This window comes from Budorcas taxicolor, chromosome 5, assembly GCF_023091745.1.
Source record: "Budorcas taxicolor isolate Tak-1 chromosome 5, Takin1.1, whole genome shotgun sequence".
Classification (NCBI taxonomy): domain Eukaryota; kingdom Metazoa; phylum Chordata; class Mammalia; order Artiodactyla; family Bovidae; genus Budorcas; species Budorcas taxicolor.
The window spans coordinates 43577332-43712059 of NC_068914.1; the positions used below are offsets into that span (position 1 = coordinate 43577332).

At 44.1% G+C, this 134728-nt stretch overlaps 2 protein-coding genes across 8 annotated transcripts; one reads left to right on the forward strand and one right to left on the reverse strand.

The window, feature by feature from the left end:
* Positions 1–56911: 56911 nt before the first annotated feature.
* URB2 (URB2 ribosome biogenesis homolog) lies at positions 56912–83080 on the reverse strand. 3 transcript variants are annotated; one of them, XM_052640251.1, is made up of 10 exons: positions 82942–83080; positions 81062–81200; positions 78667–78843; positions 73532–76853; positions 70724–70884; positions 68015–68125; positions 67313–67555; positions 63648–63735; positions 60998–61137; positions 56912–57353 (listed from the first exon to the last, which is right to left on the reverse strand). In XM_052640251.1, exons 2-10 carry the CDS (start codon positions 81185–81187, stop codon positions 57156–57158), a joined length of 4566 nt encoding a protein of 1521 aa, XP_052496211.1. In that variant the 5' UTR covers positions 81188–81200; positions 82942–83080; the 3' UTR covers positions 56912–57155. The 3 variants fall into 3 exon arrangements, with proteins under 3 accessions (XP_052496211.1, XP_052496210.1, XP_052496212.1); XM_052640250.1 differs by having other exon boundaries at positions 82875–83066; XM_052640252.1 differs by lacking the exon at positions 60998–61137 and having other exon boundaries at positions 57157–57353; positions 82875–83066.
* Positions 83081–83381: 301 nt separating this feature from the next.
* TAF5L (TATA-box binding protein associated factor 5 like) lies at positions 83382–113109 on the forward strand. Of its 5 annotated transcripts, none has more exons than XM_052639903.1 (6): positions 83385–83475; positions 84889–85042; positions 95285–95429; positions 98566–98670; positions 104886–105610; positions 111213–113109. In XM_052639903.1, exons 2-6 carry the CDS (start codon positions 85025–85027, stop codon positions 112008–112010), a joined length of 1791 nt encoding a protein of 596 aa, XP_052495863.1. In that variant the 5' UTR covers positions 83385–83475; positions 84889–85024; the 3' UTR covers positions 112011–113109. The 5 variants fall into 5 exon arrangements, with proteins under 5 accessions (XP_052495865.1, XP_052495863.1, XP_052495864.1 ...); XM_052639904.1 differs by lacking the exon at positions 83385–83475 and adding an exon at positions 83917–83996; XM_052639905.1 differs by lacking the exon at positions 84889–85042 and having other exon boundaries at positions 83382–83475.
* Positions 113110–134728: the final 21619 nt, after the last annotated feature.

Here is a 134728-nt window from a genome sequence, read left to right on the forward strand (position 1 = left end):
ATCTGCTGGTGTTTCATCCATATCAGCACTTCTCACCAGGGAGAGGAGTAGGGTAGGATGGAAGCAGGGTCCTTCAGTTCAGTTCAGTTGCTCAGTCATGTCCGACTCTTTGTGACCCCATGAATCGCAGCACGCCAGGCCTCCCTGTCCATTACCAACTCCCAGAGTTGACTCAAACTCATGTCCATTTGAGTCAGTGATGCCATCCAGCCATCTCATCCTTTGTCGTCCCCTTCTCTTCCTGCCCCCAATCCCTCCCAGCATCAGGGTCTTTTCCAATGAGTCAACTCTTCGCATGAGATGGCCAAAGTATTGGAGTTTCAGCTTCAGCATCAGTCCCTCCAATGAATACCCAAGACTGACCTCCTTTACGATGGACTGGTTGGATCTCCTTGCAATCCAAGGGACTCTCAAGAGTCTTCTCCAACACCACAGTTCAAAAGCATCAATTCTTTGGCGCTCAGCTTTCTTCACAGTCCAACTCTCACATCCATACATGACCACTAGCCTTGACTAGATGGACCTTTGTTGGCAAAGTAATGTCTCTGCTTTTGAATATGCTATCTAGGTTGGTCATAACTTTTCTTCCAAGCAGTAAGCATCTTTTAATTTCATGGTTGCAATCACCATCTGCAGTGATTTTGGAGCCCAAAAAAATAAAGTCTGACACTGTTTCCACTGTTTCCCCATCTATTTCCCATAAAGTGATGGGACCAGATACCATGATCTTACTTTTCTGAATGTTGAGCTTTAAGCCAACATTTTCACTCTCCTCTTCCACTTTCATCAAGAGGTTTTTAAATTCCTCTTCACTTTCTGCCATAAGGGTGGTGTCATCTGCATATCTGAGGTTATTGATATTTCTCCCGGCAATCTTGATTCCAGCTTGTGCTTCTTCCAGCCCAACGTTTCTCATGATGTACTCTGCATATAAGTTAAATAAGCAGGGTGACAATAAACAGTCTTGAAGTACTCCTTTTCCTTTATCTTCCCTTAAAAGTCAGAATGCGTATTGTTAAAGAATAATAAATAATTTATTTTTATTAGCTAATAAAAGGTAAACAATTTCTGCCTCATTTGAAGATGCCTATATTTTTTCCATTCATATGTATATGGGGAAAGTTTAGCACTTCCCTCAAGGATTCAAACATTTTGCAATGTCATCAAGCAAGCAATGATGAACTGATTTAAGTTCAACAATCCACTGTAGAATGCATACATTAAAGTGGATTTTTGTTACTTTATAATTTATTGACTAATTCCTTCAATCAAGTCCATTTAAAGGCTTTAATAGATTTCTAGTTTAGTTTAATGACTTTTTGTCAATGCCCTCCTACAATAGTACTTTTTTTAATCTTTAAGAACTTCATAATCTTTAATCAGTTCATACTACTCCACTGAGGTTAGATGATAATTATTCAGTTTTTATGAAAGACTTAGTGGATTCTCACAAAAGAGTATACACCAAAATCACCAAGGTTACTTGTTAAAAGTGAAGATTCTTTGGCCCCATCCCATAGAAAACTTTGATTCAATAGGTTTCATTGAGACCTAATACCCTGTAGTTTAAGTAAACAGTCCTTATGTAGATGGCAGAGAATATTTCAAAATGTTGTTAAAACATTTGAAAAACACTAGCTTAATCCACAAATATCTAGATAGGAAAATATTTTGTTTTCCAAACTACAGCAGTTTATCTACTTTGATTTCAACCCTATAGGATTACTTTCATATTATATTGTAAAATAGCTTTGGTGCTTGAAAATATGTGATACAGCTTTTAAAAACTGTAAGTCTGAGGAGAAGTTAAGGAATTTCTAAAGGGAAACAACTCAAGGAATTGAGAACTGAAGCACTGAAGCCAACATCTACCTTGAAAGCTAGAGCAGTGAATTTCATTTTCAGATTTTACACCTTCAGGGAACATACGACACAAGAGTGAAAAATCAGGGCCTGCCCAAGGTGAGAAATGTTTAGAAGACGCCTCCATTATGCTAGGATGCCAAGGGGTTATACTCTCAGTACAAGGGTGAATCAGAAGTAAACTTGTCCTCACTCACAGCAAACTATGATAAAAATTGCTGACTTACATTGGCCCTGGATGGAGTGGAGGAAGAAACTACCCTGAAATTCATAACTACACAGTAGTTCTCAAATGGATTTTCACCCTGAATTCACACCATCTGTATAATTTGAAAATCTCAAATTCAGTCTTCAAAAACAGGTCCTGGGGTCAGTCCATTAAGAAGATACAGTATTTATAAGTGTTTATGCACTCAACAAAAGAGCACCTAAACATATGAAGCAAGTATTAACAAATTTAAGAGAGAAACAGAGAGTAATATAATAACAGTGGATATTTAATACCCCACTTCCATCAATGCACAGGGCATTCAGACAGAAAAATCAGTAAGGAAACATTAGTTTTAAATGTCACATTGGATTACATGGACTCAACATACATATATAGAATATTCCATCTAAAAGAAACAGAATACAAATTCTTCTTAGGTACACATGATACATTCTCCAAGACAGATCATACATCAGGCCACAAAACAAGTCTTTATAAATGTTAGAACACTGAAATCAAATCAAGCATCTTTTCCAACCACAATGATATTAAACTGGAAATCAGTTATAAGAAGAAAACTGGAAAATTGACAATTAGTGGTGATTAAACAATATCTTACTAACTAAACAGTGGGTCAAAGAAGAAACAGCATAGAAATAAAGCAATATCCTAGACAAATGGAAATGAAAATATAGTATACCAAAACATGGAATGCAGCAAAAGCAGTTCTAAGAGGGAAGATTATAGTGATGAATGCCTACATCAAGAACAAGGAATATCTAAAATAAACAACTGAACTTTACACCTCAAGGAACTAGAAAATGAAGAACAAACTAAACCCAAATGTAGTAGAATAAAGAAACTAACAAATATCAGAGCAGAAATAAATTGACTAAAGACAGCAGAAATTACCAATGAAAGTAAGAGGATTTGGTTTCTTTAAAGATAAATAAAATAGATAAATCTTCAGCTAGAATCACCAAGAAAAGGAGAAGACTCAAATAAATAAAATCAGAAAGAAAAGAGGAGATGTTACAAGTGATACTACAGAAACACAAAATATTATAAGACCACTACTAAGAATTGTTTTTGTTCTTGCTAGGTCATGTCTGAGTCTTTTGCAACCCCAGGGACTGGGAGCCTGGGGCTCCCCAGGCTCCTCTGTCCATGGGATTGCTCAGGCAAGAATACTGGAGTGGGTTGTTATTTCCTTCTCCAGGGGAATCTTCCTGACCCAAGGATCAAACCCACATCTGCATTGCAGATGGATTCTTTACCACTCAGCCACCTGGGAGCCCACTATGAACTATTACATACCAACAAATTGAACAACCTAAAATAATGAGTAAATTTCTAGAAACACACATCCTAACATGACTTAATCATGAAGAAACAGAAAATCTGAACAGACTGTTTATTGGTAATGAAATTGAATCAGCAATCAAAAACTTCCCCAAAACAAAAGTCCAGGACCAGATGGCTTCCCTGGTGAATTCTACCACACGTTTAAGGAAGAATTAATACCAATCCTTCTCAAACTCTTCCAAAAAGCAGAAGAGGTGGAAAGACTTCCAAATTCAATTCACAAGGCCAGCATTACCCTGATAGCAAAGCCAGACAAGGACACTACAAGAAAAGAAAACAAGAAAAGAAAACCATAGACAAATATCCCCAATGAACATAAATGTAAAACTTCCCAACAAAATATTAGCAAATATATTCAACAATATATTAAAAGGATCACACATTGTGATCAAGTGGGATTTATTCTAGAGAAGCAAACATGGTTCATGTCTGCAAACAAATACGTGTGATACACTACATTAACAAAATGAAGAATAAAAATCATATAAAATAAAAATAAAAACTATCCCAGTAGATACACACAAAGCATTTGACAAAATTCAATATCCACTTATGATAAAAACTCTCAACAAAGTGGATATAGAAGGAACATATATCACCATAATAAAGGCCATTTCTGAAAAGACCAGAAACAACATCATACTCAATGGTGAAAAGCTGAAAGTGTTTTCTTTAAGATCAGGAACAATAAAAGGATGCCCAGTCTAGACACTTTTATTTAACATAATATTGGAAGTCCTAGACAGAAAACTTAGGCGAGGAAAAGAAATAAAAGGCATCCAACTTAGAAAGAAAGCAGTAAATCTCTATTTATAGATAACATTATATTAAATTAAAAAAAGAAAAACACCAAAGACCCCGTCAAAAAACTGTTAGAACAAAAAAAATCAGTAAAGTTATAGGATATAAAATCACTATGTAAAAATCAGTTGGGTTTCTATGTGTGAATAATGAATTATCCAAAAGAGAAGTTAAGAAAACAATCTCACAATTGCATAAAAAATAATTAAATACCTAGAAATAAATTTAATCAATAAGGTGAAAGACCTGTACAATAAAAACTATAAGACACTGGTGAAAGAAATTAAAGACACAAATAAATGGAAAGATATTATTTGTTCATGGATTAGAATAATTAACATTGTTAAAATATCTATACCACCAAGCAATCTACAGATTCAATACAATTCCTTTCAAAATTTCAATGACATTTTTCACAGAAATAGAAAAAAAAATCCTAAAATGTGTATGGAATCACAAAAGACCCCAAATAGCCAAATCTTGATCATCTTGAGAAAGAAGAACAAAGCTAGAAATATGACACTTTCTGATTTCACACTATTACAAAGCTATAGTAATCAAAGCAGTATAGTATTGGCATCAGTTCAGTTCAGTTCAGTCGCTCAGTCATGGCCGACTCTTTGCGACCCCATGAATTGCAGCATGCCAGGCCTCCCTGTCCATCACCAACTCCCAGAGTTCACTCAAACTCATGTGCATTGAGTTGGTGATGCCATCAAGCCATCTCATTCTCTGTCGTCCCCTTCTCCTCCTGCCCCCAATCCCTCCCAGCATCAGAGTCTTTCCAATGAGTCAACTCTTCACAGATACATAAATCAATGGAACAGAATTGCGTGCCCAGAAATAAATCCTTGTATATATTGTCAATTAATTTACAACAAAGGCACCAAGAATATGCAATGAGAAAGGACAGTCTCTTCAATGAATTGTGTTGGAAAAACTGTACTTCCACATGCAAATGAATGAAACTGTTTCACTATCTAACACCATACACAAAAATTAATTCAGAATAGATTAAAGGCTTGAATGTAAGACCTGAAGACTTAAAACTCCTAGAAGAAAATATAGTAGGTAAGCTCCTTTACAGTGATATTTTGGATTTCATGCCAAGAGAAAAGGCAACAAAAGCAAAAATAAACAAGTGGAACTACATCAAACTAAAAAGCTTCTGCACATCAGAGGAAACCATTAACAAAATGAGGAAACCTACTAAATGGAAGAAAATACTTGCAAATTGTATATTCAATAAGTAGTTAACACACAAAATACAAGAAAAAAAAACTCATACAACTTAACCTAATTAAAAAATGGGCACAGGAGCTGGACAGACATTTTTCCAAGAAGAACTACAAAGGGAGGGTGTTCAGGACTGGTGTATTGGGATGACCCAGAGGGATGGGATGGGGAGCTAGATGGGAGGAGGGGTTCAGGATGGGGAATACATGTACACCCGGGGCGGAGCCATGTCAGTGTATGACAAAACCACTACAATATTGTAAAGTCATTAGCCTCCAATTAAAATACATAAATTTATATTAAAAAATAAAAATTGAAAAAAAAAGAACTACAACGAGCCATCAAGAGTATGAAACACCGCTAATCATCAGAGAAATACAAGTTCAAACTACAATGAGATATCACCTCACACCTGTTAGAACGACTACTATCAAAAAGACAAGTGTTGGCCAAAATGTGGAGAAAAAGGAACACTTGTCTACTGCTGATGGGAATGCGAATTGCTGTAGCCACTGAAAAACAATATGGATGTTCCTCAAAAATTAAAATAGGACTACCCTATGATCCATCAATTCGCCTACTGAGTATCTATCCAAAGAAAACAAAGTCACTCTATGACTTCTTCTTTTATCACGTTCATTGCAGCATTACTTATAATTCCCAGGACATGGAAGCAACATGAGTATGTAAGTGTCCATCAATAGATGGAAGAATAGATACAGAAAATGTGAGATATATGTGTATGTGTGTATCCATATATATGAACACAACATACTCAGTCACAAAAAAGAAGGAAATCTTGCCATTTGGAACAATGTGGATGGACCTTGAGGGCATTATGTTAAGTGAAATAAGTCAGACAGAGAAAGACAGACGATGAATGGTCTCACTTTTATGTGGAATCTTTAAGAATAAGACAAACTCATAGATAGAAAGAACAGATTGGTGGTTGCCAGAGGCAGGGAGTTGGAGGTGGAAAAATGGGTGAAGGTGGTCAAAAGGTGCAAATTTCCAGTTATAAGATAAATAAATCCTTGGCATGTGATGTACAGTATAGTGACTATAGTTAATAATACTGTATTGTATATTTGAAAGTTAAGAGAGTAGTCTTAAAAAGTTTGCATAACAAGAGAAAAGAAATTTGGGACTTTTCATGGCTAAGACTCCACACTTCCAATTCAGGAAGCCTGGGTTCAATCTCTGGCTGGGAAACTAGATTCCACATGCCGCAACTAAAGATCCCACATGCTTTAATGAAGATCAGAGATCCTGCATGCTGCAACTAAGACCCAGAATGAAGACCAAAGACCCTATGTGCTGCAACTAAGACCCAGCACAGCTGAATATATAAGTGTTAGTCCATCAGTCATGTCCAATTCTTTGCGAACCCACAAACTGTAGTCCTCCAGGCTTCTCTGTCTATGGGATTCTCCAAGAATACTGGAGTGGATTGCCATTCCCTTCTCCAGAGGATCTTCCCGACCCAGAGGTTGAACCTGGATCTCCTACATTGCAAGCAGATTCTTTAACATTTGAGCTACAGAGAAGCCCACAGCTGAATATATATATGCATGCCCAGTCGCTCAGTCGTGTCCAACTCTGTACAACCCCATGGACTTTAGCCCACTAGGCTCCTCTCTCCATGGTATTATTCAGGCAAGAATACTGGAGTGGGCTGCCATTTCCTCCTCCAGGGAATCTTTTCAACCCAGGGATCAAACTTTCATCTCTTGAGTTTCCTGCATTGGCAGTATATATACATACTGCAAAAAAAAAAAAAAATTGTAATTATTGTATTGAAGGATGTTAACTAGGCTTATTGTGGTGATCATTTCATGATATACAAATATTAAATCATTATGTTGTATACCTAAAACTAATATAATGTTATATGTTAATTAGTTTTTGGTTAAAAAAAAAAAAAAAAACTCCTGAGTATCCCCAAGCAACTGACGTGATACAAACCATCCCTAGAGAAAACCACTTTCACAGGAAAACTCAGTTTCCACAGCTAAAATTTCAATAATTATCAGGTCATAATAAAAATATCATTTAATATCAAGGAAATAAGTCTCCATGCTGCTGCTAAGTCACTTCAGTCATGCCCGACCCTGTGCAATCCCATAGACGGCAGCCCACCAGGCTCCTCTGTCCATGAGATTCTTCAGGCAAGAATACTGGAGTGGGTTGCCATTTCCTTCTCCAATACATGCATGCACGCTAAGTCTCTTCAGTTGTGTTTGACTCTGTGCAACCCTATGGACAGTAGCCCACCATGCTCCTCTGTCCACAGAATTCTATAGGCAAGAATACTGGAGTGGGTTGCCATTTCCTTCTTTCTCCAAAGTCTCCATGAGACAGACCCAGAAAAAAAAAACAGCAGAATCAGATCCACAAAAAATTGAAAAATTACAACTCTTTTCAGATAGAATATAAAAGCATTTGTATAATATATTTAAAGAATAAAAGTTTTAAATGAGGTTTTTGTTGTTACTGTGTAGTTGCTAGGTCATGTCTCTTTTTGCAGTCCCATGGACTATAGCCCACCAGACTCCTCTGTCCATGAGATTTCCCAGACAAGAATATTAAAATGAGTAACCATTTCCTTCTGCAGGGAATCTTCCCACCCAGGGATTGAACCCGTGTCTTGTACATTTTAAGAGCTTACTCTTGTAAGTTCTGTGCCCTCTTCCCAAAGCATGTTCATTGCAGCATTACTAATAATTCCCAGGACGTGGAAGCACATAAGTACATAAGTGTCCATCAACGGATGGATGAATGGATACAAAAAATTTGATTTATATGTTCATATGTGTATACATATATATGAACACAACATAGTCGTAAAAAGAAGGAAATATTGCTATCTGAAACAATGTGGATGGAACTTGAGGGCATTATGCTAAGTGAAAGAGAAAGACAAATGATGACTGGTCTCATATCTCTTGCATTGGCAGGCAGATTCTTTACCTCTGAGCCTCCAGGGAAGCCCTATATGAGGTTGAGAAAATTTAAAAACACAATAATTGAAATTTAAAACTCCATGTTGAGTTTAACAGCAGATGAGATACAGATGAAGAGAAAATTAGAGAATGGAAAATAAATCTGAAGATAGTATGTAGAATGAGGTATAAAGAACAGAGAGAGAAAATTTTAAAGAAAGATTAAGAGAAATGGTAAAAGAGTGAGAAGAACTAATAAATGAATACTGGAATTCCAAAAGAAGAAACAGATAAATAATTTCAGAGACAGTATTTAAAGTAACAATAGCTGAGAATTTTCTAAAACTTATAAAAGATAAAAATCATTAGATTCAAGTATCCCAAAGAATCCTAAGCAGGATTAAAAAGACAATTCAAATTGCAAAATACCATAGACTGAGGGTCAGCAAACTTTTTCTGAAAAAGGTCAGTTTGGTAAAAGCTTAGGTTTTGCAGGCCAAACTCTTGGCATTACTTCTACTCAATTCTGCTGTTGAAGAACAAAAGCAGCTACTGTATGCAAAAGAGTGAGCCAGGCTGTAGTCCAACAAAGTCTTATTTACAAAAACCACTGGTGCCTCAGATTTGGTATGCAGGCTGTTTGTTGATTCCTGGCATGGAAGAAACACCTTAAAAGCAATTAGAGAGAAAAGACAAACTGTCTACAAAGGGATGACAAACAGATTTGCATCTAACTTCTTAATAGCAAAATGAAGACAGTGGAATAATGTCCTCAATGTGCTAAGAAAAGAACCACCAACCCAAGATTATATCAGTCAAAATAACTTTTACAGATGGAAGAGGTAAAAAAGTTATTTCTTATAAATAAAAATTGTAAATTAAGCACAAACAGATCCTTGGTTTTTAGAAATAAATTCTGATGAATATATTTCAAGCACCAGGAAGTATATCCATGGTGGGAGGTCTAATTTTAAAAAAGAAGAAAGGAAGGAAGAAAGAAAATAGGGACTTGCCTGGCAGTCTAGTGGTTAAAAGACTCCATGCTTGCACTTCAGGGAACATCGATTCAATCCCTAGTGAGGGAACTAAGATCCTGCATATCATGTGGTACAGTCAAGACAAACAAACAAGCAAAATTTCAAAAACCGAAGGGAAAAAAAAAAAAGAAATGATGAAAAACAAAGTTGAAAAAAATTAAATTATGAGCAATGTGATGAGATTTGTTTTATGGTTCAGCATATTATCAATTTTAATGAAATTACTTTGGGTAATTGAAAAGAATGCATACTTTGCTCTTTTTAGGTGGAGTCAGAAAACTAAGATCATGGCATCTGATCCCATCACTTCATGGGAAATAGATGGGGAAACAGTGGAAAGAGTGGCAGACTTTATTTTGGGGGGCTCCAAAATCACTGCAGATGGTGATTGCAGCCATGAAATTAAAAGACGCTTACTCCTTGGAAGGAAAGTAATGACCAACCTAGATAGCATATTCAAAAGCACAGACATTACTTTGCCAACAAAGGTCCATCTAGTCAAGGCTATGGTTTTTCTAGTAGTCATGTATGAATGTGAGAGTTGGACTATGAAGAAAGCTGAGCGCCAAAGAATTGATGCTTTTGAACTGTGGTGTTTGAGAAGACTCTTGAGAGTCCCTTGGACTGCAAGGAGATCCAACCAGTCCATTCCAAAGGAGATCAGCCCTGGGTGTTCGTTGGAAGGACTGATGCTAAAGCCGAAAGTCTAATATTTTGGCCACCTGATGCAAAGACTTGACTCATTGGAAAAGACTCTGATGCTGGGAGGGATTGGGAGCAGGAAGAGAAGTGGACTACAGAGGATGAGATGGCTAGATGGCATCACCAACTTGACAGACGTGAGTCTGAATGAACTCCAGGAGTTGGTGATGGACAGAGAGGCCTGGCGTGCTGCAATTCATGGGATCGCAAAGAGTCAAACACGACTGAGCGGCTGAACTGAACTGAACTGGACTGAGGCTATAATCACAATTATATCAAATCTTGGCAGTTGTATTATATAATTATGTATGACAAATTACTCCGAAATAATAAAGTTTCTGAGAGTCAGCAATCTGGGAGTGGCTTAGGTAAGTACTTCTGACTCAGAGTCTCTTGTAGGGTTGTGGCCAATCTGTTGGCCAGAGTTGCTGAAAACTTGGTTGGAGCTGGAGCATTTAGTGCCAAGCTCTGTTAGGCTATTGGCAGATGGCCTCAAGGCTTCAGTTCCTGGCCACGCTGTCCTCTCTTTAGGGCTGATCACACACTGGCTTCCCCCATGGGGTGAGTAGACCGAGCGGGTGAGTAGACCGAGATAGGGTGTGAGCCCCAGGACGGGAGTCACTGTCTTTTCAAAACTCACCTTGCATGTGGCAGACCATCACTTCTGCCACTATGACATGGGCCACAGATCAGCACTATGATATGCAGAGAGGAGGACCCAGAGGTGCAAATACCATATCCCACAACTGTGTTATTCAAATTTCTGTATCCTACTGCTATGTGGTTGACTGGTTCTATCAGGTACTGAAAGAGGAATGCTGATATGTCCAACTGAAATTGTGAATATGACTCTCCTTTCAGTTCTGTCATTTTTTGTTTATGCATTTTGGAGCTGTGTTTTTAGATGCATACACATTTAGAGCTATTATATCTTCTTAGGGCATGGATTCCTTTGTCATAAAAAGACTTACCTTAACTCTGGTGAGATTCTAGGCTTAAGAATTGGTTTTGTCTGATAGTAATAACCATTCCAGCTTTCTTTTGTTTACTGTTCTCATCAACTGACTTTTATCTTGCTATTTAATAAAAGTGGGTTACCCATGTTCCTTGGCTTTTGACCCCCCTCCTCCGTTTTCAAACCCAGGAACAGAGGGCAGAGTTTTTCTCATGCTGCCATTTCTCTGTGGCCAGGAAAACCTCTCCACTTCCAAGGACTTGTGTGATTACATTGGACTCACCTGCATAATCCAGGATCAATCTCCCCATCACAAGGCCCTTAACCTTGAGTACTTTCATCTCCTCAAAGTGCTTTTGTGTGACTGACACTCTTGCATTTGATCTGTCTGAGGTACTAGCAAATCATTGCACAGCTGCTCCCTTTGTTTACCTTCCTTAAGAGCTCAACAGACTCAGCTCTACGTAGGCCTTTAAAAAGTTAAAATTTTGCAGATTGTTTAGATCTTTCTCATCAGGTAGGAGCAATGTGATCTTGCAGCTTTCTGCATCATAAGTAGCAGTGAAAATTCTACTTAATAGCTAACAAAATATTTAACTAGATATTTAATAAAAAACACTTTTAGAGAAACAAGGGAAAGGGGAGAAATGAAATTGATTGTGAGATGAGCCAGGGTAAATGCTAATCACATAACTGAGAAGCTGGTTACAAGACATCTAAATGGGGAAGGAAAAAAAGATTAGACCTGCAGCAGATTTTTATACTTTTGGTTTTTAAAATTTAAGGCTAATATACAAAGATATAATTCCTGGTTAAATAATCCCAATGCTCTCTCAAAGACTGGCATATTTGATACCATCTGGTAAGCAAGATAAATGGTCTCTGGAGTACCCTTAGCTTAGCGGATCTTCATTATCAGAATTAGCATCATATGATCATAGATTAACATACATATCCTTCCGCCCGCATTCAAAGCTGGGGGACAACATGACTCCAGCATTTACAATAAAGGACAATATGTGCTGGCAGCTGGCAAAATCTATCCTAAGTCTGGGAACCAAAGAATGTATGTTCCCTGAATCCTGATTCTTGCCCCTAAAAGCAGATAAAATATAGCTCTCTAACCTAGAAAGGGCAGATATTTCAGTCACAGAAATAGAATGGCACCCGAATATCTCCTTGCCCCTAGCAAAGCAAACATAATTTGATTTGTGGATTTATCAAGACTGGGAACAATGTTTTCTATACATATAGGATGAGTATGTGTTTGGGCAAAACTAGTCTTTTTTATGGCATCTTTTCCTGTTATTTTTTGACATATTTAATGGAAATTACTAAGACTTATGTAAAAGATTTAAATTATTACATGACTTCAAGTCATTTCGATATAGTGGAGACTTTTTTCTTTCAGAACTTCTGAGGCACTGTTGGGTCAAGACAAGGAACAAAGAAACAGTGTAGAAAAACTAAAGAGAGAGTTAAATCTCTTCCAAGCACACTTCTCTCCTACAAGTCACAAATGGGGACCAGCTGTCTCTCATTGGTGTGGAAATATTTCCTGGGCATTTATGCTCCTGGGGAAACTATGTAGCAAGGTTCTCTGAGGGATGAGCCTCTGAGCAGTGTGTGTTCACACAGTGAGGTCAGCCAAGGGTGGGTGTATCTGAGGTCACTTATGTCTGTGCTCAGTAATATTGGGTGAGCCAAAGCTTCGTTCAGGTTTTCCCTAAAATCTTACAGAAAAACCCAAAGAACATTTTGACCAACCCCAAAATTTGATTCCACAGTTGTACCTGTTTAAGTTGCTTTGCACAGGGAGTCCCAGAGGAGGGGGGAAAAAAGCAAGAAGATACAAAAAAGAACATAGCATCCTTGTATCCCTGTGCTACCACTGAGGGTCAGCCTACTGCTGCCAGAGTACTTGGCTTAGCTGTTTGACCTTATGACTGTCATGTGTCGCCCAGGGCTGTGAAAGAATGTGGCCATGTGGATGAGTAAAAGCAGAGCACTAGAGCTGCCTATTCCATGTTGGGCAAAGTCCAGACATGTCTGAAGTTTATTCTAACTCAACCGAGCAAGACTTACATTGTATTCCCACTGGATCAACGCAGAGGCCAGCTTAGTGAGGCTAAGTAACTTATGCAAGGTTGCACAGCTAATAAGTGACCAAATCAGAATTCAATCCTGTTAAAGCCCTACCTTCCTTCAAGGCACCAGCTGCCTCCATCCTGAAGTACATTTCCACTTGCAGCCCAGGAAGTAGCTCTGCCTGGCAGGAAGGACAGCAGCCTATAATCCTGGATCAGCCTCACTGGGCCGGCTACGCTTTGCCAGGGCTATTTTTTGTGATTCTCTAACTCTGGTCTTCATCTGTCCTGTTTGAGACACTCTGTCAGCCAATGATTCAATGATTCTTAAGATGTGAAATGCCAGTTTGTCCAAACCCCCAGTTAGGAAGTGAAGTGTGAAGGCTTTGCCCAAGCTAACCCTGCTCCTAGTGAGATGCCTGGCCCTCACTGCAGCTCCTTCTGTGTACCTGCAGCCCATCTGAGGACAGTCAGAGGCTTGTTTAGGCCTGACTCCCAAAGGATGTCATATGTTCATCCCAGACTGAGTTAGAAAACAATGTCCTTTGAGGACATTGCATGGTCTCTGCTTGGGGTTCTCTGCAGTGGCAGAGCTGCTTGGATGCTGGCGGGCAGCCAGGGCTGCTGACTCAGGACTGTGTCCCCTGGGGTGTAAGGATTTTGTGTGTCAGTGGTACCCAGCTCCACTGCATGGACCAAACTCTGAGGGTGACCAGGGAAGTACACCTGAATCCCACCCCAACCCTCAAGGCTGAGGTCAAATTTTACCCCCTCCTATGAATGGCATCACTGACTCGATGGATGTGAATCTGAGTGAACTCTGGGAGTTGGTGATGGACAGGGAGGCCTGGTGTGCTGCGATTCATGGGGTCACAAAGAGTCAGACACGACTGAGCAACTGACCTGAACTGAACTGAAATGTTCTCATAGTCAATAAAGCAGAAATAGATGTTTTTCTGGAACGCTCTTGTTTCTTCCACGATCCAGTGGATATTGGTAATTTGATCTCTGGTTCCTCTGCCTTTTCTAAAACCAGCTGGAACACCTGGAAATTCACAGCTCACGTATTGCTGAAGCCTGGCTTGGAGAATTTTGAGCATTACTTTACTAGTGTGCGAGATGAGTGCAATTGTGCAGTAGTTTGAGCATTCTTTGGCAATGCCTTTCTTTGGGATTGGAATGAAAACTGACCTTTCCCAGTCCTGTGGCCACTGCTGAGTTTTCCAAATTTGCTGGCATATTGAGTGCGGCACTTTCACAGCATCATCTTTCAGGATTTGAAATAGCTCAACTGTAATTCCATCACCTCCACTAGCTTTGTTCATAGTGATGTTTTCTAAGGCCCACTTGACTTCACATTCCAGGATGTCTGGCTCCAAGTGAGTGATCACACCATCGTGATTATCTGGGTCGTGAGGATCTTTTTTGTACAGTTCTTCCGTGTATTCTTGCCACCTCTTCTTAATATCTTCTGCTTCTGTTAGGTCCATACCATTTCTGTCCTTTATTGTGCCCAACTTTGCATGAAATGCTCCCTTGGTATCTCTAATTTTCTTGAAGAGATCTCTAGTCTTTCCCATTCTGTTCTGTTCCTCTATTTCGTTGCATTGATTGCTGAGGAAGTCTTTCTTATCTCTTCTTGCTATTCTTTGGAACTCTGCATTCAGATGCTTATCTCTTTCTTTTTCTCCTTTGCTTTTCGCTTCTTTTCTTTTCACAGCTATTTGTAAGGCCTCTCCAGGCAGCCATTTTGCTTTTTTTGCATTTCTTTTCCATGGGGATGGTCTTGATCCCTGTCTCCTGTACAGTCACGAACCTCAGTCCATAGTTCATCAGGCACTCTATCTATCAGATCTAGGCCCTTAAATCTATTTCTCACTTCCACTGTATTGTCATAAGGGATTTGATTTAGGTCATACCTGAATGGTCTAGTGATTTTCCCTACTTTCTTCTACTTAAGTCTGAATTTGGCAATAAGGAGTTCATGATCTGAGCCACAGTCAGCTCCTGGTCTTGTTTTTGTCGACTGTATAGAGCTTCTTCATCTTTGGCTGCAAAGAATAGAATCAATCTGATTTCAGTGTTGACCATCTGGTGATGTCCATGTGTAGAGTCTTCTCTTGTGTTGTTGGAAGAGGGCTTTTGCTATGACCGGTGCATTCTCTTGGCAAAACTCTATTAGCCTTTGCCCTACTTCACTCCATATTCCAAGGCCAAATTTGCCTGTTACTCCAGGTGTTTCTTGACTTCCTACTTTTGCATTCCAGTCCCCTATAATGAAAAGGATATCTTTTTTGGGTGTTAGTTCTAAAAGGTCTTATAGGTCTTCATAGAACTGTTCAATTTCAGCTTCTTCAGCATTACTGGTTGGGGCATAGGCTTGGATTAGTGTGATATTGAATGGTTTGCCTTGGAAACAAACAGAGATCATTCTGCTGTTTTGAGATTGCATCCAAGTACTCCATTTCAAATTCTTCTGTTGATCATGATGGCTACTCCATTTCTTCTAAGGGATTGCTGCCCACAGTAGTAGATATAATGGTTATCTGAGTTAAATCCATCCATTCCAGTCCATTTTAGTTCGCTGATTCCTAGAATGTCGACATTCACTCTTGCCATCTCCTGTTTGATCACTTCCAATTTGCCTTGATTCATGGACCTGACATTCTAGGTTCCTATGCAATATTGCTCTTTACAGCATCGGACCTTGCTTCTATCACCAGTCACATCCACAGCTGGGTATTGCTTTGCTTTGGCTCCATCCCTTCATTCTTTCTGGAGTTATTTCTCCACTGATCTCCAGTAGCATACTGGACACCTACCGACCTGGGGAGATCCTCTTTCAGTATCCTATCATTTTGCCTTTTCATACTGTTCATGGGGTTCTCAAGGCAAGAATACTAAAGTGGTTTGCCATTCCCTTCTCCAATGGACCACATTCTGTCAGAACTCTCCACCATGACCTGCCTGTCTTGGAAAACCTATATGCAGGTCAGGAAGCAACAGTTAGAACTGGACATGGAACAACAGACTGGTTCCAAATAGGAAAAGGAGTACATCAAGGCTGTATATTGTCACCCTGCTCATTTAACTTACATGCAGAGTACATCATGAGAAATGCTGGGCTGGAAGAAGCATAAGCTGGAATCAAAATTGCTGGGAGAAATATCAATAACCTCAGATATGCAGATGACACCACCCTTATGGCAGAAAGTGAGAGGAACTAAAAAGCTTCTTGATGAAAGTGAAAGAGGAGAGTAAAAATGTTGGCTTAAAGCTCAACATTCAGAAAATGAAGATCACGGCATCCGGTCCCATCACTTCATGGGAAATAGATGGGGAAACAGGGGAAACAGTGTCAGACTTTATTTTGGGGGTGCTCCAAAATCACTGCAGATGGTGACTGCAGCCATGAAATTAAAAGATGCTTACTCCTTGGAAGGAAAGTTATGACCAACCTAGATAGCGTATTTAAAAGCAGAGACATCACTTTGCCAAAAAAGGTCCATCTAGTCAAGGCTATGGTTTTTCTAGTAGTCATGTATGGATGTGAGAGCTGGACTGTGAAGAAGGCTGAGCACCAAAGAATTGATGCTTTTGAACTGTGGTGTTTGAGAAGACTCTTGAGAGTCCCTTGGACTGCAAGGAGATCCAACCAGTCCATTCTGAAGGAGATCAGCCCTGAGTGTTCATTGGAAGGACTGATGCTGAAGCTGAAAGTCCAATACTTTGGCCACCTCATACAAAGAGTTAACCTATTGGAAAAAACCCTGATGCTAGGAGGGATTGGGGGCAGAAGGAGAAGGGGACGACAGAGGATGAGATCGCTAGATGGCATCACTGACTCAATGGACATGAGTTTGAGTGAACTCCAGAAGTTGGTGATGGACAGGGAGGCCGGTCATGCTGCAATTCTTGGGATCAAGAGTCCGACACGACTGAGAAACTGAACTGAACTGAATGTCCTCATGCACTAGCTAGGCTAGTGCCTAGCTCAGAGTGAGTCCTTCACCTGTCAGGTGTACACCCCCGCATGGTACCTGCCACCCATTTGGCAGGTTGCTGTGAGCTCTCTGTCACCTGAGGCTGTCACATGGTCACAGCATCCCTCTGGGTGAGGGTCAGTGTCACATGTTTGGGGGCCATGGTTTCTCACTAAGTGCCCCTACAGAGAAGACCTTGGTCACCAGCTCCTCACCGCTTCTCTTCTCTCTATATACTATCTAACCCAGTATAAGTAAGTCCCCTAAATGCAAACCTTCACCTTGCAAACTTTCAAAGGTATGAACATAACATTCAGTCAACATCCGGCATGAGTAAAGTTGCAGCTTGCCCTCCTTCTCCTATTGCTGACGACCCTTCAGCTCTTCTATATCCCACCTCCTCTCCCTCCTCCAGCAAGTAACTCTTCCTGCCTGTTCACTCAATGCCAGCACCTGTATGCCAGCTGTTCTATTGTACTACTGTGTTTTTCAAGGTACTGTACTGTAAGGTTTAAAATGTTGGGGTTTTTTTACTTTGTGTTTATATTTTATGTATTATATGTGTGAAAAGTATTGCAAACCTATTACAGTGCAGTACTATATAGCAAATTGTTTAGCTGGGTGCCTATGCTAAATTTGTTGGACTTACAAATTGGACTTATGAATGCACTCTCAGAACAGAACTTGTTCATATGTAGGGACTTACTGTATATCAGCTCCCAAACATCAGGCATAAGAGGAGGGGCAAACAGTGTAATGAGACTTTGACATGGCTACTCAAGCCTGAGGAGCCTGTTATATCTCAGAGTCAGTGACTTGGAGAGATCTTGGCAACATGCGGAGGGCGCAGCGAGGATGAATCTGGCTCTGCCTCTCTGGCCGCACAACTTTGGGGCAAGGCCTCCTTTTTGTGACTTCATGTGCAGAATATTGATGCCCAGACACCCACCTAACAGGCCTTCTGAAGCAGGTCACTCATGATTGTGACCTGCACAGAGCAGGTTAGCTGCTGGCACTTGTCATCATGTGATTCTGCACATTCATGGGTGTGATGACTTGACTAAGGACTGTCTTATCCACTAACAGACACACTTAGTGAAGCCAAAAACTCTGTTTTGCTGTTTCTGCACTTCAGTGACTCACAGTACACTCTCTAGCACACAGTACATAACTGGTAAATAGCTGGTGAGTATGTGATTGAGTGAGAGGAAGGCACCGAGTATTTGTTGGCTCACAAAAGAGCAAAGTGTGTGGAAGGGCTGCTGATATCAATTCTTGACCTGGGTGCTGGTGACATCCATCGGCCATACATACAAGTTTCAAAATGTAGGTTTTGAGGGCGGTCCTAAGATGGTGGAGGAATAGGATGGGGAGACCACTTTCTTCCTCACAAATTCATCAAAAGAACATTTCAACGCTGAGTAAACTTCACAAAACAACTTCTGAATGCTGGCAGAGGACATCAGGCACCCAGAAAAGCAGATCATTGTCTTCAAAAACAGGTAGGAAAAAATATAAAAGGCGAAAAAAGAGACAAAAGAGGTAGGGAGGGAGCTCCATCCCAGGAAGGGAGTCTTAAAAAGAGAAAAGTTTCCAAACACCAGGAAACACTCTTGCTGCCGAGTCTGTGGCGAGCCTTGGAAGCATGGAGAGCAACATAACAGGGAGGAAAAATAAAGAAATAAATAAATAATTAAAACCAACAGATTACAAGCCCAATGGTAACTCCCCCAGCAGAGAAACAGCGCAGATGCCTGCATCCGCCACTAGCAAGCTGGGGCTGGGCAGGGAGGCGCGGGCTGCAGTGCTTTTTAAGAATCAGGCCGGAATGCCCCGAGTGTAACCAGAGCTAACTATCTTGGGCTAGCAAATCAGACTGTGGGATAGCTACCACGCAAAAAGCTCTAACATAAGACACCACCAGGACCGCACACAGAACAAAGGATAGAACAGAATTAGCCAGCTGCAGACCATCCCCCTCTGGTGACAGGCAGCCAGAGCTGGAAGGGCCAGAAGGGGGCAATCACAGCCCCAGAGAGACATTAACTACCAAACTGCAAGCAAGCTTCTTTGCTAACTAAGACTTCTTGGGGTTCTGGACAGTCACCATCCGCCTAAGAAGGGGCGCCAGTTGTACACCCAGAAAACTGAGCAGCAGGGATGGGAACGGCAATAAGTCGCAGCGACCACGCTCACCAAACACCCAAGCTGTTCAGACCTGGGAAGGGCACAAAACGCAGGCCCAATCGAGTCTGCACCTCTGAGGACTACCTGAGTGCCTGAGCCTGAGCGGCTTAGACCAGGGAGGTGCATGCCGCCCAGGGCGGGCCTCAGACGGTTCCCAGAGTAGCAACCTAGAGCCTGAGCAGTGCGTGCTGTGAGTGGGGGCAGGCCAGTGTGGCTGAGACACTGCGAGCACTCGCCAGTGATATTTCTTTGCAGCATCCCTCCCTCCCCACAGCGCGACTGAACAAGTGAGCATAAAAAAAAAGTGTCCGCCACCGCTCCCCTTGTGTCAGGGCAGAAAACAGACACTGAAGAGACCAGCAAACAGAAGAAGCTAAAACAGAGGGAACTGCCTTGGAAGTGACAGGTGCAACAGATTAAAACCCTGTCGTTAGGGTTATGTCGACTACATAGGACGGGGCCTATAGATCTTGAGAAATATAAGCCAGACCAAGGAACTATCTGAAAATGAACTGACCCCACACTGCCCACAACACCAGAGAAAGTCCCAGATATACCGTTACTATTTTTACAACCATTCTTTTTGTTTGTTTTCTCTTCTTTTCTTTTCCTTTTTTTAAAAAATTTTAACATTTTTTAATTTTTAAGTTTTCTATTTCTCCTTTAATTTTTATTTTTATAAGCTACTATTACTTTTCAAAAAAAAGACCCTATTTTTGCAGCAAATGCCATATATATATATATATATATTTGCATGTGTGGTTGTTGTTTTTTAATAATTCTTGTGGCTTTTTTTTTCTTTCTTCTTCTTCTTTTCTTTAATATTGTATTTTTGAAAATCCAACCTCTACTCCAGATTTTTATCATTGCTTTTTGGTATTTGTTATCAATTTTGTACCTTTAAAAACCCAATCTTCAGTACCCATTTTTACTTAAAAGCGAGATTACTGGCTTGACTGCTCTCTCCTCCTTTGGACTCTCCTTTTTCTCCACCAGGTTGCCTTGGTCTCCTCCCTCCCCCTTCTCTTCTCTACACAACTCTGTGAATCTCTGTGTGTTCCAGACAGTGGAGAACACTTACAGAACTGGTTACTGCCTGGATCTGTCTCTCTCCTTTTCATTTCCCTCTTTTATCCTCCTGGCCACCTCTGTTTCCTTCCTCCCTCTCCTCTTCTCTGTATAACTCCTTGAACATCTCTGAGCGGTCCAGACAGTGGAGTGCACATAAGGAAGTGATCACTGACTAGCTTGCTCTCTCCACTTCTGATCCCACCTCATCTCATTCCAGTCACCTCTAACTCCCCCCTCCCTCTTCTCTTCTCCATGTAACTCAGTGAACCTCTCTGGGTGTCCCTCAATGTGGAGAAACTTTTCATCTCTAACCTAGATGTTTTATCACTGGTGCTGTATAGATGCAGAAGTCTTGAGTCTACTGTAAAAATAAGACTGAAAACCAGAAGCAGGAGGTTTAAGTCCAAATCCTGAGAACATCAGAGAACTCCTGACTCGAGGGAACATTAATCGATAGGAGCTCATCAAATGCCTCCATACTTACACTGAAACCAAGTACCACCCAAGGGCCAACAAGTTCCAGAGCAAGACATACCACGCAAATTCTCCAGCAACACAGGAACACATCCCTGAGCTTCAATATACAGGTAGCTCAAAGTTGCTCCAAAATCATTGACATCTCATAACTCATTACTGGACACTTCACTGCACTCCAGAGAGAATAAATCCAGCTCGACTCACCAGAACTCGGACACAAGCTTCCCTAACCAAGAAACCTTGACAAGCCACTGATACAACCCCACCCACAGCGAGGAAACTCCATAATAAAGAGAACTCCACAAACTGCCAGAATACAGAATGGCCACCCCAAACGAAGCAATATAACCAAGATGAAGAGACAGAAGAATACCCAGCAGGTAAAGGAACAGGATAAATGCCCACCAAACCAAACAAAAGAGGAAGAGATAAGGAATCTACCTGATAAAGGATTCCAAATAATGATAGTGAAAATGATCCAAAATCTAGAAATCAAAATGGAATCACTGATAAATAGCCTGGAGACAAGGATTGAGAAGACACAAGAAAGGTTTAACAAGGACCTAGAAGAAATAAAAAGAGTCAATATATAATAAATAATGCAATAAATGAGATCAGAAACACTCTAGAGGCAACAAATAGTAGAATAACAGAGGCAGAATATAGGATTAGTGAAGTAGAAGATAGAAAGGTAGAAATAAATGAATCAGAGAGGAAAAAAGAAAAACTAATTGAAAGAAATGAGGACAACCTCAGAGACCTCCAGGACAATATGAAACGCTCCAACATTCAAATTATAGGAGTCCCAGAAGAAAAAGACATAAAGAAAGACCATGAGAAAATGCTCGAGGAGATAATAGTTGAAAACTTGCCTAAAATGGGGAAGGAAATAATCACCCAAGTCCAAGAAACCCAGAGAGTCCCAAACAGGATAAACCCAAGGCGAAACACTCCAAGACACATATTAATAAAATTAACCTAGATCAAACACAAAGAACAAATATTAAAAGCAGAAAAGGAAAAAAAAACAAATAACACACAGTGGGATTCCCATAAGGATAACAGCTGATCTTTCAATAGAAACTCTTCAGGCCAGGAGGGAATGGCAAGACATACTTAAAGTGATGAAAGAAAATAACCTACAGCACAGATTACTGTACCCAGCAAGGATCTCATTCAAATATGAAGGAGAAATCAAAAGCTTTACAGACAAGCAAAAGCTGAGAGAATTCAGCACCACCAAACCAGCTCTCCAACAACTGCTAAAGGATATTTTCTAGACAGGAAAGAAAAAAAGGGTGTATAAACCTGAACCCCAACAATAAAGTAAATGGCAACGGGATCATACTTATCAATAATTACCTTAAATGTAAATGGCTTGAATGCCCCAACCAAAAGACAAAGACTGGCTGAATGGATACCAAAACAAGACCTCTATATATATTGTCTACAAGAAACCCACCTCAAAACAAGGGACACATACAGACTGAAAGTGAAGGGCTGGAAAAAGATATTCCACACAAATAGAGACCAAAAGACAGCAGGAGTAGCAATACTCATATAAGATAAAAATAGACTTTAAAACAAAGGCTGTGAAAAGAGACAAAGAAGGCCACTACATAATATCAAAGGATCAATCCAAGAAGAAGATATAACAATTATAAATATATATGCACCCAACATAGGAGCACCGCAATATGTAAGACAAATGCTAACAAGTATGAAAGGGGAAATTAACAGTAACACAATAATAGTGGGAGACTTTAATACCCCACTCACACCTATGGATAGATCAACTAAACAGAAAATTAACAAAGAAACACAAACTTTAAATGATACAATAAACCAGTTAGACCTAATTTATATCAACAGGACATTTCACCCGAAAACAATGAAGTTCACCTTTTTCTCAAGTGCTCACGGAACCTTCTCCAGGATAGATCACATCCTGTGCCATAAATCTAGCCTTGATAAGTTCAAAAAATTGAAATCATTGCAAGCATCTTTTCGGACCACAATGCAGTAAGATTAGATCTCCATTACAGGAGAAAAACTATTACAAATTCCAACATATGGAGGCTGAACAACACGCTTCTGACTAACCAACAAATCACAGAAGAAATCAAAAAAGAAATCAAAATATGCATAGAAACTAATGAAAATGAAAACACAACAACCCAAAACCTGCAGGACACTATAAAAGCAGTGCTAGGGGGAAAGTTCATAGCAATACAGGCATACCTCAAGAAACAAGAAAAAAGTCAAATAAATAACCTAACTCTACACCTAAAGCAACTAGAAAAGGAAGAAATGGAGAACCCCAGGGTTAGTAGAAGGAAAGAAATCTTAAAAATTAGGGCAGAAATAAATGCAAAAGAAACAAAAGAGACCATAGCAAAACTCAACAAAGCCAAAAGCTGGTTCTTTGAGAGGATAAAGAAAATTGACAAACCATTAGCCAGACTCATCAAGAAACAAAGGGAGAAAAATCAAATCAATAAAATTAGAAATGAAAATAGAGAGACCACAACAGACAACACAGAAATACAAAGGATCATAAGAGACTACTATCAGCAATTATATGCCAATAAAATGGACAACATGGAAGAAATAGACAAATTCTTAGAAAAGTACAACTCTCCAAAACTGAACCAGGAAGAAATAGAAAATCGTAACAGACCCATCACAAGCACAGAAATTGAAACTGTAATCAGAAATCTTCCAGCAAACAAAAGCCCAGGTCCAGATGGCTTCACAGCTGAATTCTACCAAAAACTGAGAGAAGAGCTAACACCTATCCTACTCAACCTCTTCCAGAAAATTGCAGAGGAAGGTAAACTTCCAAACTCATTCTATAAGGCCACCACCACCCTAATACCAAAATCTGACAAAGATGCCACAAAAAAAGAAAACTACAGGCCAATATCACTGATGAATAGATGCAAAAATCCTTAACAAATTCTAGCAATCAGAATCCAACAACACATGAAAAAAGATCATACACCATGACCAAGTGGGCTTTATCCCAGGGATGCAAGGATTCTTCAGTATCTGCAAATCAATCAATGTAATTCACCACAGTAACAAATTGAAAAACAAAAGCTGTATGATTATCTCAATAGATGCAGAGAAACCTTTGACAAAATTCAACATTCATTTATGATAAAAACTCTCCAGAAAGAAAGAATAGAAGGAACATACCTCAACGCAATAAAAGCTATATATGACAAGCCAACAGCAAACATTATCCTCAATGGTGAAAAATTGAAAGCATTTCCCCTAAAGTCAGGAACAAGACAAGGGTGCCCACTTTCACCGCTACTATTCAACATAGTTCTGGAAGTTTTGGCCACAGCAATCAGAGCAGAAAAAGAAATAATAGGAATCCAAATTGGAAAAGAAGAAGGAAAATGCTCACTGTGTGCAGATGACATGATCCTCTACATACAAAACCCTAAAGACTCCACCAGAAAATTACTAGAGCTAATCAATGAATATAGTAAAGTTGCGGGATATAAAATCAACACACAGAAATCCCTTGCATTCCTATACACTAATAAAGAGAAAGCAGAAAAAGAAATTAAGGAAACAATTCCATTCACCATTGCAACAAAAAGAATAAAATACTTAGGAATATAACTACCTAAAGAAACTAAAGACCTATATATATAAAACTATAAAACACTGATGAAAGAAATCAAAGAGGACACTAATAGATGGAGAAATATACCATGTTCATGGATCGGAGGAATCAATATAGTGAAAATGAGTATACTACTCAAAGTAATCGATATATTCAATGCAATCCCTATCAAGCTACCAGCGGTATTTTTCACAGAGCTAGAACAAATAATTTCACAATTTGTATGGAAATACAAAACACCTTGAATAGCCAAAGCAATCTTGAGAAAGAATGGAAATGGAGGAATCAACCTGCCTGACTTCAGGCTCTACTACAAAGCCACAGTCATCAAGACAGTATGGTACTGGCACAAAGACAGAAATATAGATCAATGGAACAAAATAGAAAGCCCAGAGACAAATCCACACACCTATGGACACCTTATCTTTGACAAAGGAGGCAAGAATATACAATGGATTAAAGACAATCTCTTTAACAAGTAATGCTGGGAAAACTGGTCAACCACTTGTAAAAGAATGAAACTAGAACACTTTCTAACACCATACACAAAAATAAACTCAAAATGGATTAAAGATCTAAATGTAAGACCAGAACTATAAAGCTCCTAGAGGAGAACACAGGCAAAACTCTCCGACATAAATCACAGCAGGATCCTCTATGACCCACCTCCCAGAATATTGGAAATAAAAGCAAATAAACAAATGGGATCTAATTAAAATTAAAAGCTTCTGCACAACAAAGGAAACTATAAACAAGGTGAAAAGACAGCCTTTAGAATGGGAGAAAATAAAAGCAAATGAAGCAACTGACAAACAACTAATCTCAGAAATATATAAGCAACTCCTGCAGCTCAATCCAGAAAAATAAATGGCCCAAATAAAAAAAATGGGTAAAAGAACTAAATAGACATTTCTCCAAAGAAGACATATGGATGGCTAACAAACACATGAAAACATCCTCAATATCACTTGTTATCAGAGAAATGCAAATCAAGACCACAATGAGGTACCATTTCAGGCCAGTCAGAATGGCTGTGATCCAAAAGTCTCAAGCAATACATGCTGGAGAGGGTGTGGAGAAAAGGGAACCCTCTTACACTGTTGGTGGGAATGCAAACTAGTACAGCCACTATGGAGAACACTGTGGAGATTCCTTAAAAAACTGGAAATAGAACTGCCTTATGACCCAGGAATCCCACTGCTGGGCATACACACTGAGGAAACCAGAATTGAAAGAGACACGTGTACCCCAATGTTCATCACAGCACTGCTTATAATAGCCAAGACATGGAAGCAACCTAGATGTCCATCAGCAGATGAATGGATAAGAAAGCTGTGGTACATATATACAATGGAGTATTACTCAGCCATTAAAAAGAATACATTTGAATCAGTTCTAATGAGGTGGATGAAACTGGAGCCTATTATACAGAGTGAAGTAACCCAGAAAGGAAAACACCAATACAGTATACTAACACATATATATGGAATTTAGAAAGATGGTAATGATCACCCTGTATGAGAGTCAGCAAAAGAGACACAGATGTACAGAACAGATCTATAGACTTTTGGACTCTGTGGGAGAGGGCGAGGGTGGTATGATTTGGGAGAATGGCACTGAAACATGTATACTATCATGTACGAAATAATCGCCAGTCTAGGTTCGATACAGGATACAGGATGCTTGGGGCTGGTGCACTGGGATGACCCAGAGAGATGATATGGGGAGGGGTGGTGAGAGGGGGGTTCAGGGTTCAGAACTCATGTACACCCGTGGCGGATTCATGTTGATGTATGGCAAAATGAATACAGTATTGTAAATTAAAAAATAAATAAATAAACAATAAAGAGAAAAAATAATCATAAAATAAAAATTTTTTTAAAACGTAGGTTTCATTCTTGTTCAGCTGTGGCCAGTTCAACAGATCAGGTTCAGTTTCAGTTTAGTTGCTCAGTTGTGTCCGACTCTTTGCGACCCCATGAACCGCAGCACACCAGGCCTCCCTGTTCATCACCATCTCCCAGAGTTCACTCAGACTCACATCCATCGAGTCCGTGATGCCATCCAGCCATCTCATTCTTGGTTGTCCCCTTCTCCTCCTGCCCACAATCCCTCCCAGCATCAGAGTCTTTTCCAATGAGTCAACTCTTCCCATGAGGTGGCCAAAGTATTGGAGTTTCAGCTTTAGCGTCATTTCTTCCAAAGAAATCCCAGGGTTGATCTCCTTCAGAATGGACTGGTTGGATCTCCTTGCTGTCCAAGGGACTCTCAAGAGTCTTCTCCAACACCACAGTTCAAAAATATCAATTCTTCAGCGCTCAGCCTTCTTCACAGTCCAACTCTCACATCCATACATGACCACAGGAAAAACCATAGCCTTGACTAGATGGACGTTTGTTGGCAAAGTAATGTCTCTGCTTTTGAATATGCTGTCTAGGTTGCTCATAACTTTCCTTCCAAGGAGTAAGCATCTTAATTTCATGGCTGCAGTCACCATCTGCAGTGATTTTGGAGCCCCCCAAAATAAAGTCTGACACTGTTTCTACTGTTTCCCCATCTATTTCCCATGAAGTGATGGGACCAGATGCCATTGGCATAGTCAATAAAGCAGAAATAGATGTTTTTCTGGAACGCTCTTGTTTTTTCCATGATCCAGCAGATGTTGGCGATTTGATCTCTGGTTCCTCTGCCTTTTCTAAAACCAGCTTGAACATCAGGGAGTTCACGGTTCACATATTGCTGAAGCCTGGCTTGGAGAATTTTGAGCATTACTTTACTAGCATGTGAGATGAGTGCAATTGTGTGGTAGTTTGAGCATTCTTTGGCTTTGCCTTTCTTTGGAACTGGTATGAAAACTGACCTTTTCCAGTCCTGTGGCCACTGCTGAGTTTTCCAAATTTGCTGGCATATTGAGGGCAGCACTTTCACAGCATCACCTTTCAGGATTTGAAACAGCTCAACTGCAATTCCATCACCTCCACTAGCTTTGTTCATAGTGATGCTTTCTAAGGCCCACTTGACTTCACATTCCAAGATGTCTGGCTCTAGATTAGTGATCACATCATCATGATTATCTGGGTCGTGAAGATCTTTTTTGTACAGTTCTTCTGTGTATTCTTGCCACCTCTTCTTAATATCTTCTGCTTCTGTTAGGTCCATACCATTTCTGTCCTTTATCGAGCCCATCTTTGCATGAAATGTTCCCTTGGTATCTCTAATTTTCTTGAAGAGATCTCTAGTCTTTCCCATTCTGTTCTGTTCCTCTATTTGTTTGCACTGATCATGAAGAAGGCTTTCTTATCTCTTCTTGCTATTCTTTGGAACTCTGCATTCAGACACTTATATGTCTCCTTTTCTCCTTTGCTTTTCACCTCTCTTCTTTTCACAGCTATTTGTAAGGCCTCCCCAGACAGCCATTTTGCCTTTTTGCATTTCTTTTCCATGGGGATGGTCTTCATCCCTGTCTCCTGTACAAAGTCAGGAACCTCATTCCATAGTTCATCAGGCACTCTATCTATCAGATCTAGTCCCTTAAACCTATTTCTCACGTCCACTGTATAATCATAAGGGATTTGATTTAGGTCATACCTGAATGGTCTAGCGATTTTCCCTACTTTCTTCAATTTAAGTCAGAATTTGGTAATAAGGAGTTCATGATCTGACCCACAGTCAGCTCCTGGTCTTGTTTTTGTTGACTGTATAGAGCTTCTCCATCTTTGGCTGCAAAGAATAGAATCAATCTGATTTTGGTGTTGACCATCTGGTGATGTCCATGTGTAGAGTCTTCTCTTGTGTTGTTAGAAGAGGGTGTTTGCTATGACCAGTGCATTTTCTTGGCAAAACTCTATTAGTCTTTGCCCTGCTTCATTCTGCATTCCAAGGCCAAATTTGCCTGTTACTCCAGGTGTTTCTTGACTTCCTACTTTTGCATTCCAGTCCCCTATAATGAAAAGGATATCCTTCTTGGGTGTTAGTTCTAAAAGGTCTTGTAGGTTTTCATAAAACAGTTCAACTTGAGCTTCTTCAGTGTTGGTGGTTGGGGCATTGACTTGGATTAGTGTGATATTGAATGGTTTGCCTTGGAGACGAACAGAGATCATTCTGTCATTTTTGAGATTGCATCCAAGTACTGCATTTCGGACTCGTTTGTTGACCATGATGGCTACTCCATTTCTTCTGAGGGATACCTGCCCGCAGTAGTAGATATAATGGTCATCTGAGTTAAATTCACCTATTCCAGCCCATTTTAGTTCTCTGATTCCTAGAATTCCGATGTTCACCCTTGCCATCTCCTGTTTGACCACTTCCAATTTGCCTTGATTCATGGACCTGACATTCCAGGTTCCTATGCAATATTGCTCTTTACAGCATCAGATCTTGCTTCTATCACCATTCACATCCACAACTGGATATTGTTTTTGCTTTGGCTCCATCGCTTCTTTCTTTCTGGAGTTATTTCTCCACTGATCTCCAGTAGCATATTGGTCACCTAATGACCTGGGCAGTTCCTCTCTTGGTATCCTATCATTTTACCTTTTCATACTGTTCATGGGGTTCTCAAGGCAAGAATACTGAAGTGGTTTGCCATTCCCTTCTCCAGTGGACCGGCGCACTAAGCGCAGGCAGCTGCGAGAGCCGGCGCACTAAGTGCAGGCGGCTGCGAGAGCCGGCGCACTAAGCGCTGGCGGCTGCGAAGAAGAGCTACCCCACATCTGATTCAGGGGCAGCGGCCTAGAGTGCCAGGCTGCGACGGCGCAGGAACAGCCGAGAGGAGCTACCCTGTGTCCGAGGTCAGTAGCGGCAGTGGAGAGGAGCTACCCCGCGTCCGAGGTCAGGGGTGGCCGGGAGAAGCCACCTTGCACCCGAGGCCAGGGGCGGTGACCCTGAGGAGCCACCCTGAGCCTGAGGCCAGGGCCGGCGGCTGCGAGGAGCATTCCAAGGAGCGGTGGCTGCGCGGGCGCAGGAAGGCCTAGAGGAGCTTATCCCACGTTGAAGGTAAGGAACTGTGGCGGTAAGGAGATACCCCTCGTCCAAGGTAAGAGAAACCTAAGTAAGATGGTAGGTGTTGCAAGAGGGCATCAGAGGGCAGACACACTGAAACCATACTCACAGAAAACTAGTCAATCTAATCACGCTAGGACCACAGCCTTGTCTAACTCAATGAAACCAAGCCATGCCTGTGGGACAACCCAAGACGGGTGGGTCATGGTGGAGAGGTCTGACAGAGCCTGGTCCACTGGAGAAGGGAATGGCAAGCCACTTCAGTATTCTTGCCTTGAGAACAGATCAGGAGACAATGACTATTGTAAAGATAGTTTGTTAGTCACAGTTCCCATGAGGAAGGAGTGCCATGTGCCACAGGGGTGAGGGCAGGTAAAGGGAAGGCACCAGGGTGTCAAGAGGGAGGCAGAATCATGAGCAGAATCACTGGACTATGGCTTCCATGGAAATGAACCAGTGAGGCAGGGTCAGCAGGCTCAGGACTGGCTGATTTGAATAATTTCAGGGCTCCAGGGAGGAGGGTCTTCCCTAGTGGTCTGGTAACTGGCCCTGGGTGATCAGGGCAGGGGGACAGTAGCCCCAAGTGAGAGTCTCATAGGGGAGGTGGTTGGGATGTGGGCTCTGGATTGGTTGGTTTGTATTTGAAAGGAGTTTATTGTCTTTAGGAGCCAGCCAACTTTCAGAGGGGCAGCCCCTCCAGAGTCATGAAGGTCTCAAGACATCAAAACATCAGAAATATAGAAAATAAAAAGATGTGATGAATACAACATGTAATCTGGTCACCCCCTTGTATGTCTATTATACATCAATAAAAAGTGCATAACCACAATGAAGTAGTTATTTGTAAAGCCACACTGACACCCTCCATTTTTCAGATGCTACACAGGCACACAGGGATGGCAGGCCTCGATTCCTAGTAGGAGAGAAGGGCTCCGTCGGCAGGGCTGGCAGCTGAGGCCAAAGCAGATCCTGGAGGGGCCTTCTCACTCCTTATTGTGGGTAGGGGACCCCTTTGCTGCCCCTTCTTCAGCTCCATTCTCCATGCCCAGCCCCTCCACCCCAGCATCTCCCTGCCCCTGCCGTCTTCCCGAGCTGCCTGCTTTGAGGAGCTCCATCTGGGACTGTGTACATAGTTGGAATATAAACGCAAAGGTGTGCCTTCTCTGGAGGATGCTCAATCCATCGAAGACCAAAGACCACCTGCCTCTGGTGTGAAAAGGTCTGAGCACAGGGGCCCTCTTTCACTTGGGTGGGTTCCATGCATGGCTTATCACGGGGTGGAGTCTGGCAAGGTTGCTGCAGCATCATGTTGGGCCACACGGCCAAAGTTCTGGCTGTGCTGCCTGCCCTTAGGATGAGTGTACTAATCCTGCCCTGCCCCAGCCTCCTCGTCTATAAATGCAAATTATGATGCTAAAATTAATAAGGCCCCAGGTGACTCTAGTGGTAAAGAATCTGCCTGCAATGCAGGAGAACTGGGTTTGATCCCTGGGTTGGGAAGATCTTCTGGAGAAGGAAATGGCTACCCATGCCAGTATATTTACCTGGAGAATTCCATGGGTAGAGGAGCATGGTGGGCTCCAGTCCACGGGACTGCAAAGAGTCAGACATGACTGAGTGACTGAGCACCCTTTATAGGGTTACTGTGAGTCTCAAAGGAGTTACTATACCTAAAACAGGTCCAGAACATAGAAAATATAATGGAAGTGCTTGTTAAGTTTGTAGAGCACTTTACTGTACTGTCTAGTAATTAGGCACAAATGACCATTAGTTCAAAAAATGGTTATAATCACCATTAATTTTACCGACTGACATGGTTCTTAGTTGCTCAGTCTTGTCCAACTCTTTGCAACCCCATAGACTGTAGTCTACCAGGCTCCTCTGTCCATGGAATTCTCCAGGCAAGAATACTGGAGTAGGGAGCCATTTCCTTTTCCAAGGGATCTTCCCAACCTAGGGATTGAACCCAGTTCTGCCTGTATTGCAGGCAGATTCTTTACCATCTGAGCCACTAGTTTTTCTTTCTTCTTTTAAAATTATTTACTTTTAATTGAAGGGTAATTGCCTTACAGCATTGCATTGCTTTCTACCAAACATCAACACGAATCAGCCATAGGTTCACCCACGTCCCCTCCCACCTGAACACCCCCCCCCCCCAACCTCCCTCCCCATCCCACCTCACTCAAGCCTCAAACACTCATTTTCAGACCCTTACTGAGTAGCTCCTCAGTGCCAGGATCTGAACTACTCTCTGGAGATTTCTAACCCAATGTGTCAGTAGGAGACAGCGGCAGTCATTTGTTGAAAATTTACTAAGCATCAGATCATGTGTTAAATGCTTGGCACAGGTGAGCTGGCATAACCCTGCCACATGATCACAGGATGTCTTTAGTCCCAGTTTACACACAAGGGAGTTGGGGCTGGCAGGGCACTGCACTTGCGCACGTCAACAGTGATGTGGTCTGACCAACGTTGACCTGGGCACACACAGCACGGTGAATTTTACCCAGATGGAGAGACAGAGGTTTCAGGAAACATGACTCCTGACCTGAGATTTGAAGAATGCACTGGTGTTATCCCAGCCAGCAAGGATGAAAGCAGTCTGGGCAGAGGAAAATTGTGGGCACAAAGTGAAGTGCTGGGCAGCTGCGCACCTGGATGACCCCAATGTACCTGTGAAACCTGAGGGATGCTGCTGGAAAGGTGCCAGGGGACAGGCCATTCTCTAGAAGTTACCAGAAGAGTCCAGAATTCATTCTCAGGGGCCAAATTCTATATACCTTTGTCATTTGAAATGGCCAAAATTCCAACCACAAACATGAGACAATTTCCCATCACCTGCCTTTCAGATGACACAGGCCAAATCTTGAAATTAAGGCCTGCCTTTGGTTTAATGGGAAAATACCAAGTGCTCTGACTCCATAGGACCAGATGTTCTTTGAATCTGAACACCTCTCCAACTTCACTGCTCAAGGGACAGGTTCGGCTGGGAATGAAGGGAGGCCACAGGTGGCAAGGTGGCCCTGACCCAGCAGGAGAGTCCTGTTGCAAATCAATCCCAGGCTCACAGCCTGCGGGGCCACACCCAGCAGCTGCAGCTGGTTATTTGGCACAGCATCTCCCCAGTATGATCAGCAAAGGCAAGGATGAGCTGGGGTATGTGCCAGTTGGGTGAGGTGGTTCCCACTGCCTCTTCCTCCAGCTCTAATCTCACTGTCCACCATGAGCCAACATAGGCCTGCCTCCCACAAGCACTGCCCCCAGCAGAAAAGGGGGCCCTAGATGAGCTCTCAGCCCTGGCTGCCCAGTATTACTCAGAAACTTCTGATTCAGAGAGACTAGGTGGGCTGTGCCCCTCAGATGCACAGAGCTCCACTGCCATCGGAAGTGCAGTCTGGATTCTCCTCCATCTGCCCTGCCTCAGGCTCTGACAGGACACACAGGAGGGAGCCAGCCCCTCTCAGCCCCTGCAAGCCAAATGCAGTTCCCACATGTCTCAGGAGGACACACCTGATAAGAAGCACAGCAAGGAGAGTAACCACATTTGCATACTGGTCTAGACACACTCCCTCTAGTCTAATCCCACATCCTTGGAAGAGATATTTGAGGACAAGTATTTACCCATCAATTCCTTAACTATGGCCTAAGTAAAGAACAGTAATTGGCCTATATTAGCTGTCTTTTTCTTGTCCAGTGACTGTAACAAGGGAGACACGATCACACACTGGAGGTAGCTACAGGAGGCCAACATCACTACAGTGTGGATTTGAGGGACAAAAGAGAAAAAAAAAAAAAAAGAGTTGTCTGCTATGGTGAGTAGGAAGCATCAGAATATAAACAATAACACTGTAATAATGGTCAGTGGTAAGCACAGGGGACCATGCAGAGGGGCCCCAACATCTACGCAATGGGACAGAGAGGGGCACACCATTTTGAATAAAGCAGCTGCACACAAGCTTGGGCTATATACATTTGTTTGTTTATTCATTCATTGGTTCATTTGTTTGTTTTCTAAAGGCAGAACCAAGAAAGACAGTCCTAACAAGGCAGTGATTGGAAACTCAGGACCTGAAGGTGGTCCAAGGGAACCAGAAAGATTCACAGTTCAAGTTCACACAGCTGGTAACCTGCAGATTGAGTGCTGAGGCCAACCCTATCCAATTTCAAAGCCCATGCTCTTTCCTTTGCTCATCACTATAGCTGCCTCTTGAGAAATCTGTATGCAGTTCAGGAAGCAACAGTTAGAACTGGACATGGAACAACAGACTGGTTTCAAATAGGAAAAGGAGTACGTCAAGGCTGTATATTGTCACCCTGTTTATTTAACTTATATGCAGAGTACATCATGAGAAATGCTGGGCTGGAAGAAACACAAGCTGGAATGAAGATTGCCGGGAGAAATATTAATAACCTCAGATATGCAGATGACACCACCCTTATGGCAGAAAGTGAAGAGGAACTAAAAAGCCTCTTGATGAAACAAAGTGGAGAGTGAAAAAGTTGGCTTAAAGCTCAACATTCAGAAAACAAAGATCATGGCATCTGGTCCCATCATTTCATGGGAAATAGATGGGGAAACAGTGGAAACAGTGTCAGACTTTATTTTGGGGGGCTCCAAAATCACTGCAGATGGTGATTGCAGCCATGAAATTAAAAGACGCTTACTCCTTGGAAGAAAAGTTATCACCAACCTAGATAGCATATTGAAAAGCAGAGACATTACTTTGCTGACTAAGGTCCATCTAGTCAAGGCTGTTGTTTTTCCTGTGGTCATGTATGGATGTGAGAGTTGGACTGTAAAGAAGGCTGAGCACCAAAGAATTGATGCTTTTGAACTGTGGTGTTGGAGAAGACTCTTGAGAGTCCCTTGGACTGCAAGGAGATCCAACCAGTCCATTCTGAAGGAGATCAACCCTGGGATTTCTTTGGAAGGAATGATGCTAAAGCTGAAACTCCAGTACTTTGGCCACTTCATGCGAAGAGTTGACTCATTGGAAAAGACTCTGATGCTGGGAGGGATTGTGGGCAGGAGGAGAAGGGGACGACAGAGGAGGAGATGGCTGGATGGCATCACTGACTTGATGGACGTGAGTCTGAGTGAACTCTGGGAGTTGGTGATGGACAGGGAGGCCTGGCGTGCTGTGATTCATGGGGTCACAAAGAGTCAGACATGACTGAGCGACTGAACTGAAGTGATAGCTCTTTAGGTAGAAAAATATTTTGCCAGTCTAAGCAAGTATGAAAAAAAGCTCATAAAGCTATCCATTGGTTTGTTTGCTGACATAATGACTTGGTTTTATAAGGGTTTTGAGAGGCATACAAAAATACATAATTTTCAAAAATTGCTTATTAAGCATTTACCATGCCAGCAGGCACATGCTAGAGCTTTTACCTACACCACTGCATTTTATCTACAATAGCCCTTTAGTAGGCAGTATTATTATCTCCATTTTGGGGGATGAAAAAAATGGGATTTAAAGAGACTTTAATTTTCACAATGTGATAGTTAGTATGCAGTAAAGCTAGAATTCAAGTCAGGTCCAAGGCCTTAAGCTCTTAACTGTTAGATTAAATAGCTGAAAAGTCAAGGTAAAGGAAAAACATAATTAAGAAATTGCAGCCTGATTATACCCTAGAATTTCATTCCATATCATCCTGATTAGAAGTCAGGAATGAGCCAGCAATACTAAAGATTCCCAGCAGACAAAGCAAAAATGAATACTGATTATGAGTCACAATATCCTTAAGATAGAAACAAATTTAGGACAGCCCAACTTTTCTGATATTGTGAATTTTACCCACAAGTCTTCACAAAGAGAATAATAGTGTATGATGTCATGGATAATGTCCTGACCACACCTTTAAAATAAATACAGTGATAAGCTTTATACATCTTACACTTGCAATTTACACTCTTCACCACCGTTAGGATAAAACAAAAGAATGTGTGAGTTTGAGAAGTTCTGTGTGAGGCCAAACCATTGCAATCCAATTCTCAGCTCTCTGAGGAACTGATCTGAGCCAGGGTATGTGGATGTGTGTGTGTGTGTGTGTGTGTGTGTGTGTGTGTGTGTGTGTGTGTGTTCAGCCTGCACTTCTTTCAAGGGATCCTCTGTATGTATTTGATTGGGAGTTATACACGGAGCCCTCATTGTGATTTCTGTGAAAATTAAGGCACTAAGGAAGGTGGACCCGGGTGGATGGTTGCCCTGTCTACGTGGAATAATTTGGTTTTGATCACTGTTATTCCCTGGTGGCTCAGCAGTAAAGAATCTGCCTGCAGTGCAGGAGTCTCAGGAAGATTGCCTGGAGAAGGAAATGGCAACCCACTCCAGTATTCTTGCCTGGGAAATCCCATGGACAGAGGAGACTGGTGGGTTACAGTCCATGGGGTCGCAAAAGAGTCAGAAACGACTTAGCAACTAAACAACAACAATTTTATAAATATTGTTTTTAAATATCAATAAGCAATGTAAAGTCATTCACAGGAGACCAAATTTAAGACAGCAGTCACTGCCTACTACTTCAGTAAAAGACCCCGGGAGTCCACTTCTTGAATGTTTGTCAGAATGTCTTCTGATCCCACATCCATCATTTTCCATTGAGAATATAGAAAAGTTCTCAAAGAATGAAGGGATTTCAAGAAGGGAGGTGCTATTGCATGTGCAGCTTCAAGCCTCGAATACCTCAGAGTAGATCACTTTCCTTTTTTGCCTTCACCCCTACCTAAGTGGGGCTTCTCCAGTAGCTCAGTGGTAAAGAATCCACTTGCAATGCAGGAGTCCCAGGTTTAATCCCTGGGTCGGGAAGAACCCATGAAGAAGGAAATGGCAACCCACTCCAGTATTCTAGCCTGGGAAATCCCATGGACAGAGGAGCCTGGCCAGCTATAGTTCATGGGGTTGCACAGAGTCAGACACAACTAAAGTGACTAAGCAAGCAAGCAAAATTCTCTGAATTTTGAATTAATATGATTTTTTTTGAATTCTATGAAATTCTATGAATTGTTCTTTTAAGAACAATATATGAAATACAAATTCATATGCCAATGCTATTTTGTGTTCTCTCAATTGTTTTGAAAATAAAGTAGTGATTCTTACTGTTTAATTCTAAATAGAAAAGTATTTTAGGACTTCCCTCGTGGTCCAGTGGTTGAGAATCTGCCTGCCAATGCAGTGTACATGGGCTCAATCCCTGGTCCAGGAAGATCTCACGTACTGTGGGGCAACTAAGCCTGTACACCACAGCTTCTGAGCCTGAGCTCTACAGTCCATGCGTGACAACTAGAGAAAGCCCATGTAGAGCAATAAAGACCCAGTGCAACCAAAAATAATAAATAAGAAAAGAATAGCATTTTAACAATCTAATAAACAATGGCCAGTGTGAGCAGTTGAATTATAGATGGAAGCAAATGAGGCAGTTCCCTTTAAAGTATAGCTTTGATCATGCAATAAAGAATTGTTTGAAAGATTTTCCTCTCTTCTTTATAATGGAAATAAAGTGCCTTATAAATGAAGTTTTTATTAAGAATTGAAAGAAAGCAATGAGAACAAAAGGAACTTGGAATGAAGTAGAATTGGTGAGGAAGACATATTAGTAGAAAGTACATAAAAATATATGAAAATGCCAAATAAAATATGACTTAGAATGTCAGCTAGGTAGTATTCAGCATATAGCTTAAAATTGGAAACAAAATATTCTGATGTTTCTATTTAAGTCAGGAATGAAATGAAAAACTAGTAGGCCTATTAGCATGAAGTGAAGAATTCACAATTTGGTTCATCAAAAAGAATTCCTGGATTTCAACATAAAAGAAAACTATTAAATTCATTTTAGAATCATCTGTGATAATTTTTGCTCATGAAATGGTTTTCATAACATAGACTGAATTTAATGGTGGCTAAGATCCAAGGCCTCTGCAAAAAATGAACGGCATGTATATTTAATGAGAAAAAATGGGATAATGATTAGTGAAAACGGGCTGATGTCTTTATGACACAAATTACAGAAACCAGAAAAAAATTCACTGAAGAAAAATGTGGAACTTATAAACATCTTTACTGCTGTGACATAGTTATATATTGATGTTTAAGTTAGGATGCAGATTTTAGATGAACTCATCCATTTTTAGTTTTTTAGTTTTAGTTTTAACTAGAATAAAAATAACTTGGTTAAATACTTTCCTTTTCTTTTGGCCTCACTCACATTTGCCCTTGTGATCACAACCGAATGGTATGTTGCTCCCAGTTGCACCACTGAGAAAACTTGTCTGTCCGATTCTCTCTTATACCCCCAGCACCTAGAACAGTGCATACAATTGCTGCTTAAGAAGCATTTGATAAAAGAATAAATCCTTTTGAATGAGTGAGTGAATGTCATTTAGACACAGAAGTAAATACCTCAAAAACTTGGAAACAAACTGACTCTCTGAAAATGACATTAATAAGATATACAGTGGTAAAGAATGTGCCTGCCAGTGCAGGAGATGTGGGTTTGATCCCTGGGTCAGGAAGAGGAAGAAAATGGCAACCCACTCCAGTATTCTTGTCTGGGAAATCCCACAGGAGCCTGGCGGGTTATGGTCCATGGGGTCAAAAAGAGAGTTGGACATGACTTAGCAACGGAAAAAATATATATATACATATAATCAAGATATGGGTTATGTACTTGAGAGTTATGACATAATATGATAGCAGCCAAGAAAATGAAAGTAATTTTTTATATGTTGCTGTAAAAAATTAAGTAACAGAATGGGATCTGGTAAATAGGGGGTGTCAATGATTAAGAATTTTTTTTTCCTCTGGCTACCTTAATAGTAAGAAAATAAGCTCCATGAGGGCAGGGACTTTTTTTTTGGTTTGGATAGATGGATGGATGAAGGGATATATGGGTGGGTGGGTTCATGGATGGGTGGATGAAGGAATGGAGGGATGGACAGATGATTCATTTATCCATGTAGTAAAGAATTGTATGGGTTTCCCTAGTGGCTCAGATGGTAAAGAATCTTCCTGCAATGCAGGTGACCTGGGTTCAGTCCCTCAGCTGGGAAGATCTCCTGGAGAAGGGAATGGCTACCCACTCCAGTATTCTTGCCTGGAGAATTCCATGGACAGAGGAGCCTGGCGGGCCACAGTCCATGATATCGCAAAGAGTCAGACACACCTGAGAGTCTAATACTTTCACTTTTCAAAGACTTGTCCACACTAATCCAAATGGTAAGAGACTCACTGTGAATCTGTTCCCCACACCTGCATCTCCACCAGCTGCAGGGGCCTCAGAGGAGAGATGCACATCCTGGAAGGCTGAACATGGCTGTGTCTCGCTGCCAGGGAAAGGTGGGCATGAGAACATGAGGTGAACTGTGACTCCCACCTTCCAGCTCTGCAAGCAAAGACATGTTCATGGGCATCACCCAGCTCTTCCGCCTGGTCACCTGCCAACCCCCAGGTATTTCTCTTGTCTACCTGGCTGCACTCCAGGTAACAGGAAAAGAACCCAATCTACTTTCTCCTGGAGAATGATCAGGCAGATGCGCACACAACTTCAGCTCGTGGCCACACCAGGTAGGCTGGGAAGCATAGTCTTTATGCTCTGTGGCCACATCCCTGGTGAATCTCTTCCTCTGCAAAGGGAAGATAGACACAGGACAGCATCGGTCCTTTACTGGTGTGGTGGGGCCATTTGTAGGCTATTTTGCAGGGGAAGGTAATCCGGCACAATGTTTGTAAATGAGTTGTTGCAGTTTGCCAATTATATCTCTCCTTGATTGTCTTTCATTTCAACAGGACTCTGAATGAAGATCAAGGCAGAGAGCTGTGGTTGGCACACCTGCGTATATGAGTAAGGCTTTGATGGCCCATGGACTCTATCAGACAAGCATGTGACAGCAGGGATAGGGAGGGGGAGAAAGGCACAGACCACACTTTAATGCTGGGGGTGGGGGAAAGTGCAGCAGCCTGGGCTAGACAGCCAGGTGGGAGCCCAGGAGCAAGTTGGGACTGTCAGCATTTGAAGCTCAGAGGTATGATGTAAAGACCCACGTGAAGGACCCTGCAGATCCCTTTACACAAAAATCACCCACAAAGGATGAGAACAAGCTTCCCAAGGATTCTGAAACTGGGTAGGGCTTCGCACATTCAGTAAGAATCACCATCAACAGATCTGTCCCCTGAAAACCCCTTCCAAGTTTGGGGATCATAACATTGTGAGTTAACTCAGAAACTAGCTGACACTGGGCTCACTGATACAGTGAAGGTTCCCAAACTAGCATGAATATATGTCACCAGATCACAGGGGAACCCTGGGTTAGGGGTCCGACCCACCGCAAGCCCTGCCCATACGAGTGGCCTGCTTGTACCACCTCAGCATTTCTATCACTGGCATGACTCATGGCAACAGAATTAGCCTAACACCAATCATGTGACCTCATGGCTTAAACGTGTGTGTTTATACCAGGATGACTGCCTACCAACTAGAAAATGCAACAGGAGGGGGCACACCTGTCCATACAGCCATCCATGTGGGACGCAGGTGCAACTCTGGTCACCAAGAATCACAGAAACTCTCAGGGCAAATAAACACAGAAAACCCCCAAATACCTTTTCCCCAGCACTAAAAAATTAGACTATTCCAATATTTCTGATTTAACATGACTGATTTGAGATTCACATCTCAGGAGAGGAAAAAGTGACAGATCTCTTGCCAACAGCTACAATGGAAATAAAATAACAAAACTTTACAAAAATATCCAAATCAGAAATATATTGTAAATATAATCAAAGGTATATAGTGCCCTGCCTATCAATTTGCTTAAGTGATCTTTTCATTTTCAGTGAAAATTATAGACATAGCATTCTCAACAAATGTGTAATTTTGATGGAAAAAAGCCCAGAGCTAGTGTAAAATTCATCTCCATCAGTTGGTGTTTAGCTATTTCTAAAATGAAATAGAACAGAAACAATTTCAAAGCTCCCAGAAAGTTACTGGATTCAGATAAGTAGCAAATAAAAAGGAAACACATGCAAAACCCCCAGCATCCAGCCACCTCAGAGGATGTTCTGATTCCAGTAGATTGTGCCCATTTTGCTGGTGCTGCTGCTGCTGCTGCTGCTAAATCGCTTCAGTCGTGTCCGACTCTGTGCGACCCCATAGACGGCAGCCCACGAGGCTCCACCGCCCCTGGGATTCTCCAGGCAAGAAAACTGGAGTGGGTTGCCATTTCCTTCTCCAATGCATGAAAGTGAAAAGTGAAAGTGAAGTCACTGAGTCGTGTCCAACACTTTAGGAACCCAAATGTCCTTCTATCTACATATTAAAATACTTGCGTTGCCTGGAGTGAAGACTATCAGTTCAAGTCTATGACCTAAAGGGCAAAGACCACAAAGATAATAATGGCTACGAAGGTCAAGGCTTTTCATAAATTTTGTATTTTCTTTTTCTGGTTCTGTTATTAAACCCCAATTTTTGATACTTCCAAGAGCAACTTCAGTGTCCAAAAGGAAAACCCACCAAACCCCAACTTCATGCAACGGGATCCCTCAACATAAACATCCTTTCCCTGTGCCTCTCTGGCCCAGGGATGGGATAGATATTGTCTGGTCAACTCTAGCTGACCAAACTTTAATATATTAAAGTGTCAGCATCCCAGTTTCCAGTGGAAATCTTCAAAAGAGCCACAACTAATAACAAGCCCCTCAAACTCCCTATGTTGTCCTCACCAAATACAGAGGATGCCCTTCACTACCCAGTTCTTGTTTAACTTTATTTTTTTTTCTCTTTTTTAGTTTGAGGCTAATTACTTTACAATATTGTAGTGGTTTTTGCCATACATTGATATGAATGCATCATATCCAAGGAGCGGTGGCTGTGCAGCCATAGGAGGGCCTAGAGGATCTACTCCACGTTCAAGGTCAGGAGGGGCGGCAGTGAGGAGATACCCCTCATCCAAGGTAAGGAGCAGTGGCTGCGCTGTGCTGGAGCAGCCGTGAAGAGATACCCCACGTCCAAGGTAACAGAAACCCAAGTAAGATGATAGGTGTTGCAAGAGGGCATCAGAGGGCAGACACACTGAAACCATAATCACAGAAAACTAGTCAATCTAATCACACTAGGACCACAGCCTTGTCTAACTCAATGAAACTAAGCCATGCCCTGTGGGGCCACCCAAGACGGGTGGGTCATGGTGGAGAGGTCTGACAGAATGTGGTCCACTGGAGAAGGGAATGGCAAACCACTTCAGTATTCTGGCCTTGAAAACCCCATGAACAGTATGAAAAGGCAAAATGATAGGATACTGAGAGAGGAACTCCCCAGGTCAGTAAGTGCCCAATATGCTACTGGAGATCAGTGGAGAAATGACTCCAGAATGAATGAAGGGATGGAGCCAAAGCAAAAACAATATCCAGCTGTGGATGTGACTGGTGATAGAAGCAAGGTCCGATGCTATAAAGAGCAATATTGCATAGGAACCTGGAATGTCAGGTCCATGAATCAAGACAAATTGGAAGTGATCAAACAGGAGATGGCAAGAGTGAACGTTGACATTCTAGGAATCAGAGAACTAAAATGGACGGGAATGGGTGAATTTAACTCAGATGACCATTATATCTACTACTGCGGCCAGGAATCCCTTAGAAGAAATGGAGTAGCCATCATGGTCAACAAACGAGTCCGAAATGGAGTACTTGGATGCAATCTCAAAACAACAGAATGATCTCTGTTCGTTTCCAAGGCAAACCATTCAATATTACACTAATCCAAGTCTATGCCCCAACCACCAACACTGAAGAAGCTGAGGTTGAACAGTTCTATGAGGACCTATAAGACCTTTTAGAACTAACACCCAAAAAAGATGTCCTTTTCATTATATGCGACTGGAATGCAAAAGTAGAAAGTCAAGAAACACCTGGAGTAACAGGCAAATTTGGCCTTGGAATATGGAATGAAGCAGGGCAGAGGCTAATAGAGTTTTGCCAAGAGAATGCACTGGTCAGAGCAAACACCCTCTTCCAACAACACAAGAGAAGACTCTACACATGGACATCACCAGATGGTCAACACCGAAATCAGACTGATTATATTCTTTGCAGCCAAAGATGGAGAAGCTCTATACAGTCAACAAAAACAAGACCAGGAGCTGACTGTGGCTCAGATCATGAGCTTCTTATTGCCAAATTCAGACTTAAAGAACGTAGGGAAAACTACCAGATCATTCAGGTATGACATAAATCAAATCCCTTATGATTATACAGTGGAAGTGAGAAATAGATTTAAGAGCCTAGATCTGATAGATAGAGTGCCTGATGAACTATGGACTGAGGTTCATGACATTGTACAGGAGACAGGGATCAAGACCACCCCCATGGAAAAGAAATGCAAAAAAGCAAAATGGCTGTCTGGGGAGGCCTTACAAATAGCTGTGAAAAGAAGAGAAGAGAAGAGCAAAGGAGAAAAAGAAAGAGATAAACATCTGAATGCAGAGTTCCAAAGAATAGCAAGGAGAGATAAGAAAGCCTTCCTCTGCAATCAATGCAAAGAAATAGAGGACAACGACAGAATGGGAAAGACTAGAGATCTCTTCAAGAAAATTAGAGATACCAAGGGAACATTTCATGCAAAGATGGGCTCGATAAAGGATAGAAATGGTATGGACCTAACAGAAGCAGAAAATATTAAGAAGAGGTGGCAAGAATACACAGAAGAACTGTACAAAAAAGATCTTCATGACCAAGATAATCATGATGGTGTGATCACTCACCTAGCCAGACATCCTGGAATGTGAAGTCAAGTGGGCCTTAGAAAGCATCACTATGAACAAAGTTAGTGGAGGTGATGGAATTCCAGTTGAGCTATTGTTCAAATCCTGAAAGATGATGCTGTGAAAGTGCTGCCCTCAATATGCCAGCAAATTTGGAAAACTCAGCAGTGGCCACAGGACTGGGGAAGGTCAGCTTTCATTCCAATCCCAAAGAAAGGCAATGACAAAGAAAGTTCAAACTACCGCACAATTGCACTCATCTCACATGCTACCAAAGTAATGCTCAAAATTCTCCAAGCCAGGCTTCAACAGTATGTGAACCATGAACTTCCAGATGTCCAAGCTCAGTTTAGAAAAGGCACAGGACCCAGAGGTCAAATTGCAAACATCTGGTGGATCATCTAAAATGCCAGAGAGTTCCAGAAAAACACCTCTACCTCTCCTTTATTGACTATGCTAGAGACTTTGATTGTGTGGATAACCACAAACTGGAAAATTTTTCAAGATATGGAAATACCAGACCACCTGACCTGTCTCTTGAAAAATCTGTATGCAGGTCAAGAAGCAACAGTTAGAACTGGACATGGAACAACAGACTGGTTCCAAATCCGGAAAGGAGTGCATCAAGGCTGTATATTGTCACCCTGCTTATTTAACTTCTATGCAGAGTACATCATGAGAAACGCTGGGCTGGAAGAAACACAAGCTGGAATCAAGATTCCCAGGAGAAATATCAATAACCTCAAATATGCAGATGACACCACCCTTATGGCAGAAAGTGAAGAGGAACTAAAAAGCCTCTTGATGAAACAAAGTAGAGAGTGAAAAAGTTGGCTTAAAGCTCAACATTTAGAAAACAAAGATCATGGCATCTGGTTCCATCACTTCATGGGAAATAGTTGGGGAAACAGTGGAAACAGTGTCAGACTTTATTTTTGGGGGCTCCAAAATCACTGCAGATGGTGACTGCAGCCATGAAATTAAAAGACGCTTACTCCTTGGAAGGAAAGTTATGACCAACCTAGATAGCATATTGAAAAGCAGAGACATTACTTTGCCAACAAACATCCATCTAGTCAAGGCTATGGTTTTTCCTGTGGTCATGTATGGATGTGAGATATGGACTGTGAAGAAAGCTGAGCGTTGAAGAATTGATGCTTTTGAACTGTGGTGTTGGAGAAGACTCTTGAGAGTCCCTTGGGCTGCAAGGAGATCCAACCAGTCCATTCTTAAAGGAGATCAGCCCTGGGATTTCTTTGGAAGGAATGATGCTAAAGCTGAAACGCCAATACTTTGGCCACCTCATGCGAAGAGTTGACACATTGGAAAAGACTCTGATGCTGGGAGGGATTGTGGGCAGGAGGAAAAGGGGACGACAGAGGATGAGATGGCTGGATGGCATCACCAATACGATGGACGTGGGTTTGAGTGAACTCCGGGAGTTGGTGATGGACAGGGAGGCCTGGCGTTCTGCAATTCATGGGATCGCAAAGAGTCGGACATGACTGAGCAACTGAACTGAACTGAACTGATATGAATCAGCCACAAGTGTACATGTGTTCCTCATCCTGAACACCCATCCCATCCCTCTGGGTCATCCCAGTGCACGAGCCCTGAGCACCCTGTATCATGCATCGAACCTGGACTGGCGATCTGTTTCATATATGATAATATACATGTTTCAATGCTGTTCTCTCAGATCTTGCCACCCTTGCCTTGTCTCACAGAGTCCAGAAGACTGTTCTATACATATTGTGTCTCTTTTGCTGTCTCACATACAGGGTTATCATTACCATCTTTCTAAATTCCATATATATGTGTTAGTATACTGTATTGGTGTTTTTCTTTCTGGCTTACTTCACTCTGTATAATAGGCTCCAGTTTCATCCACCTCATTAGAAGTGTATCAAATGTATTCTTTTTAATGGCTGAGTAATATTCCATTGTGTATATGTACCTGTTTATCTTTAATAATAATGTTTTCTAAGAATGTTTCTTGTGACTGTTTGGTTATAGGAGCACAGAGCTGTTTGGTTGCTTTTGTCGTGGGACCTAATCCAGATTCAAGGATTGCTTGTTTTATCTCAGTAATTTCTGAATGTAGAATATCCTCACTTTTTCTTTTTTCAGGACATTCACTTTTTGATGAACTTTCTAGAATGTCCTAAATTCTTGTTTTGTCAGACTGTTTTCTTGCAGTGTCACTTAAGTTGTTCCTCTAATCCTCAACTTTCTGAAAGTTAGATCTAGAACAGTGCTGACCAATAGAAGTATAATGTGGATCACACATGAGTCTACATTTGCCTGTTTCCCCACCAAAACATTTTTTAAAACAGGTGAAGTTAATGTTAATAACATACTGAAGTCCCATAACTAAACTTTTTTCATAACTAAACATCATTTTAACACTTAGTATTTTTAGATTAATAATGAAATATTTTACATTATTTCTTCATACTAAATCTTCAAAACATGAAACATTTATTTATTTATTTAAAATTGGAGGCTAATTACTTTACAATATTGTAGTGGTTTTTGCCATATATTTAATGAATCAGCCATGGGTATACATTACACGGTTTTTTTAAACTTAGAGCACATCTCAAGCACATATGACTGGCTGGTGGCTACCATATTAAATAGTACAGGTCTGGAGACTTGATTAGATTCTGGCAGCAATATTTCTCAGGAGATAATGCGTCGGCAGGTCACTACTTAGTGGTGGTATGTTAACATGGCCAGATCTCTCTTTCACCAAACACTTTTTTACCAGATCTCTTTACCAAAGATTCCTTCCTCCCTCCTGTACTCAGCAAGTAGTCCGTGGGAGGATACTTCACATCATTCTTGGGACAATAGGAAAAATTTTAATATAGACTGACATTAAATGATTTTATAGAATTATTTTAACTTTTCTTAGGTGTGATGAGGGGATTATGGCTATGTAGAAGAATCACCTTATTATTAGGAGCAGGATAAAGTTTTTAGGAGTGAAACATCATGATGTTGGCAATTTCCTTTTACACTATATTAGCAAAAGTTTTATATATGTAGATACAGATAAATTTGACACATTTACAGAGAGATAAAGCAAATATGTCTAAATTTAACATTTTTCAATCCAGGTGCAGAGCATATGAGTGCTTATTGTACTATACTTTGATCTTTCTATAATTCTGGAATATTTTACAAGAAAAATTTGAGGGCAAGTTTTTTGAAATAATGATAATAGCACTTGTTCTCTGCCGGGGACTATGCTAAAATGTGCTAAAAGTCCACTGCCACATTTACTCCCTGAAACAACTAGACAAGGTAGGTGCTATTATTACCCCACTTTTCCTGACAGGAGAACCAAGGAGCAGAGAAGTTAGGTGATTTGTATAAACTCACTCAGTTTAACAAATGACAAGGAAGATTCAAACTAAGTATGTCTAACTTGGACTCTGTGTTCTAAACCAGAAAAATGCATTGTCTCCTCAGCAGTCACAACAAAGAATCAACATTCAGAAAAGGCATTTTCCTAGGTATTTATTCTGAGGATCCAACAGCAGCAGTGGGATATGAACTTAGAAAACTCAAACCTTGATTCAGGATCCTGATGTTGACAGCACCCAAGGGCCGACCTGCTCACAGCACCAGAGGTGCCTTGTCCCCTGACATCAACGGGGCTTTGCACTTGCTTGGTCTATTGTCTCCAAGAACTATGATGATCTTCTCCATCCTAGAACCGACACAAGTTAATTCAAATACTACTGGTTCTAAAGCTAAATTGGACTTCAGCTCATTCCTCTCTCATTGGTAATAGAATAGTGATGATATTGAGAACAGTTACTGCTTACTGAACACTTGCTGAGTGCCAGTCACTCTTGAACACTCTCACATACTACCTAACTTAATCCTCCAACCACTCTGTGAGCTGTGTCCTGGAAGGAAAATGAGGCACCAAAGCCACAGGCAGTTAGCAAAGCCTTGGGGCTTAGTTCCAGAACATGCTTTTCACCACGCAGGGCAGGGTGGGAGGTGCCGTCCCCAGAGAGCTTGTCACATGGAAACAGGGTAAAGGCAGGGCTGGCTGTGAGTACCCTGGCAGTGGCCACAGCATCATATTATTCTCTGAGGAGGAGACAGGGGATTGGCAGGGGAGAATACCCACACCTGTTGAACTCCTTCCATGGCTGATAGCGGGTATAGTCCTTTAATACCCATTGTCCTGCTTAAGATGCAGGACCCTTCTAGGGCAAATAATTATTATTTCCATGTCACAGAGGAGAAAAGGAAACTTGGGAAATTAAGTTACTTCCCCAGAATCTCACCACTAAGAAATGGTTCTTGCTACACAAAGTTAACAAGTGTTTGCTGAATGAACGCACAAATATATAGTTTCATAATTTAAAAATAAAAACACAGAAGCTGTCAGATTCCATAAGCTAGATGTATTGACAACCCTACCATGGGCACACTGGGAGGGCATGGTGGATGAAGGGAAAGAACCCAGAGCCAAATTCTCACATCTAAACAGTCACAGGAAACCCAAGGCAACACCAGCTGACTCTGAGAAGCAGGTTCTAGAACCAAACTTGGAGCAGTTGGTGCACACCCATGGGCACTCAGTGCAGAGTCCCCTCAGGAGGAGGTGTCTGAGCTGGAGCAGAAGGCAAAGGCGGTCTGGGTGACCCCACTGGTCACTCTGGAAAAGCAGGTGAGGAGGATCCCCTCAGAGCTGAGAGAAAAAGGCTTTTAGCTGTGGGCAAGCACAGGTCCCTGGACACAGGCTCAGCAAACACAACTCAGGTCAGGAAATTTGGGGCAGTGCACCAACTGTACACCTGTACATGGTAGCCCTGAAGGTAGGCAGGTAGTTGGAGAATCTCTTTCAGAGCCTCTGAACCCTGGACACTACCTGTCTCCTGGTCCAGCTCTGTGTGGACTGCACCTTCTGCTGACACAAGCTGGCCTCACTGAGCATCCTACCCCTGAGCTTCTCTGGACAGAGGCCTCCTCCCCATCTCCCACCTGAAGCCTAACAAAGCAGGTGCAGCCCAAGGGACAGAAGCAGAACCCAACTTCCTTTCTAATCTATCTCTCTGCTTTGCGGTCCTACCCTAGCTCCTGCTCCCTGGATCATAGTCCAGAAATAAAGTAAGATCACACATGTCCTCTGTCTCACACTCTGCTTTCTAGTGAGCCCAGGCTAAGAGAGAATCAACAGAAGCCCCCTTCCCCAGAAAAATGCGCACGCAAGCAAACTGAGGCATGGCGTGTGCATGGGTTTATGGCTCCCCTGCAGGCCAGGTTAAGACCTTCCATTTTAGGGGGGTAGGTGGTAGTTTCAGTTTCTAAGTAGACACATACTTTGCTTCTCTTATTCATGAAGACACTCCAGGACTTCTGACACCGGGGAAGCTCAAGAGTTAATCATGGGGAGGGGAGCTCAACAAAGCACAGAGAAGCCTCAAAACAGCACAAGAAGCACAAAGCAGATGGAGGTGAGGCTCCCGAAGAGCTGGAGGGAGGGTTGAAATGAATCTGAGATGGGAAAGTGTGTTCCTGTCCGACTGCTCAGCCCTTGACCAATCTCAGCTCACATGGTCTTTTCCCAAAAATGCCCTTTGTATCAGCAAGAAGCATCAACATTGTTCAACAAGATGAAAATTTCCTTACAAAACTTTTCACGGTCCAGGAGCCCACCAATGGGAAGGGCTACTCGCCCAGACCATAGCTCCTCCAGCCATCCCACATGACCAGACACCTAAACCACTGCACCCCTCCCCCAACACCCTGTATCCATGCCTGACCACCCGGACGTGGGTGGGCTTTGTTATTAGATGGCTGACATTTTCAGATATTGAGGTTTGGTCACCTAGAGTTGACCAGAGACATTGGAAGACCTGAAGGTTCTCCCTCATCCTCTCTAAGGAAGGAAGGAGCAACCCCATGGCCAGACGCCAATCTCTATGAGGATGTGTTTGGAAGGAGCTGGAGGAAATCATCAGCAATCACTGGACACACAGCTAATAGACATGCAGGCTAATCATTTTGAGAGCTTGCCAACTGACAACCAGCAGCGACATCCAAAAGCTACCCAGAGAACCTCCAAGGGGCAAGTAAGCACTCAGATCTGCCCAGTGCACCTACTTTATGCAAAGTCACTACAGACAGACAGGCTGGCTGCTTTTAACCCACTTCAGCTCCTCTGGATACTTGCTCAGCTTTTCACATCCCCATTGCAAAGTGAGCTACCAGCCCCTGCATTTCCAGCCCTGTGAGGCCATAAACCAGCAGCAGGATGTGTGGCCAGGAGCCTCATTGGAATTCAAATTCAGCACAGCTGTCTTCTGCCTGGTCTCAAATTTAAATAACAGCAAAAACTAGGCACCTGGCAGACAGGTTCAGAAAACCTCAGCTTCTGCAGCTGAAAGCACCCTCCTGACATGTACCAGATTGCGGATGATGGATCTGGAAATTGCAACAATTAAGAAGCTAAAAAATACAATGCCGGCATCACATTTCCAGATGTGACTAAAACGCAAGCTGTGGGTGGGCTTTAAGTGGAAGGAGGCTGCAGTAAAGCTTCCCCGTGGTAAATAGCAACCTCAGAGGTTCAAGCCACACAGCATCAGCCCACTCGCTCATTCTCTCAAATATTTATTCTACAAAGACACTTTCAATGACATTTGTGGAAGCAGGAAGGGGGAGAGCAGGATTTTAAACTGCTCTGCTAAAAGCCCAGAATATCCCAGAGGCTTTCATTAGCAAACATAAACCAAGCACCTACTATGTGCTGGCGCTGTCCCTGGTGCTGAAACAGCAACAAAGAGCACAGTCCCTGTTCAAGTGGAGTTCAACTTCTACTGGGAGAGGGACACCAGGCAGAATTAACCCGTAAAATACATATAAATTGGGAGTAAAAAATACTGAGGGAAAAGGGATAATGCAGCGAAGGGAACAGGACATTCAAAGTGGGGAGTCTGGAGCTCTAGTTGGGTTCCTAGAGAAGGCTTCCCAGAGAAAGAGACTTTCAAGTAAAGCTCTGAAAGAAAAGGAGACCCTGATGGTCCATTAAGGGTAGTAGGGGGAGAAGGAGGCAGAGCCAGGAAAACTATGGGGTAGACGAAGGTCAGAGGAGGAAGGGGGGGAGGACAGAACTGGAAAGGAAGGGCAGAGCCTGGGAAGGGGGAGGGAGGCTGAGCCAGAAGAAGCAGGGAACTGGGAAGGGAAGAGAGGGCAAAGCAAGCTGTGCCAGGCACCCAGGCATTTCATTGTGATAGCCCTATTTTCATCTGTTAAAATTACACGATTTTGCATTGGAAAATCATTCACTGTTAAAGGAAGGGAGGAACAGTTTGAAAACACCCTTCAGCCATGTGGTATGCAAAGCCTTTGGAATAAGATGGTGCTGGGTTCAATTCCCAGGTCTGTCATTTGTGGCCTGAGCATCCTGGAGCTCTGACTTACATCTGACCCTCCCATTCGGCCCACCCAGTTGAGGGGGCTTGGAGAAAGAGCACCTGGCATAGAGTTTGCAACTTACCAGGACTCAGAGGACTGTTTCCCTGATCCTTCTCTACCATGGTCAGGCTGGGCTTGAGAGATGCAGATTGGGACCTGCCTTCAGGGAACCACAGCCAGGAAGCGAGGTGAGGGAGTGCACAAGGACATGGTAAAAGGCAGCGTCAGGCTGCTACTGAGCTAGAGGTCTAACCTACAGAAGCCTGCTTCCAGCTACAGGGACCGGGAGAGGCAGTGAATTAGGGAGGGCACTGGGGTGGAGGAAACGAGCTGCAGGTTTAATAAGTAGGGTATGCTGGAGGACAGCAGACACCTTGCTGAAGGTCCGTCCTTGACAGCTAGAAAGGCTGTCAATGGACTGTAGTCAGATCACAGAGAACCTCCGGTGCCAGGATAAGACAGTGATTTTTAGAAGAAAAAGGGTTCTTAAAGGTTTTTAAGGTGAGGTTTTTAAGGTCTGAACCATTTAGACACTATGTGTGGGATGGATGACCAGAGGGAGTATGAGACAGGGGGAAGACAGGGGCTGGCTTGTAGTGTGGACGCTGGTGGTGGGTGCTCGGGGCCCAGCAGGGTTAGGTAACAGTCCAGGCAGCCAACCCAACAGCCGCCCTGCCCTCTACGGTCATCAACTCCAGAGAAAAGGCAACTCAAGGAGTAGAAACTGGAAATTTTGAGAGGGACTTTGCTCAGAGCAAATTGGTGATAGAGGAGGGATGGAAAGGAAGCAGCTGAGACTGGGAGTGGCCCCTGGCGACATGGGATCTGAGGGAGAGTGAGCACCTGTGGCCTTGGAGCTGAAAGAGGCAGAAAAGCCAAAGGTGCCTGGAGATGAGGAAGAGGGGCCAACCCGGGAGGCCCGGGATCTTCTCAAGAGCAGCTTCAGCAGGAAGGATGTCAAGGTAAATAGGAACCACAAGTGTAGACTACTCCTTATATCTGGTTAGTGGTCAGAAGAGGCTGGGGTGATCTGGGTGATTATCGGACTTCCCTGGTAGCTCAGAAGGTAAAGCGTTTGCCTATAATGCGGGAGACCCAGGTTCAATCCCTGGGTTGAGAAGATCCCCTGGAGAAGGAAATGGCAACCCACTCCAGTACTCTTGCCTGGAAAATCCCATGGATGGAGGAGCCTGGTGGGCTACAGTCCATGGGGTCGCAAAGAGTCAGACACGACTGAGCGACGTCACTTTCTTTCACAGGATCAGTAATCAAGTTTATTAAATTAAGGATATTCTGGGTCCATCGGTAAACAGAAAGGAAAACGGTGAGAAGGGAGACAGAGGATGTGGTGAGAAGATTGGGAAAAGGCTTGTTTGACTTATTTCTGTGTGTGTGTGCTCATTCAGTCATCCGACTTGCTGCAACCCTTTGGACTGTAGCCCGCCAGGCTCCTCTGTCCATGGGATTTTTCAGGCAGGCATACTGGAGCCAGTTGTCATTTCCTCCCCAGGGTACATTTCCGACTCGGGGATCAAATCCACGTTTCCTGCACTGCAGGTCGATTCTTTACCACTGGGTCACTGGAAAAGCCTGTGTGACTAATGTAACCTGTGATAAAAAGCTCAGAATACAGAAGACAGAGAAGGTGCCAGCCAGAGACCCAGGACATTACAGGCTGTGGGCACCCACATCTGAACACACAAGGGCGGTCACCCCAGTCCTGAAAGGGGCCTCGGTGGCTAGTTCAGTGTGGCCGTGTCCTACACACTGACTGCCACGGCTGCCCTCATGCTTGCTGTGGGGTTCATCACCACTGTGGCATCCACCAGGCATGATCTGCTGGAAACTTCATGGTTCTGTTTTCTTGAATATGTTTCTCATCCCAAAGCCTGTGGAGCCTGGCCCAGCTGCCTGCCGCACACCCGTTGCCCATCCTGATGAGTTGCACCCTTGGCACTCCTTTGTAACAAGAACCCTGTCCTACTCATCTCAGCTGCGTTCAGGATGAACGTTTTTCAAACCTTTCTCTCATCCATGACATTTATGTCCTACAATCAGCCACAACCTCATACAAAATCATTACCACAGTCCAGTCACCAGTAACTCAGACCACTGCAAAGCTGTGCTGCCTCAGACGCACGTCTCCCTCTGAGGAAGATGACATTTTCCTCCCAACAGGTGGGCCCAGATGAGGACTGAGAATAGGATTTTGTGGAGAACCACAGTGGTTGTTACTTCCTCCTGCCACAGTTTGCTGCCCCCTAGAGTAGGAGTGGGCACAGGACAACCAGAGAACAACAAAGGAGAGGATGTTTGTGACAGCAAGGGGGGGACTGAGACAGGGCCGTGTGGAGGGCAGGTGACACTAGGACAAGCCCTTGGCGGGTGGAGGCTTCTGAGGGAGGGCAAACTGTTGGCGCCTGGTGGCCAATGGGAACAGACGTAGCGACCGCAGGAAGCGGGGCCAGGGGCTGAGAATCCTCAGCTACAAAGAACGGTGGCAGGAAACAGGGGGGACGGGACCCAGAGCCACATCGCCGGCAAGAGGGGGAGGCTTGGAGGGAGAGGGAGTGGACGGGGGGCAGAGTCCACAAGTCAACCAGGCTGCTCCAGCCCAGGGCCCAGGACTGCACAAGTGACACCCATCAGAGAGAGAACTTTCCACACAGGGTGAGGAGGAGAGACACAGAGAGGCTTGAAACCCTCAGAAAGGAAAGTGAAATGAGAAAGAGAAACAAGAGTGTTAGGAACACACAGGAGGGAACAAAGAGTCAAAAGTGATCTAGCCCTGGCCTCTAAAGTAACTCAAAGCATAAAGCTGATTAGACAGAAGAGGCAGGGTTGCAGCTGAATTATTTTGAAGATAATATGAGAAACCAGGCAAATGAAACTTTTAACCCAAATCCCTCCCAGGAAAGCATGAGCCTTTCTTGACCTAATGCTGGGGAGCTGTGGAGGAAGAAGACAGGTCATGAAGGCCCAGCTGCTTTGGTCCATGGGGTATGGTACAGCCAGGGCTTTGCTCCCGAGGACAGCCAGAGCAGCCCCACAAAATCACATCCCAGGCAGACGCCCCATGTTAATCCTCTCTACCCAACTCCCAACACCTCTGTCTCACCCTTCAGGTGCCTGTCTTTGGCGAAACCAGTGAGACAAGTGACGTCTGTGCAGCCTCCTGAAGGCCCCTATTGGCTCCTAGTTATTCAGGCAGGTCTCAACTCAGACGTCACCTGCCCAGGGCAGCCTTGCCTCACCCAGTGCCTGCACTCATGCCCCCTGCAATGACCCTGCTTACCTGGTGGTGGGCTCAGTCAGCATTCGCAGAAAGCAGCCAGCTCCACGAAGAGCAGCACCACCTGGCACAGATGGACTGATGCTCACTTGTTGGGGCCACCTCTCTCCCCACAAGGTCTAGTCTGTTGCTGTTTAGTCGCTGAGTCATGGCCAACTCTTTTGCAACCCCATGGACTGTAGCCCACCAGGTTCCTCTGTCCACGGGATTTCCCAGTCAAGAACACTGGAGTGGGTTGCTATTCCTACTTCAGGAGAGCTTACTGACCCAGAGATCAAACCTGAGTCTCCTGCATTGGCAGGCAGATTCTTTACCACTGAGCCACCAGTGAAGCCCAGAAGTCTAGTCTAATACAGTAAAAATGAGCACAGCTGAGCTCCCATGATTATCACTAAGAATGTGGTTTCCTTTTCCCTGTTATAACCGAAACAGAGTGGAAAATTTTTCCTCCTCCAAGGAAGATTTAGAGTTCAAGCAGAGATGACTGAGGAAATGATGGGGCGGGTGGGGGTGGGGTCATTCGCTGCAAGGACACCTGGATCCACAGCCACCTCATCCCCTCTCCCAGACTGTAGGCACCTCTGAGCCTGGAGCATGGCCCTGCAGTGCCACCACCAGGACGCCCATGGAACTGCCCCAGGCCTGAGCCCTCTTCAGCTGCTGCTGCTGCTGCTGCTAATTCGTTTCAGTCGTGTCTGACTTTGTGTGACCCCATAGACAGCAGCCCACCGGGCTCTCCCGTCCCTGGGATTCTCCAGGCAAGAACACTGGAGTGGGTTGCCATTTCCTTCTCCAATGCATGAAAGTGAAGTCGCTCAGTCGTGTCCGACTCTTCGCAACCCCATGGAATGCAGCCTACCAGGCTCCTCTGTACATGGGATTTGACGGTCCCAAAGCAGGGGGATTCCTGAACTTCTGGCAGAGAAAAAACAGGTGCAAATCTGCGAGGGTCTTGGAGATCAGTGACCCTCCTGCTGGGGTATTTGACCAGGAGACTAAGCCAAAAATATGGTTTTAATTCCAGCTCTATTTATAATCTATATCCTTGAAAGCTCCCCCACCAGCTCTAGCACACCATTTCCAGGTGTGAAGAGAAGTAACATCATCAACCCCTCAGAGGATGATGCAAAGAACCAGACACATGGACAGAATTCTGCCAACACAATAAGTAAAAAGTGTGAAAGTCCTGGACCCACCTCCAGTAAAGCACTACACAGGCTCAGTCACCCAACACAAGACATACAATCAAATCTGAGGCCTGAAAATGGGTTACTTCCATTAGGCAGCGAAAAAATATATTTTATACTGTCTGCTACAATTACAGGTGCTTGAAAAAATTAGCACTAAAAAAAAAAGCCTTTTGCTTAGTGATGATCCTTCAAATAATTCAAGTTTATATTTTGGCTGACTAAAAAAGGGTATCAAGAGAATTCCAACATAAATTCCACAAAGATAATGTATAAGAAAAAAGCAAATATCCCAATTGAGAAATAGGCTAATATTACATAAGAAACATAATTGCATAATTTAAGAAATAAAGTGGTAGATATAAAAAATGAAAAATCTCTTAGTAATTAGAGAAATTCAAAACAAAACAACACTTTACCATCAAAGAGGCATTAAAACAAAGAAAATCAATAATAATTAAAGTTGATTCACTGGAGGGAAAATAAATTTGTACACTTTCTGGAGGATAATTTGCCAATATTTACATAAATCCTTAAAAACCAACAGTATTTTCTGACAATACAACTTATGGGAATTTATCTTATAGAAATAATTAAAGACAGAAGGAAAGAGTTGGCTGCAAGCATCATCTGTAAAAGAAAATTTGGAAAGAATCTGACATCTATCATGGGGGATTTATTAAATAAAACAGCTGCATCTGCTCAGCAGATTACTATGCAGCCTCTACAAAGTGTGTCTAGTATCTGTATAGTCCTCAAGATGTTACTAAAATATTACCCAGGAAAAAAGCCTGGTGAGTACAAAAAAAAAAATACATTTATGATCCAATTCAGCAACTACACATTTACTTAAACACATATCTACATATATATATATATGTGTGTGGGTGGAAAGATGATTGTGGCTGTCTGGGCAGCTAAGACAGGGGATATTTCTACATTTTTCCCTTTATTTTTATTTTCTGAGCGTGTTACATATTGCTTAGGCAATATGAGAAAAACAAGAATATTTAATATTAAATTAAAATTTAAAAAAGAAGAAAATAAAATTCCAAAATAAACTTCTGTGTGCAGAAGCAGGAAGAACATGGAACCCCGGGCCTAGAATCTTCTCACCAAGCATCCACTTGCACAGTAGGGGCCACTATCCCTGCCCGGAGCAGCCACCCGGCTGACACCAACCATGTCTCAATGCTCCAATTTGCCCAGCTCCATCCAAAGGTGCAGGAGGAGGGCACCTCCTTGGAAGGAGGGCAGAAAAGCTGTGTTTCAAGAACATGCCCCATGTTTCTTAAAGAATGTAAATGCAAAGAGATTTAAATTGGGCTTCATTATATAACCAGGTACCTAAAGTGAAAAAAACAAGTTCTACATAATTCCTAGGGACTTCGCAGGTAGCACAGTGGTTAAGAATCCGCCTGCCAATGAAAGAGACACAGGAGATGTGGGTTCGATCTCTGGGCTGGGAAGAGCCCCTGGAGTAGGAAATGACAACCCACTTCAGTATTCTCGCCTGGAAAAATCCATGGACAGAGGACCCTGGCGGGTTACAGTCCACAGGGTTGCAAAGAGTCTGACATGACTGAGCAACTGAGCACACAGTTCCTGGTGGGGAGAGGGGACCTTAAACCACTGGACAAAGAACCACATTCAGAACAGCCGCAAGGGAGATCTGGCAATTTTTATTCAACTCACCAGGATCTATTTTCAGGATGCTATTGTAACGTTTACTGCATTTAAAATATACGTTAGAAAATATCTGGTGTGAAAAAATCAGTGTAAAAGGCAATACATATTATATAAACCCCAAAGGATTTTGCACACATTTCAATGCTGTGAATTCAAGCATCTGAAGCCCGACATCCTCCAGCTCGCCCAGGCCCAGGCCCAGGGGCGCGTCCTGGTGCAGCTTAGACAGCGTATCTTTTCTCTCCCTCGCGCTTGGCCTTGTGGTGCTTCACATAGTCACTGTGCAGCTCCTTGAAGACGTCACTCACCCCCAGCTGCAGTGAGGCCCGCAGGAACCGGATGTCGGACTCAATGCATAGGTCCAGGATGAGGTAGATACCCTCTTGCAGGAGGACTTTCACTGCTGGATACAAAGTGACCTGGGATGAGGGAATACACTTGTCTGTGAGAGCAAACAGGCAGATACCAGGCCCTAGAATGCCTGACGACGGAGTCCGACTTTGGCCGCCAATTTGAGAAAAGATGCTCCTTTTAAAATGTCATTTTGCACGTAACTTAATTGAATATTCATATCTCAAAAGTTTATATCTGGAAGAAATAGAGGTCAACTCAAGCCAGCAAAGACTTGTAGTAAAACATCATGAAATCACAGAGGTAGCTTTGCTCTTCAGTAAATGATGCTTCTGTGCTTACCAGGGGTATTTAGAAACTGGAAGCTTTAGATTTAAAAACTGTATAGTAAGAGTCACCTTATGGGTCACATTCTTCCATGTGGCCAATCTTACTGGAAGCTATCCTACCTGTGGGATGAGGGTAGCAAAGTCACCACTTCCTCCAGAGCAGGGCAGGTGGGCAGCATTCTCCAAGCAGATCCCTGATAGATATTGTCACAGGGCCCAACGTCAGATGTGATTTCTAATTACCATTTAATAGGTTTTTAGTTCTTTCAACAATAACACAATGGGCCCTAAATCCCTAAATGCCCAGAATAATTTAATCGGTCCCTGTGTCCAAGGAGGCAATCCTTCCAAAGAATCTGGGTTAACCAAAATCTGGGCTACAGCAGAAGTGGGCAGTCCAGCTCTGGTGTGACCACATCTGCTACTGGCACAAACTTTCAGATCAGAGATTCAGATTGGTATCTGGACAAAAAGGCCAAGACAGCAGGCACTGCTCACCCTGCCAGGGCCTCGCAGGCTTCAGCTGGACCTGGGCTGCACAGAGTCTGTACACCACAGCAGCAGCAACCAGAAGCAGCAGGAAGGTTCGAGCCGACAAGCCTTGGGGGGCGGCTGGTTCTTTATTAGTGTCCTGATGACCTAGCAGCTCATGCCTCTCTGCAAACATGCAGCTTCTAGCGAGGATACAGTTTACTAACTAGAAGAAGCATGATTCACCAAGGTAACCTCTGGGAGGCATTTGTTTTTACCGCTAATGATGCTATTCTTCACAGTTATGGTTAGTTTCACATGATAGCTCAAAAAGCATTTGACAGATAATCACCTTAATTAAATTTTACTATTTTATAGATGATAAGAACATTCAAGGACAGCAGGAGGAAGGACTGGTCTGTGATTCCATACTAAGGTATTAGGGCAGGAAAGAAAAAATGAAACAGAGAAACTAAAAACAGAAGTCTTTAACCTCACTAGCTGGGGTGAGAACTTGCTCACTCATTCACTGAATCATCACTCACTAAACAAACAATCCCCCTTCCAAATGCAAGAAGAGGCAGAGTAATTTCTGCCGGGGCAGAACAGATATCTGAACTAAGTGCTGGAGTTCAGATGTCGCAGTCCTTTTACTTGGCATTTCCTGGTGAAGGCAAAGCCCAGAGCGTGGGGTGGGGTGGGGTGGGGTGGGGGAACAAGAAGGCAGTAGGATCAGGATAACACAAGCACTGCACACCTTTACCTTAGACAACTCATTGAGAAAACAAGAGGGGGGAGCCAGTTTCTACAACACTGGCCAATGAATGAAAACACTTCTAGGTAACTTTTAAAAGGACCCTAGGCCAGGTGAGTAGGAGAAGGCAATGGCAACCCACTCCAGTACTCTTGCCTGGAAAATGGGCGGAGGAGCCTAGTAGGCTGCGGTCCATGGGGTCGCTAGGAGTCGGACACGACTGAGCGACTTCACTTTCACTTTTCCTTTCATGCACTGGAGAAGGAAATGGCAACCCACTCCAATGTTCTTGCCTGGAGAATCCCAGGGACGGCAGAGCCTGGTGGGCTGCCGTCTATGGGGTCGCACAGAGTCGGACACGACTGAAGCGACTTAGCAGCAGCAGCAGGCCAGGTGAGTAGTGCAAATTATTTACCCAAAGCTATCAATAAAGAGGGAAAACTGTAAATCTGATCTATGGGTAAAAGAGAAGGTAAAAGTGACCATAATTTCCCTGACACATGCCCAGGGTTAACACAACACTGCATGGAAGGAACAGTCTTCAGCAGTGGCTGCCTCTCCCTGACCGAGGCTGTGTCATCGTCACCAGCCCCAATCACTGACACACCTTCACCCATGGCACCTGCCTCCAAAAAGCGAGGGGAAGGCGAGCTAACAAACTTGAGGGGAAGGTGAGCTCACACACTTGAGGGGAAGGCAAGCTATGCTTGCCATCCAGCTTGTAATTAAAACAACATGTCTTCCTGGTCTCCAAAGGTTTACGGTTCTCTCAGGAGAAGCTGCTAACGCACACGGAATACTTTCTTCATTACCAATTTTAAAAACAAATAAAAGGTAAAACATAGACTGTCCTGCCAATGGATTCTGGGACACAACTCCCTGAGATAATTCCCAAAGCTTTTGGTCTTCAAGATTAAAAATTAAAAAATAACCAATAAGCATAAATTAGACATGTATAAAGAGGCTGGGACGCGAAAGACTTTTCATACAGTAAATCTCAGGATAATAATCAGTGACTTCACGCTTCAAATTACAGACTCCCTTCTTGTCCTTAGGTAAGAGATACTGTGGTGTCTCATTCAGTTCTTCAGCTCATGTTCCAACAAAAGCTCACACAGTAATGACTGCTTGGGAAATATCAAGAGTCTATAAAAATGCTAAATAATTGCAAGGAAACCAAACTCCAAGCCCACATCTCATTCAAAGGACGACTTGAAGGGGCTCTTGCATGTGGCTCTGGCTCCCATACACCTGCCTCCCACCCGCCCAACCACCTGCCCACATGATGGGCATCTCCACTGACTGAGGGAGCAGGGTCAGGGCTGTGGAAACACCCTGAAACAGGGTCAGGATGGAAGCCAAGACCACGCCAGGCTTTCTGAGGAATCCCATTCAGATGACCCTCCTTAGAGGAAACGCTGACTCCTCTAATATAACACTTTACCAGCGACTCACCACCATTCTTACAAGATTCACAACAGGATATTCTGTCGAGAGCAAGATATACTACACAAGTAGAGAGATAGACACCTGAACATACTGTACTTTAAGCCTCTGACTTCCCATTTAAACAAAGAAGACATGAAGTCTTATAATGAACTTACTACTACACAGGTCACAGGGGGTCTTGTGGAAATAAAAAATAGCACAGTGACACACCAAAGTGAGATCACTGTTGAAGAATGAATGAATTATCCAGAAGCCTGAAGTCAGATGAACTGGGACTACAGCCTTTAATCCAACTGAACAAGTCTACCAGGACCTCTCCCAGGTCACCTGCTTGAGTGAGAGCAGCTGAGTCACATGTACAACAAACCCTTGAGCCCCCTGCTGGGAGGGACCCTAGGACCTCTTTCTGTCTCCTGCTCTAGGACTTGGGTAATACTTCATCTCCCTCATGAACCAAGAGACCAAGCAAAATAGGCCTAGGGCTCGTGCTGGAGCAAGAAAAGGCCTAACGGTGGCAGCAGGAGCCCGCCAGCCTGGCGCCGCCAGCCTCTGCATCCTTGTACGGCCCTCAGTGACCCTGCAGGGTGGCTGCACTCGCAGGGCAGCTGCCGCCAGGGAGGCCCACCAGGCCCCACGGGTCATACTGCCAGAAGGCCTGTGATCGAGGCTGTGAACAGAAGCACCTGGGGAGGCAGGCGGCTCGGCGTACCTTCTGTGCCTCCACCACATACTGGGCCACCATGAAGGGGGCAAACACCCGGAACTCCTCGGCCTGTGCTGCCATGTGGCTGTACATCCTTTCCACAAGGCGGGCACACGCCAGCACCACCGGCAGGTCCTCTGCACTTCCTGTGGAAGCAAAGTGTTTCCAAACTGATTAATTCAGAAACCATGCATTTTAACTCTTCTAATTATACACTTTCAACATAGCCCCAATTATTCAAACCTTCTGTTTTTTTTTTTTCCCCTAGACTCTTTAATTGGCTCAATTTGAAGACAGAATTAGAGGGAGACATTGCATCCAAATATTTATCTATATTACAAAGAAAAGAACATTTACAATACTCAAGAGTCCATGATTGTTTTTTTAAGAGATGAACTAGAATAACCAAGATTTTAGGATGAATCTAGGATTGCTATTGTATTTAAAAAGGACACGGATATCTAAAAGAAAACTTAAATGGGGGGAAAAAAAGAAAAACCATCTTAAAAAAAAGGCTTTTGATATCAAATGGTTCTAAAGATAAGATGTGTCTTTGCCTCATTAAGTTTCAAAAGTCGTCTAGGATTTTTCATAGTTGGAGATATATATATATATATGACTCAACTAACATTACTAGATCTACCCAGTTTCCCAGATTTATTTCAGACTCCTAGCTCTTCCCCTAGAGTGCCAGGATCACCCAGGCCTTAACAAACTCCTCCTCAGAATTCTAAGTCTGAAATGTACCACAACCCAGGGTACACATGCCCCCTCGTCTGTCACAGCAGGGTGGGCCAGGTACTCTGGCACAGCAGAGCAACCTCCCTGGTTTTCCCTCAGCATAGTACTACACTGTTTTTATTAAATTCTAGAAAATGCAAACAAGCCTATAATGACAAAAAGCACACTGGCTGCTGCCAGGGCTTGGGGCTGGACCCCAAGAGGGCTCTTCTGGGGATGAAACAAATGCTGTTTTAACTGTCGTGGTACTTTCCTGCATGCATTTATCCGTCAAAACTCACTGAAGTATATACTTCAAATGGATGCAGTTTCTCACACATATATTATGCAACAATGAGCTTAATTTTTGGAATGCACAATGCCTTTTTTTAAACATTGAGTACATATACAAATATCTTACACATAAGCAATTTTTCTAGGTGAATGCTATTTTATAAAAATACATAAACTGTTAACATCACTCCACTGAACATTTTAATAAGTAATACTTATGAGTGAGCCTCTTTAGCTTCTAATCTATACCACATCTTCTCTCTAGAAACTCTGAAGACACATGCGGTTCACACAGGAATTCCTGGCACCTGTTGTTTCAGTCCAAATGTAACATGTGGTCATTAAAGAGTATAACCAGCTAAGATGCTCTGCAATTAAGCCATGAACACATCAGAGAGCCCAGTCTGGCCTGACAGGAGGTGACTAGGCCCCACCAGCAATGACGAGGCAGAACCCAGAGCCCAAGGTCAAACTCGAGGGCATGCCGATGACCACAAGCTGCACACACCCAATCCACCCTGACTGCCAGGCCAGGACCAGGTCTTCTGCCACAGTGGATGGCACAGCCAAAACCAGGCTCTGGCTCTTGAGTTCAGAACTGATCTCAGGGGCCTGAGCAAAGAGCTGGGGTCACGCCCACAGCCAGCACAGGGGCAGGAACCTGTTTCCAAATCCTGTTGCCAGACAGACTCACAAAGTCACATGAGAATGCGAAATACCTAATTGTGCTACTAGCTGACCCCAAAATTAGGCAGAATAATTTGGGAATTACAGTAATAACTCTACTTTTTCTCTTTCTGCAAAAGGTAATTGGTTAAGTAGCTTAAATCTCCAAGTCTAAACCCATTAACCTGATTCACAAGTGGGGATTATTGCCACCATATACTTGGGTGAGTACCACCCATATATTTCTAGCCCAGAACTATTGTCTTGGGGTTTCCCCCCTGATGCCCTCCAAGCTGAGCTCTCAGGCCCTCCTTTGTAGTCCTGAGCACCCAGCACATCCACCCTTGTGCCAGGCACATCACACGGTATGTTCATGCTACACAAATTTGAAACGGCACAGTATAGAGTCTCACTTTATATGCAAATTTCTAAATAATGAGAATCTCCTATAAATTAGAAGTTTAGCAAGAATCAATCAACTTCAAGGCTGGAAAACCAGCTGTACACATAATTTACACGATTGCCATATGGCAGTTTGCTTCACTGTTAAACAAACACGACCTTGAAGAGATACAGTGGGAATGGTGAACTGCAGAGACTCCACCCTTTTATTAGATGAGTGATGAACTGGCTCGGCTACTGCCTGCTCCCCTTTAATCTCCCCACTGACCTACGAGCTCCAGAAATAGTTCTTGAATCCACAGACTTCTTTTCCTTCAGAAAAGAACTATTTCAGTTAGGGGATGTCAAATGCATTCACTGCTGCGGATACAGTAAAAACTGTGACTTTTTTTTTAATGTGACATTTAAAAAACTGTTCTGAGTATTCCTTTAATGATCTGAATATGTATCTTATTTAAACTTCACTGGGTTGTTTAAGTTGGGTGGTTTTTTACCTTTGGTAACATGTATGGCCAGAGACACCTGTAAAATAAACACATTTGAAATTGTGCATAATACCATTTCTCTGAATTACCTTTATCTTTCTGCCGTCCTTCATGTATAATTGAACACACCAATCTATGAAAACAGTTCAGGAAAGAAGGGATGGTTTTCAGCATTACCTGAAATAAGAGACAAAATAATATAAAAATATGTAGGCAACTGTTTATTTCAAGTTCTACTTTAAAGGAAGTTGTATTTATTTCCTTCTTAACTTTACCCATCAGGATACTCAAAACAGTTGCAGCAACTTCTTCTAGCCAGGACTTGCTAGGGAAATGCTCACTCTACTTATTTAACTGCTTTACATCCTGTTTTCATGGTTGGAGTAGGGCTCCCACACTGCATAACTTTAGGAATCTAATGAAACCATCCTGGTTTAGAATTTGCTGAATCTGTCTTTTACTCTAAGTTGTTTCTGGTGCATTCTGGATATGGGTAGAAACAAATAACAAAAAGTACAGTAGCCAATATATTCAAGTATAACGGGCACTAGAGGAAAAGATTACATGAAGCAAACCAATTCAAAATGAGAAACAAAATTTCTCATTTTTTAGCAATGAAAAGGTCTAGCTGGGACTTTATCTTGAAAAATGATATCTTAAGTTATAAACAGGATTCTTTCATACTCAACCATCCTGAGATCTCAAGATTGCCAGAAGAAATATCAATAACCTCAGATACGCAGGTGACACCACTCTTATGGCAGAAAGCGAAGAACTAAAGAGCCTCTTGATGAAAGTGAAAGAGGAGAGTGAAAAAGTTGGCTTAAAGCTCAACGTTCAGAAAACGAAGATCATGGCATCCGGTCCCATTACTTCATGGCAAATACATGGGGAAACAATGGAAACAGTGACAGACTTTATTTTGGGGGGCTCCCAAATCACTGCAGATGGTGACTGCAGCCATGAAATTAAAAGACACTTGCTCCTTGGAAGAAAAGCTATGACCAACCTAAACAGCATATTAAAAAGCAGAGACATTACTTTGCCAAAAAAGGTCCATCTAGTCAAAGTTATGGTTTTTCCAGTAGTCATGTATGAGAGTTGGATTATAAAGAGAGCTGAGTGCTGAAGAACTGATACTTTTAAACCGTGGTGTTTAGAAGACTCTTTGAGAGTCCCTTGGACTGCAAGATCAAACCAGTCCATCCTAAAGGAAATCAGTCCTGAATATTCATTGGAAGGACTGATCTGAAGCTGAAACTCCAAATCTTTGGCCACCTGATGTGAAGAACTGACTCACTGGAAAAGACCCTGATGCCGGGAAAGATTGAAGGCAGGAGGAGAAGGGGACAACAGAGGATGAGATGGTTGCAATGCATCACTGACTCAATGGACATGAGTTTGAGCAAGCTCTGGGAGTTGGTGATGGACAGGGAAGCCTGGCGTGCTGCAGTCCATGGGGTCACAAAGAGTCCGACACGACTGAGCAACCGAACTGAACTGAACTGATCCTGAGATCATAATCAAAGACACTGTCCAATAAAGCAGGCAGAAGCCACACTGAAATTTAAATTAAGTTAAAATTCAGTTCCTAGTCATACAATTTTTAGCCCACACTTCACATGGTCAAGACATGGCCAACAGTTCCCGTGGGAGATGCAGGTACAAACACCCCCAGCCCCGGAGAAGTTCTACTCAGCAGCCCTGCTCTAAGGCTCAGGGTGAACAAGGAGTGGATCAAGCGCTAGGACTCTTTTCTTTGGTACACTTTATTCAAGCAAGGTCCGGAGAGCATAAGATGCCATTCTTTATGTCAAATCATCAACTTCCGCAACATGTTCAGAGAAAGGTCATCTTGCCAAATCTCTCAGTGTGTCACCATGTTTCCTGAGGCCCTTGCTTCATCCTGACATCACAGTGATGAAAAGCACACAGATCCAAGGTCAGACCATCTGAGCTCACACCCTGCTTAACATGCAGTCCTAGACAGAGCACTGAGTCTTTCCACGCCTATTTCCTCATTTGCAAACTGAGGATAACAACAGGTTGTCATGAGGGTTAAATAAGGTAAAACATATCAAAAGCTCAGAATGGCACCAGCTGCTGTACTGCTGGGTACCCTGGCTGGGCTCACTTTGTGCTGTTCCCTTCAGATTCACCTGAGCAGATTCTAGCCTGGGGTTTCTATCAACCCTTTTGTATCACCTACTGCACACAACCCAACGCATGGGCCCTGCTCCCTGCGATGTGCCCACAAGCTGTCACAGGTCACACCCTTCTTTATTGCAATGCCATGTTCTTATCCTTGCCAGCTCTCTCCTACTATTAAACAGTCTAATTCTGCTCAATGGTTATTCATCGTTGGTTTTGCAGGAGATGCACACAGCTTTCCAATGTTACTTTCAAAAACTGCATGAAATCCCACAGCTTTTGCAAGATCTGCAGTTCAGTTTATAACTGATTGGTACTGACCTCTTCCCCGGTGGTTCAGATGGTAAAGTGTCTGCCTACAATGTGGGAGACCCGGGTTCAATCCCTGGGTTGGGAAGATCTCCTGGAGAAGGAAATGGCATCCCACTCTAGTATTCTTGCCTGGAAAATCCCATGGACGGAGGAACCTGGTAGGCTACAGTCCATGGGGTTGCAAAGAGTTGGACACGACTGAGCAACTTCACTTTCACTTTATTGCATGTATATTCTACAGTCACACAGTAATCTAAGAATCAGCAGTGATCTAACAAACAAAGATGCTGACCAGATGGGCAGGGCCAAAGGCGACTGTTAAGTGGGGAGGACACTGGATGGAGTGCTTAGTTTACCAGAAAATCAATTTTTCAAAAAGTACACTATTGGCAGGTCTCCAAACTTAGAGCATTAAAACATTAAAAAATATTTGAATGTGCCTATGTATATGTGTATCTGTCCTTTTTAGAAGTTCCCATGTATCATGTAGGGCAGTGGCATAGCAAAATGAACATTGGTCAAAGAATTCCAGTCTTCTAGCTAAAATTCAGACTCAGCGCGGTGACAGTGATCAAATCATTCAGCAGCTCTGAGCATCAGTCTCTCTGCCAATGAAATGGGACTGTCACTGACTAGAGTTGCTGTAGGGGTGAAACAAGACACACAGCACATGTTCAGTAAATGTTAGCTGAACTGAAATCTTTTCTATGAAGCATCTGTTCCTAGTCTCATTTTATTTAAAAAGCGGCATACTATAAAACCAGAACTCAGGATACCTCACTCACTATAATCAACTGAATTATAAACCCAAGATGAGATCTAAGCCAGTGAGTGACATTTAAATATATGATCCCTGTGTCTCAGCAGTAACGAATCTGCCTGCAATGCAGAAGATGAATGTTCAGTCCCTGTGTTGGGAAGATCCCCTGGAGAAGGAAATGGCAATCGACTCCAGTATTCTTGTCTGGGAAATCCCATGGACAGAGAAGTCTGGTGGGCCACAGTCTAAGGGGTCACAAAGAGTCAGACACACCTTAGTGACCAAATAAAAACTGCAAAAACAGAATAATTTCTAATGGGCTTCCAGAAACACATACTACACAGATATGTTTCAAATGTCAGATTCAACACAGCCTGATGTGAAGGTCACATCCTCCTGTGCATGAGAAACCACTTGGGCCCTAGAAACCACTGGAAGCAAAAAGTTTGCCTTGCAAATCCTTACGCTCCTCCTGCTGCTGTTCTCCTGAAAGTTGCATTTCCCTGCCCACATGCACCCTGCCCTCCTCACCTTCGGGTGACACTGCAGGATTGAAAAGAGCACGTTGTGTGCCCTCGAGAAGATACGCCCATACTCAAGGGGCTTCAGGTGGTCCAAGGGTACGGTCAGCAGGATGCTGAAGGCCAGGCTGACGTGGTGCGGGTTGCTGATGGTCCCTTCCCCCTGCCGCAGCAGCGCAGCCAGGACGTCCAAGACAGGCCCCACTAGAGCCAGGGCCGAGGGCTGCTCCTGACAAGCCTCTCGGGTCTGCAGCTACAGGGCAAGGAACAAGGGACAGAAAATGAAGGCAAATCTCCAGGGAAATAGCCCCAAACCCGAAGTGACAGAGGTAAGAAAGTCCAGACTCCAGCACTGACCAGGTCCCACCCTGATCTCCATCCACACCCCCAACCCTCTTCGTCCTGATGCTCCCCCTACCCATACCTAAGTACAAATGGGCTTTGCCCACTAATGCAGATTCCCAGTGAAAACAGAAGATCAGAGAGAAGGCTTAGACCCTATGCCCTGAGAATGTGCTCATCCAGGGCATTGCTCATGTAGCACAAATTAGACTCAGAGCTGATAATGACATAAGCGCAAGCTGCAAGCACAGTGCTTACAGCTCAGGACACGGCCCCAGGAACACGCTCTGCATAATAAAACCCGAGTGTGACAGAAGCAGAAGCGACTGAAAGGCAGGGACAGGGGTACGCACAACCCAGAGGTACTTACCATCAGAGCCGTGACCATCTGCGGGCATGCGCGCCAGAATAAACTAGCCTTCTCTTCACTGCACGGACAGTTCAGCAATAACTTAACCAATGTCGCAGCCGACAACACAGCCTAGGGAACAAGGGAAAACACTAGCAGTGGAAGGAGCTGGCTCCGGAAGGAGGCCCATCGCAGCAGGCAGGCCAGTCACGCTGCTGTGACAAAGCAGAGCCCGTTAAGAGTCCCACACTGGGGTGGGAATGAGACTCGGCTCTGGTCAAGTCCTGAGGGTGACACCCTTTACACCACTTGAGGGAATACATGAACTAGGTGGGCAGAACTGTGGCAAAAGAAGAGCCTCCTCTGTAGCACCTCACCAAACCAAACACATAAACATGCCAGGACAGTGAAACAGAAGACGCTGCAGAGATGTTAATCAGGGGCCCAGTTCATCAAGGTGGTGTCAAAAGAGGAGGCCACCATCCCTTACCCATGAGATCCATCTGTGCCTAGGGATAAAAAGCAGGGCCAGAAGAAACACAGACAAAGTGTAACAATTAGACCAAGTGCCATGATGACAGGTGATGATTTTAAACCATGAGAAGGGAAGGAAAGTGACTAGACCCATGTGGGCATCTCACACCGTGAACTCGAGCCTTATGGCGGCCCCTTAATTCTCTCCTAATGTTGTAGCCTCCCCCACCATGAAATCCTAGCTTCTGCGCTTTGCCCTTGCTCCCTCTGACCAGACACCCCCACTCTCTCTGCTGAGATCCACTCCCCTCTCCACCTCCCTGGAGGTTGTGTCTCCCCATCAAGGGTCTGCTCACTGCCCCAGCCCCTGCCATCCATCTCCCTACTCACACCCATTCCACCTCCCTGTCTCCCCAGCAACACCCCCATTTCCATTCAAATCTTCATCTCTGAACTCAGCTCAGTCTCACCTCTTCCACGATGTTCCTCTGACTAGCTGATGGTATCTTTCTTTCTTTTTAATAAATAAATACTGCATGCAAGATCTGTTTCTCGACCAGGTATCAAATCTGAGCTCCCTATAGTGGAAACACGGGGTCTTAACCACTGAACTGCCAGGGCAGTCCCTGACAGGTGTAAATGGAAGTTCATGGGTTGTATTCGCTGGTTGGCTGAAGGAAAGCCCAGAGGCCTTCTCAAAGCTAGGCCTTCGGAGCTGCAGACACACAGTAAAAACTCCCAGAGAGGCAAGCACATGCTGTTGGGGGGGTGGAGGGAGGGCTCACATGGAGCAGCAGCAAGCTCCCTCTGTCGCCCCCAATCTGCCCCCAACCAGCTCTCCTCCCACTCACATCAAAATCCACCTCTGGGTGCCAATTCTAACCAGAAGTCAAGAAAACCCTCATGAAACAGAGAGAGCCTGGGACCCAGTGAGCCCCTAGCTTTCCTCCTCCTGTGCAAGCGACAGCCTCCAGCCGGTCTGGTGCTCAGGCTGGTCAGGGGGCCAAACTCGAGCACTTTGGCTCTGCAGAGGCTCCCTGGACACACTGACCTAGTGTGAAGTCAGGGCTTTGTTAGCAATGACCGAGTAGGCTGGGGGAAGAGGGCCCAAGGTCAGCTTGCTACCCTGAGAGATTCTCAAGTGGGAGCTGGGCTATGTGACCAAACCAAGTAACATTTTCAAAAGTATGATGTGAGTGATCTCAAACAATGGAGAGTAACACTTAACTTTTTATGTGTCAGTAGACGCTTACTCCTTGGAAGAAAAGTTATGACCAACCTAGATAGTATATTCAACTGCAGAGACATTACTTTGCCGACTAAGGTCCGTCTAGTCAAGGCTATGGTTTTTCCAGTAGGTCATGTATGGATGTGAGAGTTGGACTGTGAAGAAGGCTGAGCGCCGAAGAATTGATGCTTTTGAACTGAGGTGTTGGAGAAGACTCTTGAGAGTCCCTTGGACTGCAAGGAGATCCAACCAGTCCATTCTGAAGGAGATCAGCCCTGGGATTTCTTTGGAAGGAATGATGCTAAAGCTGAAGCTCCAGTACTTTGGCCACCTCATGCGAAGAGTTGACGCACTGGAAAAGACTCTGATGCTGGGAGGGATTGGTGGCAGGAGAAGAAGGGGACGACCAAGGATGAGATGGCTGGATGGCACCACGGACTCGATGGACGCAAGTCTGAGTGAACTCCGGGAGATGGTGATGGACAGGGAGGCCTGGCGTGCTGCGGTTCATGGGGTTGCAAAGAGTCGGACACGACTGAGCGACTGAACTGACTGACTGATTATGAGTGTGTGCATGCTATGCATGCTAAGTCTCTTTAGTCGTGTCTGACTTACACAACCCTATGAACTGTAGCTTGCCAGGCTCCTCTGTCCATGGGATTCTCCAGGCAAGAATATTGGAGTGGGTTGCCATTTCCTTTTCCAGGGGATTTTCTCGACCCAGGGATCGAACCCACACCTCTTACATTGTCTTCTGCATTGGCAGGCAGGTTCTTTACCACTAGCACCACCTGGGAAGCCCAATAGTATTTCATATGATAAGAACACAGTTGTAATTTGAAAGAGTTCCCCTTTGGAAAATACAGCCTCTGTGCATTGAGGACCTGGGCTCCTCTGAGTCCACAGCTCCGTCCCAAACTCCCACGGTGCCTACAGTCGCTGTTGGATTGATATTGCACATTTGTGTCACTTTAACACTGACACGGGCATTTCTAACTTTTCCCATTGAAGCCAAAGGGGCAACCCACCTGCAGATCTGCTCTCCACAGGTTACTGACGTCCAGTCCCTGGAGGATACACTGCAGCCACATGCGGAAGTCCTCTGTCGTCCCAGACTCTAACATTTGGGTGAACAAAGCTCCCAAGTGAGGCTCAATCTCCTCAACTACCTGAACCGGAATCGCAGGATCTGTGAGGGAAACAAGACTGCTAAGATATGGCAGACAAGGGGCAGGTTAAGTAAACCATCTCAATGAGATGAAACGGTGTGCAGTCAGTAAAGGCCAGCGTTTCAGAGACATGGGCAGAGTCACAGTGCAAGTGAAAAAGCGGAGCACACTCACAGCCTGGCAACGCCCTCTCACACCCGGCCCTTGCGCCCTGCCCACAGCACCTGTGCACCCAGTGTAAAGAGTCCAAGAGGACCACGATGGTGACGTCCAGCAGGGCTCACCTCTAGACCGTGGGAGACAGGTGACTGGCGATTGCTTCGTACTCTTTTCTACTCTTCTTATATTCTTTTATGAACTCAGTAGGGGCTCAGGGGTGAGGTGGTACTTTTACATAGATGGGGATGTTGAAGGGATGGAAAGAAGCCCAGGCTCATGGAGCCTGCCTGCTGCAGCTACCCTGGTTCCCCTAGTTAATGCAGGACAGTCTTACGAAGTACACCCAGGGTCTGCAGGTTCATCAGAGAGCCCACAGTCAGCTCAAGGCCCTTTACGATCCAACCCCAGCATAACTGTTCCAGCCAGCAGATGAGCCCACCCTGAGCAAGTCCCTCCTGCGCCCCAATCTGTGTTTCCTACAGGCAGCACTGAGGGCGGGTGGACCGGCCCAAGGCTCTGAGAGACAACATCCAGGTCCAAGTGTCCCACAGCTGCAGGATTCTGGAGGTGTGACCTCCCTGAGCCTCAACTCTCTCATCTGTGAAATGGGTGGGACAGCACCAACTCCTAGAGTTGGTCAAACACTGGATGGCTGAACGTCAGCACCGTGACCTCACTGCCCTCCCCTCACCCATCTCCCGCAGGAGGCCTTGACTGCCAGAGTCCACTGTGCTGGTTGCTTCAAAGCCTTTCCTCATCCTGTGACTCTGGTAATTTGTGTGAATGTCTGTTTACTAAATTAGGTCAAAACCAATACCTTATTCATCTCCAGAGGAGGACACAGTTCCACACATATAGGAAGCATTTTTAAAAGTGATGGTTTTTTATAACTGAATCGAGGTAGTCAATTCTCCTGTCAGACAGCATTTCCTACAAATTCTCATTTTTCTGAGCTGAGACCTACTTGAAGACCAAGGTGGTCACCTTAAGCCTTCCTCTCCCAGCCCAAAGCCCCAGGCCACCCCTCTTGGCCTTTCCTCCAGACCTCTCACCACCCTGGTCTCTTCTAGAGGTGAATCTAGCAGCTCAGGTGCATGAGGCCTGCCCATGGCAACGATGGCAATACTCAGGCCAACAATCTGGGGGTGCAGTAGGGTATGAGGCCTCACTCCGCGACCCAGCTCTGTCTGGGGTAAAAGGTACGACAAGTCCAGGGACACATAACTAGGACTCAGAGGCTGCCTCCAATTATAGGGGTCTCAGGGATAAAGGAGGACACTCCATTCATATTTAACAAAGGGGAAGGGGGCCAGAGCTTTAGACCACCAGCGGCCATTTCTTAGGACACTGGTCTTAAATGCTCTATCAGAACGTGTTAAATGAGTTAACGGAAGACTGAATTTAACCCATGAAGAAGGTGACACCATTCCGTGAGAGTTGCTGACAGAGTGAAACAGAACACAGAACACGTGCCCAAGGCCCCCAAGTCAGTCCACACCCAGAGCAGACCAGGAGGGGAGGCAGCAGCCCTCTGCCCTGGCCGTGGCCCAGGAGGCCTCTCTTCCTACAAAGCCCAAGAACATCTGTGGGTGCGAGCATACCACAGCCCCAGCTCGCCACCACAGCCTCCCCACCAGGGAACAGAGGTCAGTGTGCACTGTGAGGGCTGGGCTAGGCTGGCGGGCCCCCCGCCCCACCTCAGAGGATCTTAACTAGCCTCCACTTCAGTAACAAGCAAATAAGAAAACAGGCCCACAGCAACTGGGAACAGTGCTACCTTGATGAGATCAAGTTAGGGATGGACTCTGGTCTGCTAACCTCTGACCTGGGGACAGCAGGGAGTGAATTCTGCTTGAAGACACTGGCTGGGTTTTTGGTCCTGATTAGCTACCCTGCAAGGGTGACATCCAGCTAAAACACTGCAATGACATCATGGGCTGAGCCACTGTCCAATCAGCTCCCAGGGCCCCACAATGGCCAGAACCACTGAGACCAGGGGGACGATATCCGCCCTCACAGAATTTCATGAGGTTCCCTATAAATTAAGTCACCTGCAATTTTAAAACGTTGGCAGGTTTAATCTTTCTTAAGTCCACTGGTGATGCTGAAGATCTGATACTGGAGAGCCTACAAAGAGGGATGAAGCTGTCTACATTGACTTCTGGGGCCAGGACAGAAAGACTCAATCAGAGAAGAGTGATTCAAAACTATAAACTAGAATGACCTCCAAAATAAGTGAAGAACCAAAGCATGAAACAATGTATCTAGAAGCCTGCTATTTGTGTAAAAAGCAGGAAAACAATTGTGAGTAACCGCTCACATGCCCAAAGAAGGGAGAGGCTAGACATGAACACCACGGAGGGCTTCTACCAGCTCCTGGTGTAGCACCCTCTGAAATGCACACCTGTTTCAGAAAAGGGGGTGGGCAGAAAGTCACCTGGCTGCCACTCAGTGACCTTCCACCAAAAGCTATACAGTACAGAAGTAGCTCAAGAGAAAACATCTCACCTGCAAGGACTTTTCTCACAGAATGAAACACGGAGGTACACACAGAATCCTCCTGAGGATGTAGTTCTGGGACCAAAATGAACAGAGTTAAAAACTGCACGGCTGCCTGGAAAGATCGGGGATCTCCCACTAGGGCTGGCAACTCCAACAGGATCTGAGCATAGATGGTCTGGTAGAGAGTGGTGTAGGCGAACAGCGCTTTGTCTGTCCCTTTCGAAACATCTGTCCAATTGTGCCTGGAGCGCAGGGCCACATCGGCCTCCAAGAGTGAGCCCAAGGACGAGATGACAGCGGGCAGGAGGCGGCCCTGGGGCCCAGGGGCCATGCAGTGCTGGAGCAGGGTCCCCGCCTGCAGCACTACCTCCTTCAACAGCTTGGGCAGCACTTCTGGGGCCTCGTCCTGCTGCTTCTGCTCCTTGACTAAAGCCCCCAGCACTTGGCACACCTTGGTTAAGGACACCAGCATGAGCTGCTGGCCCAGAGGAATCTGATTTTCTGACCGTTTGCCTGAAGTCACTTCATTGTGCAGTTGGTGCCCTGAGAGGAAGGCAAGGATTTTCCTAAAATTGAGCCCCAGACTGAGCTTTCTCTGGATAAGCATCTGCAGGAGCTGTTCTAAGAACGTTCCCACCACCTGGAGGAATTCCAGCCAAGAGGGGTCATCCACACTCACAAGAAACCTCCTGCTGGCTCTGAACAAGGAGGTCAGTGTGATCTCAAAGATATCGCTAACATACATGACCCTGAGCACGGCCTGGGCACTCTTTCCTCTCTGCAGGCAACCGAGAAGCTGGTAGCATGTCCTCAAAAACCTGAGGCTCAGGGAGGAGGAGCAAGAGCTGCCCGGCGTGGTGACGGCCACAGACAGTAACAGAAAAAAACAATGCACATGATAGGGTGCCGGGAGGCTGTCCAGCTGTAGAGCAGAAAGAATCCCCAAAAGCTGCAGGATGCTCTCTAACTGCTCCCCCTCCAGCTGAATAGGGGAGTCACCCCTGACCAACGAGAGTACGTTTTGGGCAATTTCTTCTCTTGGCTCTACACCTTCAGATCCAACTTTGGCAAATCTGCTTTCCCAGTGAGCCATGACCACGTAATCCTCTTCAAAGAGCCAGGGCAGCTGCTGGCGGAGAAGAGCTGGCTCCCTCTGGGCAGCGGCACACAGGATGCTGCCACAGCGCGCGGTCAAGCCCAGGAAGAACGCGGAGTGGAGGGACTGCATTTCAGGGAAGACAGGGCTGTGGAGGACAGCCTGGGAGATCTTTCCGAGTGTGATATCTGGTTCCTCCTCTGCTAAGCCTTCCTGGGCTTTCCTCACTGGTAAAGTTCTCAGCAGGATGCTGGCCAGGTACTGTAGGTCATCTGGACCAAGATATGATGTTAAAATCATGAGATTGGACATGACCAAGTGCCAGTGGGCAATGGGGTAGGTGAGCGCACTCACTGTCCCGACCTGGCCATCCCAGGAAGCTGACGTCCCCTGGGTCACACTCGCTCTCCCAGAGCCCAGGATGTAGGCGGCATCACGCCTCAGAGCACAGAGGGTTTCTTCAGACTGGAAACTGGCTTGCAGTAAGGTGTTCTTCATTCTCTGCAGGTGGAGCTGCTCCAAGCAGTACCGACCAAGGGAGTCGGACTGAAGCGTGAACTCCTCTATCTCCTCCCAATGCTTGGCCTCCACGCCTGGGAGCAGCGGAAGGGGGCCTGAGGGCTCTTGGGTGGCGCCCGCCAAGGCCCCGGGTTCAGAGCGGTATGGGCTGCAGTTCAAGCGCAGCACGGTGTCCACCTGGGCCCAGGAGTGGGCAAGCAGAAGCGCAGAGTCGCCAACCTTCTGCTGCCAGAGCTCAGGCGTTGAGGGCCAGGGCTTGCAAAGGAGGTCCAGCAGGGGCTTCACAAGGCCCTGCAGCATTCCGTCCATGGCCTGCCGCATGCGCCTGACCATGGGCAGGGGTGAGCCAGCATCCAAGCTCCGCGCGTGGACCATGACACAGCACAGCAGCGAGCTCAGCGACAGGGACTTCAGGGCCATGTCCTCGTCACCCTGCAAGCCAGGCAACACCAGAGACTGGAACCGCTCCTGCACCTGGGCCCACATGTCCAGGACCTGGCTCAGGGGCAGCTCCGGGAGGCACTCTTGGAGCACCGCGGCAGGACCAGCAGCCAGCAGTGGCAGTCTCAGCGCCTCAGCTGCGGGGCGACAAAGCACCCCTAGCACCTCCTCGAACAGCCGGGGTACCTGCCGGAGCCTGGCGTATGTCTGGAAGAGTGTGTGGATCAGTGCCTCCTGGGCTTTCTGGGTCCGCAACTCTGTGACTTCTGCATCGATCCATGCTGAAGCCAACAGGTCATCCAGGTCTGGCTCCAGGATCAAATGATTCAGGGAGAGCAAAACCTTGAGGCAGCGGAACCAGGCTGGCACGAGGGCCTGTGGATGGTTTAGCAGCAACTCAGCCAGACGACGGTAAAAGTGGAACTGAGCCTCACCATGCCGGATTCGGTCCGCAGCGATGTTGTAGATGGTGTTACTGGCCACTGAGTTTAGAAGCTGTTCCACAACAAGGAGTTCTGCGGTCCAATCGGACACAGACAGGGCTTGCCTCTGCTCCTCCAGGTGGGAAATTCTTAAGCAGCCAAAAAGTTGAGGGAGCACCTTGAAGCAAAGCAGCTGGTTCCCCTCCTTGAGGTAAGACTCAACAAAGAGTTTGTACAGCAAGGCCACAGAGTTGGCCACCACTGAAGCCTGAAGGGGCAGGTCACAGTAGCCGGCATCCACCAGCCTGGCAATTATAGTGCCCAGGGGAGCTAGAAGATTCTTCATGGCCCCTATCTTCGAGTCGCCTTGCTGCTGATCCAAGAGCTCCTCTCTGTATGAAGGGAGCAGCTCAGGCTGAAAAGCTCCACCTCGAAGCACAGCCTCAATCTGATTCCTAATGTCCCGGCCTAGCGCTGGCCGCAGCTGGCCCTGGCCAGCCTGAGTCCATGTGCCCCCCGAGAGAAAGTGTCTCAAGACCAGGCAGGGCTGGAGCAGGTGCCCAGTCAACTCCCCAAAGGCGCGTCTCGGGTTGACCTGCTGCTGCTGAAGTGAGAGGTAGTGGCTGAGGCTCAGGTGAATGACTTCAAACAACTGGGGTGTTACGGCTCCTGGCTGCCGACAGGCCAACCAGCAGAGCTGGCTCAGCAGGTCAACTATCAGCTCCTGCCTGGCCGTGTAGATGACAGCAAGGGCAGGTGTCGAGAGGATACCCCGGCAGCAGCTCAGCACAACACAGATGTTCCTCTGGGATCCCAAAAGAGAGAACTCGGCTATCCTCTCATTGATGATCTGAGTATTGAGAAAGAAAGGAACTCGTCACTGACGCTAAACCCGCAGACACTCAAAAAACACAACACAATGAGCAAACTCGCTCCTTGCCCTGATCTTAATGAGAAAAAAATGCCCAGATTAGCACATCTAAATGGACTTGACTTTTCCTTAGCACATCAAAGGAAGCCAGAGGACCTGTCTTAATTCCTACACACATCCATCTCCTACCAATATAATTACGAAAAGGGCTCCATGCCTTTATATATCTGCTGTCCCTTTCTAAATAGCAGAGTTCTATAAGGCTTAAAGTCCAAAGATTTCATGTTTTCTTAGAACCTAAACCTATAATTCAACTTAGATGCTACAGGTAGATGGGACAGTGACCTTCGGTTATGATCCTGTGGTCCAAAACACATTTCTATAATCAGTAATACTCTTTGTATCTAAAAAAGCCAAAGCAAAAGGCATTCTTAAAAGAAGAAAACAAACATGGCCAGTTACTACTTATAGCAAACCCAGTCTACAGCTTTCAAAATTCTGAAAGTCACAAAAAACAGAAATCACAAGGGCCAGGCAGATTCCAAAATTCACTTATGGGCTATGCAACTTGCTTCTAGCCTCATAGCATCTGAGAATCAAATTTATCCCAGGTGCTAAGTTATGAGTAGCCCAATGACACAGGTGTGTTTATCTCCATCCATATAACTGCTGGCTCCGGAAAAGCTGAACCAAAAATATTTTGTACTTAAATGCCAGCACTCTACTACGGTAATCTCCAAATATTTCTGATTATACAACTTTTTCTACTTTTATACCTGATAACATTATAAATTACACACATGCACCATAGTACGAGTATTTTATACAATTATAAGGCATACATAAAAATTAAGGTGACCTTTTAAAAATCATATAAAGATGAAATATTTTCTTCTCATATCCCCTAAGGACCGTTCAGAATAATCCAGTTTGGTGACCACTGACCTATTAGTTTAAAAAGTGACATAATTCAGAGCATAATTTCAAGAACCACTAAAGCTTGTGAACCATCAGGCTATCAACCATTTAATTCCTCTGTTCCCAGCCTCTACTGCTTTTCTCCTGCCCACTGAGTCAAAAACCTTTGAGAAAAATCTCATCTAGATTTTGACCTTTGATCTCCCTCTAGTCCAACAAAAAGGTGGGGGAAAAAAGTCATAAAGCAGCATCATCTGCTGGATACCTTTTCTAATTAAAAAGGTAATTAACCAGCTTATGAAAAAGTTCTAATCTTTTATTCAATATTAAATAATATAAAGTGCTTAGTTCAGTCAGTAATGAAAGCCATGGCAGATGAGGCCTGCCCACCGCTCACCTCCTGCTGTGCAGCCCAGTTCCTAACTCTCAGGGGTTAGGGACACCTGGTATAGCGCATTTGATATGCATTCAGTAAACATCAATTATTATAACTCTAAATGTACCATTTTTTTCTTCTCCCCTGCTGTTGTGCTGTGTGTGTGCTCAGTCGTTTCCGACTCTTTGCAACCCCACCAGGCTCCTCACCAGGCTCCTCCATCCATGAAATTTTCCAGCAAGAATACTGGAGCGTGTTGCCATTTCCTACTCCAGGAGATCTTCTAGACACAAGGATCGAACCTGCGTCTCATGCACCTCCTGCACTGGCAGGTGGGTTCTTTACCACTAGCACTACCTGGGAAGCCATCTCCCCTCCTACCTTGATATTTTCTGCATCTTGATATAATTAACCATAAGACAATTAAGCCTCTGGCATTAACAGGAAAACAGAGATACATGTAACACATACAGGATAACACAGGAAACTGTTAATTACCTTGATGAGGGAAATCTGAAGGTTAACTGTCTTTCCATTCTTGAGGAGGTTCTGCAGTTTTCTGCTATGTAGAATGTTATCTACATAGATCCAAAGCCTTTCAACAATGTCTTCCTTCAGTTCAAATTTTTTCTTATAAAATCCAACCAACGACTGCCTTGCCCAATCAAGCAATACCTGAATTTGGAAAAAAAATACTTAAAAATAAATGAATTTCTTTATCAAGAAAAACACTGGACATTTATAGGGACATCCCATGAATAACCAAATACAACTGCCAGGGGGAAGAACTTTCTTTAAAACTTATCTTTGGTAATATTGTGTTTTGGTACCTTAAGATATGTTTATTAAACAATAAACATTAAAATATGTTTATTAAACAATTTAAAAAAAACTAATTTTGGAGACTTCCCTGGTAGTCCAGTGGCTAAGACTCCATGCTCCCAATGCAGGGGGCATGGGTTCGATCCCTCATCAGGGAACAGGATCCCACATGTCACAACTAAAAGATCCTGAACACCGCAACAAAGATATTGTGTGCCCCAACTAAGACCCAGCACAACCAAATAAATAAATTAAACAAAAAAGAAAAAAACTAATTTTGCCTTCACCTGGGGCCAATAAAAAGTTTCAAGTGAAACAGTTTCTTCTAACTAATCACTTCTAAATTGTAAAAGTTAAAAGCACAACAACAATTGCTCAGGATGGCCACAAAAAGAATAACACACAAAAGCAAAGATGCAGAGTCAGGAGACCAGAGCTTGTGTTCTTCCTGAGTTACCTGCAGCTTCATCTCTAAACCTACTTATTGCATTTAGAAGACAGAGTCTTCCATGAATGATTCACAAATACTGTATTAGGAGGAGGGCTGAACATGGATAGTTTTCATTATTATGACATGATTCCTTATTCATAAACACAAGGAAAGGTGGTGAGGCCTCAGCTCAAGACACCAGAAATGTCCATAACAGCATGAACAGTGCAAATGCTAAAAGAAAAAAACTCTCCCGAGAAGGATAGTGGAAACCTTGATCAAACTGCCTGCCACAGCTGTCAGGTGACACTTAGGCAGCCAAAACGATTCTTACATAGAGCCAGATTCAGAAACTACTAGTTCTGCTGGTGCTGTACAAAGTGGATCTCATCATTTCAACAGCGGTAATCCATCTTTGACAATTTTGAACAGCTTTATTGTTGTTGTTTGGTCACTAAGTTGTGTCTGATGTCTTTTGCAACCCCACGTACTATAGCCCACCAGGCTCCTCTGTCCATGGGATTTCCCAGGCAAGAATACTGGAGTGGGTTGCCATTTCCTTCTTCAGGGGATCTTCCCAACCCAGGGATCGAACCTGTGTCTCCTGCATTGACAGGTGAATTCTTTACTGCTGAGGCACCAAATGACTGTATGTTAATCCATTTTAATGAGTTCATCACCTTGGTGTCTCCATTACATTAACAGTTTTTCTTAGTCAGATAAGTTTGAGAAATGTTAACAAAGAAAGATGTCTTTCTTGCTTCCTAATCTGTTTCTAATCTATCACTTTATAATCTAATTCCCCTTGGGTTATTACAAATGCTAAAGCTTCTCTACTTCCCAACCTTTGATTCATCAAGTTCCAAAGATGTTCAAAAAGCACCAATAAGAATTGTTTATGGAGCATCACTTAGGATTTACAAATAAATGAAACTGCCAACAGACTCAGAACCTAATTCCTGTAAGTGAAAGTGAAGTCGCTCAGTCGTGTCCGACTCTCTGTCCATGGGATTTTCCAGGCAATAGTACTGGAGTGGATTGCCATTTCCTTCTCCAGGGGATCTTCCCAAACCAGGGATTGAACCCTGGCCTCCCACACTGTAGACAGACACTTTACCGTCTGAGCCACCAGGTAACCCAAGTCCAAACTTGTTCACTGATGCACATACTTAGGGCTTCCCAAGTGGCACCAGTAGTAAAGAACCTGCCTGCCAATGCAGGTGATATAAGAGATGCGGGTTCAGTCCTTCGGTTGGGAAGATCCCCTGGAGAAGGGCATGGCAACCTACTCCAGTATTCTTGCGTGGAGAAACCCATGGACAGAGGAGCCTGGCAGGCTATGGTACATAGGGTCACAAAGAGTTGAACAGGGTTGAAGTAACTTAGCACACACCCACATAATTTGGAATATAAGAGATATTTCTAAACATAAAAGAAATGCTGGGGTTTTATAACAGAAAAAGTTTGTTAGTGAAATATCTATTAACTTCTTCTCACTGAAACCACTTTTAACTTTCTAACCATGCTTCCTTCTCCAACCTTTTCTCTAATCTTTTAAAATTTTAACTAAACATCAATATGCAATTTAATAAGTGACCATTAGTTTAGGTCGTAAAACCGTAACTTTTGCATTAAACTTACTTGTTCTTTATTTGGAAGAAGACACTGGTGAGAAATCCAAGCAAAGTGAGCTAGTTTTAGTTTATCTTCCCAGGACGTTGTCTTGCTTTTAAGTTTCACAGAAATGCCAGAATAAACAGCTGCCATTTTGGCACTTTACCTACAATTTAAAGCAATGGAAAAAAAAATACATTATATAAAAGTCAAACTTAATAGGCACCAAAAATGAACATTATGTACCTTATTGTCTACATAACTTATACTCCTTTAAAAAAATTCTTCAGTGAATTAAAACACCATTGGGCAGAAGTCAATATATAAGATGCTTGAGTCCATGAGTTTTCTAGAAGAAAACTTTCATGCTTTTCACATGAAAGCAGACAGAAGATGGATTACCCACACGTGTAAAAGTATTCCTGCTGTGATCAAACATGACATCCTCAGAGGTCAGTGTGCAGGAATTCACTGAAACAAAACCCAAAGTTTTTGAGAACACTCAAATTACTTTATTTTCACACATGGCTTTAGATTGAAAGGGTTGTTACAGCAAAAATGTCCTAATATACATACTGTAGAGTATGTATTAGGATCCACTCCACTAAACAGTTTAAAAAGATAAGCAGTATTTGGAAATGGTAATACTTCTCCAAGTTCAAAAGAAATAAAGTATAAACCCAGTCCCAACAGACAAGACTTATTTCAGCTGCAACAGTAACTTCATTAATTTACAAAAATACACTGCTTCTAAAGACTCTACAGAATACAGTTATACAATTAATGTTGGAAAAATACAATACAAAAAAAATTATGACTAAAGCACCAATACAAACATACCAACCACTTATAATCCTATAAAACTGAGATAAATGTAGCTTTGAGTTTCCTAAAAGTCATAGTAAAAATGGAAAACATCAGATTAAATCATTCTCATTCTATTAAAGTTAACAAGTCAGCTCCTCAAAGGAGAAAGTTTTTCATGGTACTTAATACTGAAATAGAGATCCCAGGTGGCTCAGTGGGTAAAGAATATGCCTGCAATGTAGGAGACACAGAGATGCAAGTCCATCCCCGGGTCCAGAAGATCCCCTGGAGAAGGGCATGGCAACACACTTCAGTATTCTTGCCTGGAGAACCCCGTGGACAGAGGAACCTGGTGGGCCACAGTCCACAGGGTCACAAAGAGTCGGACACGACTGAAGGACGGACCACAGCACTGCAAACAGCAACCAAATAGGACCAGTGAAATATGGAGGCAAAATCGCGGCCTCAAGATTCTATTTTAAATACTCTCAAACGAAAAGAGTTTGATCTACTGAGAGCTGGATCACTGGATTTTTTTAATCTAAGGGGTCCGAAATTCTCCAGACCTACCTTCAGAATTAATTCTTTATAGGCATTTTTACAAGGGAATAAGGAATGATACTATTCCTCTGTTACAGAGACCAGAACAGTCAAAAGATGTCAGTCTGCCGTGTGTCAAAACATCCAATATACATCCAACAGTTACTAACTTAACTGTGAAATTCAATGTCGACCATCACGACAGCTACCAAGTACTTAAAAAGCGTCTGAAGAACTGGCTACAAAGACGCCCCAGACAACTCTCCCAGACCTGCCAACCTTGGGCTCTCGGTGACCTCAACGATCTCTGCGAACGCGCGTGGGAAGTCGGGTTGAAGACCACAAACCCGCGAGGACAGCAAAGCCGCGTCCGTCTTGCGCGTTCACACGCCGGAACCCTGAGGAACTCAAGGAAGCTAACAGCCAGGAGGGAGGCGAGAGGCCGCCGCAGGAGCGACCAGCGGGGAGGACCGTGCCTTGGTGGGGAGCTCACCTGGAGGGACGTGGTCACCTGGTAGGAGCCGCGATCGGGGCGCAAGGCCGGCCGGGAGGGGACTCACCTGCAGGCAACCCCAGGTGAGGAACTCACGCAGGCCCCGCCGTGAGGGGCAGCGGACTGGTCGGAGGTCAGTCCCCGAGTCGGGAGCTCTCCCGGCGGTCAGTCCCGGACCTCGCGGGGACTGACAGCAACAACGGGACCGACTCCGGAGCTACCACGTGAGGGCCTCGCTTCTTCCGCCCAAAGCCAGCCGCCCGGGTTTGGGCGGGGCGGCGCTGGGAGGGGCTGAAGGAGCGCGGGGGCGGGGCGGCGCGCGCGCCAGGCATCGCCAGCCGAGCGCCGAGGCGCCGCGCCCATTGGCGGAGACAGCTGCGCGTCGAGGCCCGAGCGGCCCGGCCCAGCCCGCGGCGGCTCCGCGTTAGTCAGTCATGGGGCGGCCGCCCAGAGCCGCCGCGGGGGCGGCGGGGCTCGGGGCTCGGGGGTCCGGCTGAGCCGGCCGCGGATAGCGAGCCTGCCGCGAAAGCGACGGAGGCGGACGCGGGGCGACCCCGGCGGCAGCGGCGGCGGGGGAAGCGGGAGCCGCCTGGGATGTTCAGTGAGTGCGGGCGGCGGGCGCGGGTGGCGGCGCGGCCTAGGCAGTGGGGGCGGGGCGGGCCGGCGTGGCTGCGGGCGGCGGCCCCGCCCGGAGGCCCGGAGCGCGGGCCGGCTCTCTCGGGCGTTTCAGCTAGAGGAGTGTCCCTAGGCCAAAGTCGGGCTGAAACTTGGCACATGGTGGCGGGGAGGACGCTGACGAGCGCGGCGGTCCCCACCTGCAAGGGCGCCCTCGAGGCGGCCGCACCCCTGACAGCCGGCTGCGGGCTGTGCGCCGCGGAGCCCGGAGGCCGCGGAGCGCCTGGGCGAGGCGTGGGCGGGGAGCCGAAGGTGAGCGAGCCGGCGTCCTGGGCTCGGCGGAAGTGAGGCCCTTGAGACTGCGGCGGGGGCGCCCCGCGTCGGCCCCCCGCGGCGGCCGGCTGAGCTCTGACCTCTGACCTTGCAGGTGGAGGTCTCGGAGCTGAAAGCCGGCCTGCCGGACCCGGGCCGCGCCGGGAGCGGCGCGCGGGGACTGTCTGCTCCTAGGTGACCCAGCGTTGCGGGATGGGGGGAAGGGGACTGCGGTGGCCGACCTCGGCCTGGGTCCCAGCCCTGCTTGAGGGTGGAAGTCAGAAGAGGAGTTCGGGCCATGTCCTTACACTCAGGGAAGCCTCTCGTAGTGGATGGGCTTGATGTCTACATCGGCCTTCTGTGGAAACCATGTACCTACCTGTAATCTCTATGAGCATTCGTTTCTTCTTCTGGGGTATTGACTGATAACTTAAAAGTGGATTTTTTAAAGGATACCCAAAAGAGGAATAATGTATATGAAAATACCTGACAAATAGGATGTGTTCTGTTAATACTAATTATCGGCTATAACAATTACTTTTTTGGTAGAGTACTTTGTAGGTTCCTTGTGGGCGTAAATTTTTTGCATTAAATGTGAAGCATGCTAACTTTTGATTTTTATGAATTATAAATATTTGCTGCCTTACTAATCCGTATAAAGCTGGAAAACCAAAAAGTGGGCTTACCTTAAGCATTTTTTGTTTTTGGTCATCAACGGTAAATCAGTGTGTTTGGGAGTGATTTTGATGCTTCTGCCTCTAAATGTGTGAAGTTTATACTTGGTTCTGTCACTGGGAAATTAGGAAAAGTCCTCCGTTAACTATGCAGTCAACCAATTTTTTGGTTTTACTTTTGCAAACAGACATCCTCCATGATACCTATGAAGGACACCTTTGGAGAAAGGGTTTTTGTTTGTTTGATGATTCAGCTGGAAGGAGGCCGCAAAGATGCTGTTAAACAGCGTTGCCCAGGACAGTGCTAGAAGCCCTTCCTAGCCTCTCTGTGACAGATAGCTTCTCAGGTAGTAACTATTTTGATCATGCCTTCAGCAAGCGTGTGGTAAGTTCTCACTGTTCTGTTCCCCAAGAGAACCCTTGGAGCAGCAAGACATAAAGGGGAAGAGCTCAGACCCAGCAGCCAGGTGACCCAAGCACCCCTCTTGGCACTGTGGACCCCATGGCACCTGTCTGACTTCTGTGAGCCTCAACTTTCTCATCTGAGGAATGTTCCCTACCCTATGGGTCAGTAAGTGCTAGGTATTAGTATAGTGGTGGTGTAGGAAACTAATAGTGTGGTGATTCCCAGGATAGAAGTTTGTTCCTGGGTTTGATGGGCAGAGAGAATCAGGCCTGAGGAAGAGATGGCCAAGCTGGGCTGTGAAACCTGGGTGAAAGTGAAGTCTCTCAGTCGTGTCCGACTCTTTGCGACTGGTGGACTGTAGCCCACCAAGCTCATCCGTCCATGAGATTCTCCAGGCAAGAATACTGGAGTGGGTTGCCATTTCCTTCTCCAGGGGATCTTCCCAACCCAGGGATCAAACCCAGGTCTCCCACATTGCAGGCAGACACTTTAATCTCTGCATCACCAGGGAAACCTGGGTGAGACTTAGTTAAACCAGGTAGGAGTTGGGGGAGAGGAAAGGGAGAGGAGTTCCTCCAATTAAAGAAGGAGGCTTTGACCAAAGCCCCTAAGGCTAGACAGCGGGGTGGTACCCACCTGTTTTGTAAACAAAGACAGATCAGAGTAACCTTGAGATGACAAGGTGGAGATGGGTTTTTTTTTGTTTTTGTTTTTGTTTTTTATCTTCCCCACTGGTGGAGGAAGGAGAAAGTTTTTAAGCTGAGCACAGATGGCATCAGATTAGCTTTTTGGAAAGATTATACTTGTAGTAATGTGGAATTGAAAGTAGGGAAGGCCCAGCCACTTGTCTTGGTAGCTTTGTGTCTGCCTTTGACTCTGAAAGGAAAAGGACTGCTTACCAGAGGCAGGCATTTTAATCCAAATCTGGAAGCTTAAAGGGCACTTTGAGAAGGCATGAAGAAACCTGGAGACCATTCCAGGCAACTTTTTCTCTTGAAAAGATCTTCAGGGATGTATTGTATATGCCTAACTACAAGGCAGGATTTTCCCCCCACCTCCCCCCTGAAGTTCAGTTCAGTCGCTCAGTTGTGTCCGACTCTTTGCAACCCCATGAACCGCGGCACACCAGGCCTCCCTGTCCATCACCAACTCCCGGAGTCCACCCAAACCTGTGTCCATTGAGTCAGTGATGCCATCCAACCATCTCATCCTCTGTCGTACCCTTCTCCTCCTGCCCTCAATCTTTCCCAGCACTGAAGTCTTTTCCAATGAGTCAGTTCTTCGCATCAGGTGGCCAAAGTATTGGAGTTTCAGCTTCAACATCAGTCCTTCCAATGAACACCCAGGACTGATCTCCTTAGGATGGACTGGTTGGATCTCCTTGCAGTCCAAGGGACTCTCAAGAATCTTCTCCAATACCACAGTTCAAAAGCATCAATTCTTTGGCGCTCAGCTTTCTTTATAGTCCAATTCTCACATCCATACATGACCACTGGAAAAACCATAGCCTTGACTAGACGGACCTTTGTTGACAAAGTATCCCTGAAAGTATCCCTCTTAAAAGAAAGTGTCACCACACGCTTAAGTGTCTCCTATTACAAACACTGTAATTACGCTTTCCAACAACAAGATGCCGTTTGGGAAATATACTGGACTGAAACAATCTTAGTCAATGCTAGTTTGGGATTATTTATACAATCAGTATAGTATTAATAAGTGATAAGTAGAAAAAGTATACCCACCTGAGTGGGTATTGATGGCTTTGTTGAGATTTCCAGTGATGTGCGGGTTCAAGAAGTACTCTGTCATAGGTGATTTGATAGATGCGAAGGTCATGTGTTCTAGAAAATGGAATTGATGATTCAGAGTGGCTAAAGTGATCTCAGAGGCATAGATGTTGAAGATAGAAGTGGGTGCTTGCGTGCATGCTAAGTTGCTTCGGTGGTGTCTGCCTCTTTGCTGGTCAGTGGTTTCTGACTCTATAGACTAGAGCCCGCCAGGCTCTTCTGTCCATAGGATTCTCCAGGCGGGAATGCTGGAGTGGATTGCCATGCTCTCCTCCAGGGGATCTTTCTGATCCAGGAATGGAACCTTTTTTTTAAGTTAACGAAATATTTTTCTCTATTAATTTTATTATTGCAAGGGTAAAGTTGTCTTAGGTTTGAGCTTGCTTTTATTTGAATGTAGTTTTATAGACAGTAGGGCTTCCCTTGTGGATCAGAGGTTAAAGCATCTGCCTGGAATGCGGGAGACCCGGGTTCGATCCCTGGGTTGGGAAGATCCCCTGGAGAAGGAAATGGCAACCTACTCCAGTACATGGAGGGAGGAGCCTGCTAGGCTACAGTCCATGGGGTTGCAAAGAGTCAGACACGACTCAGCGACTTCACACACGCACAGACAGTAACTGCTGCTCTGTTTGTCTGCTGAAACAAATTCCTTTTTCCCTTTTCATTTTTTTTTAACTTGAAGATGGTTTAAAGAACGTTGTATATTGGCAAGCTTTAGAAAATACTATAGAAAATTCCCATTCATAAATCTTTGTTTAGCAATCAGATAAGATATCTTTCTGGTAAGATGTATTTAAATGTATCTGGGAGAGTTGGCAATTCAGTAATCAGAACTATTTTGCAAAACTTTGTAAATTGACATTTTTAAGTCATGATACTGCTGCTTTACTTTCACAAAATAATACCATGATCTGGAACTGTGTTCAAAACAGTAAGCATTGGCCCCGTGTGGTTGCTTTAATTAAAATGAAAACTTAAATTCTTCAGTTGCATTGCTGCTAAGTCGCTTCAGTCGTGTCTGACTCTGTGCGAACCCATAGACGGCAGCCCACCAGGCTCCTCTGTCTCTGGGATTCTCCAGGCAAGAATACTGGAGTGGGTTGCCATTTCCTTCTCAGTTGCATTAGTCACATTTTAATTGCTAAATAGCCCTTTGTGGCTGGTGGCTGCCACACTGAGCAGTGCAGATGGACAACATTTCCACCATTGCAGGAGGTCCTACGGGCAGTACTGTTGTTTTAATTGTTAAGTCGTATCCCAGTCTTTTGTGACCGCATGGACTGTAGCCCACCAGGCTCCTCTGTCGATGGGATTTCCCAGGCAGGAATACTGAAGTGGTTGTCATTTCCTTCTCCAAGGGATCTTCCCGACCCAGGAATTGAAACTGCGTCTCCTGCACTGGCAGACGGGAAGCCCATGGGCAGTACTACTCTAGAATAAAAAAGTGATCTTTCCACTGAGACACACATGAGGGTTTAATGTCACTAAAGCATCTTCAAAACCTCATTTGAGTCCTGTTTCAGAGAGAATGATAAACATAGGAAACCATATCCCCCTTATTCTGAGAGCACAATATCCTGTTTCTTTTGTCTGCAGACGTTGTAAATGGAGTACATGTGAAAAGTTTTCTTTATAAAAGCAGACATGGTAGATATAGGTAGCCATTCTATAGATTGTGCCATACCCTTCCACGTTAACAAAGTTTTGTATAGAAATAAGTTTTCTGAGCCCTAAAACAAGTGTTGAAGTAGGAATTAAATATTTGTGGCTTTCTTGGTTCATAAAAATACAGAGAAATCACGTGCCTAAATTAAACCGTTGGGAATTCCAAGCAGGAGCTAAACAAAGCTCACTTTATTTTTAATGTGAATTTCCAAGATAAAAGCCCTGTTCTAGGGAACTGTTCATCTGGGGCAACTAAGAAACAATGATGGCAGAAGAGGGCAGCTGCATCGGTTGTGGAGGATGGTTTCTAGCATGGAGTAGCATAATCAGATTTGTCTTTTTCTCTGACCACCTTCTAAAGGGTGTTTGAGGTAGGCCTACAGGTGGGAGGGTATTGGATTAGTCCAGATGAGAAGTGATTTGTGCTGTCAAAAAGCAGCAGTGCGGATGTAGTAACACAGTGGCTCCAAGACAGAATCCTGTCTGGAATAGAAGGACATGATGGCCGTTTAGAAGTGAGGCTGGGGGAGACAAGAGAAGATGGCCACTAGTTTTTGCTTGTTTGGTTGGTTTTGTTTGTGGTTTTTATTGTTGTTGTCTCTGTTGGTGGTTGGTGGCACCATTAAGCTGGTTAGGAAAACTAGAAGGAGGAAGTATGGAAGGAAGAAAATTTGAGCACATTGCATTTCAGATGTTGGCAGCATCCAGGTAGAGAAGTCATTCAGTCTTGAGCTCAGAAACGTGATCTGACTACAGACAGCAGAGAGTCTTGTGTCACTGATGCTGTGATGCAGGGAATGTGGAGGATGGGAGAGGGGAGCCGGAAGACACGCTTGCAGGGGAGGTGGCATATTCAGCAGCCTGGAGACCATGTAAAGATAATGGGGGGAAATGACTTAGATTTGACAAGAGTTGAGGAATCTCAAGTCTAAGTAAATAGCTCGCTGATGTTGGCTGGCTGGGTAAGGAGACTACTGCAGATTTGGAGTGGCTGGGGGTAGGAAGCTACGGGAAAAGAATTGACAAGAAAAGACTTCTGGGACTTTATGGAGGTCTCAGCTGATGTTAGTGAAGATCAATTTCTAGTGTCATCGGGCTGCCAGACTGTATGATTTCTGCTCCACCCTATCGCCTCCCAGATTTTACATTGCTTCCTAAGCCCCCAGCTGTGAGCCTTATTCTTGTGGCATATTATTTCCATGGGAAAGAGCACAGCTTTTAGTTATTCTGCAAGTTTTAAAATTATATCATATATGACCGAAACTGAGAATAGTCTGGTTCATTTATTTTTAAGCTATGGTTTATATTTCCACAAAGCATTTAATCATGATGATTAATGCAAAAACTTAGGTTTTTAGATGCTACTTAGAAGATCTGTCAATGGATTTTGCAAGCCTGTAGAATGCTGCAGTGAAAGAGAAGAGAACTGATATGTGAGTCCCTAGTAGGTACTTTACATCTCACTTTAAAAGTATAAAATGATTTTTATCAGTTTTTAAGCATCATTACAACTGGAAAACATACACTTAAAAAAAAAAAAACCACAGAAACACCTAGCTGCTGTCCATATACTCAGTTAGGGAATTGATTTGAGGATAGTGGTGGTGAGTTTGCCTGGATTTGTTTTGAACTCATTTATCCTCAAAGCTGTCACCTTGTATCTTAGGGGTGAGGGGAGACATGCTATTCACATGGTGCTCTATTGGCATCTCATGGAATTGGTAGTCCTTAACCCATGAAGTGCTGGGCTGGGGCTATCTCTTTAAGCACCCCTCCAACCACACACATTTGAACATAAGTGGGTGGGGTTAGGCTGCAAGCGTTAGTGTTAAGAGAGCAGCTGTGGTTCTTCCTTCCTGGTGTTACTTTGAGGCAGGAAGGTGATCCTGTCCTGATCTTCTGTAGCAACTTTGTTGAAGTATTAAATAGTAGAGAACTATTAATGCATGAGAAATAGATAAAATAGGTTAGAATCCTCATTTTAGTTTCCAGAAATACTAATAACGTGATATGAAAAGAAAGGTATGTATGTATGTATGTATTTTTAACTTTAAAGCTAAAATATTTTATGTCAATTGAAAATTAAGAGAAAACCTGAAATTTTTTGACAAAGATGTAATTAGATTGAAAATCAATTTAAATTTAAAAGATTTTATAAATATGAGAAAAGATAAACAGGTAAGGGAATTGCAGTGTTAGTCTCATGCCTGAGTCTCTCAAAAAGACCGGTCCATTTTAAGGAGGGTTTGTTTTGTTTTGTTTTTTATTTTCTTCATGTGTCCGTTTATGGGTGTTAGTACTGTGGAGATCGAGGTGGCTCAGTGGTAAAGAATTCACCTGCCAAGCAACAGACGTGGGTTCAATCCCTGGGTAGGGAATATCCTTTGGAGAAGGAAATGGCAACCCTCTCCAGTATTCTTGCCTGGGAAATCCCACAGACAGAGCAGCCTGGTGGGCTACAGTCCATGTGGTCGCAAGAGAGTCAAACAGTTTAGTTACTGAAAAACAACATGGCATCTAGGGAAATCAGTCAAGGGAGAGGGACTGATTTCTTTGCAGAACTCTTTATTTATTTCATTTAAAATATGTGTGCACTGAAATCTAGTCCAGGGAAGTCAGTTGGCTTATGTTTCTGATATTTCAGTTGAGTGCAGCTGTAAAAGAGACTTAATGCCTGTGTTCCTCCCCTTGAGATCCATGGCCTTGCAGATGATTCACTGCCTACCCTCAGGGAAGGTTCTTGTAAGTGGTGGTTTGGAGCCAGAATCTGCTGTTTGGGGCAGCTGCTGCTGCTGCTGCTGCTACTAAGTCGCTTCAGTTGTGTCCGACTCTGTGTGACCCCATTGGTGCAGCTAATTTGGGCAAATTCGTTAGAATCTGTATTTACAGACTAGTTTCTAGTGATCCCCAATAGGGCCAGTTGTGTTTTTTTAACTGTCGTTCTAGCTGCTTTCTCTTCGCTGTCTCGTTTCCCCTTCTCTTTAAACACGCATACACAGTGTCCCACCTTGGGTTCACTTGCCATTCCAGGGTCTGCTCTGTCAGTTTTCCCATGTCTGTCCTGTGTACACATTTTTCCTGTCGGACAGGTAACCTCTTAACTCCCATCTTATTTGAAACACTGAGGGACATACATTGATAGTTTGCATTCCCATGGCAATAAGAGATGGCTAGTAGGAAATCTGGAAAAGCTTTAGTTTCAGCTAAAATATAAGGAATTGGGCTGCTTTGGAAGAGTTTGGAGACTAAGAATTCTTGAAGTTAGCTATATGTTTCATTGTATCACTGACTCAACCTTTTTAAAAGGTTGAGACCCACTGCCTCTCCTTTTTAACAAACATTTGATCCTGTCTCTAGTAATCCAGAAATGAAATGCATAGATAATAGAATCATTCTATACACTTGGTTTAAAATAACATTTATGATGTTGTAACATTTTATATTTGTATATAAATATATGTATTTTTGTATATGCATATCTCCAGCCTTTACTGTTTGTTCTGTTGTATGACTTTTATACAATTGAAAAGTCAACCTTCAGATTATGTTTTAAAAAATCTTCAGATTATGTTTTGAAAGAGTCAACATGAATCAGTTTGCACGGATTATTTGTCAGTGATTTTGGAACAGCTTGTTTGGTGCTGTATCTGGATAAAACAGTTATATGGTTATTCACTGAAAGAAATTTCAATGGATAAAAATTATATATGGATAAATTTTTTTTATATTTAAAGAATAACAGATTTTTGGAATATGAGGAATTTTAGCCCTGGGATTTCTTTGGAAGGAATGATGCTAAAGCTGAAACTCCAGTACTTTGGCCACCTCATGTGAAGAGTTGACTCATTGGAAAAGACTCTGATTCTGGGAGGGATTGGGGGCAGGAGGAGAAGGGGACGACAGAGGAGGAGATGGCTGGATGGCATCACCGACTCGATGGACATGAGTCTGAGTGAACTCCAGGAGTTGGTGATGGACAGGGAGGTCTGGCGTGCTGCGATTCATGGGGTCGCAAAGAGTTGGACACGACTGAGCGACTGAACTGAACTGAAAACAAATGGAGGAAATCACAAAAGAGAAGTCCAGTGCCTATAATTGAAACTGAAAACTTAAACATATCCAAATAAATGATCAAAAACACATCTTCCACATACAGACAAAAAAATTAGAAGCTCTTGATTTAGAGAAAGTCACCCTGATGGGGACAATCACTTGTGTACAGATAATGTTATTTGCATTCCAGAGTGGACACCGTGTTTTGATTCTGAAGAAGAAAACATTTTTTACATCACTGGAGTGAACCTAGAAAATTCATCCAGCTGTCAGTGTTCATCTGGACTGCAGTATTCTTTACTTCAGGCAGAGGAGTGCTTGAGGCCAATAGCAGCATCAGGGGTTCCTGATATTCTGTGTGTGTGTGTGTGTGTGTGTGTGTGTGTGTGTGTGTGTGTGTGTGTGTGTATTTGGCTGGGCCAGGTCTTAGTTGTGGCATGTGGGATCATTCCCTGAAGTGAAAGTGTTGGTCACTTAGTCACGTCCAACTCTTTGCGACCCCATGAACTGTAGCTCTCCAGGTTCCTCTGTCCATGGGGTTCTCCAGGCAAGAATACTGGAGTGGGTTGCCATCCCCTTCTCCGGGGGATCTTCCTGACCCAGGGATCAAGCCTGGGTCTCCTGCATTGCAGGCAGATTCTTTACCATCTGAGCCACCAGGGAAACCCCTAGTTCCCTGACCAGGGATTAAACCTGGGCCCCCTGCATTGGGAGCGCATAGTCTTAACCACTGGACCACTAGGGAAGGCCAAAGAGTTTCTGTCCTTGTTGATCATAAATTTAGCAGTCAAGGAAGATAGTCCTTTTAAAGGGGAACTTTCAAACTAGCTTGAATTACCACCTCAAATTAGTTTGAATATTATCCCTGCATTTCCTCCCTTATAAGAATTCATGAGAGGATTTCACTGGTGGTCCCTGGTGGTCCATTGAGAGTCCACATGCCAGTGCAGGGAATGTGGGTTCAGTCCCTAGTCCAAGAAGTGCCCACGTGTCGTGGGGCACCTAAGCCCAAGAGCCACAGCCACTGAAGCCCACGTGCCCTAGAGCTGGTGCTCCGCGACGAGAGAAGCCACTGCCGTGAGAACCTGTGCGGCCCAGAGAGCGAGCAGCCCGCTTGTCACAACTAGAGAAAGCTCGCACAAGACAGTGGAGACCCAGCGCAGCCAGGAATAAGATTAACAGAATTCCTGAGAAACTTTCTGATAGGTATACATGTCCTTTTATTATTTTCATGCTTATCTGTACCTGGTGTTACAGATCAAGAGTGAAAGAGGTAAACAACATGACTGAAATGTAAACACACCGATCTAAATGGAGTTTGGCGGGGATATCTGTGGGGCTTCTATTTTTCTAACTATTTTGTATTGGGGTATAGCCAGTTAACAATGTTGTGATAGTTTAGGTGAACAGCAAAGGGACTCAAGCAAACAGCCATGCATATACATGTAACCATTCTCCCTGTGGGGCTTTATTATTAGGTTGGTACAAAAGTAATTGCGATTTTGGACCATGAATTTTAAATCACTATAACTAGGTTCAGACACATCTTTATTAATCAAAATAGGAGCTGTTACAATCAACACATTTTTGCCAATGAGAAAAATGTTTATTTCTATAGCATAAAAATGCATGCTTTGGGATTTGACGAACTCTTCAAAAGCATTTTCTGCTTTCTGCTGGTTGTGGACACATTTTCCCTGCAAAAAGTTGTCAAGATGCTTGAAGAAGTGATAGTCGGTTGACGAGAGGTCAGGTGAATGTGGTGGATGAGGCAAAACTTCATAGTCCAATTCATTCAAGTTTTGAAGCATTGGTTGTATGACTTGTAGTCAGGAGTTGTCATGGAGAAGAATTGGGCCCTTTCTGTTGACCAGTGTTGGCTGCAGGCATTGCAGTTTCAGTGTATCTCATCGATTTCCTGAGCATACTTCCCAGATATAACGGTTTCACTGGGATTCGGAAAGCTGTAGTGGATCAAGCAGGCAGCAGACCACTAAACAGTAACTGTGACCTTTTTTTGGTGCAAGTTTGGCTTTTGGAAGTGCTTTGGAGCTGCTTCTCAGTCCAGTCACTGAGCTGGTCATCACTGGTTGTTATATAAAATCCACTTTTTGTCCCACAGCACAATCTGATTGAGAAACAGTATATTGTTGTTGTGTATATTAAGAGAAGACAATACTTCAAAATGATCATTTTTTTTTTTTTGGTCAGCTCCTGAGGCACCCACTTACCAAGTTTTTTCACCTTTCCAATTTGCTTCAAATGCCGAATAACTATAAAATGGTCGACATTGAGTTCTTCAGTAGCTTCTTAGAGGATCAGCTTCAGTGATTGCTCTCAGCTGGTCATTGTCAACTTCTGATGGCCAGCCACTACTCTTCTCATCTTCAAGGCTCTTGTCTCCCTTGCAAAACTTCTTGAACCACCACATTAGCGAATTGATCATCAGCAGTTCCTAGGCCAAATGCATTGTTGATGGCGCAAGTTTTCTCCACTGCTTTATGACCCATTTTGAACTCAAATAAGAAAATTGTTTGGATTTGCATTTTGTCAAACCTCATTTCTACAGTCTGAAATGAATATAAACAGCAAGTAATAAGTCATTAGCAAAAAGAAAATAAGGTGAGAAATGTCTTTAAAATGTTACATAACATAACCACATTTATTTAAAAATGTATTTCAGTATCAGCAAATTTAACAAGACAAAAGCTACAGTTACATTTGTATCAACCTAATATCTAGGCTATTCTCATTTTCCATGATTGAAGCTGGCCACGTGGTCATTGGGACAGTAGATAAGGTGGTAGAGAGGGTGAGGTTGGTCATTAAGGCTCTCAAGTTGGCCCGGTGGCCCCTGTCCATGCCTGACATCCAGCTGTCCGTGTGACTCCCCCACAGGTCATGAAACGGGTCCGCACGGAGCAGATCCAGATGGCCGTGTCCTGCTACCTCAAACGCCGGCAGTACGGGGACGCGGATGGCCCGCTGAAGCAAGGCCTGCGGCTGTCGCAGAGCACCGAGGAGATGGCTGCCAGCCTCACAGGTACCTTGCCCCTCTCCCAGAGGCAGCAGTTGGCCCAAGTTGCCTCTTCGAAAGCCCATCATAACACGTCCTCCGTTGGAATCCCAGGGCTTTTGAGCTGTTCCTGATGTTGTGTGCGACTTTCTCCTTCTTTGAACGGGGCCAGGGTCATCTCTTCCCTCTTGCATGGGCCCCTCCCATCTCACCTGGACCTCACTCATGGAAGGCCAGGTTCTCCAGGATGAGTCCTTTGGGAAGTGGTTGGAAGTGTTGGCATCATACGCATATTCCTGAGACTTACACTGTGTTTTTGCTTTTGTTGTTTGAAATTGTTTTGAAATTGGATTTGGATTTTTTAGAAAAAATTTTGAGAAATTTTTCCTGCAGTACTTTTAGATTGGTTATAAGCGTCTTTAAATGGCCAAGGGTGAAGCTTGAGATTATAGTGCTTTCTCTAGCTCAGCCCTGGCTCCTCTTAAGAAGCCCAGCAGGCATCTGCCTCCTTGTCTTCCATGTCAGACTCATTCACTCTCCCTCACCTTCAGACTCAGATGGCTTTGCCTGACAAGGGCGGGGCCAGATGATGGACTTGGAATAGATTCCTGAATGCCTTACTGTTCCTAGTAAGATGGCCAGTGTACCAATCATGAGTAAGTCCTTCTGAGCTTGGCATCACAGTCTTGGGTAAGCGCCTGCTGCCTTGTCTTCTTTGGAACCTGTGTTGCTGCTGATAGACAGTAGGGCAACCACTGTAAAATTTGTGTTCTCAGTTGTCTTGATTTAGATATGATGGCATATCAGGAGACTGCCTGTTACTTCTAGAAAACTGCCAGGAAAAGTAAGAAGCATGAAATGTGATTATCATAAAATTTTATCCTGAATAATTTAATTGAGTAATCTGAATAATTATGTCTGCATTCAGCAGACAATCTTGAAGGCCTGCCAGTGGCCGGGTGCTGAGAAGTTCTAGAGAGAGCTGAGACTTGATCCTGGCTTCTGAGGTGCTTCACATTACAGTTGGGAAATGAGGCAGGTAAATCAGCATTCATGGGAGAGTGACATAGTGAGTCCTGTGAGGGGGATACTCAGCCTCTATGCAAACAAAGAACATACTCTTTACAGGTAGATCAGCAGGTCTAAAGGGCTTCCCGAAAGGTCTAATGGTTCCCATAGTAAATCATAGAAAAAGTGAGCTGAGTTTCCAAAGAACCGTTAGGAGCTTATCAGCGGGGAGAGTTGAAGGGGAGCATCCAAGGTACCAAATGTGGATTTTTGGAAGATGACTCTGGTGTCCGTGTTAACCAAGGAAGGGCCAGATGAGAACCAGGGGAGCTACTCAGAAGGCTACGGTATGATCCAGTCTGAAGTGAGGACAGCCTGAGCTGAAAGGCTCAGAAGGGTGAGGGGAGGACGAGGTGAGCACTTGTGACTGAGGACTCGAGACTGGCTTCCTCATGGAGGGGCAGCAGGAGAAGGAGGCTGTTCCTACATGTGCAGCCTTCCATCAAGTCTCTTGAGTTTCGGAGGGGACACTGATTCTTCTCACCCATCTTCCCATCACTGTGTGTTGTATGTCATGGCTCTGCATCCTTGCTGCATAAATTACATCCATGCTTACTTACACGTGTGTCAGTGTTTCATCCAGATTGTTGCTAAAGATGGCTCCTCAGTCCCCAGGCACCTTTTTCCAGTCCTGAGGTTCCCACTCCCAGCAAAAAGGGTAGGAGAACTTTGCTTTTTGCAAAGCATGAACTCACAGAATGGTGATGAAGTATATGTTTACATCCTGAGTATTGAGATTCCAGCCTTCTTCCTCCTCCCATTACTGAGAATTTTGGCAGCCAAGCACCTACTGACCAGGAAAGTGATTAACTATCGCTCATCCTGGTGAAACTGCCCTGCCAAACAGAAGAGACCTAAAGACATCACCGGGAAGATGCCATCCGCGTCCTCTTGGGTGATAAACCCACGCCCAGAGTTCTTATCAGCTCTGTGATGCTGACTTTCAGAAGACTAGAGACTGTTGGTTCAGACCTTGAAAGAAACTGATCTACTTCACATGAAAAATGGAAGCGAAACGAAATGATGAGAAGCATCTTGGAGAAAACAAACAGCAGAAAGAAGAGAAACCTCAGCAATATCATCACTGATGGTCTTAAAACAAGAGAATGCTATTTTGAGAGGAAAAAAGAACATTCAAATGTTTGTGTTGTTGATGTTCAGTTTTTCAGTCATGTCCAACTCTGTGACCTCACGAACTGCAGCACTCCAGGCTTCTCTGTCCATCACAACTCCCGGAGCTTGCTCAAACTCATGTCTGTCGTCCCCTTCTCCCGCCTTCAGTCATTCCCAGCATCAAGGTTCTTTTTTAATGAGTCGGTTCTTTGCATCTGGTGGCCAAAGTATTGAAACTTCAGTTTCAGCATCAGTCCTTCCAGTGAATATTCAGTTTGATTTCCTTTAGGATTGACTGGTTTGATCTCCTTGCAGTCCAAGGGACTCTCAAGAGTCTTCTCCAATACCATAGTTCAAAACCACATATTTATGTATGTACATGTACTTACATGACAGTACAACTGAAAAATCATTAGAAGAGTTGAAAGTTGAGAAAGACTCCCACAGAGTAGAGCAGAAAGATAAAAAATGGAATCTGGGAGAGGTTAAAGGATCAGTTCTGGAGGCCTATCTGGAAATTGTAGGAGTCCCAGAAAGAGAACACAAGAGAGAGTCAACAAAATGATTCAAGAAAATTTCTCAGAATTGCAAGATGTAAATTTCTAGATTGAAAGGGCCCCCTGGATGCCCAGCACCAAGGTTGAAAATAGACCCATCCCAGGGCACATGATGGTACAGTGCCAGGTCCTGTGCTCAGATGCGTCCAGAGGAGTCTCTCATGAGTCTCTGCACCTCTCCTCTCATCCGGCCCGTGTATCCTGTGCTTTATACCTTTTGTTCCTCTGCTGTCACGAAACTGGGTGTCAGGAAGGGCAGGTAGATGTATCAGCCATACTTAACCAGAGGCCCCAACTTCTTTTGAAAACGTACTGAGATGCCCACTGCTACTGATGCCCCGCAACACCAGCTGCCACCCATCCTGCCACATTTTAGGCTAATGATTGTCTTTCTGTGTGCATCTTCTGTGTCTCTTCCTCTGCAGTCCAATCCGAATCTGGTTGTACCAACATAGTGTCCGCAGCCCCTTGCCAGGCAGAGCCCCAGCAATATGAAGTACAGTTCGGACGGCTGCGGAATTTTCTCACTGGTAAGTACTCAGCACCAGCACCTTTTTTGTCATAAGGGAGTGATGCACATTTCCCTCAGAACCCGCTTTGTTCCAGCTATGGTTTAGGTGCCAGGGATCCAAAGGTAGTTGAACACAAGTCTTGTATTCAAACTTACAGTGTGTTGCAACTCCTGAGAGTTAAATCAGGAGGTTAAAGGGCTCTGAGCATGCTATTCACTAGTCCACGGCCTTCAGCACAGTGACTGTGACTTGTGCTGAATAAGTGGAGGCTCAGTCAGCCCTGTAAGGATGCCTCCTTACATGCAGCGGATGTGAAATGGACGTTGCTATACTGCCAGTAAGACATCTCAAAATGGCCTTTTTCCCTTATTTCCAAAAGTGCAAGAGAGTAATAATACTCATGAATCGGCAACATGAAAAATTGGAAGTTGTAATTTAGACCAGTTTGTGGGTGGCATAATAACCGTGGAAATACAGAACCAGTAGATACGAATTATAATGAGGTTTCATAATTCACTGTTTGACTTTGTCACTTTTAAAAATGAAGTCATGTAGCCTGTCTGTACAATAAATGTGACTACATTAATTCTGGTTCTGATCAAAGTCTTTTGAGTACTTTTCCTTCCACAAAACACCTTGAGGTGCAAGAAATAAAAAACTTTCTCTGTCCTCAACAGATGGAGAGTAATTAGACACGTATTGGTTAGTAGAAAATTATAGTTCACATACTTTGAAGTTGTTTTATTTTTCTTTCCTTATTTGAACAGTCCTTGAGTTAACAATTTTAGTAAGCAGTCAAGTATATAAACCAAAAGTAATATACCTGATTACCACTGAGCGTTCTGATTTCGCTTCACCCTCACAGTGGCCAGTGTCTTAAAGCAAAGAGTGCACATCTCCTGCATTGCGTAGTTGGGCAGAATGACCAGTGTGTTACAGGAGAGAAAGGTTACAAATAAACCCTGCAGAGGGCTATCTTACCAGTTTCACAGATGTTGAGGGATGGGATTCATTAAGTAGAGAATAGTCTGTTAAATTGTTACAGAAATTTAAAAATTGTGAAGATTAACAATTTAATAAAAAGAGTCTGTTTAAACTGTAAAGAAAGAAACTCCAGTAAGATCATTATATCATATGAATATTAAATAGAACAGCGATCAGTTGCTTTCTGTGTTGGCTAAAGATAAAAAAAGAAAAATTGGATTTATAAAAAGAATTTCAATCAGAGGTAAGCAAGAACTTAGAGATGAGATATTTTTAACTATTGGCATTGGTTTTTGAGGCTTTAAGCAATTTTTAAAATTTTTTAAAATCTGTTTTTAGAAAATTATTTCACTTGGTTTTTAAAATACAGCTATGATTTCCCCTTTATAGATTTTTCTCATCAATCTAGTGATGAGGAAGTTGGTTTAGAGAGAAATGCCTGGCCTCATTGAGCCCTTCTCTTGCATCCATTCAGACTGTATGTACATGAGGCGCTGATCGCACTGGGGCTGGGGTAACAGTAGAGTGTGTTGGGGGGGGCCTGCCCTCTGATGGAGGAGCCAGACAACTTGGGGGGCTCCAAATCTGTCACTGAGATAGTCTCTATTAGCCTTTTCCTGTGTAATTTCTCATCTTGTTTCAAAACTGAGAAAGTTTTAATTCTTCAGTTCTTGGTCACAGGCTATTTTGAGAGGGAAAATGTATATGGTTTTTCCTTACAGAATGCTTTTTCCTGGAACATTTTTCTCTACCATCAGGTCTCTGAAGAGTAGTCAGCCAGATCGAATGAATAATTATCTCCTGAGCCCCAGGATAGAAGTATAACATATAGTCATTAATCTGAATTGGTGATTAATCCTAAGAGGGCTAACAGTCACAGTTTTTGCATGAAATGTGACACTAGGGGAAGTGTTTTCATGGACCAGTATAGAACCAGTTGCGGGGTATTGAGTCCGCATTTGAAGTAAAGGGAGAGAGAGGTTGGCGTGTGGCAGTTAGAGGCGGCCTTCTTTAGGAGGGTAGGCTTTACATTAGCACTTGATTTCAGACATCTGTTGAAGAGAAGTAGAAGGATTTGGGCTCTGTGCAGAGGCATGAACAGAGTGGCAGAGGTGGTGATTATGCTTTCAGGAACCTTGAAGGAGCCCTTTGTTGAAAATGGGCTTTCAGATTGGAGATAAAGACAGAATGGAGGCAGGATTTGACCACAGGCTTAGATGTGTGACCTTCATCCTGCGTGATGGAGACAGGCCCGGGTGTGACTGTGGGTATGGGAGCAGTGGACAGTGTGTGTTAAGGGGCAATGGAGGCCAGCCCAAGTGCACAGAGGCCCTGAGGAGGGAGACAGGGCTGCGGAAGTGGAAAGCGGTGTCTTGAGTCCATAGTTCCATCGTCAAGGTGGGATATCCAGGAGTAAAGGAGGGAGAGCTGAGAATGACGGGCTTGGAGTGGGGGGCGGGGGGAGGTATCCTGGGCAGAAATAAGTCAGGTTTTACTTTTTACATGGTTAGGATGATGGCATCCTGCTGCATAGCATGTAAGGTACAGAACTCAGCATCAGCTATGGGAAAGTACAAATTAAAGGCTAGGAGATGAAAAATCCTAAAGGAAATAATGGAAAAAGTGAGTACTAAGGCTGTAGCACCTGCAGTATGTTTCTCCTCTAGAAGCCATGGGGTGAGAGGTTCTGTGAGCTCGCCTGTTGGGGCCTTTTCTCCAAGACACTCAGTAGGCAGAGCATAGACTGGAGTCAGTCACTCTGGATCTGAACCTAGGGATACCTGGGACTCTTGGATACAGTTTGGGTGTACATGCCTGGCTCATAGAAGGCATACATGCAGTGTTAGCTCCTTAAAGCGAGGTAAGCCTTTGAAGAGCAAGGTAGGAAGAGGAGCTCACAGGCATGGATGGGAAGGGGCAGGTCAGTGGCGCTGCCGACAAACAAAGGAAGGTGTTGGGTTGTGTCTGAAGGCCCAACCCTGTGGAGAAAGGCCAGGGAATGAGGACTGGTGTTTGTTTGACTTAGTGTCCTTTCAGTAAAACGTAAGGTGTATATTATGATTACAAGGGAACAAGATTAAAATTGAGCTAAAACTTCAAGTTAATCTCACCTTGTTCCAGATATGTTGATGGGAATTTTTAAAGTACTGCATCCCTGTTTCTAGATGGCTAGTGTTTTGTGTTTTTTTATTCTGAGCTTAGTAAATTAAAATACCTCTCATTTTCAAAAATAAGCCTGAAACTTAAGATTGTAAGGAGTTGAAAACAGCCCTTCACCCCAGTAGAATATATTGAATGTCTGATTGATAAAATTGCATCTTCTTGTTAGTATTTTGAGATTGAAATTTTCCAGAGGTCTTCTAAAGAATTATAGTATTCAAAGAAATACCAAAATCTATATTAGTCAGGGTTCTCTAGGGAAACAGAACCAAAAGAATGGAATGCATATATAAAGAAAGAGATTTATCTTGAGTTGGCTCACATGATTGCAAAGACTGACAAGTCCAAAATCTTCAGGGCAGGCCTGCAGACTGGGACCCAGGAGAGCCACAGTTCATGTCCATAAGCAGTCTGCTGGGAGAATTCCCTCTTCTCCTCTTTGTGCTCCTAAAACCTTCCGCTGATTGGATGAGTCCCACCCACATATGGAGGGGAACCCACTCTGCTTAGTCTACTGATTTAAATGTTCATCTCATCTAAAAAGTTTCCTTCACAGAAACATCTAGAATGTTTGACCCAATATCTAAGTGCTGTGTCCTAGCCTCATTGACACATAAAATTAACCATCATAAGTCTACCCACTATGAACTTGGCACCCATACCCATCTTCTTAAAAGATAATTAATCTCCAAATAAAGATGATTAACAAGGTCATAATTCTGCCTAACACTAAGTACAGCTATATTTGGCCACTGGGTGCGAATAGCTGACTAATTGGAAAAGACCCTGATGCTGGGAAAGATTGAAGGCAATAGGAGAAGGGGGCAGCAGAGGATGAGATGATTAGATTGCATTGTTGACTCAATGGACATGAATTTCAGCCAACTGTGGGAGATAGTGAAGGACAGGGAAGTTTGGCAGTCCGTGGGGGTCACGTAGAGTCAGACGAGACTTAGCAACTGAACAACAACCAAGAATTCCCTAATCACTTTCTCAGAAGAAGAAACAAAGTCCGCAGGTAATGTTTACTCTTCTTGAAACTCTGTGATTTGAATGCTATGATATAGGGACTTCCTAGTGGCCCAGTGGTCAGGACTCCGTGCTTCCACTGCAGGGGACATGGGTTCAGTCCCTGGTCAGGGAACTAAGACCCTGCATGCCATGTGGCACAGCCAAGAAAGGAGTAAATACTGTGATGCAAAGTCAGTGTAACTTATATTCTGTGGTAAGGGGATAAGAAAAGAGAGAAAACAAAGATATTTGCTTACGTACAGATACACCAACATGTTCATAATAAAATAAGGAGGAGTACTCATAATAGTTACAGTTCTGGGGTCTGAAACTGGTCGCATGGTCAGAGCTGGTCTTCAGCTCCCTTCTTCTACTCCCTATCCAGCATTGCTTTTACCTTTCGTTAGCACCTCAGCTGGTCCTGGTTCTTTACATGGTGGGATGACACAGGCCTTCGTTCCTGAAGGGTCTGGACCACTACTAGTCCTGCCTTGGTTGGATTACTGCATTTGTTTATTCACCTTCACCTCAGGGACAGTAGCACTAAGATGCCGTAAGTGACCTCCTCTGTTGCAGACACGCTCTCCTTTCCCCCTGTGGAGCAGCAGTGCAGCCTCCCTGCGGCAGTCAGGCTCAGTCACCCAGGGCCAGCACCAGAGCACCCTGCGCCTGTTGGCTCAGAGGCAGGAGCCTGCAGCAGCTGGGCAGCAGCCCTAATTCAGTGTGGGATCGCTGTAATTGAAGTTCATCTTGTAAGAAAGCGTTTGAGTGGGGGCATGTTTATCCTTAAATGCACATACTATGCAGTTAATTCACCTATGGTAAGATGAAATAGAGCATTAAGCAGAGGTAGCATGCTGGAATCATCTCCCTTCTGATTAGAGAGATGCCCTAATTCAGTATTCCTGAGTCTTGAGACAGGTGTGGATTCCTTTCCATGGAATAAAAAAAGAAAATACTATCAGAATGTTATAAAAGTGCTAAATTAAAGCATTTTTATATTATTTACTTAGGTACATACAGACATTACACTAGATATGAAACTTTTATGCTTCCTTTATTTTGTTTGAACCTAAACTCATTTACAAATAAAGTACAAGCAAAATCACAAAAAATAAAGTTCAGATTAACCAGTGAATGTAACAGATGGATTTTGTTAAATAGCTCACTGCTCCACATGGACCGAGGTGCTGGTGCACAGGCATGCCTCCTTGCTGGCCACTTGCCTCTGTCCACGTGGCCATGGAGCCTTTGCTCTGTCACAGCTCTCTGCCTTCCCTCACTCAGGTGTCACACACACACCTCAGTGCTGTTCTCATCAGCCTGTGACAAAACTGGACACTAATGTGAACATTCTTTGCCATGTGGTTTCATGGTGTTTAAGTCTCACATTGGCAAATTATTTAGTTTTAATGACCTGAAAATATTCCTCTTATAAATTACCGCTGCAAAGAGAAGTTGTCCTTTTTAACCAACAAAATCTAAATGACTACACTGACAGGTGTGAGACACTTAGGGATGAACAATGTCGTCTTAGCACTGGGACATGTCGACCAGGGGTCTGTACATGTAAGTGAACCCACTGAACTAAGAACTTTGATGTTACTGCAGGAGATGAGAGCACTAAGACTGTATGCCAGTACTTGCTAAAGACCACCCAGATAATTCTGAATTTATCTGTGTTTACTTTTTAAAGTATCAAATTGAAGTTTCTGTGAAGAACTCAGTCTCCCCAGAATCCATGTAGGGTCTCTGCAAGGTCTGAGATCCCAATTTGAGCAACGCTAATGCGTTGGGGAAAATACTAACCCAAAGGCCTAGATACAATCTCCTTTGAATGTGTGTGAGAAGAGGCACACTGTTTAGCCTCTGGGCATCAAATTCCAGGTTTCCTGGCCTTCTGGGTCTGTGATCTTCCTTCCTTGGTCCAAAGGCTTTGGCTTCAAGTTTCCAAAATTTTGTGTTGGGCTTATACTTCAATCCATAGCCTCAGAAAGTAGGGTCCTGGCCAGAAGGGGACTGTGCACCCCACAGAAGACCATGCTGGTTATAAAGGCATTGCTTCTTTTTCCTTACAGATTCTGACTCCCAGCACAGCCATGAAGTGATGCCTCTCCTCTACCCTCTCTTTGTCTACCTCCACCTCAACCTGATCCAGAATAGTCCGAAGAGCACAGTGGAAAGCTTTTACAGCCGCTTCCATGGAATGTTTCTGCAGAACACCAGCCAGAAGGATGTCATCGAGCAGCTCCAGACCACTCAGACCATCCAGGACATCCTGTCTAACTTCCGGCTGCGAGCCTTCCTGGACAACAAGTACGTGGTTCGTCTGCAGGAAGACAGCTACAACTACCTTCTCCGCTACCTCCAGAGTGACAACAACGCCGCGCTGTGCAGGATCCTCGCCTGGCACATCCATCTGGATGTGCAGCCCGCCAAGAGGACGGACTACCAGCTCTACGCCAGTGGTGGCTCCTCCCGCGGCGAGGGTGGTGGCCTGGAGCCCGCCGACATGCCAGCGCCCATCCTGCAGAATGAGGCTGCGCTGGAGCTCCTGCAGGAGAGCATCAAGCGGGTCAAGGATGGTCCCCCTTCCCTCACCACCATCTACTTCTACGCCTTCTATAACACAGAGCAGCTGCTGAACACTGCGGAGGTCTCCCCGGATAGCAAGCTGCTCGCAGCAGGCTTTGACAACTCCTGTATAAAACTGTGGAGTCTGCGTTCTAAGAAGTTAAAGTCCGAACCCCATCACGTAAATGTGTCCCGCATCCACTTGGCTTGTGATTTCCTAGAGGAGGAGGTAGGCATATCGGTTTTTCTTCCCTGTACCTGCCTTACTAATGTGCTTCGAGTATTCTTACCAAACATGACAGATGTTACAGCAAATGGACTTCATTATATTCCTCACCATATAACTAATGCCAGACTAATGCCTGGTAACCTGTAACCAGTGAATTCCTGCTAATGGCCAGCCTTGGCCAAGAGGAAAATGTTAATGTGAGCTGAACATCATTAACGAATGGTCAGTATGTATTACTACCTGAAATGTGGATATCATTTGCTGAGCCTAAAGATCTTTAGCTATGTGTGTGAGTGTGCATGTGTACATATATAAGCAATCAGAAGTAGGATTACTGGGTCAAAAGGTATATTGCTGTTTCCCAAGAGTAAACTAGGATGCTGTTTCTCTTTCCCCTCCCCGCCGACCCTGGGTGCCCTTGGCCTTTCACAGCAGTGCAGTCCTCCGACTTCTCCAGGGTGCCCTGTTTTCGTCCGGCAGTCAGCGTAATGATCTTTTTTGCTTTGATTGGGGGTGGTCATTGGAAAGGGCAGGCCTAGTGGCCTGAGTTTCAGGTCACTGAGAAGCACTGGTTCAGAAGAAGCGAAGGCAAAGGGAAATAGACGTGGAACTCCATAGAGTTCACCTTGCCTGAGAGTGGTGCCTCGGAATTTGCAGGGAGAATACCTTTGTCATGTCACCATTGGAATTCAGGTAGCTCAGACTCAGCTTACTTTGGATGGAAAATTCTTTGCACTAGGTTGAAAGGTTAAGGGTTTTCTTAAAATCATTCAGGTTAATTTTCAGTTGCTGATAAGGATGTCAAGAATATTGGATGTACAAAGTCAGCCTTTTTTACCTATTCCTGTTTTCTGAGTCATTTTCCAGTTAGCATGGCCTTTGAGTCTTTGCTTCTTGAAGTTGAGAGAGGAAAATTAGAGGAGTTTGTTATGATGAACAAAGAATCTAAATTCTGATGCACAAACTTTGATTTCTAGAATCTGTAGTGCCTTCTAGAATACTTTTCATTGCATATTTGAATTATTGAGTTTCTTTTCATTGGGGACAGTTCTAGCTTCTTAGGGGCTCTTCACATGCAGTGAGGGATACTGCTCTCATCTACTCTGAATTTTCTATTTAGAAAAATAATTCCTGCTGACCTTACTAGTTTGATGATATGATACTGGTTTGGGGATTAGTCTAGGTATTAATATAAAGGAAGATAGCAAAGGTAGAAAGCTGCAAAGATGGAAAGAACATTAGATTAAAATAAAAATTTTTAAGATTCGCCCCCTGGCTACCACTGAATTTTATAATATGTGAATTTTATCTCATTTTTTAAAAAATCAAGAGCAATAACCAAAATCTTCTGTGTAAGCATAAAATTACCCCCAATTCAACTGGATTTACAGCACTGCCTTCAGCTTCTGCCGTTTGCACTGGAAGGTAATCTTGATTAGCCTCGGGAATCTGTTTGATGGCCCAGCACTGCTGCTTCAGTCACCCCAGTGCTGGCAGCCGCCTCATGGTAGAAACGCGCAGAGTGGAGAGCGGGACTGCCCTCCCACTTTTTTTTTTTTTTTTTTTTTTTTTTATCAGTAATATATTTTTCCCTTAATTGTTTTTTCACTTTATTTATTTTAAAGAGATTGTCTTTAATCCACTGTATATTCTTGCCTCCTTTGTCAAAGATAAGGTGTCCATAGGTGTGTGGATTTATCTCTGGGCTTTCTATTTTGTTCCATTGATCTATATTTCTGTCTTTGTGCCAGTACCATACTGTCTTGATGCCTGTGGCTTTGTAGTAGAGCCTGAAGTCAGGCAGGTTGAATCCTCCAGTTCCATTCTTCTTTCTCAAGATGGCTTTGGCTATTTGAGGTTTTTTGTATTTCCATACAAATTGTGAAATTATTTGTTCTAGTTCTGTGAAAAATACCATTGGTAGCTTGATAGGGATTGCATTGAATATATCGATTGCTTTGAGTAGTATACTCATTTTCACTGTATTGATTCTTCTGCTCCATTAACATGGTATATTTCTCCATCTATTTGTGGCGTCTTTGATTTCTTTCACCAGTGTTTTATAGTTTTCTATATATAGGTCTTTAGTTTCTTTAGGTAGATATATTCCTAATTATTTTATTCTTTTTGTTGCAGTGGTGAGTGGAAATTCCTTAATTTCTCTATTTTCTCATTATTAGTGTATAGGAATGCAAGGGATTTGTGTGTGTTGATTTTATATCCTGCAACTTTACCATATTCATTGATTAGCTCTAGTAATTTTCTGGTGGACATTTCTTTTTCTGCTCTGATTGCTGTGACCAAAACTTCCAAAACTATGTTGAATAGTAGTGGTGAGAGTGGGCATCCTTGTCTTGTTCCTGACTTTAGGGGATATGCTTTCAATTTTTCACCATTGAGGATAATGTTTGCTGAGGGTTTGTCATATATAGCTTTTATTGCGTTGAGGTATGTTCCTTCTGTTCCTGCTTTCTGGAGGGTTTTTTCCATAAATGATGTTGAATTTTGTCAAAAACTTTCTCTGCATCTATTGAGATAATCATATGGTTTTTAGTTTTCAATTTGTTAATGTGGTGAATTACATTGATTGATTTGTGGATATTGAAGAATCCTTGTATCCCTGGGATAAAGCCCACTTGGTCATGATGTATGATCTTTTTAATGTGTTGTTGGATTCTGTTTGCTAGAATTTTGTTAAGGATTTTTTCATCTATGTTCATCAGTGATACTGGCCTGTAGTTTTCTTTTTTTGTGGCATCTTTGTCAGGTTTTGGTATTAGAGTGATGGTGGCCTCACTGAATGAGTTTGCAAGTTTACCTTCCTCTGCACTTTTCTGGAAGAGTTTGAGTAGGATAGGTGTTAGCTCTTCTCTAAATTTTTGGTAGAATTCAGTTGTGAAGCCATCTGGTCCTGGGCTTTTGTTTGCTGGAAGATTTCTGATCACAATTTCCATTCCCTCACACTTTGCGACATACTGGACGACGGAGAGAGCTTGTCAGTTGGCAGTTGCATGTTTTTAGTATTTATGCAGCATGATAAAACCACAGGTACCAGAAAGGAGGACTTGCCCTCCTTTCCAGTTATGTGGATAGGACACCAGCCTCCCTGCAACCTCAGCCCAGCAATGCAGCTCCTGTGCTCAGTTCATTTAACGTTTGGTCATTCTGCCCCAACCTGGTCATCTTTAAGTTTGAAAAGTAAAGTCAGTGTTGTCAATAATAGTCAGTTCTGTAGTTTGTGTACCAGACTGTCATAGATGTATGCTAGCCAATAGGAATATAGTGTGAGCCATATGTGTAATTTAAGTTTTTCTCATCATCATATTAAAAAGGTAAGAAGTAGTTGGTATTAATTTTAATAATGTATTTTCAACTCATTGTAGCCAAAATATTATCATTCTGCATGTAAGCAATATTTTCAAAATGTTAATGAAATCTGTTACATTCTGCCTTTTTGTCCTAAGCCTTAGAAACCATATAGCACATGTCCATTTACACTGGGCAGCAGCCACCTTTTCTCTCCTTGATCAGGCTGCTGTCTGCTCACACAGTAGCAGTGTCTCACCTGGTTCCAGGTCTTACCCAGTCCCAAGCCCAGCCATATTTAATTTCTTTCGGCTCCATTGGTAGCTGATTGGAGAACAACCCAAGGCTTGTTCAGATCCCAGAGCACCCTGACCCAGGACTCACTGTGCTGTAACTAGGGCACTGGGGACACAAAAGTGCAGAAGCAGACTCGGGGCTCCTTGGTCTAAGGCAGGGTCAGCAGACTGTAATATTCAAAGAGCTGTTTTTTTCTTACTCTTTGAAAATTTCTATTTTAAGCATATCTTAAAAGTATATAATACAGTTTATTATTACATGAATGTACTTTACAAATTAATTCATATTTGGGATGCGTCTGGGGTAGAATTTACTGTGGTGGGGGCAGGGTTAGACAGTTGTAGAACATTTGGGATGTTGTCCTGTTAGCATGGGAGGGGTCTGCGTGGTCAGGCTTGGATGACCCATTGCTTGTTCAGGGTTTCAGCTCAACTGCACTGAGGCCGTTGTGGGGCTGGCTGACCCACAGAAGAAAATGTGGCCAAACTATTTTAAGCTGTGGTCCTGGCAGGGAGTTGATAGGGCCAGCCTGCAGGGCTATTCTAGTTTCCCTATTTCTTGGTTTATAGAGTCAACAGGCACTTTCCACAGGCTCAGGACAGTCATGGGGCCCCTGAGAAGTCCAGCTGCCTCCCAGTGCGTCCTCCTCTCTCTGTCCCTGAGCACTCAGAGGCAAGACCCACTGCCAGGACTTCCTGCTCCAAACGAAGATGTCTTAAGCCTCAGAGATAAACTCTGGTGTAGAGCAGTGAGTCATTCCTGAAATTTTAAAGTATTATTATAACCTCTTTGGAAAGAAAAATTACTAATATTCTTGGTAATGCTCAGTAGAACCTTAAGCTCCCAAATGCTTATGTATTTTCAGTGTTGATTATCTGGAATAGCCATTTTGAATATCCATGAACATCAATGTTTATTTTCTCTTGTCTCAAAAATGTATACGTTGGAGGCATTCGTTCTATTTTTAATTTAATAGTTTTTAAATAGAAATTAAAAGAATGGCTTTTTTCTGTACAAAGGCTCACAAAGGTATTTATTTCTAAGCCAGCAAGGCCCATTTCGTTCAGGAAGCTTCATTTTAAGTCTTTATTCGTCCAGTGTATAACCAAAACTCATTTGACTTTATGAACTCCAGGATTGAGATAGTTGCAGTTGTAAGGAGCTTGTCTGCGAGAGAATGAAAGGAAAGTAGATTTGAACCCAGAGAATATGCTTGGGCGTGCAGCAGGGGGCCTCCCCCACAACCCCTTGCCCCTTTTACCAGGAGTTGTCTTTCTTATCCCCACACATAGGGGTTTATTTCCAGGAATCACAAGAGTAACTTGCCTCTGAGAGGAATTCTGAATCCTTGCCTCCTGTTTTACTTTGGGGAAATATTTGAGCCGACCCAGAAGGTCACGGTTTCAAAACTGTTCTTTCTTTTTGGATACCAGCCATTCATGTCTGGTTACAGGGCATGGGGGTAAGTTACCGATGACTGCACTTTCCTAGCCGACGGTTATTTCTGTGATATGTCCAGGTTTTATTTCTGGCTAAACTCCCACAGTGGTTCTGTATGCATCTTGAAATGAAACCACATCTGCCACCATCATTGACCCCAGCTGTGGAGGTGATTTTTCTTAATGGACTAAAAACAGGGAGCACTGTGGCAAAGCAGCCAAGACATGCCTGTAGAATAAAAGAATCTAAGAACATAAAATCAAAAATAAATTTTTTTGAGTGATTGACTTTTGAAGTCTGTCCTCAGCATAAGAGTAGGGTCCATGGTCATTACTCTGAAGTAGTAGCCTCGCTATAGTGTTAGCTGCAAGGTGAATTTAAAGAAAGCAAATGTGTAAGTTGTAGGAGACAAGGTGCTATCCTGGGGTCACCCTGAAGGACAGAGTCATTTACTGGGTAAATGCTGTTTCCCAAGCAGGTCTCTTTGTTTCTGGACATTTTGTTTTCCGTGGCAGACCGCTAAACACTCTTCTTTTGTGTGTGTCCCCACGGCCCCCAGGATGACGAGGACGACAACGCAGGCACGGAGATGAAGGTCCTGCGGGGACACTGCGGGCCAGTGTACAGCACCAGGTTCCTCGCGGACAGCTCGGGGCTGCTCTCCTGCTCTGAGGACATGTCCATCAGGTACTGGGACCTGGGCAGCTTCACCAACACCGTGCTGTACCAGGGCCACGCCTACCCCGTGTGGGACCTGGACATCAGCCCGCAGAGCCTGTACTTCGCCAGCGGGTCCCACGACCGCACGGCCCGGCTGTGGTCATTTGATCGGACGTACCCACTGCGAATCTACGCCGGGCACCTGGCCGACGTGGACTGCGTCAAGTTCCACCCCAATTCAAACTACTTAGCCACGGGCTCAACCGACAAGACGGTGCGGCTGTGGAGCACTCAGCAGGGGAACTCGGTGAGACTCTTCACGGGCCACCGTGGCCCTGTGCTCTCCCTGGCTTTTTCCCCCAACGGTAAGTATCTGGCATCAGCGGGTGAGGACCAGAGGCTGAAGCTGTGGGACTTGGCGTCCGGGACCCTCTACAAAGAGCTGCGGGGCCACACGGACAACATCACCAGCCTCACCTTCAGCCCAGACAGCAGTCTGGTCGCATCCGCGTCCATGGACAACTCCGTGCGTGTCTGGGACATCCGAAGCGCGCACTGTAGCACACCTGCCGACGGCTCGTCCAGCGAGCTCGTGGGCGTCTACACCGGCCAGATGAGTAATGTGCTGAGTGTGCAGTTCATGGCCTGCAACCTCCTGCTGGTGACTGGAATCACACAGGAAAATCAGGAACATTGATTTAGATCTTTGATATGACAGACTGGGGCGTGCGAAGGGCTCCATATGGCAAGTCTTAGGACAGACGGAATCACTGACTGACTGTGAAAGACTCCCCGTGTCCCCCCTTGCCCTGCAGATGTCCTAAAACCACCACTCTCCGCTTAGCCCCGAAGTGTGGAAGGATAGGGGCAGGAAGGGTGGTGATGGGGAGCAAATGTGAGATAGGAATCACGGAGATCCCACTGTGTCCTCATGTGGCCTCTCCCTATCTCTGGCGCCAAGGTGCCCTTGCCTCGCTGGGGCTGCACTTGACCTGAGGATGTTTGCCAGGCACCCTCCCCGGGAGCAGTGCCACAGGGTCACTGGGTGGGAGGGACTCTATACAGGTAGGAAAGTGGGAGTGAGAATTAGGAAAGGGGGCAGGGTCATCCTGGCAAACGTCTTTCCTTTTCTGTGATTACAAAGAACCAGGATTTTTTATTATTGTTATTATAATTATTATTGAGAAGAGGAAACCTAGCACTGGCAGAGGGGGCCTTCTCTGCTCTCATCTTTCAGGTTTTACTCCTGGCACTGGCTGTGATACTTGGAATTTTGAGGTTCAGGGAATTCAGAGAACTTGGTCGCACAGTGTATTGGGAGAAAGGGAAAATTCCTGGGTGACAGTTGGATCACTCCAGCTGACATGCTTCTAGAAGTGGGTGGGCAGATTTGACTGAGAAAGTCTTGGGCTCTTACGGCAATGGTGGGAAAGAAAGAGTCTTTTTGTGGCTGCACTTCTGTTAACAATTTTCTTCCCCGAAAGGACGGATTGTGGTAAAGAAATGAAAATAATTAGAAGTGAAAAGTCAAAAGAAAGAATTAAAAAATGTTGAATTTCCCAATGATTCCGAGGTGTGGCTTTTCCAGCATCTTTTCCTCCTGAGATCATCCCTCCCACCTGCTTTGCAATAGCAGTTTAATGAACAGTCTGTGAAACAAATCTTAAGTACGAACACACACATCGAAAACTGTGCTCTGAGGATGAAGCGACTTCTAATTTGTGGGAAAAGGATTAAATATTTCTGTTTTCTGAAAAGAGTTATTTTGTATTTTGTTTTCTATTAAAATGTGTTTAGTTTCCAAAAAAGTGTTGGCATCTCTTTTAACAGGCGGGTGTGTGGGCTGTTTTGGAAGGCACAGGTCACCTCTCTTTGGAGTGACAGCCAGTTGTGCAGACTGGACTCCCCAGCTGCCCTCCTGTCTCCCCTTGTATTCTGTTCAGCTGGCTTCAAATTGCATTTCTTCTTGGCATTCACAGGGATTATTGAAAGCATTTAACACTTTTTTACACATCCAAGCTTGCCAGTTGCTGACCAGAGATGACATATATTTTTCTATCTGTAGTTATTTGGTGAGATCCTACTTCAGTAAAGACTCCATGATAAAATCCCTAAGGGGCATTACAAATGATGTCACTTAACTAACTTAAACCATTTATTGTACCATTTCAGGTAAAGGACTTATTTAAAGATGTAAATGATGTGTGAATTTTTTTACTGTACTTTTAAAACATAATTTTCTGAAAAGGACACTAGAATTCTATGCCCAGAAAGTTTTTTAACTTGAGCCTAAAATATTAATTAACAGGAAATGTTTCTTATTCATAAAAACTCATGTATTTGAGACATTGTAAGAAATCTTTGGCAACTTAGCCAGACAGCATCACCTTCCACGTGGTCTGCTGGTAAAGGCTGGGATTCATATGTGTTCTTATCTATAATAAATGAGCTCTTAGATTGTGTGGTACATTGCTAGAAACCATGAATTCCTAAATTGAGCTGAATCATTCTCAGAAGTGAAAATATCACTAATTTTAGGTTTCATGTTTATTTTTTAATGCAGAATTTCTTTGATTAAACACAAAAATGCCTTAGTTTGGTCAGCCTTCATACTACAGATCACATACACACTGTGATTTCATTTCAGGCTTTTAATGATATGCATCTTGGGCCCTTTTCTTTTCTGGATTAATTTTAATGTGGAGTAATTTAACTTTATAGAATGCCCTTATTTTCCCAGAATCTTAGAAATATTGTAGGAGTCTATATGTGTCCTTATGTCCACAAGGTGCCTAAAAACATGGTTACACTCAACTCTTCAGGTTCCTTTCTTGTATTGTTTTATCTTCAGAGCAATCCTGTGAGGCAGATAGGACTAGAGATATTACCAGTTTGTAGATGAAATACTAAGATACCTGGAAGAACTGTTTTATCTGTACCCAACATGGAATAGTCACGTATCAGATGGGTTATAGAGAGGGTCTATATTTCAGACCTTCCAAGTTCTAGATAAAGGATATAGCCCTAAAGATAGAAAAACTTAAAAAAAAACTCTGAAAAGGAAATATAAATTATTTAAAAGGCATGTATATAGTGCCTTCTGTCTGCCAGAAACTCCAATTACTTTATGAAAATTAATTTATCTCCATAACATCTCTGTGAGTTAAGTGCCACTTTTATCCTCATTTTACAGATGAAGACTCTGAGGCACTGAAGGGTTAAGTAATGTGCCAAGGGTCATCGGCTACAGCTGATAACTGATGAGGTCAGAATCCGAGCTAGGCAGTCTGGCTCAGGGCCCATGCTTCGTGCAGTTGCCCTTCATCCCCACAGAACCAGGTAAAGAGTGGCCTCAGGTCTGTAGTAACAGTGTTCCTGGCAATAGTTAAAAGACATGCTTTCCTCTGTCAAGTCAACAATAAGCAGGATCAAGAACTGGCAGTAGGAAAAAATATATTAAGTTATTTTAAAACACAATGATAAATCTTTGTAAATGTAAGGTAGGGGAAAAAAACAGCTGAAATTTCTTAGAAAAATCTCTGTAATTTAGCCAAATTACAGAGACTTACCAAAAGAGCAAAAATTAGGATGAAGTAATGAAAGACATAAAACAGGAAACAATTTAAAATTATGTTCAAGATCCAGCTTCTAAGGATATCCATGATTCCTAGTTATTCATTTGTTTTATGCCTGTGTTTAAAATGTCTTGGTTGTATTAAAAAAAAAAAACCTGCATATGTAGCCTTCTGATTTTGCTATTGCCCAGATTGGTATTAAGTATATGAATTAAAAGATTAGTCTATACTTCAACTTGTCTTTCAGTTGCATGTTTTAGAAAAGTGTTCATTGTATCTATGCCCAACTGACACCAAGACTACATTATTGTCACCTACATAGCAGCCAGATGACTCAAACTGCTTTGTGGGGAACAGAAAATCTTCACTGTGGAACTTAAAAAATGCAGACATTCCTTGTCAGTTTCATCCACTGAAGGACACTTTGGATCAGTCAGTTCAGTTGCTCAATCATGTCCAACTCTTTTCAACCCCATGAACTGCAGCAAGCCAGGCCTCCCTGTCCATCACCAAATCCCAGAGTCCACCCAAATTCCTGTGCATTGAGTTGGTGATGCCATCCAGCCATCTCATCCTCTGTCATCCCCTTCTCCTCCTACCCCCAATCCCTCCCAGCATCAGGGTCTTTTCCAATGAATCACCTCTTCGCATCAGGTGGCCAAAGTATTGGAGTTCAGCTTCAGCATCAGTCCTTCCAATGAACACCTAGGACTGGTCTCATTTAGGATTGCCTGGTTGGATCTCCTGGCAGTACAAGGAATTCTCAAGAGTCTACTCCAGCACCACAGTTCAAAAGCATCAATTCTTCAGCATTCAGCTTTCTTTATAGTCCAACTTTTACATGCATACATGACCACTGGAAAAACCATATCCTTAACTAGATGGACCTTTGTTGACAAAGTAATGTCTCTGCTTTTTAATATGCTATCTAGGTTGGTCATAACTTTCCTTCCAAGGAGTAAGCATCTTAATTTCATGGCTGCAGTCACCATCTGCAGTGATTTTGGAGCCCCAAAATTAAAGTCTGCCACTGTTTCCAGTTTCCCCATCTATTTGCGATGAAGTGATGGGACTGGATGCCATGATCTTCGTTTTCTGAATGTTGAGCTTTAAGCCAACTTTTTCACTCTCCTCTTTCACTTTCATCAAGAGGCTCTTTAGTTCTTCACTTTCTGCCATAAGGGTGGTGTCATCTGCCTATCTGAGGTTATTGATATAATTCCAGCTTGTGTTTCTTCCAGCCCAGCATTTCTCATGATGTACTCTAAATATAAGTTAAATAAGCAGGGTGACTATAGACAGCCTTGACGTACTCCTTTTCCTATTTGGAACCAGTCTGTTGTTCCATGTCCAGTTCTAACTGTTGCTTCCTGACCTGCATACAGGTTTCTCAAGAGGCAGGTCAGGTGGTCTGGTATTCCCATCTCTTTCAGAATTTTCCACAGTTTATTGTGATCCACACAGTCAAAGGCTTTGGCATAGTCAATGAAGCAGAAATAGATGTTTTTCTGGAACTCACTTGCTTTTTCAATACTTTGGATACTCCCCTGTGAGTGACTGAAATTCAAAAAAAATTACATTAATGTGTCTGTTACGATCAAATGTGTTAATGGGTGGAAATAAAATGGATACAGTCCCTGGCTTGAATTTAGAGAAGGGGGCAGGTATTAATCAAATGATAACCAGAAACGTAATTTCAATCTGTAATGCATGCTGTACTGCACTGTGGATGCTATGGAAGTGTATACCCAGGGATCTGAAGAAGTAGTTCAGCTCAGACCTGGAGGGTGGCTGGGAGTTAGCCAGGTGGAATTCAGGAGGGAATCCGCTACACCAGAGTCCAGCAGGGCTGGGGCAGTGTAATGAGCCCATACATAACTGGCACAGCTTTGGGCACCAGCAGGAGTTTGGCTCTCATCCCTGGTGTGGTGGGAGCTACTGCAGGATATAGAAGAGTTTCCATCTTAATGTCACTGGCAACAGGAGGCATACAGACATCACATTTACAACTGGAATTCAGTGTCTGGATAACTAGGCATCATTCACTGAACCCAAAATGCCAGGCACTGCAGGGCACCACTGAGAGATGGAAGCCATGTGCCCTACCAAGTGGCTGGGCAATGAACTGAGAGCGGCCTCCAACCAAGAGCCAGTGAGGGACCTAACTCTGCCAACAGCCACACAGGCGAGCGTGGGTGCAGACTCTGCCTGGCCAAACCTTCAAATAACACTGCTCCTGGCTGACCTGGAGGCAGAAGGATTGCATAAGTGTACAGATTCCCAGCCCACACTGGAGTTGGGGATGATTTCTTGTGTAGCAGTAGATAACCAGCCCATCTGTCCCACTGCACAGTCCACTCTCTCAACTAGCACAGTACTAATGATAGAATTACTGATTTAAAAAATGATCACTGGCAGGCATAAGGAACACAGAGCAGAGGGCCCAACAAAGTTCATTGCAGTCGTGCAGGGGAGAGAGGCAGACGGCTAGGGCCAGAGTGGCCACAAAAGACATGGAGGGAAGAGGATAAATGCACCGAGTGCTTCAAAGTGAGTGACTGAAATTCAAAAAGAATTACATTAATGTGTCCATTATGATCAAATGTGTTAATGGGATGGGAGGAAAGAAGAAAGGATACGTGGCTGATCCCTGTGTTTCTGGTGGCTAGTGTTGCCACCCACTCTGATGAAACTACTGGAGGAAGAAGAGTTTCAAGGAAAAGATAGTTTGCACCTCTTAGGTTTGAGGTGCTTATGAGAGAACCAAGTGAAGATGTCAAACCGGCCTTTGGAGAGGGACAGATGACGTGCTCAGGAGGGGTCAAGCCTGACAGGCTAGTTCAGAGGTTGTCTCCATTACAGTGCTTTCTGCCACTCGGAACAGAAACAGGACTCCAAGTGGCTTTTAAAATAAGGAATCGTCTTAGTTCATATAACAAAGTGGAGAGATCAGGTATCTCATGTGCTTGTCACTAAGGATTCTGCTCTGTCTATAATTCCACTGCCCTTCTGGCTGCCTTCATCATAGGCCGGCTTTCCCCAAGGTTGTGAGAGGGCTACTGACAGCCAGCCTCATCCATGTCCCATGGCCATGTGACCTTACTTTGTAGATCTGACATCAAACCTCCAATTTGAATTAGGCCTGCTAATCACTGAGCCAGGCCTTGACATAGGCAAGAATCCTTGACGTGTAGTTGGAATTGGAAGTTCGGAAATAGCTGTGGTGGCCAAGGATAATGAGGAGGCAATCAGGGCTTAACACTTGACGTTCTTGACATTTATAGGTCAGAAAGGAGTTACAGCCAACAAAGGAAGAAAAACAAGCGTGGGCTTTTCCTCCAGAAACCTAGAGGAGAAAATGCTTCAAAATCAGAGTGGTCAGCTTACTACCAAGAATTCAAATGTGATAAGGATGCGAGAATACCCATTAGATTTGAGGGGTGGGGGTGGAGCAGTAAAAGTTATGATTGAATAATGAATTAGAAAGAGCATTGAAACTGCTCGAAAAGTTAAAAGGCAATAGGAAGCAAATATGAGCACTGTGAAGGTGACATAGACAAAAGGGAAGAAGGACAGAATTGGACCACAGTGCTGAGATAACTGGCTATCCACAGGGGAAAGACTAAAATTAGACCCCTACCTCACCACATGTGAAAATCAATTTGAGGTAAATGAAAACCTAAATGTGAAAGGCAGAAATACAAAGCATTTAAAAGAATATCCTCATGACTTTGAGACAGGAAAGAAGAAAAGGATTGATTAAATTCAAAAGCATCCATTCATCAAAAGAACCACAAAAAGAAATAATGAACAGGGTAGGAATGGGAGCTGGTACCTGTAACATGGGAGGGACAGAGACAAAAAGTCCAGAGCTGTACTTCACAGTAGAATCAGCTGTGGGGCTGGGAATGTGCTCTGGTTCTGTCCTGTGGAACATTCTGTGAGGCTGGGGATGTTCTCCTGTTCTCTACTGTCCAGTAAGGTAGCTAGCAGCACATTTCAGCATTTGAAATAGTGATAGTATAACTAAGGATGTGATTTTTTTTTATTTAATGAATTTAACTTCTTGAGACTATCTGGCTAACATACTAGTCTGCAGAATTCTAAATTATGAAGAAATCGTGTAAATCAGTGAGGAAAAAAGCCTACAGTCAATGGGGAAGAAAAGCAAAGTCTTAAACACTTCAGAAAAGAAACTCAATTGGTCGGTAAACAAATTTAAAAGTATTCATCCTTGTATTACTCAGGAAAATGCAATTTAAAACAGTGAGATTCTATTATAGACACATCAGACTAACAACACCATAAAAGCTCAACAGTGCTAAGTGTTGGTGTTTGGGGACCCTCCTGACACAGGTTGGGAATGGATATTCCTGATGTCTTTCAGACACGGTCTGGAATTACACAGCGAAGCTGCAGAAAGGCAGACTCTGCCATCACCTATCATCCCACCGCTGTCTGGGCTGCAGGCTCACACTGCCCAGGAGTGGACCCTGAAACATCCACACAACAGTGTTCTCCATTCTCCAGAGCCGAAAGCAAACTAAGTGCTCCTGAAGAGAAAGGAAACGCTCATTATTGAGTAGTCACATGGCGATAAACTGCAACAAGAAAAACTGACAGCTACAAGCAGTGAAGTGGCTGTCCCTCACAGTCTTGAGTGAAGAGAAAGAAAGTCCACAGAATGTATCCATTTACACAGAGTTCAAATCTCACAGAATGAACCATATTATTTTCTAATATGTGTTCAAAGACAAACTGTAAGAGGGCTGGAGTCCAGATCAGAAGGGGCCACCAGTGTGCCAGGGGTGACTTACGTAGTGGTGACCCCCATGGACACTTGAGAACTGTCGCTTATGTGTTATGTGGCACAGGTAAGCTTTATTTCCATTATGTTTAAAACATTTCCAAAAGAGTAAAAAGTTGAGGTGAGACTGGAGGGTGGAGCCAGTGCAGGAGACGTCTTAAAAGGGGCAGAAACAGACATGTGGAAGCAGACGGAATTCATCTGCCTGCTTTTTTGTTTTTGTTGATTTTAATGAAAGTTCCAAAAGCAAGGCTTTTAAACTTTTAGACTTCAACCTACAGGAAAAAAATACATTTTATACTGTGACAGGGAACGCATAGAAACGGTTTCATTGAACCTAAGACTCTATTGATTATAAGACGCATTTTTAAACTCTCATCAAATGATGAACAATGCTTTATTATTGTTTGTAAGTTTTATTTTATGTTTATTTGATGCTTTTGAACTGTGGTGTTGGGGAAGACTCTTCAGAGTCCCTTGGACTGCAAGGAGATCCAACTAATCAATCCTAAAGGAAATCAGTCCTGAATATTCACTGGAAGGACTGATGCTGAAACTGAAACTCCAATACTTTGGCCACCTGATGTGAAGAACTGACTCAGTGGTGGAACCCTGATGGTGGGGAAGATTGAAGGCAGGAGGAGAAGGATGAAATGGTTGGATGATATCACTGACTCGAAGGACATGAGTTTGGAGCAGGCTCTGGGAGTTGGTGATGGACAGGGAGGCCTGGTGGGCTGCAGTCCATAGGGTCGCAAAGAGTCAGACATGACTGAGCAACTGAACTGAATTGAACTGATGTTTATTTGAAGCACTTTCAGACTTACACAGTCTTATAAGTGAAATACATTGATACCGGTTTTCTTAAAGCTTCCTCACCCTGAGTCCCAACTTTCTGAGTCAATCATCAGTGCCTAAGTTTGCCCCTCTTTGACCTCAAATACACCTTGGATGGAACATCTTAGAAGAGGGCAGACTCTTGTCCCCAGGATTCCATTCCAGGCCATCAATACCCATCTGGCAAGGCTTGATGTTGGCACCTTCTTTATCTTGGTGTCAATAGAAGCTTTCCGAAAGCAAAATAAGGCTTCTTATTCCCTCCTAAATCATCCTTAAATATTTTCGTGACAGAACTAACGAGTGACTGCAGCACAGAGGGCCTGGCACCTGGGCTAACAAACCACTTCACATGTCACAACTGCTACCTGGCCAAGGGCAGGTAAGGTGCCATCCAGTTGTGAGGCCCATCCTCTCCTGACTCCAGCAATGTTCAAAAGTGGGTTTTGTAAATTCCATTGTAGACTCAAAAGAGTACATAGAAAACCATTTCCATGTGTGATGTGCTGTGAGATACTAACTTTAACACTGGTCACAACACATGCATTAAGTTCATGGCCCACAAGGGACTTCCCTGGTGGTCCACTGGTTACAAGTTCGATCCCTAGCTGGGGAACTAAGATCTCACAAGCTGTGCAGCAACCCCACCAAAGAAGTTCACAACCCCTGAGTGAGGCCATCACAGGCAAATGGGTCAGTGCTGTCTAGGCCTCCTGAATGCAGGCAAGAGAAGCCCAGAGTGGAGAGAGGTGAGCAAGAGGCACGTTGCTGGCAGAGACAAGCTTGGCGGCAGGAGTCAAGGAAAAGAAAGGGCAAGGGAGGCAGGCTGTAGATTAAAGAATGAGCTTCAGGACCCACATATGTTTAATCACTGGGATTATCTCTGTATTAAGTTTTGTTCACATCATTCAGCTTTGATGACTGATATGTTTCCCGGAGCAAGTAACTTTTAGCCTCTCTGAACTTGAGACTATTTTTTCAAAATACGAAGGAAAAAACAAGAGAACTAGAGTTGCCCTGATGCTGACATCTTGTCTGGGACAGCCCCAGTGACCCTGCTGCCCTCAGCCTGGACTTGAGCCCCCTGTAACCTCACCACACTGCTTCCCTCTGGCTTCCATGAGAAGCATCCTTCTGAGACCCCTGAGGTACCTTGGCAGCCACAGGGCATCTCTTCCTGGCCTCACCCCACTCCGCTCTGCTCTGAGCTATACTGGGATGACCGAGAGGCAAGCCAGGCACTTGCCTCTCCTCTCCCCTGTTTTTGGACTTATTCTCACAGTCCACACACCCCGTCACACAAATGTGCATGGGGCATGGAACAGGAAAAACTCTTCGCCAGGCCCAGGCTGCAGGCAGAACAGTTCTGCTCAGGCCACATGATCCAACAGTCATGAAGCTAGTGGAGATGAGGATGTGAGGAGCCGATGGTCAGCTCAAGGGAAAGGCAGGATGCAACTAAGCAGTGGTTGCAGGCGTGCTTAGTCATGTTCGATTCTTTGCAACCCCATGGACTATAGCCTACCAGGCTCCTCTGCCTATGGGGATTCTCCAGGCAAGAATACTGGAGTGGGTTGCTGTGCCCTCCTCCAGGGGATCTTCTCAACCCAGGGATTGAACCTGAGTCTCCTGTGTCTCCTGCATTGGCAGGTGAATTCTTTACCACTGCGCAATTAGCTCGCTCCTTTTTGAAGGTCCTGGAGAGCTTCCCTCACTCCCCCCATTCTTTTATCTTCTTGGTGAACTGCGAAGAGTGAACCCTTTGAGGAGATGAAAGGTGGTTCTTCTCTGTGGAGCCCCACAGTGAAGCAGCAGGACTGGGCGTTAGGTTGTAATCAATGTGAAGCCAAAGCAAAGCTATGGTAAATAAGAAGAAACTCTTTGGGGCAATGTTCTGGTAACTGAGACATTTGGAGGTGGGAGAGGAGAGGGGAGTAGATGAAAAAGAAGGGAGCAGGATCATAATAAAAGGTACCACTTATAGACTATACTCTGTCTGCCAGGCATCAGGCTGGATACCAGAGACTCTGTGATAAATCAGATGAGCTGACACAGGACTGGCACTTCCGTCTTCCAGACCAGAGAGGCCATGGGGTCAGCAGGCACTCAGACAGCACTGAGCTTAAATGTTTGCTGATGGGTGGAATGTCAGCACCGTAAAATCTATCTGCTTCTCAGACGTGTGCACAACAGCCCACAAAATTCCTGTGAGCCGTGACACTGCAGATCTGATCTCTTATCAAAAACAAATACCTTAAATACTTCCAGCAGGTCAGCGGGCGTGATGCAGCACAGGGCACTGTCTACTGATGTGGCATCCTGCAAGTTCAAAGAGAAGAATGTTAAGCGTGTGCAGGAATTTTAAGATAATGTAAAAAAAAATGTATTACACTTCAAACTACATCAACTAAGCCCTTTCAATATTTGTGGGTGGTGCCCACTTCTAGAAGAGGTTATCAAGACTGTGTCACGTAGGGTAACTATTTCACACTTCCAGATTTGCTTAACTGGTACCTCCATCTTTCAGTTAACAGAGGTCAGATGTGTGACTAGGTACTCAGATACCTGAAATGTCAGCATGTAGGTCGAACAGTGACAACATTTGCTAAGCTTTCCCAGTAACTTGTTTCGTGGGGTTTTTTTGTACCCAGGCATTTAAGCAGTTCCAAAGAACTTGAATGCCCTAGATCTAGCCTATTAAGTAACAACAAATTTCTTCTGAAGGTCAGCTGATTTAAAACAATACTCAAAATCGAATTTGATGACAAATTTCACAGTTTGTCTAAAACTTAACTCATTTTTTCTCATGTTATGCGTTCTCTGACCTGATGATCCGGTCCCATACAAAAGCAGAAAATTGGCAAACTATTTTTCTTAATCATTCATTTACTGCTTTAAGATCACAGAGATGTAGGTCATGTGATTCTACCATTTTATGTGCCTGACCCAACCTGTGAGAAGGCAGCCAACCCTTCTAGGCATATACAACATGCAGTGCTGGTGTCAAGCTGGTCCAGCTGGACAAGCAAGCAGTGGCCAGCATGCTGGAGCTGTGATAAGACACAAAGATAATCCCCACAAAGATTCAGGAGCTCACCCATCAGGTCAGGGGGCTGCTGGGACACACATGCTAAGTGAAAAGCCAACTGCAGCTCCTGGCATGCCTCCCCACAGAGAGAGAAGCCTCTCTGAATTCTGGTGAGACATTCCACCCTCAGGACAACCCCTCCAGTCCACACACCCCGTCACACAAATGTGCATGGGGCATGGAACAGGAAAAACTCTTCACCAGGCCCAGGCTGCAGGCAGAACAGTTCTGCTCAGGCCACGTGATCCAACAGTCGTGAAGCTAGTGGAGATGAGGATGTGAGGAGCCGATGGTCAGCTCAAGGGAAAGGCAGGATGCAAGCCCAGCTCTGGAACAACGTTATCCTATCTGCTACCTGAAAAATAGCTCCTGATTACATGACTCAGATGGTAAAGAATCTGCCTACAATGCAGGAAACTTGGGTTTAAATCCCGGGTCAGGAAGATCCCCTGGAGAAGAGAATGGCTCCCCGCTCCAGTATTCTTGCCTGGAGAATCCCATGGAAAGAGAAGCCTGGAGGGTCTACAGTCCATGAGGTCACAAAGAATGGGACACGACTGAGTGACTAACACGTTCCACTTTTCATGCCACAGGCTCTGGGAGGGCTCAAGGGCCCTGCATCAGCACCGCCCAACATGTGCTACATTGTCAGATGCATCATTTCACAGGGTCGGGGAGCCCAGATACAGCCCGTCACAAGATGGTCCATCTAGTTTGAGCCCGAGCAAGACAAGAGGGCACATGTGAGCCGTGTGAGCAGTAGCCAAACCCCCACCCACCACGGCTGCAGTGGCACCCCTCCCTCAGCCGACAGGGACGGCTACCTGAGGGGGCTCCCCTACAGACAGTTGAAGCGGGAAGAAAGTGCCCAGACTCGATTTATGAGGGGGTGGCTCAATGAGAAAATTCAAGTCAGAAAATGGATTGCAGCTTCATTGTAGCCACACTCAGGAGTGACCCTGAAAGATAGCAGAAAGGGGAAATCTCCTAGAGGACAGTGTACCTGGTTATGTGTGCCAAGCAAAAGAAAGGCGGCCCAGAATGAGAATATATTTGGGCTCACGGGCGGTGGTGAATGACCTGGCTGGCTATTTCAGTGCCGTGGAAGACCAAGGACAAGGAGGTTGGAGATGGAGGACCCCTACGTGGATGGCCATCAGGGCTGGGCTCAGGGTGGGAAGAAGAAGCCATGCTCAGCAGACAGCATCCACCGCAGAAGAGGCACCAATCAGCCACACTGATGACCACCTCAGCCTATGGATGTCAGCCGCTCTTCGTCATCAGCCACCCCGGCCCTGGAGAGACGGACACAAATATGGAATGACCACAGTGCCAGAGATGTACAGCTGGCATGCAGCCCATCATGTGGACTCTGCTGGCCAAGCCTGATCTAGCTCCCACTGTCTGTGAATGTCCCGCCTACCACCTCCCTGAGCCCCCGCGGTGGCACTATTTTTTGATAGAACCAACCACCTACTTAGTGGCAAGTTTATATCACCCTGAAAAGGTTCACAGTTTGTCCTACAGGAATAAACCCTATTTCAAGCAGGATTGCCCTTCCTTCCCAGAGAACTACAGCCAGCCCCAAACTTGGGGGCTGTGAAGTACCTGACCCACCTGGTGCTCACCCTAGGGACCCACTTCAGCGTCCCATGTGTCCCAGCACAGCCAGGACCCAGGCACTGAGGGGAGGCCCTGCCCCTGCACAGCAGAGGAGCCAGCTGGAAACAACATTCTGCCAGAATGAATGCCATCTTCCAGGTCTCGTGTTCCGGATCTGAGGCCTCTATGCAGCTGTGTCTCCTCTAGACAGGATCCAACGATCCAAGAACCAAGGATGCTGGAGTGGCCTGCTCATCATCCTTTTCCAGAGCCCACTGCCTCCCCTACCCTTCTGCACTCTGCAGAGTCAGGGGTCCCAAAGGGAGCCCACCCTTGCCACAAAACAAAGTGTGTACAGAAGCAAGTGGATACGGCTGCTATCTGGGTGCTTGATACCCATGTGTCCAGAGACCCAGAGGTAAGAGGACAAGCCCCCATCTTGGCAGGAATACCTGGCTGTGAGCGTCAGGAAGAAGCAGAGCTGCTGCCTGACCACAGGGCAGTGGTCACTTAAGTGCTCAGCCTGTGTTTGCCTGTGGACTCCCCCTTCCCTGTCGTGCCCTCAAATGCTCAAGTGAAACAACCCCAAGCTGGGAAGAAGACTGTACCCTCAGAAATGAGGGCTGGGGTCACACCAGCAAGCCAGTCACCAGGACTGGCAGAAATGACAGGTGAGGGCAGGGGAAATTAGAACAGCCAGTGGAGGAGGAGCCAGTGTGTGCTGGCTGTGGCCCCAAATCTATGAACAGTAACACGCTACCCTCCATGGGTCAGGAGCCCCTTGGGGATGAACACACCCAAGTGCCCTGGAGCACCGGCTCCCCAAACCACAGGTAGTGTGAAGCCCTGTGGCATGGGAGGCAGCCAGGGCTGCCAGGAGCTGTGTTTTTAAACCTCTCTCCAAGACAGAACTCACTGGCAGTGACACTGAAGCCACAGTGTCTCGGGGCTCCATCCACCCCTCAATCTACCGCCATGCTCCTCCAGGAGCTCCCAGTCAAGGACTGGGCATGACCTTGTTTGCTCAAATTGGACTCCTTGAAGGGACAGCATCGAGCCCAGCCTTCCCACCGAGCTGAGCGAGCCTTTGTCAGATGGCCATCCTAGGCAAGGCCCGCCCTGCCTGTTCTGCTTCCTTCCTCCATTCCTTCCACTTGTGTCAGGCCCCCAATGTGACCTGCGAGCTTTCCCTGCTCAGTTTTGCTCCTGCTTCTTCTCCTCTGTCTTTCCTAAGCTCCACCTCACTCCCCGCCTTCCGTGAACATGTGGCCATAAATTGGGTGTCTGCCCACAACAGTCTGTAGCGCCTCAGTTCTGGAGCCGGAAGTCCAAACTCGAGGTGTCAGAGGTATTGGTAGGCTGATGGAGGAATGGGCCCATGCCTCTCTCCTATCTTCCAGGGCTTGGGCTCCAGCAACCCTTGGTGTTCCTAGCTTGGGTCACCCCAATCTCTGCCCCCAGCCTGAACACAGTGCTCTGTCCTGTGTGGTGGTTTCTTTTCTCTTGAGGGCACCAGTCATATCGGACTAAAGGCCACCCTGCCCCAGAGTGACCACCTCCCAGTTTACATCTTAATTATATTTACAAATATCTGCTTTCAAAATAGTCACGTTCACAGGTGCTTGGAGTTAGCGTTTCAACATATCTTTTTTGTTGGAAGCCAGAACATGATTCAACTTACACACCGCTAGTACTCACTTACATTCAGTGTCTGCTTCCAGAGGCCCCAACTGACACAAAAGGTAAAAAGGTGGGTGACATGTCAATTCAGTTGACACAAAGAATTACTCAGTCATCTAGCAGGATGTACCATGTTTGACTCTGTTATTTATCATTTCATTGAAGCCCCGATACTGTGAAGCAGCAATATATAGATTTCTATCAGATAGAAAAGGTCAGCCCAGAGATTATTGTCCTGTAGGACATTAACCCATTAGCCAGTTCATTTCAATGTCCCTGGACTGACTATGCAAATCTCTACTTCTCAAATTCCCTTCAGAACCAAGCATGTCATCTTACTGGTTCCCCTCTAATCTCAAATTGAATACAATCTCTGACAAGTGTTCCTTTTGTATTCATCTTAGTCACATTGTAAACCTGTTATCACTGTACTTCACCACCACGTTGGACCTCCTTGTGACTATGAATTCACCTTCTGGCTCCTGCATGCCTCCTCCCAGGAGCCCTGGGCATCCCACATTGAAAGAAAACATTTTTGTGGGTCAGCCTTGCAGAAAAACCATGAGCCCATAAAGTTGACACTGGAAATGCTTAAAGGTCAAAGGTGACAAATTTCCATTGTGTTTTCTTAACTGATAAATCTAGGAAGTTGGTGAGTAATAGGAAATTGAAGAAGGCCACTAACAGAGTTGTTCAAATTCAGATTTTGCATGCTAGAATAATGCATTGTCTGCAGTTTGAAAGGGCTCTGGTACCTAATTCAAACCTCACTATGAGTGATATTACACATCCTATGGATGAGAAAACTGAGTCTCAAAGGAATGTAAGCAATCTTAAGCTACCACCTGGCATGGCTGGGAGTCAAGTCTACATTTTCAGTCTCTACACCAGCCTTCTTCACACCTCAACTTCTGCAGAGGGTACTCTTCCTAAAAGTTACATCATGTGTGTTTACCCATGTCGCCAATACATGTGAGTCTAATAATTATGCATACAAAAAAAGTAATGGGACATCTACCAGGAATTTCTAAAGTAAATATCACCATTATTTCTCTATATCTTAGCATAATATAAATTACTGAAAGTGAAAGAAAGTGAAAGTCACTTGTGTCCAACTCTTCGCAACCCCATGGACTATAGCGTCCGTGGAATTCTCCAAGCCAGAATACTGGAGTGGGTAGCCTTTCCCTTCTCCAGGGTATCTTCCCAACCCAGGGATTCTAAAGTGAATCCAACTCTAAAGTAAATCATATGCATTCTTTTTTTTTATTGAATTATATTTGATTTACAATGTCTTGTTAGTGTCAGGATACAGCACAGTGACTCGTAATATATATGTGTGTGTATATATATATATTCTTTTTGAGATTCTTTTCCCTTATATTAATAGACTATTATAAAATATTGAGTATAGTTCCTTGTGCAATACAGTAGGGCCTCGTTGATTATTTTATATATATATATATTAATGTGTGTGTTAATCCCAGCCTTCTAATTGATCCCTCTCCTCACTTCTTTCCCCACTTTGGTAACCATAAATTACTTTTCTATGTCTGTGAGTCTATTTCTGTTTTGAAAATCATTTTTCTGGATTCCACATATAAGTGATATCATATGATATTTGTCTTTCTCCAACTTACTTCATTTAGTATGACAACCTCTAGGTCTGTTCGTGTTGCTGCAAATGGTATTAATTCTCTTTTATGGCTGAGTAATATTCCATTGTATATTTATACCATATCTTTTTTGTCTGTTTATCTGTCAGTGGACTTTTAGTTTGCTTCCGTGTCTTGGCCATTGTGAATAGTGTGGCTCTGAATGTTCGGATTTGTGTTTCCTTTTGAATTATAGTTTTCTCTAGATATATGCCCAGGAGTGGGGTTGCAGGATCATATAGTAACTGTAGTTTCAGTTTTTTTAAGGAATTTCTGTACTATTCTCTATAGTGGCTGCAATTTACATTCCCACCAACAGTGTAGGAGAGCTCCTTTTTATCTACACCCTCTCCAGCATTTATTATTTTTAGACTTCTTGATTACAGCCATTCTGAAGGGAGTGAAGTGATACCTCGTTATAGTTTTGATCTTCACTTCTCTAATAATTAGCAGTGTTGAACAATTTTTCAAATGCCTGTTGATCATTGATATGTCTTCTTTGGAGTAATGCCTATTTAGATCTCTCCATTTTTCTATTGGGTTGGGGTTTTTTAATATAAAAAAGTTGCATGAGCCTGTTGGTATATTTTAGAAACTAATCCCTTGTTAGCTGCATCATTTGCAAATATTTTCTCCCATTTTTGTTTTTATTTTCATTACTTTAGGAGATGAATCAGAAAAGATACTCTTGCAATTTATGTGGACAAGTGTTCTGCCTATGTTTTCCTCTAGGAGTCTCATAGTATACAGTCTTACATTTGACTCATGTTTCTTTAATACAAGGGGAATCAAGATTGCCAGGAGAAATATCAATAACCTCAGATATGCAGATGACATCACCCTTATGGCAGAAAGTGAAGAGGAGCTAAAGAGCCTCTTGATGAAAGTGAAAGAGGAGAGTGAAAAACCTGACTTAAAGCTCAACATTCAGAAAACGAAGATCATGGCATCTGGTCCCATCACTTCATGAGAAATAGATGGGGAAACAGTGGAAACAGTGTCAGACTTTATATTTTGGGGCTCCCAAATCATTGCAGATGGTGACTGCAGCCAGGAAATTAAAAGATGCTTACTCCTTGGAAGAAAAGTTATGACCAACCTAGATAGCATATTCAAAAGCAGAGATATTACTTTGCCGACTAAGGTCCGTCTAGTCAAGGCTATGGTTTTTCCTGTGGTCATGTATGGATGTGAGAGTTGGACTGTGAAGAAGGCTGAGTGCCGAAGGATTGATGCTTTTGAACTGTGGTGTTGGAGAAGACTGTTGAGAGTCCCTTGGACTGCAAAGAGATCCAACCAGTCCATTCTGAAGGAGATCAGCCCTGGGATTTCTTTGGAAGGAATGATGCTGAAGCTGAAACTCCAATACTTTGGCCACCTCATGTGAAGAGTTGACTCATTGGAAAAGACTCTGATGCTGGGAGGGATTGGGGGCAGGAGGAGAAGGGGACGACAGAGGATGAGATGGCTGGATGGCATCACTGACTCGATGGACGTGAGTTGAGTGAACTCCGGGAGTTGGTGATGGACAGGGAGGCCTGGCGTGCTGTGATTCATGGGGTCGCAAAGAGTCGGACACAACTGCGCGACTGAACTGAACTGAACTGAACATTTTCCCTTACCACCTTTCATTCTGTGAGTGTGTGGTATGGCAGTTATTGAGCCTGGAAAGCATACCCTGAATTTGGAGATATGGAAGACCAGTGCTTGATTCAACCTAAATGCTCAAATGGGGTGTGTGCACAAGATGAGCAAAACTGTGCTGAGATTAGCCTCCACTCCCAGCATTTGTCAGGATGGGATCACAAATGCGTCCTGTGGACCAGACGTGGATCATGCCAGAGAGTGCCCTCATGCAGTCATCGTGTGCCCTACAGATACTCTGCGAGGCCAGAGGGGACCCAAGGCTCAATTCCTAAGGGCTGAGGAAGGAGGACCAAGTGAGTACTTCCAATAGTGATGCATCAGCCTGGATCACGGGAACAAAGATCCCCAGTAGACTCTCCTGGGATCCCGTGGTACCACCTGTAAGAGGCAACTGACTCATTAGTCACTGAAACATCTACCCTGCCCAGAGAGCAGAAGGCAGCCTGAAGACTGTGCCAGTTCAAAGAGGGGCTTTCCCACTCCACATGCCCCTCCACCCCACACATCCTTTTCCAACACTGGAGGGGGCACCAAGAAACTGGATAGGATGCGGGTGCAGGAAGACTGGGAGAGAAGAAGAGGCTGACTGCAAGACAGGGGAAAAAGGACAAAGCCTTGTCCTGATCCACAGGGACCTGCCCTGATCCACAGTGGGGAAGGTAAGGAAGTTTGGTGCTTAGTTAGAATGTACTGTTACCTCTGAATAGCCGGAAATCCTTGTGCCTGCCTGCCTTTTCTTCTAAGAATAAGGGAAGTTTACCTCTGCTCAATAAACTTTATAAGGGCTGTGGAAGATGAAAATAAAATTGAATTTTAAGTTCATGTTACAAACAGTGCTTGTTTCACATACCAGTTATATGCATATCAATACCCAGTAAGAAGGAAACCTGTTTAGCTTTGGCTTAAGGTGCTTACTAAGAAAAGTAATCCATTGTTGTGCAGAAGCTTTTAATTTTAATTAGGTCCCATTTGCTTATTTTTGCTTTTATTTCCAATATTCTGGGAGGTGGCTCATAGAGGATACTGCTGTGGTTTATGTGGAGTATGTTGGAGTTTTGCCTGTGTTTTCCTCTAGTTTTTTTTTTTAATTATTATTATTTTTACTTTACAATATTGTATTGGTTTTGCCGTACATCAACATGAATCCGCCACAAGTGTACACATGTTCCCAATCCTGAACCCCCTTCCCACCTCCCTCCCCGTACCATCCCTCTGGATCATCCCAGTGCACCAGCCCCAAGCATCCTGTATCCTGCATCAAATCTAGACTGGAGATTTGTTTCTTATATGATATTATACACGTTTAGATCTTTAATCCATTTTGAGTTTATTTTTGTGTATAGTGTTAGAAAGTGTTCTAGTTTCATTCTTTTACAAGTGGTTGACCAGTTTTCCCAGCACCACTTGTTAAAGAGATTGTCTTTTCTCCATTGCATATTCTTGCCTCCTTTGTTAAAAGCTTCTGCACAACGAAGGAAACTATAAGCAAGGTGAAAAGACAGCCGTCAGAATGGGAGAAAATAATAGCAAACAAAGCAATGGACAAAGAATTAATCTCAAAAATATACAAGCAACTCCTGAAGATCAATTCCAGAAAAATAAAAGACCCAATCAGAAAGTGGGCCAAAGAACTAAATAGACATTTCTCCAAAGAAGACATACAGATGGCTAACAAACACATGAAAAGATGCTCAACATCACCATTATCAGAGAAATGCAAATCAGAACCACAATGAGGTACCATTTCACACCCGTCCGAATGGCTGCTATCCAAAAGTCTACAAGCAATAAATGCTGGAGAAGGTGCAGAAAAGGGAACCCTCTTACACTGTTGGTGGGAATGCAAACTAGTACAGCCACTATGGAGAACAGTGTGGAGATTCCTTAAAAAAACTGGAAATAGAACTGCCATATGACCCAGCAATCCCCCTCCTGGGCATACACACAGAGGAAACCAGAATTGAAAGAGACACGTGTACCCCAGTGTTCATGCAGCACTGTTTACAATAGCCAGGACATGGAAGCAACCTAGATGTCCATCAGCAGATGAATGGATAAGAAAGCTGTGGTACATATACACAATGGAGTATTACTCAGACATTAAAAACAATGGATTTGAATCAGTTCTAATGAGGTGGATGAAACTGGAGCCTATTATACGGAGTGAAGTAAGCCAGAAAGAAAAACACCAATACAGTATACTAACGCATATATATGGAATTTAGAAAGATGGTAACGATAACCTTGTATGCGAGACAGCAAAAGAGACACAGATGTATAGAACAGTCTTTTGGACTCTGTGGGAGAGGGCAAGGGCGGAATGATATAGGAGAATGGCATTGAAACATGTAAATTATCATATGTGAAATGAATCACCAGTCCAGGTTTGACGCATGATACAGGGTGCTTGGGGCTGGTGCACTGGGATGACCCAGAGGGACGGGATGGGGAGGGAGGTGGGAGGAGGTTCAGGATGGGGAACACGTGTACACCAATGGCTGATTCATGTCAATGTATGGCAAAACCAAGACAATATTGTAAAGTAAATAAATAAATAAAACTGAAAGAAAAGAAAAGTAATCCAAAATTTGGAAAGAGGCAAAGGGGATTACCAGATGCTGTTTCTGTGTCCAGCTCAAAGTTTCTAACAAGCTTCCCAGAAAAATCTTCTTAGTATTGATCAGGCTGTTTTACAATTCTACAGGAGATTAATGTGAAGAAAATTGATAATACAGCAAATGATATTTGTTGTAAGAGTAGAGACAACATCCAAAACCATCATTTATCGCTCTGTGGGAAATTACCCATGCTTGTAGTAATGGAGCAATCTCATTCTACATTAAAAAAAAAGTCTTTCCTGATTAACATATGGACTCTTGTTCCTCAAATGCTTCTTGAAGTGTTACCACCCTGCTGGTCCCCTCTTTAATGACTTGATCAATCCCTGACATATTGTGATTTTATATTTGTATGAAATAGTCATGCTTTGTAACTTTTTGAAAATTAAACTTCACAACTGTTTCCAAAACTTACTTAGCTGTCAAAACCCTATAAGCTTTTTTTCCTAATCTCATTAAGCCCACTGATGTCCCTGGGAACCATATTTCAAGGAATTTACTTTGGAAACCGCTGCCAAGGCAGTCTATTAGGAGAACAAAGGCAGTGCGTGGCTTGTAAATAGGCATGAAGACCCTTGAGAGTCCCTTGGACAGCAAGGAGATCAAACCAGTCCATCCTAAAGGAAATCGGTCCTGAATATTCATTGGAAGGACTGATGCTGAAGCTGAAGCTCCAGTACTTTGGCCCCCTAATGCAAAGAGCTGACTCACTGGAAAAGACCATGATGCTGGAAAAGATTAAGGGCAGGAGGAGAAAGAGGTGGCAGAGGATGAGATGGTTAGATAGCATCACTGATACTGTACATGAATTTGAGCAAACTCTGGGAGACACTGGAGGACAGAAGAGCCATGGGGTCACAAAGAGTCGGACACGACTTAGCAACTCAACAACAATGAACAATGATGATCCAAACTGATTAAGCAAAAGGAAGATTTCAGGCAGTCCAAAAAGACTAAAAATCAAGACAGTACCCCAATTCACACACTCCTTTCATCCCCCAATCAACCCTGATAGTAAGGTGAGGTACTACTGTTTGGGAAGATGGAACTAAAACATCCTCATGTCAAACATTTTGTTAGGTATTTGAATTTTGGCATAGATACATAGATACATGTAGGAACATATGAGATTGCTTTTTAATTAAAAGAAGGTTCTTATTTTATTCATGGCTACTTGAAGACCAATAATCACAAAACTATATATTGGAATTACAGGTAACTGCACCACTCAGAGAGAACTGAGCAGTGTCCACCTTGCAGAATTGGGATCAAATCTAAGATGCTATTAATGTCATCTCCTTACTTCATTTAACAATTTGTCATAAATATTTTCCCTTGTCATCAAATATTGTTCTGCATGATTTTTAATGGCCTCAAAGTTATCCATTCTAGGGAGGTACCAAAATTTATTTGGCGAACTATGGACCATTGAATTATGGACTACTCAGGTTGCTGCAAATTCCTAACAATTTCTTTAGGCTGCATTCCTGGAAGTAGAATGTTAAAATGAAGTGTATTTGTCAAAATTTTTTTTAACATGTTGCCAAATTGTTCAAAAAGATTGTACAATTAAGAATTCCACCAAAGAACTAAAGGGGCTCTTGATGAAAGTGAAAGAGGAGAGTGAAAAAGTTGGCTTAAAGCTCAACATTCAGAAAACTAAGATCATGGCATCTGGTCCCATCACTTCATGGCAAATAGATGGGGAAACAGTGGAAACAGGGGCTGACTTTATTTTTTGGGGCTCCAAAATCACTGCAGATGGTGATTGCAGCCATGAAATTAAAAGACGCTTACTCCTTGGAAGGAAAGTTATGACCAACCTGAACAGCATATTAAAAAGCAAAGGCACTACTTTGCCAACAAAGGTCCACCTAGTCAAGGCTATGGTTTTTCCAGTGGTCAT

Excerpts from the sequence above, each read along its gene's own strand:
- URB2 (XM_052640251.1), bottom strand. The coding sequence starts at position 81,187 with ATGGCAGCTGTTTATTCTGGCATTTCTGTGAAACTTAAAAGCAAGACA. Across the intron at positions 76,854-78,666 it reads TTCAGATTTCCCTCATCAAG|ATCATCAATGAGAGGATAGC; the intron begins GTAATTAACAGT and ends CTCAATACTCAG. Across the intron at positions 57,354-60,997 it reads ATGTGGTGGAGGCACAGAAG|GTCACTTTGTATCCAGCAGT; the intron begins GTACGCCGAGCC and ends CCCTCATCCCAG.
- TAF5L (XM_052639903.1), top strand. Across the intron at positions 98,671-104,885 it reads GCTGCGGAATTTTCTCACTG|ATTCTGACTCCCAGCACAGC; the intron begins GTAAGTACTCAG and ends TTTTCCTTACAG. Across the intron at positions 105,611-111,212 it reads GTGATTTCCTAGAGGAGGAG|GATGACGAGGACGACAACGC; the intron begins GTAGGCATATCG and ends CACGGCCCCCAG.